This window comes from Drosophila innubila, assembly GCF_004354385.1.
Source record: "Drosophila innubila isolate TH190305 chromosome 3R unlocalized genomic scaffold, UK_Dinn_1.0 2_E_3R, whole genome shotgun sequence".
In the NCBI taxonomy this organism is placed as follows: domain Eukaryota; kingdom Metazoa; phylum Arthropoda; class Insecta; order Diptera; family Drosophilidae; genus Drosophila; species Drosophila innubila.
Genome location: NW_022995380.1, coordinates 3,009,019 through 3,151,753, shown reverse-complemented (window position 1 = coordinate 3,151,753; position 142,735 = coordinate 3,009,019). Strand labels below are relative to the sequence as shown.

The 142,735-nt window shown below is 36.8% G+C and overlaps 14 protein-coding genes and 1 long non-coding RNA gene across 21 annotated transcripts; 10 read left to right on the top strand and 5 right to left on the bottom strand.

The window, feature by feature from the left end:
• Window positions 1-8,036: 8,036 nt before the first annotated feature.
• On the bottom strand, window positions 8,037-8,856 carry LOC117791537. The gene is made up of 3 exons (XR_004618066.1): window positions 8,687-8,856; window positions 8,350-8,526; window positions 8,037-8,288 (listed from the first exon to the last, which is right to left on the bottom strand). It is a non-coding gene; the product is annotated as an uncharacterized LOC117791537 (long non-coding RNA).
• A 6,217-nt stretch (window positions 8,857-15,073) lies between these two features.
• LOC117790646 lies at window positions 15,074-16,348 on the bottom strand. 3 transcript variants are annotated; one of them, XM_034630145.1, is made up of 3 exons: window positions 16,218-16,348; window positions 15,372-16,163; window positions 15,074-15,294 (listed from the first exon to the last, which is right to left on the bottom strand). In XM_034630145.1, the coding sequence occupies exons 1-2, from the start codon at window positions 16,293-16,295 to the stop codon at window positions 15,420-15,422; spliced, it is 822 nt and encodes a 273-aa protein (XP_034486036.1). In that variant the 5' UTR covers window positions 16,296-16,348; the 3' UTR covers window positions 15,074-15,294; window positions 15,372-15,419. The 3 variants fall into 3 exon arrangements, with proteins under 3 accessions (XP_034486036.1, XP_034486035.1, XP_034486037.1); XM_034630146.1 differs by lacking the exon at window positions 15,074-15,294 and having other exon boundaries at window positions 15,745-15,801; window positions 15,899-16,163; XM_034630144.1 differs by having other exon boundaries at window positions 15,075-16,163.
• Window positions 16,349-26,191: 9,843 nt separating this feature from the next.
• LOC117792242 (intraflagellar transport protein 56) lies at window positions 26,192-29,665 on the top strand. Its single transcript, XM_034632300.1, has 5 exons — window positions 26,192-26,230; window positions 26,427-26,576; window positions 27,346-28,239; window positions 28,923-29,383; window positions 29,443-29,665. The coding sequence occupies exons 1-5, from the start codon at window positions 26,192-26,194 to the stop codon at window positions 29,639-29,641; spliced, it is 1,743 nt and encodes a 580-aa protein (XP_034488191.1). The 3' UTR covers window positions 29,642-29,665.
• A 3,371-nt stretch (window positions 29,666-33,036) lies between these two features.
• Window positions 33,037-34,487, top strand: LOC117792051. The gene has a single exon (XM_034632006.1). The coding sequence runs from the start codon at window positions 33,119-33,121 to the stop codon at window positions 34,331-34,333; it is 1,215 nt and encodes a 404-aa protein (XP_034487897.1). The 5' UTR covers window positions 33,037-33,118; the 3' UTR covers window positions 34,334-34,487.
• Window positions 34,488-46,204: 11,717 nt separating this feature from the next.
• Window positions 46,205-48,462, top strand: LOC117790779 (protein FAM114A2). The gene is made up of 3 exons (XM_034630335.1): window positions 46,205-47,163; window positions 47,228-47,376; window positions 47,987-48,462. The coding sequence occupies exons 1-3, from the start codon at window positions 46,300-46,302 to the stop codon at window positions 48,390-48,392; spliced, it is 1,419 nt and encodes a 472-aa protein (XP_034486226.1). The 5' UTR covers window positions 46,205-46,299; the 3' UTR covers window positions 48,393-48,462.
• A 48-nt stretch (window positions 48,463-48,510) lies between these two features.
• LOC117790778 (parafibromin) lies at window positions 48,511-50,868 on the bottom strand. 2 transcript variants are annotated; one of them, XM_034630334.1, is made up of 6 exons: window positions 50,786-50,868; window positions 50,488-50,686; window positions 49,270-50,410; window positions 49,044-49,206; window positions 48,831-48,972; window positions 48,511-48,774 (listed from the first exon to the last, which is right to left on the bottom strand). In XM_034630334.1, exons 2-6 carry the CDS (start codon window positions 50,616-50,618, stop codon window positions 48,738-48,740), a joined length of 1,614 nt encoding a protein of 537 aa, XP_034486225.1. In that variant the 5' UTR covers window positions 50,619-50,686; window positions 50,786-50,868; the 3' UTR covers window positions 48,511-48,737. The 2 variants fall into 2 exon arrangements, with proteins under 2 accessions (XP_034486225.1, XP_034486224.1); XM_034630333.1 differs by having other exon boundaries at window positions 50,488-50,828.
• A 421-nt stretch (window positions 50,869-51,289) lies between these two features.
• On the top strand, window positions 51,290-72,544 carry LOC117790669 (protein neuralized). Of its 2 annotated transcripts, none has more exons than XM_034630176.1 (3): window positions 51,290-51,568; window positions 69,645-71,398; window positions 72,030-72,544. In XM_034630176.1, exons 1-3 carry the CDS (start codon window positions 51,544-51,546, stop codon window positions 72,279-72,281), a joined length of 2,031 nt encoding a protein of 676 aa, XP_034486067.1. In that variant the 5' UTR covers window positions 51,290-51,543; the 3' UTR covers window positions 72,282-72,544. The 2 variants fall into 2 exon arrangements, with proteins under 2 accessions (XP_034486067.1, XP_034486066.1); XM_034630175.1 differs by lacking the exon at window positions 51,290-51,568 and adding an exon at window positions 58,041-58,587.
• A 2,570-nt stretch (window positions 72,545-75,114) lies between these two features.
• On the top strand, window positions 75,115-78,732 carry LOC117789970 (aryl hydrocarbon receptor nuclear translocator homolog). The gene is made up of 2 exons (XM_034629192.1): window positions 75,115-75,418; window positions 75,475-78,732. Exon 2 carries the CDS (start codon window positions 75,632-75,634, stop codon window positions 77,576-77,578), a length of 1,947 nt encoding a protein of 648 aa, XP_034485083.1. The 5' UTR covers window positions 75,115-75,418; window positions 75,475-75,631; the 3' UTR covers window positions 77,579-78,732.
• Window positions 78,733-79,001: 269 nt separating this feature from the next.
• LOC117789971 (abasic site processing protein HMCES) lies at window positions 79,002-81,156 on the bottom strand. The gene is made up of 4 exons (XM_034629193.1): window positions 81,043-81,156; window positions 80,815-80,985; window positions 80,273-80,765; window positions 79,002-79,442 (listed from the first exon to the last, which is right to left on the bottom strand). Exons 1-4 carry the CDS (start codon window positions 81,060-81,062, stop codon window positions 79,059-79,061), a joined length of 1,068 nt encoding a protein of 355 aa, XP_034485084.1. The 5' UTR covers window positions 81,063-81,156; the 3' UTR covers window positions 79,002-79,058.
• Window positions 81,157-82,705: 1,549 nt separating this feature from the next.
• On the top strand, window positions 82,706-121,161 carry LOC117789969 (dynein heavy chain 5, axonemal). Of its 2 annotated transcripts, XM_034629190.1 has the most exons (39): window positions 82,706-82,816; window positions 83,868-84,005; window positions 84,078-84,237; window positions 84,296-84,446; window positions 85,601-86,345; window positions 86,992-87,202; window positions 87,614-88,482; window positions 89,445-89,564; window positions 89,619-89,775; window positions 89,901-89,955; window positions 90,359-90,492; window positions 90,557-90,801; window positions 90,863-91,159; window positions 91,223-91,667; window positions 93,390-93,589; window positions 94,431-95,597; window positions 95,653-95,671; window positions 95,827-95,906; window positions 96,253-96,410; window positions 96,470-96,920; window positions 96,984-97,156; window positions 100,180-100,335; window positions 100,400-100,610; window positions 103,881-104,267; window positions 104,821-105,406; window positions 105,467-105,700; window positions 105,843-105,914; window positions 107,358-110,044; window positions 110,124-110,372; window positions 110,437-112,174; window positions 113,246-113,398; window positions 113,455-113,747; window positions 113,806-114,298; window positions 115,818-116,007; window positions 116,069-116,225; window positions 118,140-118,235; window positions 118,447-118,503; window positions 119,269-119,401; window positions 120,487-121,161. In XM_034629190.1, exons 1-39 carry the CDS (start codon window positions 82,706-82,708, stop codon window positions 120,738-120,740), a joined length of 14,232 nt encoding a protein of 4,743 aa, XP_034485081.1. In that variant the 3' UTR covers window positions 120,741-121,161. The 2 variants fall into 2 exon arrangements, with proteins under 2 accessions (XP_034485081.1, XP_034485082.1); XM_034629191.1 differs by lacking the exon at window positions 105,843-105,914.
• On the top strand, window positions 117,285-118,108 carry LOC117789972. Of its 2 annotated transcripts, none has more exons than XM_034629194.1 (2): window positions 117,285-117,426; window positions 117,488-118,108. In XM_034629194.1, the coding sequence occupies exon 2, from the start codon at window positions 117,505-117,507 to the stop codon at window positions 118,021-118,023; it is 519 nt and encodes a 172-aa protein (XP_034485085.1). In that variant the 5' UTR covers window positions 117,285-117,426; window positions 117,488-117,504; the 3' UTR covers window positions 118,024-118,108. The 2 variants fall into 2 exon arrangements, with proteins under 2 accessions (XP_034485085.1, XP_034485086.1); XM_034629195.1 differs by having other exon boundaries at window positions 117,470-118,108.
• A 916-nt stretch (window positions 121,162-122,077) lies between the features above and the next one.
• Window positions 122,078-122,837, top strand: LOC117790696 (histidine-rich glycoprotein-like). Its single transcript, XM_034630226.1, has 2 exons — window positions 122,078-122,268; window positions 122,327-122,837. The coding sequence occupies exons 1-2, from the start codon at window positions 122,088-122,090 to the stop codon at window positions 122,632-122,634; spliced, it is 489 nt and encodes a 162-aa protein (XP_034486117.1). The 5' UTR covers window positions 122,078-122,087; the 3' UTR covers window positions 122,635-122,837.
• Window positions 122,838-124,350: 1,513 nt separating this feature from the next.
• Window positions 124,351-140,094, bottom strand: LOC117792236. The gene is made up of 5 exons (XM_034632292.1): window positions 139,745-140,094; window positions 134,845-135,028; window positions 128,134-128,256; window positions 124,905-125,010; window positions 124,351-124,787 (listed from the first exon to the last, which is right to left on the bottom strand). Exons 2-5 carry the CDS (start codon window positions 135,025-135,027, stop codon window positions 124,351-124,353), a joined length of 849 nt encoding a protein of 282 aa, XP_034488183.1. The 5' UTR covers window position 135,028; window positions 139,745-140,094.
• Window positions 126,246-126,886, top strand: LOC117790791 (serine-rich 25 kDa antigen protein-like). The gene is made up of 2 exons (XM_034630349.1): window positions 126,246-126,453; window positions 126,512-126,886. Exons 1-2 carry the CDS (start codon window positions 126,273-126,275, stop codon window positions 126,817-126,819), a joined length of 489 nt encoding a protein of 162 aa, XP_034486240.1. The 5' UTR covers window positions 126,246-126,272; the 3' UTR covers window positions 126,820-126,886.
• LOC117790790 (mucin-7) lies at window positions 129,745-130,766 on the top strand. Its single transcript, XM_034630348.1, has one exon. The coding sequence runs from the start codon at window positions 129,762-129,764 to the stop codon at window positions 130,551-130,553; it is 792 nt and encodes a 263-aa protein (XP_034486239.1). The 5' UTR covers window positions 129,745-129,761; the 3' UTR covers window positions 130,554-130,766.
• Window positions 140,095-142,735: the final 2,641 nt, after the last annotated feature.

The window sequence follows — 142,735 nt, the reverse complement described above, 5'->3', positions numbered from 1 at the left end:
TTTTTTGGAACCACACTTTTGAGTTCGACTCGTTATATTCTGCTTGCTTTCCTCTCATTCCTTCGACATTCTTGCTTTTTTTATGCAGTTGACAACCCATGCTTCTGTTTCTTGTTGTTGCTCACTCGATTTTCAATTTATTTCGTTTTGTGTGCGTTGTTTTTTTCTTCATCCCTCCCTCTGTTTTGCTCTCTCCTTTGAAAAACTTCATCAACTGTTGGTTGGCGTTCTACCTGTGGCTTAAAGACCGACTCTGTGCCAACTGCGCAATCAACAAAACACTTTTTGCACCATCATAAGTGTACCCTGTAATTTGTAAAAATTATGCCATGAAAAACTTAAATCAAATTCGACCTAATTTCAGATTTAGCTTGTGAGCTCAATAACCGAAAATCAATTTATTGTATGTTGTGTAGGGTATCTGATTAGTTAGGTATTTGATATATCTGCTATTTTTTGTGGCTGTTATGCTTCAAATTAAGTTTGTGTCAAAAGAAGAAAAAGCTGAAGCTGGAACTAAAGCAACAGCAACGTTTATGCTTTTTATGACGCCTTTGTGCAAAGTTAATTTCGATTTTATTGCCAAGTGATTGGGATTTGAATGGAGTTCCACTTGAAATTAATTCACAGTGCAAAAAAAAAATATATATATACTTACACAAGAATATATATAAAAAGAATGTGGCAAGTGTCGCCAATAAGCCATTGCCATTGCCATAAGCTGTGGCTTATTAATTTCTCGACGTTTTTCTGACTTCCAATTGAAATGCCGTCCATACAAATGTTGGCGACAAATACAAATTACACCGTCCTTTTTTTCAATAATAAAATGTAAAAGTCAAACGAGCTAATTTTAGAGATGGCAGAAATCAGGCACGACTTGGCTAAGATATTTTGACTTCTGCTTAAAATGCTTACAGAGTTGTTGTCAAATTGATAACTTAAAGTAACATTAAATTTTAAGTTAATAATAACTTGTTAATATGAAAATTTATTTATTTATCTTTTATTCAAGTACACATCTCTAACATAAAAAGCGATATAAAATCAAAAATCAACTTGGACACAATTGAAAATGGTTGACACAACCACAACAACAACAACAGCAACATTGCCACCAATAAAATGTCAACGAGGCGCAACGCCCTGAGGCTAACAACCCCATGGAACACGCCCACTCCCGTCCCCCGCCCACTTGCAAATACAAATAGAATTATAAAATGAAAAAAAAAGCGTTCAACGTGCAAAATATATTTTATGCTATTCTCGTTTTGGAGGTCACTGTGCACGGTGCGTGGGCGTAGAAGGCGTGGCAGCTGAAGTCAAAGTTCAGTAAGAGGCCAATTGAGTGACGCTCTTTATAAACGCTTGAGTGATTGAAACACTATATAAGCCAGTGTCATTTGAATACAATCAGAATGCAATTACAGTATACCATAAATATTTATTTAGCAAATTAAAAATTTAATTGCCTCAACATAACAAAATACCACAAAAATGTTGCATAACAATTTGTGCTTTGCCTTTTTTTGGCATTGACCCAAAACCAAAACCAGGCCAAAACCGAAAACCAAAACCACAACAATTTACTAAAAGGCCAACAGACAATTTGGCAACTTAACGCATTTGTTTGCGCATTAATTTCGCATTGTAAGTGTCAATAAGCCAGCTATAATAACGCACTCATCATTTTTTTAGCTTGTTTTCTAAGTATACCCTATAATTTTTAGCAAGGGGAATCCTAGAGGGGACTACAAGCTTGATTAGCTCTTGTGACAGGCAGTAAGGAATATATTTACAAAAGACCAGGTTAATTCAAAAATTAATTCAATTCAGTGTATTATATATCTTAAAATATTTTTACCTCTTAAAAAGTCAGTAAAAAAAGTCTGGTGACAAAAGTCTCTCCATGCCCCAAAATTTATAATATCCAATTTTTTGACAAACGATATTAAATTTAGTATATAAATTTTACCGCTAAAAATCCTACAACTAACATTTCTATATTTTCGCAACGGAATAAGTCCTTATCATCAAATCTAAGTTTTTAGCGCTTTGATACAAACTGTTTTTCCATTTCATTTTGGAAAGGTCAAAAAAAATTTAAAATTAATTGTTTTTTTAACCAGTTGTCGAATTTGAAAGATCAAGGTATCAATGTTGCTAGTCGCCCTTCGTGCTGCTTTCGTCACTAGCGCAGACTGCCATCCGCAGTGATATATTTTATTTTTGTATGTGTAAATACGTAGTAGAACTTTTAAAAATAGGGTATTTCCTAGTCAATTTCCTATGTTTATGTATGTTGAATTTTTAACTGAAATTAAATACATCGGAGAGGAAGAGTGGAGGACAGAAGAGTGATAAAAACAGCAAATGCAATTTGTGTGCGACGGCATGGGTCACCAAATCATTCGCAGCTGCACTTGGCTGCAATTTTATTGGCCCGACCGCGACGCTGGCCAAGCCACATGTCCGTGTCTGTGTCCGGTAAAATGGCAAACGTTGACAGCATTTGCACGGGTTGGATTGGGCGAATGTCGTTGAATTGGTGAGTCTGGTACAGATTGCACCTGCATATGCATATCCATTGCAGCACCTCCTCGTCGTGGTCATCATCGGTGGCATCGTTGCATATTCATACGTTGCATGCAACGCCATGCAGCCAACAGCATTGTTGTATCGTTGATATTGCTGATGTGATGCGGGCGAGGACGCAGCTGATTTTATGTGGCTGTTCATGTCAGATCGGGTCGTTTGGCCATTTTCTGTTTTTGGTTTTTATGGCTTGCAGCTTTGGCCAACAAAGAAAAGGAAATAGAACAAGCAACAACATTGTGAAGAAGGACTCTTGACAATTCTAATGCTCTCTCTCTCTCTCTCTGTCTTAATTAAGAAGAAAAACTTGGAGTAAAGCAGAGCTAATTTTTCGAGAAAATTTTTAAATTTTGAATTGATAAGATATGCTCAAATAATATAATACAGAAAGTTAACTCGCAAATAAAAAACTGAATCTTTCCTGATTTCAGAAAATTCACAGCTTTGAGTGGACACATTTTATTAACATTCTAGCGCTGAATAGTTAAATTATAATTTTAAATGTTAAAGTTCCTGACAATTCCGCGATCTAATATCTCTGCCTATTTTTTAAATTTCAACAAAATTAATAATTATAGCCAGAGAATAATACCGGAACCGGAACCGGATCCGTTAACAGAAATTAACCGTTTCATTTTGAGTACCGGAACCGTTACCGTAAACGAAATACACTTTTTTAAAAGAACCGCAAACCGAAACGTTTGTACTTGTACTCTTTCGGTACACATTTTCAAAAATGATTTCTTGTTTTCTGTATGTATATCATTTTGCTTATTTATCTATTAAAAAATAACTTTAAATGTGAGTTGGGTTTCAATTTATTTTGTTTTAATTTAATTGCTGTACCGGTACGTACCGGTACTAAAATCGGAACCGAAAGTAAAAAACCGAAATAGAACCGTTTACAGAAATAGTTGTTCTGGGACGTACCGGAACCGAAACCAGAACCGATATTTGTTTCGGTTTGGTTCCCTGATTATAACAGTGGACGGCAGTGCGCGCTAGTGACGAAAGCAGCACGAACGGTGCGAAGGACGACTAGCAATATATGCAGCTAGTATGGAAAATTTGATACGACTGTTCAATCAGATCGACTTATATTCCGATCGAAAGGTATAGTCTTAACTTACAAAATTGTGTACTAAGACTTTTTCTAAATCAACCTTTTTTTTAATTATTTATGTATTGAATTAAATATGGTTTGTCACAAAGTTGAATATAAGAAATTTTGGGGCATGGAAAAACTTTCGTCACTAGACTTTTACCTCGTAAAGAGGTTTTTTTGGAAGATTGTTACGTTCTCTACATAAAATTTTATTATAACAACATTATTAATTATTGTTATCTTTTCTACACAAAATATAATACTATTAATTATTTTATTCCATTTTATCTGATTAAAGAAGTATTTATTTAATTCAATAAATTTAAGGAAATCGTTTACCTAATATAATACTTAACATTGTTTGTTTTCAGGATCACCAAAAACTATAGAAAAAGTCTGATAAATTTTATAAAATATCTGCTTCATCGCTTTTAAAAAATATCCAAGTATTTGTATATGGATGTGAACGTTATTTATGTTTGCTTTGTTTGATTGTGAATTTATATATATTTTTGTTGGTAGCATTCTTAGTCATCTATTCGATATACCTTGCTAGTCACCAACTCTTTTTGGATGATGGGGGCACCTGCAGGCCATAAAAAGTACGCTCCATTTGCGAGATATCATAGCCTGTCGGTCGGTTTTTGGCTGTCTCGTTGAGTGGTTGGGGTGGTTTGTATGGTTGGGGTGGTTCGACTGTCGTATGTCACGTTTAAAATATGCGAATTTTTGCAAATGACATTTCAGTCGCACCGCACTATCACTAATTGATATCATATGATGAAACTTATGCACAGACACCAGTTAAAAGGCACGGCCGGGCCTTAACTGTATTGGTAATCGGTACTTTACGTGTTTCGGGCCCAGTTCTCTTTGTAGTTGTTATCGTTGTGGTTTTTGTTGTTGCTGCTGTTGTTATTGGGTGCACACACATTGTGCGGTTTGTCGTCGCGTCATGGCCATAATGTCTGTCGTCTGATGTCTGTTGTCTGTTGTCTGTTGCCATCCGAGGTTTCCCACTTTGCGGTATCCAACTGTGCTTCGATCATTCATTTGTCAAGTTGTCAGTTGCGTTAGGGCCAGAGGGTCGGAGGTTATCGCGCCGTATTTCAGGACGTCATTGTACAACCAATTTCCCATAAATTCCTCACTATTTTTAACAAAAATCATCAAAATTTACAGTTTTTCTAAGCCACTGCAAGAAAACATATGATGACAGACCATTGGTGCTTATATCCTTATATTCTCCTTTTTTGACGATATAAAGGATTAAATCAATCCACAGATTAGTTTTATTTTAATGATGTTTATATTTGTTTGTTATGCGCATTTCATTAATATTAATAGAATTTAAAATTGTATGAAAAATATATATTATTTCCAATATTTAAAATTAAAATTTAAAATAAATTTTGATGATTGATTTTTAAATACCGTTTTTTTTTTTGCTATTAGTCTTAAAACATTTTTTGATCAAATTAAAAAATGTATGTAACCAAGCTAAATTTCACCCAAACGATATTCCGTATACTAATTTATTTTCTCTGGCGCTCTCTTTTTTTCTCTCACATTCATGAATGCTTGACATAAAAATAATCTGCGAAGAACCCTGAGTTATCCATAGTATGATTACTGACTCTGTATAGTATATTCTTTTTGCCTCTCATCCTCAGTGAGTAGAAAAATTTAGTTCCCTACTAAAAGAATTTCTGTAAGGACTTCATACACTCAGAAAAAAAATCCCGTTAATTCTTAAGTCAAGTACAAAATTCTCCAAATTCTCCAAAATACTTGATTGTAGACCTTTTTAAGTACTTTTGGGATAGGTTGAAGAACAATTTCTGCTTAAATATTTTGCGACTTTATCACGATGCAAATGCAATAGGTTCATTTTCAATATTTCCACGTACTTTCTGGAGTTTACTTGTGTGCTGCGAGCCAACCAGCAGTTAACATTCAGACTCTTAGAACTCGAGTTAAACCATCAAAGATCCTCCTCACGGGCACAGGGCACGGGCTCGTTACTTAAATCCCTTCAAGAGTTTAATTTGGACAGTTCTGATGGGGTTTTGCCATATTGAAATGTTCAAGTAATGAGCCAGTGCCCTTTTCTTCGAGGAATTTTGGAGGAGGATCTTTGATGGTTTGGGTCGAGTTCTAAGAGTCTGAATGTTAACTGCTGGTCATATTGAAAATGAACGTATTGCGTTTGCATACTCATATACGCTCTATTAAAAATGATCTTCACGTTCTTAAAAACAGGTGTGAATCTTTTATCAATCGCTTAGATTTTAACTGCAATCCGTTTATCAAATCATTTATGGCCATATATTTTGCACATTTCGATAAGAATGTCGCGTATTACACAAGCACACACACAAGCACACACACACACACGCACACACTTGGGCACTTTAACCGCCCGCATCAACATGGCTAAAAGCCATTTAAAGCCTAAACGAGCAGGCAACGCACACATGTACAATGAACATATACATATACAGAAAGCGAGACAACAAACGGCCATGTTTATGTTCTGACAGCAGCAGCAAAAATGGCAACTGTAACATGGCTGACGCTAACCTCTATCCCATATGCCTCTCTCTTTCTCTCTTTCTCTGCCTCTGTGTTTTTCTCTTTGCTGTTGCTTGTCCGCTGACCGTGACGTTCGCTTCGCTGTCGCGAATGCGGATTTTGCTGTAGGTTGCCGGTTGCATGTTGCATGTTGCCGGCTGCTGGTTGCCGGTTGCACGTTGCTGTTTGTGTTACCCCAATGGCATTTCAGATACGTGCCACAGTCGACGTTGTCTGCTGCCATTGCCGTTCTTGCTGTTGTTGCTGTTGCTGTTGCTGTTCCTGCTACCTGATGCTTGACTTTCTTTCTCTAATGAAATGCGGTTACAAATGCAATTTTACATTTTTCAAAAAAGCATTTTATCTGTCGACGACAGACCCGAGCACAGAAACAGACACAGACACAGACTCACTAGCACGTGACATGCAGTTGTGTTTGTGTGTGTGTATGCCCCATTGTGTGCTCCATTCACACACACACACTCACAAACACACACACACACATACACATATACACATCCCCAGACTCGAAACGTCAGCTTGTTTGCACCTTGTCGAAATTAGTGTTTGTACCGAAATGAACACGATTTGTTTGACCAGCAGGTGTTGAAAATACACTGTGCTCCATGGCTGAGTCTACTGTCCCGCAACCGCATACAATTTCCTCTCTATTCCCCTATTTCCAGTTCAGCCTTTCTTTTGGTTCCTGTGTATCTTGGTGCCATGTTTTGTGTGTCACACATGGCGTATGGGTAATGTTTTTCAAATTGTTGTCCTCGATTGCGGTCGATCGCATTGTTTTGTATTTAACCAACGATTTTGCATTGATTGCTAGTTTTGGTTGTATTTTTAAATCGGTTTTGAATGTTTCGGCCTTACCACTGGAAATCTTAGCAACTGCAATTTGTATGAGAACATAACTGAATATGTTGCAAATGAAAATTCCATTTAAAAACAATTGATACCTCTAAACTTTCTCTGTGGGGCTTAAAGCTTAATACTTAGATGTATTAATAATAACAGTCCCTGTTTTAACCTTATAAGAACAGTTGAGTAAGAAGATTGCAGCCATAATAGTGGTCATGAAAAGAAACTGAGAGAAAAATAAAAAAAATTTTCATTGGTCAGGCTAATTTTTTCATAACCACTTCACAAAAAAATTGTATTTGGACACTAAATTATTAAAAGGTTCTAGTTATAATGAGGACCCTTTCCTATAAAAGTACTAGTCGAGATCCCGACCATAGAATACCCGTTAATTATTTTAATATATGGTATATAAAAGAACTTTATAGAAATTACTATCTAATAAGCACTACTGCATACTTTTTGGTGCTTGTATTGAATTAGTTGTTAATAACTTTGGTTAGCTATTACTGCAGTTCTACTAGTCCGATCTTGCTGCAATTAATTGGGATAATAGATAACGTTAATTAACCTAAGAAACGAATTATTTTGAACACTAAGAGGGTGGTGGTTTTTCACGATTTGTTTCATACATTACAACGAACACAATATACCCTTTTACTAATTTTTTAAGTAACGGGTATAGACACTACTGTAAGCTCTCCCAAAGAAAAAAGCTCAAATTTCGAGATATTATTTGAAATTGTCTAATATACGAAGTAATTCTTTCTCTGTAAACTTTAATTCAAATGTCTTCGCACAGGATAAATGTAAACTCCTTGAAATAATTTCTGAAAATTCTAGTTATTGACATGGATGAAGTAAATATCATAATTTGATAGTAATACACAATTTTTTGGACTGTTGCCTAATGCAATCAGCAATGCATTTAATTAGATCTACTGAAAATTTGCAGAGCTTTGACAAAGCAATTTTACAATCTTTCGAATTCTCCTTTGACTTCAAAACATATGGACGTTGGCCGTATTCTTCCCGACAACGGATTTAATGCTTTAACGGTTACTCTCACCTTATAGCTGCCATACATATCGCTGAGGTGCGTTTCGAACATAGCTCCCACATTAAATGGCTTGTGAACGAATTTGATCTACAAAAATTAAGAAAAAAAATTAAATGTATTGTCAAGAAGTGATATTTTAAGTCCTTACTCCTCGTTCTCTTAAGCATTTTCCTTTTACTGAATCTGCATTTACAACATATTGTAGCCATGATGTGTACCAATATTGATTTTTATCCCACATAATAGAACAAAAATCTGGCAAATTCATGGCATACAAAGTGGGATGCCAAGAACCACGATCAAAGTGAAGTAATTCTCCTCGTACCTAAATAATTTTTTGTATGTATATAACTGTTATATAAAGGAGTGCCACATAAATCGAAACCAACCGATAATCTTCCAAAAAAATATTGAGATTTGAAAGATTTTCGGTTGGCTTCGTTTTCTGTGGCACCCCTAATAAAAACTGTTTATTAAAAAATCACCTGAATTATATCCGTAGGCTGGAGATCCCACACTATAGTTGAATTACCTGATATAAAAACATTTTCGCCCTCCGAACAAAAAGTTATGTCAGAAAGATCAACTAAGCCGTGAATATTTAGTACTTCTTTTGGTTGATCCGGACAATCGTCGAATACTTCGTCATTCTGAAGAATAGCTTTATATTTGTAAGCACTCGAAAAGTTAACGTATGCCAATAGTAAGATGGATACACCTAACATCACACTGTTAGACCACATCGTGGATCTTTTCAAGGAATAAATACCAGGGCTTATATAGTGGAAAACGCAACTGTATTTCGTGTTAATTGACCATAATGAGATTTGTTTTGGTGTTAAGAATTAATGATTTATCATAATATGAATAACACGCTGCTTGCTGTACCGAAAATATATTACAAAATTTGATGTACACGTAAATATTCTAAAATTACACTTTTTAGCACGCGATCATAAAAATTCGATCAAAACACAAAAATGTATGACACTTAATTGTGAAACTTTTAGTGGAGTGTTAGAACAAATTTTCTTTTAATACATACACAAACTCCCAACACACATATCAATTTAGTATGATTGTGATTTTATACCCGTTACTTAAAAAATAAGTAAAAGGATATATTGTGTTCGTTATTTCTTAAGTATGTTTTCATATAATATAATGTTTTGCCGAACTCTCTCTTTTTATTATTCTTAGATAGTAATTATTATCATTAGATAGTTATTTCTTTAAAGTTCTTTGATATACATTTAAATAAGTGTTAATTGACCATGATGAGACTTGTTTTGATGTTAAAAATTAATGATTTATCATAATATGAATAACACGCTGCTTCCCGTACAGACAATATATCACAAAATTTGATGTACACGTAAATTTGCTGTGCTTACAGTTTTTAACACGCGATCATAAAAATTCGATCAAAACACAAAAATGTATGACACTCAATTGTACAACTTTTAGTGGAGTGTTAGAAGAACAAATTTTCTTTTAATACATACACAAACTCCCAACACACATATCAATTAAGTATGATTGTGATTTTATACCCGTTACTTAAAAAATAAGTAAAAGGATATATTAAGTTCGTTATTTCTTAGGTATGTTTTCATATAATATATTGCTTTGTCGAACTCTCTCTTTTTTTTTTTATTGTTAGATAGTAATTATTATCATTAGATAGTTATTTCTTCAAAGTACTTCGATATACATTTAAATAAGTGTTAATTGACCATGATGAGACTTGTTTTGATGTTAAAAATTAATGATTTATCATAATATGAATAACACGCTGCTTGCTGTACAGACAATATATCACAAAATTTGATGTACACGTAAATTTGCTGTATTTACAGTTTTTAGCACGCGATCATAAAAATTCGATCAAAACAAATTAAAACACAAAATGCATGACACTCAATTGTATAACTTTGAGTGGAGTGTTAGAAGAACAAATTTTCTTTTAATACATACATAAACTCCCAACACACATATCCATTAGGTATGATTGAGATTATATACCAGTTACTTAAAAAATAAGTAAAAGGATATATCTTGTTCGTTATTTCTTAGGTATGTTTTCATATAATATAATCTTTTGCCGAGCTCTCTCTTTTTATTATTCTTAGATAGTTATTATTATCATTAGATAGTTATTTCTTTAAAGTACTTTTGTATATATTTAAATAAGTAACGGGTATCCTATAGGCTTGTTTCATTTAAATATTCAAATTTTTAACAAATCAATCTTCTGATTAAATATTGTGTAATAAATATGTATTGCTTAGATACAGAATTAATAGCGGAACTTGAGAGCCAAAACATTAAAAATAGAGCAGTATCGGGTAACAAAAAACCAATTTTTTAAATAAGGCTAAACTTAAATTTCATTGTATAAATAGTATAACTGCTCAGTCTCCACTTTAACTTTTATACGTTTAGTCTCTGCAACTAACACCACAGATGAACAACTAACAACACATACATCAACTGCTTACAACAACAACGTCAACAGTTGACAAGTGTCCGTTGCGGTTGTTGTTGCTGTTGCGGCTTCCCTTTGGCCGACAACTGGCAACTGGAAGCTGGCAACCAAAACGATAAAGACGGCTGCCAGTCCATTCTGACCCTGCGGACAAGTGACGTCACAGTTTGAAAGCTCCAGCGTCAGAGGAACAGAATTGAAAAGAAAAGCGGGGGAAAATCTGCGGCATTGACAGGTCCGCGACATGGCTGAAAAATTCAAGTTGGGCAGCTTAATAGAATAACAGCCGCAGGCGGGCAATATGTTTGGCGAATGGGCAAATAGTGGGCGTGGCAATGCCAATGCCAGACATAAATAACAATTTATGACAAATGCCAGACGACCAGGCAAACAAATAAACAACTCGACTTAGCTTTTTTTCACAATCCACACATAAAATATTTAATTGCAGCGGTTTTGAAAAACGCATTCGCTACAATTTCGCCACAGTTAGAAACGTTGTACTTAATACAACTATATAAGTGTGAACACAAAGGATAATAAATTAATATACACCATTTTATTATGGCAAAATGTCTTACTTTTGTAAACTTTTAAACTGCATTGCAAAATCTTTAGAGCTGCAGTCAAAATATGTCAAACTGAAATCACAAAATGCAGACAAAACTGACAAATGTGAATAAGCAGTCAGTTATCCAAAAGACAAACAGACAGACAGAATGTCAGACAGACAGTCAGAGTGTGAGCTGTCAGAGACTGCAACAACATTTGGCTTTCAATTGCAGAAATGTTGGCCTGGCATTGAAGTTCTTCTCGGTTTCTTCTCCAGGCAAACTCATTAACAAGTTGGCACATAAAAGCCAAAAAACTGTCGAAGCAACCGCAGCAGCCGCAACTAATGGCTGACTGCCAGTTTAATAGTTGTCCTGGTAGGAGCTCTCAATTCCTATTGCGAATTCTGTGAGTCCTTCTTCCTGCTCTTGTACTTGTAGAAGATACTTCGCGGGGAAACTGTGCGAAGTTTTATTAAAAACCAACAGTCTGCGACATATGTTGGAATGTTGGAAAGTCGGTCTGGCTGGCAGTCGAGACCGTCAAGGCGGAAGCGCCAGACACGGGCTGATAAATACAGACAAATTATTGTGGCAGAGGCCAAAGTTACAGTGGTAACTGACTAAGACAAACAGGGGGACAACAAGAAATAGAATCTAACACACTTCAGCAACAGAGACAGAGTGAGCGAAAGCGAGAGAAGTAATAAAGAGTAAAGGAAAGGAGAAAGTAGGATAGAGAGAGAGAGAGAGAGACAAACAGAAGTTTTTGAAAAGAAAACAAGAGAAACAAAAGTAGAGAAACAACATTAAGACAAAGAGATCATATTGACGGACCGATATAGAAAAAAACATAAAATATATCTCAATTTCAGAAAGAGAAAGATAGATTTAGAGAGAGATGAGAGCTAAGGGAGGTGAAAAAGAAAGATTTTGAGAAAAAGATGTAAAGAGAGAACAGACATTGAGCGGGAAAAAAAAGGTAAAGGCACAATGCGGTACACATTGAAAGAAAGGGGGAGCAACAAAAAGAGAGAGATAGGAAAACTAAAAAAATATATATATAGGGAGCAAAAGAAACAAGGGGGCTCCGCCCCCTGCTCGCTTCGCTCGCCTACCCCCGGCTCGCTTCGCTCGCGGTGAGGTGCGGCTACAGTCGAGCACGCTCGACAGTAGGATACCCTGAGCCCATGTACTCTTTTATAAAAGTTGATTGTTGCCCATTTTCAATGGGCTCAGGGTATCAAAAATTACACACGCGAAACTATGAACAACTTTCGGTTTTCTGAAGTCACTGTGCTTATCACTGCAGACTACGTTATTAATGCCTCACTGAACTAATACATCACTCGATTACGATTACGACTTGCGATTTACCAATTTATCAATTTCTAATTAATTTTAAATAAGTTTAATATAATAAACTTTAATATAATAAACTTGTTTAAAATTAATTAGAAATTGATAAATTAAATCTGAAATCTAATCATAATCGCTGCAATCGATGTAGCGTGTGTCAAGAGTAGCCACAAACTACAACTGCTCAGCCTGCAATCTGGCAGCACCCATTTTCCTCTCTCACTCTCTCACTTACGCAACAAATTCAAGCCTGCCAAAGGCTGCTGCAGTGCGCGCGAAATTTGAAATAAAGGCAATGTCTAATTTTATGAGATTCTTAAAGCGGAAAATGCTAAGTTTTTTTTACAACGATAATAAGCAGATACTTATTATATATATGTGTAAGGAATCGAAAATATTAATAATTAAAATTATTATTCTGCAGCTTTCAGTGCTCGGCAAAGATGCAAGAGTAGTGCTGCAAAATGATCGCTATTTCTCTCATGCAATTTCATACATACATAGCTATCAGCTTCTGCTGATTTTTGCCATGCAAAAATACATATTTATATATTAACGCAATTATATTTTAATCAAATTGTATATTTGTATATACATAAATTATACATTAACATTTTCATTACATGATATCGATAATATTTTTGCTTATCGCTTAATTCTTATTTGGTACCAAAAAAAAAATGGGTACTTATTCGTTCTGTCTTTGTGCGCGCCTTGCATACAAACGTGAACATGCTGTCTCGCTCGCACGTTTGATTTGCCATCCAAATGTAATTATTCAACTAAATCTAAATTCCGAAATAACTTCTTTATTTATGGGTCAATCGCTTTGAAATTTTCAGGGTCGTTTAATACGCATACTTCTCAACTGATTGTTCAGTTAGGGAGTGCTATGTCAAAATTGCGCCTGTAAATCGTTATTTTTCAATTTGTGGGCGAAGGGGCGTATCAAAATTGGAAACAAACTTGACCTGCGTATGGTATTCACAAACCTGCATTCCAAATTTGAAGTCTCTAGGTCATACAGTACTTGAAATCGAAGCCCAAAAGAAAATTGGTACTATTTCTTACTGTGTTTGTGCGCGCCTTGCATACAAACGTGGACATGCTGTCTCGCTCGCACGTTTGATTTGCCATCCAAATGTAATTATTCAACTAAATCTAAATTCCGAAATAACTTCTTTATTTATGGGTCAATCGCTTTGAAATTTTCAGGGTCGTTTAATACGCATACTTCTCAACTGATTGTTCAGTTAGGGAGTGCTATGTCAAAAATTGCGCCTGTAAATCGTTATTTTTCAATTTGTGGGCGAAGGGGGCGTGGCATCAAAAATTGGAAACAAACTTGACCTGCGTATGGTATTCACAAACCTGCATTCCAAATTTGAAGTCTCTAGGTCATATAGTACTTGAAATCGAAGCCCAAAGAAAATTGGTACTATTTCTTACTGTGTTTGTGCGCCTTGCATACAAACGTGAACATGCTGTCTCGCTCACGTTTGATTTGCCATCCAAATGTAATTATTCAACTAAATCTAAATTCCGAAATAACTTCTTTATTTATGGGTCAATCCTTTAAAATTTTCAGGGTCGTTTAATACGCATACTTCTCAACTGATTGTTCAGTTAGGAGTGCTATGTCAAAAATTGCGCCTGTAAATCGTTATTTTTCAATTTGTGGGCGAAGGGGGCGTGGCATCAAAAATTGAAAACAAACTTGACCTGCGTATGGTATTCACAAACCTGCATTCCAAATTTGAAGTCTCTAGCACTTACAGTCTCTGAGATCGACGCGTTCAAACAGACGGACAGACAGACGGACAGACAGACGGACAGACAGACGGACAGACAGACGGACAGACAGACGGACAGGGCTAGATCGACTCGGCTGTTGATCCTGATCAAGAATATATATACTTTATGGGGTCTGCCACCCCTCCTTCTGCCTGTTACATACATTCTGCCAAACACATTATACCCTTTTTTGCCCATTTTCAATGGGCTCAGGGTATAAAAAATAAATGGAAAATCATAGAAAAAAAAATGAAAAAATTTATAAAAATTGTGAAAAATAAATTGAGCTAAAAAAAAAAGTAGTCGATACATTTAAAAAAAAAATGTAGATGATATTAATGTATAAGGAAATACCTCACTGAAAGAAGTATATGTGAATATTCTCATATGGTTGTATTTCCAACAAACTTATAGATATGTGGATGTTTTTGTTGTCAAATATTACTTATATATGCCTGATCCAAGAACATTGCTTATAGTTATATAGTATAAATTTTATACCTTCAATAATGTCAACACAAATACTTAATTCTCTGATATGTGTACTCGTACATAAATGCACAAACGCATCCAAATATTAAAATAATATATATTATTTTGTATATGATTTATAAAGTACACTGCACTCAAAGTTATATAGTTTCAAAGAACAATTAAATAAAACCTTCTATGCGACTTATGTAATCCTTAAACTAGATGTATATTTATTTAATTTATTTTTTTCCACACAATTTCAAGCCATTCGCTATAGTTGATGTTCACTGTAAAACCAATTCAAAGGCAACAACCGCGAAAATTATGGCCCACATGTGCCATGTCAGTCCAAATGCTAAATGAGTGGGGATTTCTTAGGTTCTTTTAACTGAAACCAGACGTCACAGTCAGCCAGGAAGTTAAGTTCCTGTAACATATTTTTCACGCTAGTTTAATTTTTCTTGTGGTTGGTTTGCCTTGACTGCATGTGTCGAAACTATCTACCTCTTATTCTGTTTATCTCTATCTTTCTCTCACTTTTGGTTCCGAGTTTTAACCAACGCAAACCTTATTATCAGCATTGCAAGTACACTGACCTTTTGGGCAAATGCAAGCATGAACCAATGTAGTTGTATATGGAAAGACAATGATCCTCCAGATACCGTTCAGTTCCAAGGTCTCAAAATGGTAGCCATCATGTAGAAGGGCACGACATTGTCTCATGCCATAATAAGGTAAAATGGGCATAGTACAAACATCGACACAGTTTACATACAACTGAATAGAAGTGATCGCCGATGCCAGTGTGTAAACGCTCGTGATGCTCTCATCGAAGATGTGGACCACATCGAAGGCCAGTGTCTCCATGGTATATATCTTTTGTGCCTCCAGAATTGTATTAAAACTCTTCAATGTGACCACACCCGATGGACTGCTGCTAAAAAACAAATGGATTACATTGTCCGTCACGAGAATGGGACTTGCAAATGGTGGGGCATTCTCATTTTTGGCAACCACATATTTCACATTACCCATCTTCAGTTCGTTCAGACTACGCTCAAAGTTTGGATGCATTGCCACATGGGGCTTCACCTGATGAAAGCGACTTCTAACGCGCTCGATGAAATCATCCCTTACCGATTGTTGCACGGCCACGCAGGCGAAGGGAAACGGCTCGAAGGGTTCGTGCATTCTCTCTGCCAAATAGTGTGCTGCCAAATTGAGATCTCCGTTCTCAAAGACGAACATGAATCGCGCATGTGCCCATAGCTTACTACTCACTGTATTGTGTAAACTCTGTGAAGAGAATCCAATTAATCTCATAACTCTCGTTGCATATCACTTTCTTACCAAATCAAACTTAGGCTTATCGCATCGCGGATGGTGCACTAAATCGGATGTTAAGAAGTTCTCAGGTATTTCGCACATTATTAAATCGATTATAAAATTTAGAGCAGAACTTAATGTAAAACAACACAAAACTAATTTCAGATTTTAATAATTAGGATTACAAAGAGTCCTTTGCTTATTATAATCACTAGTGTTTACAAGTAATTAAATATTGTATTTGAAACAAGTTGAAAAGCATTTGAATCAGCGATTGGTAAGCTTGAAGCTCGTAATTAAAAAAAAAATATTTGTGAACTAGATTATTAACTCCATAGTTCGTTAATGATAAAAATATAAGGAAAATATTAAGTTCATAAATTAAATTTAATTGTTCTCTAATTGCGTCGTTTCTTCTTGCTGTCTGTTTGTTACTGCTGCCTCTTTCTTCGGTGTCGGCTTGCCAAGTGTTGCTCTATCATCTGCTGCCTCAATAATAAATTATCGTGAAAATACTAAAAACTATCGGCTGTTAATGACTTCTGTTATTGTGCTGTGGTTTATCTGCTGTTATTCTGCTGTTGTTTTGCTTAATTCTGCTGTTGTTGATCTGTTACATATATTTAACAGGATTAATGCATTTTATGAGCTTTTTGATGCTAAAAGAGAGGTTTAGTCGAAAAATCTAAGCCGAAATATCCATATATAATATTATAATATATATTGCTTTGTATTTTAGTTGAACATGAACTAAATTCTAAAATAATATAACATTATAGACTCTTAGTTTTTACAGATAAATGATAAATGCCGAAACAATAGTCCGTTTGTTTGGCACCGAGTAATACCAAATTGTAGATTTCATAATATCAGATATGTAATTTCCACTTTATACTCAGAGGCGCATAAACAAGACACAAGACACAGAACAAACTCCCTCGCACACAAAGCACACAAATCAAGCGAAGCGACCCGCCAAGTGGAAAGCAAGGAAAACATTTCGTCTCTCCCGGCAGTGTTCTGATAAGAAAGTGTCTCAGGCTTACATGGCAGCAACAACAGCAACAATAATAACCATCCTGCCAAGAAGAGGAGACAAGACAATGCTAATGCCATTTGCTCAAGTGCCATCAACTGGAGTGTTGTATAAAGTCTAAACAAAGGTAATAAATAAGTTTTTTAGGGCGCCCCAGTGGAGAGATCCGAGTGGGCGTTGTGACTAAAGTGGGTGTGGCACTGCTTAGCTCTTAAGCCCGTAAAGCGACCAGACTTGATGACCTTAGGCAAGCAAAACAGAACGAGGCCAAAACAGAAGCTCATCTAAGTTGCGCCACATTTGCGACCACAGACACAGCAAAATAAAATTGAATATCTCTAGAATTGCCGCCACAAAATGTACATAAATTAATATAAATAAATTATGGTTGCCTGTTTAAAATCACAATCAATTGCCAACGATTTGCGGTTGTTTTGTATCTGGCTAAAATCATGCTGCACAAATAATGAAAAACACAGTGGAAATCATTTAAAATAATTATTAATAATCAAAATTAAAATATTCGAATAAACAGTGACAACTATTGAAATATGTTAATGTGTAATGCAGCAATGTTAAGTGGTTGCTGTTAATGAAAAAGAGCGCTGTTAGTTCTTAGCTATAGAAGGTAACAAAAATGATTAATTATCATAAATAACAGTCATATAATAACAGTCTATTTAATATAAGAAACTATTAAATTATAATTAAATTAATTTATTAAATTTATTAACATATAGTATATTTTAATTTAGAAACTTGGGAGCACACAAACTGATAAGTACAAAATATTCGAAAAACCAAACAAAAATTTCAAATTTTTACTTGGCACTTGAAATGAAACTCATATTTAATCATTTAATTTCATGCCAAAATATATAACTGATGTATTTTGATTACCCAAACTGTTGGCTACAATTGTCAACTCGTGAGTAAAACATTTCTATTTGATAACAGACACTGACAAAAATTAACTAAAAGAGCAGTCAAACTGTTTCAACTATTGCATTCAATTATTCATTCTGTATGCAATTTGAAATTTGAATTTGAAATTAGAATTTGAAATTTCACTCATGCAACATTTTAATTAAATTTTTGACCATGCACACACACACACGCGCACACACACACACACACACAGCTGTCGCATAAAACCGCAAAAATTACGTATACGCAATGTATTTGATATTAAATTAAAAAAGTTGATGGCGCGAAAAGTTTTCACTGAGTTCGTTTCGGTCAGTTAGTTTTATCCATTTATGTATGAAGAGCTAGTTTTTTTTTGTTGTTAGAAAATTGAATTTTTGAGTGTGAATGTAATTTGGTAAACTGCTACCGGGTAAAAGTGACAAACTGTCGACTGTTATATCACTGTCACTGCTGACTGGTAACTGTGATTTGTTTTTTATCAAATTTTCAACTAAAGCGAATGTTATTCACTTTTAATTGTGGGCAACTTTTCAATGCCACATGGATCAACTGTAATAACATCGTGTAAGCATTAACTGAGCAGCACTAAGCTACCCCTCTCCCTCTTTCTCTCTCATACACAGCCTACCCTCGCATGCAAACTGCATTTGAAAGATATGCGAAGGCACTTATCGGGCAAATTGTGTTCGTATTCGGCTGTGCGAAAGGCAAATAAAATATGAAATTGGCTGGTGCCAAGCGTAAAACGCAATGAAAATGCTAGCCAAATGTATGCGTGTGTATGTGTATGTGCGCATGTGTGTGTGGCTGCAACAGCAAGCGGAGGCAATGGGCGTGGCAAGCGCCGGAAGTGCAAATAACTGTTGCCAAACATTTTCGAGTCGAAAAATGTGCGCATTGCATACATTTCAGCAGGGGGTAAGTCATGGAAATGAGGGCACGGAATACGGAAATACTGAGGAAGAGGGGTACATAGTGTACTCCCAATTTCATGATGCCTCTGGTGCCTCTCAAGCTCTCTCGTCGTCGTCGTCGTCGTCGTTGCTCGGTGGGTTCAACATGCCGCTTGTTGCAATGCATGCAAACAAGATTTAACGATAAAATTTTAATTAGTGCATAAATGGGCGCTTGATTGTGTGGGCGTGGCATGGCATAGCATAAGACACACACACACACACACACAAACACAAACACTTGTACGCACACATGCATTTTGCGGCTTTGGTGCATTTTGGTTTTATTTGTTTTCGCTTGCAGGCAACACCAAACGCAGGGGCGTCGTTTGGTAGGGGACAGAGGGGAACATACAGCGGGGATGTGCATGAAATTAAGCAATTTTCAGTGGCACACTGGATGGCCATGTTATTGTTCGAGTGTGTGTGTGTGTGTGTGTGTATGTGTGTGAGTACAATATTTGGCACCAAAACCATTTGGATTCGATGCGTACTTTGTTTAAGACTCCCTCGATAAGCGATTTACGAAATTCGAGTGCTATGTGTAAGAGAATAAACAGCTGAAAGCTGTAACAGCTTTGGAGTATAGCTTCAATATTCACTTTAACATCAAACAATCTGAATTTACATAAATGATTCTCCGAATTTATAATTTAATGAATTAATTGAGTAAAAATAACAGACATTTAATCCTTTTTTTTGTTGCTCTAAAATTTATGTAATTTTATTCATTGGAATATTTTCACAACATTTATTACATTTTTATAGGATGAGAAATTATAATAAAATAATAACAAGTGCTTCAACTTTAAGAAAACTGAAATTTATCATATTGATGTATTAGAAGGAGCATCAATATTTTGTGTTATATAAGTAACTTAATAAAATACATTTTATTTATTGCTGTACAGTAAAATATCATATCTTTCAAACAAATTTAATTTTCTACAATATATCTGTTTATTTAGAATATTAAACCATTTATGCTGTCTTCAGTCCAAATACTTAACTAAGTAATTTGATACCTAATACTACATCCCAAGGTATTTCAGTTATATTTTCTTGTATACAATTTTGCCTTTAACTGCAACTATGCAGATATATATATCAAAAGATTTTTTCCAATATTTTGCCAAAAGCCATGAAAATACGTGGTGAAATGTTCGCAGCAAAATGTTTGCATATTTGCGTTTTTATTAGAAATCACACACACAAATAATATATATATATACACTTGGTAAGGTTACTATTTCATGCATGATTCTATGGGTGCTTTGGGTGTGAATACCGTTGACTGCTTTGCACCGCTGGTCCTGGGTAAAAATGCCTGTACTAAAAGTATCTACAAGTACAAGTCTATATGTATACACACATACTTACAAACATACAAGTATAACAGGCAGCAGCATACGATGGAGCACAACAGCTCGACAGGTACTAACTTTATTCAATATTGTTGCATTTTTTTGCCTGCTTTTCGTATATACCACGTAAACATAAAGTTGAAGTAAAGGGGTATGCCTAACTATTAATGTTGTCAAGTGTTGTACAATTTTAACTGTTTAGTAGACTTAAATGTTCCTCTATCCTTGAATTTGTTTACAAAATAATTTAAAGGAATTACCTTCTTTAATATGTTGTTAACTTATCTTATAAGTTGTAGTTTATTAATGTTGATTCACATCAGTATTATATACAGTATGTCGATTTCATGATTACATGGTATCTTCTAGGCTATTTCCTTGTCTAAGTCTTGTTTTCTTGGGCTTCGCCTTTTGCTGGATGTCTACTTTTATTTATTTTAATTTTCTCTTTTCTTTTTTTTTACAGCTCGCCTCGATTGCTGCTCGACATGCACTTTGCATACATTTTGCTTTTACGATCTGATGCTGTGTTTAAATATTTAGTAGATAGTAAACTATACCCGTCTACTAGTGTGCATGTGTAAGCGTGTGTATGTGTGTGGGTGTAGTTGTGTATTGCGTGTCTATTAAAATATTTATTAAAATAACCCAAGGCTTCCAAGCATGTGGAAAAGGTTTCCCACCAGTTTGAACTTGGACACTGAGTCAAATATCCAATATTTCTAATGGCTGCTGATGAAATTTAATTATACTATGTTATATTAATAAAACAACTATTAACTAAGTGCCACAAATACAAATCGCAATAAAACACAAATTCGCAAATACATTTGTAGACACAAAATTGTTGAAATCGAATATTTTGCGCTTGATTTTGTTTTGTGATTTGGATTTTGATTCTGATTCTGATGTTGAGTTTGGGCTTAAAACGCTAAATTTGTGTTTTAATTAAAATATGCAAATACGGCAAATAGGACAAAATACACAAATTAGAGGGTTGGCTGCTAAAACTCAGTCAAAATATTTCACACAAATACCAAAAACATTTTGCCAATAAATGCATTTGGCAAACAAAGCTCAGCATCAGCTACAACTGTAAGAGTGTCTGTGTGTGTATCTGTGTGTGCTTGTGTGTTCTTGTGTGCGTCTGTGTGAGTTTGTTGCACAAATTTGAAAATGGCACGCATTAGGTTGAAAACGTGTGAGCCACGAAACAATTTAGTTTATTTGCGTCTAATTGCAAACAACAGGCTGATATTTAGTGACCTCAGTCCATCACCACCGGCAATTTGCCCCTAATTCCCCTTGTCCTGAGAGCTTTGGGAGTTCCACACATAGTGAAAGTTTTGTATGGTGCTTTTTAAGCCGCACGTTTTCATGTGCTTAAAAAAGGTCAAATTTCAACTGTCAATGATATTCGCTGGACTCTAAGTTTATAGTGTAACGGTTTGGGAGTTTTAGGATCTTTTTTGTTTCACGATAGCACACTAAAGCTCAAGCTTAAAGCTGTGCTTCAAAAGTGTTTAAATTTCAACTGTCAATGGAATTTGCTGGTCTTTAAGTTTATAATGTTACTTAAGGGCTTGGGAATGTTAGCATAGGTTATTTTAAGTATTTACTTTACTGAAAGCCTCGGATTCTTATCTGCTAAAATTCAACTGTTAATCAATTTGTAATATCTAAATATTTTGTAAGAAACTTATTGTCATTAACACAAGTTAAATCTTTATTACAGTCAAATTAAGGATTCAGAGCTTTAAGCATAACAGTCATAGCTTAATATTTGGTTTTTTCTTGTGATTTTCTGTACTCTAACTTAAACTAATTGAATTTCTCTTGGCTAATTTAAGCACAAAACATAATAAATATTTTTTTGCTTCAGTGCACTTTTAAAGACACATTTTCGTATTGTCAAACTGAAGTTTTGATTTAAATGATATTTTGCTTTAGACTTTAAACATTTTTTAAAGCTTTTCATTGCAGTGCAAATAGCAACAAATTTTCAACTTATATTTATACATAGTTTATAGATAAACATTTAGTTGCAGAATAACTCGATAGTTTGAAGCCTTGTAGCATTTTGTTAGTCGTATTCCTTTTGTTTCCTTTTGAATGTCTTGTTATTATGCATGCTTCAGTGGCATGCAACATTTGAGCTTAACTTTGTACAGTGCCTACATTGCAACAACAACGAGAACAACAACCAGTACAACAACAACAACTTCATCATCATCGTATACAATAAATCGCCAAGATGTCCATTCTTATTTATTTTCGCATTTCAAGTGTTTAGTTTTCGCTTGAGAAAATCGCCATTTTCTTCAACTTTATTTGGGCAAAGATATAGTACAAGAAAAAAGCAAGGAATAAACAAAGTAAAAAAAAAGAAAGAAACTATAGAACTGCAGGCAAGTTGACTTGGGTTGGGGCTAGTTGGAACATGTGCCCAAGATGGGCTTGGGGCAAAACCAGTCGAACTGTTAAGCAGGAAAGACACTAAGTTAAGGCCAAAATACAAAGTGAGAGGCAGTCAGAAGTACGAGTAGATGAAGAGAATTCAACTCTGTCATTGCCATTTCAATTTCCGTTTGAATTTTGCACTTCATTTCGCAAGCTCGCAATTTTCATGTGATTTTTTTCTTTTTACAAAATATAAAAAAAAAGGCTAGAAATTGGCAACAAAATGTAAGAAAGAAAGCAGGACAAAACAAGCTTGCCGACGTGCTAGATGAAAACAGAAGAAGGCAATGCAAATAGTCAAGTGTAAAAACAAAACAGAGTAGTACAAACAATTTGCAGGAATGTAGATTTAATACCCTAATAAATGTCGAGTGAACACTATGATAAAAAAAGAAAATTAATAAACAACTCAATTATTCTAGAAATTGAAAATAATTTTACTATTAAATAAAGTTGAAAAAATATTGAAAAAATAAAGTTGTGTTACAAAATTGATATGAAAATGATTATACCCTCAGGAGGGAAATAAGAGAGCAATACAAGCGTGAACTGAAACGAAGGCAAAGAAGAGATGACAATAAATTGTCACTTGGTGCCTGCTTCAAGCTCCTTCTTCAGCTCCTTCTTCAGCTCCTTCTACAGTTTCTGTTTCTGCTTCTGATTTTTCTCTTTCGTCTTCGTTTAAGTTCCAGTATTGGGGATTCGGTATTTGGTTGCTGCTCTAAAAAAATGTAAACACGAGCGCAATGATAATGATGGAAAATCATGGCCGAGCCGAGACAATTGCACGTAGCATTCGGCTGTCACGCCTCCAAAGAGCGCAGCATCGCACGTGCCGCCCCCCTCTGTGACGACCCTCCCCTCCCCTCCACCCCTTACTACACCCTGCTGCTTGCTCGATGTTTATTTGTTTGACAAATAACGAGCGCCATAATGAAGGAGGTGCAAATGATGTTGGCATTGTTTATTCGACTGCGAAATGTAATAGGCGCGCGGTGTCACGGGCCCGACTTGCTTTTTATGGCTGATTTGACAGGAAACGGAAACGCGAAATTGCAAAAGCGCAATAAAGTGTAGCATAAACAAAGGCAGCGCCCTGAATACACAACATCACACAACAGCACACAGCAAAGACAGCAGAGACAGCAGAGACAACAGACAACAGACTATAGACAACTGTGGAAGAGGCAACTAAAATGATTCAAGTACTCGTTACCGTTGCACAGCACTTGAAAATAAATTTGTTTCCACAATACCCGCATTTTGTATTATATACAATATGATTGTTGTTGTTTTTGTTGCTGCCTTGTATCATATAATTTCCTTATAGGCAGCAAACAGATTGTTTTTTTTATTTTTATCTACAATTTTATATTCAATTCTCTTTGGGAATCTGCCCTTAGTCATATTTCTTTGTGGTTACAGCTAAAATTTTTCTTGATCCGATAAGAAATAAATAGCAATCGGATCCTAGTAATAATATTGGTATGCATATAAAATTACTAAGAAACTTTTCTTAATCTCATACAGTCTTATTTCAAATTTTAACCCATATGACCCAGAAAAAGTGTGTAAAATGTATTTAACCAAAAAAAACAACTTTTTTTTTTTTTTAAACATATTTGCTCGAACCTATAAAGTTGATATTAAAGTTAGATTAGATATGGGCAGGGAAAATAAAAAACAAATGAATAAATGATTTTTTTATTATATACAGAAAACCTAACTAAACGAACGAACAAACGGATCAATAATATATATATTTTGTTACACACATTGTAGCAAATACAATATACCCTTTGACTTATTTTTTAGGTAACGGAAATAATAAAAAAAACTTATTTTTCGTTTAAATTTGTGCAGTGTTAAGCTATGCGTTTCCAGGAAAAATGAAACGCCAAACAGGGTAACTCTTGTTCAACACTATTGTTCTAAAATGTTTTAAGCAAGATGCAATTTTTCTTGAAACCTCTTACCAATAGTTAAGCATGGATATCAAGGTGATAGCTCTTTGAGAATATTCTCATCGTTATTTGATTTTGCACCTGTACTCATTCTAATGTGAATAAGAGCATACTGAATAACAAACGTGTCTATCAACATATGTGAATCACATTAAGCATTCTGCGACGTCAGCAGATAAAACATTGCCAAAGCAGTCGTCTAACAGAAGAATATAAGGTTAATGTAAAAGCTTTGCAATAGAATGCGAAGGAAATGCGATGTCGAGTGACGCACGCATTTTTCTCTCAGGCTGACTGCATATTTATGAGTTTTGTGCGCCTTATAAATAAAGCAAGTGTGTCAACAATGCATTCCACAGACTGCACTTTAGGTGGCTGAACTCACCTTAAGTAGAATCCGAGTGAAATCTTCTAATGGAATGTGAAACAACTGGAAAATTCCACTGTCATGCTACCAATAATTGCATACCCTAAAAATCTATCCACCCAACGCATAATAACATACGTATTTTATGTTAAAATGTTGTTCCTACAACCATTATAACCTCAAAAATATGGGAATATATAGAAAATGTTATCAAAAAATTTGGTCTGTCATTAACAGTTCAGGTGGACCCGGATCATAAACCGAACCTTTGAGGTTGTTTACCCATTGAACCAGAATCCGAGCCAAACTACTTTCTCACAAAAAAATTTCGGTTTGAAACAAAATACTGTACTTACATAAGTTTTTTTGCTTTTCTAATTTTGCGCAACTTACAAAGATTTCCCGCGCTCGCAAATGAAAATCATAAAATAATAATAAATCATATTTAAATTAAATTCGAATTTGAACACACTAAGAATTTCCTTAAATAAAAAATTTAATTAGCTACCTAAGCCACTAAATCGTACCGTTATCAAAATTTTGGTAGTTACTAACATACAATTGTAGAGTCTATCAACATTAACATAAGTCTCTTAACATTGTTCTCCTAGCAATATTAATTTATGTTAAACGACTGTTGGTTGACAACAGTAACAGTTGGGATTTAACATTTATTAGCCATCATGTTATTTTCCTCTTATTATCAATTCCGTTGCAAACTTTGTGAAAATTGAAGTGTATTCTTTTTTTTATAGGGCATGCACATAAAGCATTTGACGCTTCAGCAGAAATATGCAGAAAACAAACAGCACAAAATGTGAAAAGTACTAAAAATATAACCAAGAATTGAGTATAACATTTGCATGGAGGAGCAACAGTTGGCTCTGTGGTGCAGTCAGGCATGGGAACTGCTTTATCGACGCTATGTTGGGTTGCCAAGCAACCATAACCGTAATCGTAGCGGTAACCAAGCGCACGGAGACAACAACAAAACAACTGAAAAAATAAACGGAGAGAAACCAGCAAAAAGCGAACGAAATAAAAGTTTTGTGCAAAAAAAATACAAAGAAATGGTAAGAAATGCAGCTGGAAAATAGCTAAGATATTTGAAATACTTCAGATAGTTGTGTTACTTACTTGAGCTACATGATACGCATAGATACTTTCACGTGGAAAAACGGACTCGGCCAGCTCGCGGCATGTGGCCAGCGGCGGTGGCATGCAACAGCAGCGCAAGACACCAGCGCCGGCAACACTCGAGGATTTCATCATCAAGCGTGATTACACAGGAGCAAGAGCCTTCCTGGAGGTAAAGTAAAAAGTCTGTTGTGGCATGTACTTCAACCACATACAGTTAGTCAAGTAATTGTTTTGACAAAAAAAAAACATTCACGCATTTTTGTTAAAAACAGTTAAGCGCAATGGATCACATTATTATTATTTTTTAGTTTTAGTTTATTCAACAATCATAACTATAACCAAATTTGAAAAAAAAATGTTTTTTTTATTTGGTCATAACAATTACATGACTAATTGTGTATGGGCATTACCACAGAATGGACAGTAAAGAGCCAAATCTTAAAATGTATGGAAAACTCAGAGCTTGTGAAATTTTTTCCCATGTATGTAAATACATACATGATAATTTTATTTATTTAAGCAATTTACACATAAAATTTGCACAGCCTGAATTTTTCTGTATTACGGCAAATTTTCATTGGTGTTACCATCTAACAAATAAATCACATATTATAACAAATGTTCCAGAACAGAAAAGCTTTTTTAAATTCAATAAGCTGAAAAAGAATCTTACAATATTTCCAAATCATAAAAAAAATGTTCTCTTTGAATGCAATATTTCCAAATCATAAAAAAAATGTTCTCTTTGAATGCAATGTTATCTTTTATTTTTGCTTATATCTTTAAATTGTGAAGGTCGATTGTAATCATCCAATCTACTAACTATAGCTTACTTAGTTTAATTGGGAGACATAAAAAATATGTATTTTCTTCTTGGTTTTTGGTACATTTTGTCGAACTATTGCCACTGTGGACATGCTAATATTTCGTACTTTCAGTACGCAAATGATGAGCCGGAGGATGAGGAGGGAAAGGCGCAGGATAATGAACAGCAGCAGCGACAAATCGATCAATGGATTGCCTACTGCAATTTCCACTTGGGCGACTATCAACAGGCTTTAAATCAATACCAGGACATCAAACAGCGCCAGGAGGCAGTGGAACCAAACTTAATACTCAATGTGGCCGTTTGCATGTTCTACTTGGGCCTCTATGAGGACGCAAAACAGCTCATCGAGAGCATGGCGAATACTCCGTTAAAGCAGCGACTGCTTTTTCATCTCGCCCACAAACTGGGCGATGATCAAGAATGGGCACAATTGCTGGAGGAACTGCTGAATGCACCCAGCGTGGAGCAGCAATTGAGTTTGGCGTCAATGCATTATATGCGTGCCCATTATCAGGAGGCCATTGATGTCTATAAGCGTGTCCTGGTCGACAACAAGGATTTTATGGCCATCAATGTATATCTGGCACTGTGCTTCTATAAGCTAGACTACTATGACATGTCCCAGGAGGTGCTCGAGGTGTATCTCGGACAACATGGCGACAGCACCATTGCCATCAATCTAAAGGCCTGCAATCGCTTTCGACTTTTCAGCGGTCGCGTTGCCGAGCAGGAGATTAAAAACATTTCCGACAACGATACATTTGGAGCGGATTTGATTCGTCACAATCTGGTGGTATTTCGCAATGGTGAAGGGGCTCTGAGGGTGTTGCCAAGCCTGCTCAATATAGTGCCCGAGGCGCGCTTAAATCTGGCCATATACTATCTGAAGCAGGGCGATATTCAGGAGGCACATGCTCTGATGAAGGAGCTGCAACCCACTTCCCCTCATGAATACATTCTCAAGGGTGTGGTGCATGCTGCACTGGGACAACAACTCGGATCGGTAAGAGTCTGAGCTATATATGTTTTATTTATTTTTATACAGGGTAAAATTTTATTCCATATGTCCGTCAATTTTACTTATAACAAAGATATTTTTGCCTCGACCTATCATGAAAACTTTACAAATTTATAAACACAGAATTAAATCCAAGAAGTAATTTTATATAGGAAAAGTTAAAAAATGCAGTGGCGCTACATTGGATTCATATAACTGATATAATAAATAATATATATTTATTTTTCTATATTTAAAGATATGGGCACTCTCACTGTTGAGCACCCTCGCCTGTCTTTTTTTATTTGTTTTATTTTTTCATTTTACTTAAATAATTATAATTAAATGATAAAAAACATTAAAAATTGTGTATTTTAAATGAATTCGAATACAATTCCTTATTCAAAAACTGTAAAACTCAGATTTAATACATTTAAAAATTAAAAAGCGAAATATTAATATCTTATCTGAACGCAACTTTCAAAAACGAGATAAAACTCAAATTAGAAATATATACTATAGACCCCATTTAAATGGTAAGCGACAAACAAATTTTTCAGATTGGTTAAGGATTTTAGAACAATTTTGCATTAAAGTGTCAATTTCCCTTACGATAATTTCGCAAAAAATGATTTATTTAAGAATGTAAAATTAATTCTAATACAAATCGTAATCTTATCGCCTTGCAGAAGGAACACATAAAGACGGCACAGCAGAATCTTCATCTGGTGGGCAGCTCAGCCACCGAATGCGATACAATACCAGGACGTCAGAGTATGGCTTCGGCATTCTTTCTGTACGAACAGTTCGAGGAGGTGCTCGTCTATATGAACTCCATTCGCAGTTACTTTGTGAATGATGATGTTTTCAACTATAATTTTGGCCAGGCCAAGTGTGCCACAGGATACTACAAGGAGGCCGAGGAGCTGTTGATGCAGATTGGCGATGTTGATATTAAAAATCAGCATACTTACTGCATGATACTGGCCAAGTGTCACATACACTGTGGCCATCCGGAGTTGGCCTGGAATGTCTTCATCACCAGGGACACAAATGCCGAGGCTTTTCTTCTGCTTCAGCTAATTGCCAACGAGTGTTACAAGTGTGAGGAGTTCTGGGTGGCTGCCAAGGCATTCGATATGCTCGAGAAGTGAGTATATTAGAATTCATTTGTATCAGCGAATTAAAAAAAGAATCTTTGTTCGACAGACTCGACCCCAGTCCAGAGAACTGGGAGGGAAAACGGGGCGCCTGTGCGGGAGTATTATATGCCTTGGCTACGAAGGCGCATCGTGGACGTCCGGGAGGTGGAATTTCCGAGGTAATTGGACTGTTGCGTGAATCCTCAAACTCTCAGGCAGAGTCCATGATTAAGACCATTCGAAAGCACATAAGTAGTTTTAAGTGAAATCATACGGAAATCAAAGTATCTGCAAATACATAATACTCGTATTTCCTTTGCAAGTATTTTCGACTAATTAATTCAATAGAAATTTGTCACAGTTTTGGCTTCATGCTGGACAAAGTTGCCAGCCACTGGCACTTAATAAATTTGGCATAATAATTTTCAAAAACTAATTGATAATTAATGAAATAAAAGCCATCTTCTGTTAATTTTGCTGTGTTCAATTTAATTCCCCAGTGGGGCAATTATGCCTCAAATATTGCCATCTGTCTTGCTCTCTCTTTCGCTCTCTTTCTCTCGGTCTCTCAATCTGTATGTCCTTATCTATGCCTGCAGTTTGCCTTTGTTCAATTTGTTGCCCATTTGCCTGCAGCTCAGGAAATTCCCAGCAGCAACTGAAAGCGTCGCATAATTAATGCGATTAGCAAATGCGAAAGTGTGTCGGTAATAACAACAAGGACAATGCTCAAATGGCCAACAACTATAACAGCTAACACTATTAGCACCGACTTCTTTATACACTTGTCGTTAAAATCAATTAATGGATGATTTATACATAAACATGTTAATTTTTAAAAGAAAATTTAATTTATATTAAAAGAGTCGTTGGTCTTCCTATATACTTTTTATCTTTATCTATCTGTATCCCTATGACTAACAGGCAGTGCTGCCAGTTTAGCAATTTAGTTGCTAGATCTGGCAACTTTTAAAAAAATTTTCAACTTTTTTTTTAAAAATGCTATTAGCCACAAATCTAGCAACTTTTAATTTTTCTTTAGCAATTTTAGCAACTTTATTACAAATCTTGCTATTTTTAAATTTTCTTTAACATTTTTGGCTATTTTTGTACATTTTTCAATTGATTGCACATATTACGATAAATAATGATCACAAAGATATCGGAGCTTGAATTAAACTCAGTTGCTCGACTTCATGAACTTGTTCGCTCACTCACTCTCTTATTGACTTTTGAATGTTGCTGACTGGTTATGGTCTACACAGACATGGAAAATGTTGCCATAATTATGATCTCCCCTATGAGTACTTGATCCAGATTTCAGGAAATGAAAAGTACGCGGACACAAGTAAAGCTGACGAGTTAGATAATGCAATAAGTATTCTCTCTTTAATATTATGATAAGAAATCATTTATTTTAAACTATAAGAAATCATTTTCCTTATTAATTTAATTTTTTGTGATAAGAAATCAAATATAGAAATACTAATTTTTTGTAAACTGAAATTTTAGTGATTTAGCTACTTTTTTGGCAATTTTTACAAAATTTTTAGCAACTTTTTTTTTCAAATCTAGCAATTTTTGCTTCAGAGATTCTGGCAGCACTGCTAACAGGTAAAATTAACGAGCAACAACCAAAAAAAATCACAAAGTCAGTGAGCTATAATTTTTTAGATTTTGAGCGCTTAAACATTAAACAATTTTATATAAAACAAAGACTGTTTTAAAATAATCTGTGAGCTTGGTTGAAGAAACTAAAAAGTTGTTCATACTAAAAAAAACACTCGAACTGTGAATTTCAACCCCAAAATTGAGTCGCCTTATTGAACGATCAAATTGTCTAAGCTACGTTGTTTGAAAATTGCAGCTTTCTAGGTCTTATGGTTTGATGTCCAAATGTACAATTTTATGTACCGATATATTTTATGAGTGTAGAAATCAAGCCTGCAAACCCTTTAAACTTTGCTTAGGGTTCGGTTTAGTGGTTCGAGCCATAGAGCAAGACTTATTTTCGGTTCGCGAACCGGCTTAAACACCTTCTGAACAAAGGATTGGGGTTCGAACCTTGGTTCAATTTAACTCTGTTTTACTTCAACTCTGTATAATTTAATTTCCATCCCTAACTCGATTCCCTAATTTCGATCAATTATCAATTTATCCATCTCAATTATTATCTCAATTTCGGATAATCGTCATACGTCAACGCCTAAGCAAAATATTACCTCTGGGACTTGCCGTGCGTTACAACCTTTGCAAGATTGTTGTGATGGCCCGGCCAAAGGACCCACAGGACCCACTTGTAGGCAACGCATGAGGCTCAGTCAGAATGAAGAGTCCAACCAGCGGAAATGTGTCGCAGCCATTTTGTCTAATTGGCTTTGCTACAAAAGAGAGATAAACCGGAAATAGCGCAGCATTTTGCGAGTATTACTTTGTGTCTGCCTCTTCCATTGCTTCTTCTTTTTCGGCAACACTTTTACTAATTAGTTGAACAAATATTTAAACAGCAGTTGCATTAGTCTTAAAGGCAGCTGTGCCTCTTTAATTATGTTTTTTTGTTGAACTTTTTTTAATTTTTGCGCTCTAAAACTTTGGCCAAGCTATAAATCAGCTGACTGCTTGAACAGCTCTTAACAATTCCATTACAAAATTAAAAACAAAGAGAACTTTTTATCCTCCGGTATAAAAAATATAAGAATAGTTATTAAATATTTCTTTGGCTCAATTGCTCTGCTAACTCTGTTGCCGCACCTACAAAACCAAACAGCACTCACAAAAAGTTCGAGAAATTTTAATTTTTTATTCTGGCACAAGTTTTGTATATTCTGCTGTTCGTTGCGTATGCAAAGTCTTTTTGCAACTATTAATTTGCATGATTATCGCTTAAACATAAATTCATTTAAGCGCCAGACACCGAAGAACACACATACACACACACCTGCACACATACAGTGATGCACTTAGGCGGCAAAATGGCGGCATTGAAGTTGCCTAAGTAAACAAACTTTTAAATTCCATTAAGTGCAATAAATTTTGCAACTGATACAAGGCAAATGGCAACGACAAAAAGCCGTAAAGGCTAAAGACATTAAGCAGCGCACTCTACCGGCCGCTATCGGCAACTTTTCGTTTTGGGCCAAGACAACATCTTGGCGCACCTGAAACTGTTTGAGCAATGTGCCTAAAGTTTAATTAGGTGCTTGAAAAGCTAATTTCCGACTTAAAAACTGACGAATAAGCATTACTCTTTATAAAAGATGTGTTTAGGAGGATTATCTGACACTCGAGATAACTTAATCTTATAAAATAAATTTTAGTTTACTATAATAATAAGTTAAAAAATAAAATCATTCCTTTTTTACTCTTTAATATTTAATCTTAAATTGCCAATCGACCTTTCCATGTGATTCTCATTGTAAAAGCTCTTTGATGCACTTTGCATCCAGCTCTTAAGTCAAGAGACATCTGAAAACTTGGCAACGTCGTGAAAAGTTGAACTAATGGCTAATATATGTCGGCTTCAACTCAAGGTTATCTACATGATTAACGAGCTGCGAGTTTGACAAAAACTTTCTAGACACTTAAAAAAAATATAAAGAAAAAGAAAAACTAAGTAAACCTTTTGGAATGTATCATAGGTATTATTTGTAATGCCCATTATAAAACAGATTTAAATCGTAAACACATCAAATTCATTGTCGTATTACAAATTTCAACTGTGAAATATTAAATAAATATTGAAAATGGAGGACAACTCGTATTCGCAGCTCATTGAGGAGAGCATCAAGTTGCATTTTGAGAGGAACGGAACGCTGGACGAGATGCGAAGTGGTTTGCATGTGAAGGTCCTGAAGATGCTTCATGACCAAAAGAAGCTACGAAAGGACGAACCTCTCTGCGGTGGTGAATTGGAAAGGCGAGGATTGTCGCATTTGCTCAATCAGCTGATTGTGGATTACTTTGATTGGTATGGCTATAAGCATACCCTGGAAACCTTTTCTCTGGAAACGGGCATTAAATCTAAAAAGTCACGCGAAAAGCTACGACGCGAACTGAATGGAAATTTTGATCACAAGGAGTTGCCTATCTTGTTGGAAATGCTGATGAAACAAACAAACCGAGATTATAGTAATCAATCGGAGGAGAATCAAGCACAGCATGTCCTAGCGAAGGTTGAGACAACTTCAAGTAACTCAAAGAAAGTCCCTGGTCCCAGCCTGGTTGTTAGAGAACTTCAACAGCCTGAGAAAAAAGCACCAAGACCTTCTTCCAGAGCTGTAGAATCTCCAATTAAAGTGGATAAACTTCATAGACCCATCACACCCATTAATTATGCTCCAAACTCCCAGGCAAAGGTTCATGTGCGTCAGCGCATGACGGAGGTGGTTAGAAAAGTTCCAAGTAATCCGAAGAAAGTTGGGAAAAAATCACCTGAAATTGCAAAGCCAACTAGTTACGATACGGATACAGCATCTGATTCCACAAAGTCTTCGACGGAAGATGATGATAATGATACGGAAGAAAGTGAAACATTTGCCGATATACCCAATAGGTATTACTATCGGGAGCAGGAACCTCCCGAGAGAACCTATCCACACGGTTACGGCGAAGAGGGTCCTTACGAAGGACAGCATCTACAAAAGCCAGCCAAGCCGTTAAACTCACGCAAAGTTGAGAAATCAAAGGCGCAGAAGTTCTATGAAATGGAAAACAAAGAGAGGAAACTGAAAAGTAGCTCCAAGGATATGCCTAAATCCCCAAATACAAAGTCTAAAACATCTGATCAGAGCACAAGTAAACGAAGCCGGTTCTTGTATCAATCATTTCGTCGAGTGAATCATTCCGATGATGATCTGAACATGCCAGTTAGTAAACCCAAGTGTCCTGAAACTGTGATCAGTTCCATTAAAATGGATAGTGCTGATGACTCTGATGAGGATAGCGATGTCTACTTATGAGTATGGTGAATCATTTAAATTCATCGTATTTAATTGTTTCAACTTTGTACACCAAATTATGTGAATGTGTTTCTTAATTCTTTTCTTTTCTGGACTTTGCTTGAACATGTTTGAACTGCTAATAAATTACATATTGTACTTTCTGTTTAAGAAATCAAGGAAAAACGGATAACAATTGGGGAGAAAAAGTATTATATTTTAAGGGTTATTTACACTGGCAACGAAACGACGGCGGAATCAAAAACTCCATATGAAAAAAAAAAACAGCAAAAAATATGTTTTCGTTTTAAATTTGATTTAGACTTTCCGCTACGTTCCGCAACGTATCGGCATTACGTTGCGTTAACAATAACATGACAATGTTAATGAAACTCTTGGCGATGAGCTAATGGAAATAGGTTTCGAGCCAATAATCGTTTGTCTACAATGGAAAAAATTAGCGAATGGAACAATAGAAATTTTTTAATGTTTTAAAAAATGGTGAGCTAATGAATGCCGATTAAATGAAGAACGCAGATATGAATAAAAAAAACAAAAAAAAAATATAAAAAATATAAATACACATATATCGATAGCAAAAATACCAAAATATTGTACATAACATGACGTCAGAAATCAGATGTTTTTCAGCAAGGAAAAGGGTCAAATGTTATAATTTAAATTCGTAACAGAAACTACATCTTTATTCACAAGGTCTTAAAAATTTACTGCATTGTTTTTGGAAACATTTCCCCTGTATGTAGTAAATAGTAATTAAAATGAAAGCACATACAAATATAAAATTAATTTACATCATATCCTTCCAAACAACTACCCCTAGGCTAAGTATTAACATGTCCTGTGTTCCGAAATCTGCATAAAATCAATCAAACAGCTCTGAAATACTCATCGTGAGCAGGTCTAATTAACTGATTGAGAATTGTTGTTGGTGTTGTTGTTGTTGTTGTAATGTTGTGGCACTGTCAGTGCTTGGGCAGACAGACAGGTCAGGCTCTGTTGCAAGTTGCAAGAGGCAGTTACTGTCATAATATTGACTCATTGACCATGTAATTAATGGTGTTAAGACTCGCACGCCATATTAATGCAATTCAATTGACAGACAACATCCGTTTGACATTTGCTGCGTTCGAATATTGATTTCAAGCATAATGAAACTTCGTCAATTCCCATCACTCCTTTCTCACTTTAACTCTATCACTCTCTCTCTCTCTCTCTCCTTGTTTCTCATCCTTTACTGATTGCTGGCAGATTGGTAGAATTTATGCTTCGCATAGTAATAAGTTATTAAGCGATAAAACTACAAGTAAATTAAATAGTCTGATGGAATTAATTTTTATAATTTTAAACGTAGCTTAACAAATGGAAAATAGCAAATCTCTTAAGCTAATAAATTGATCTATTTTAAAAAAATTTAATTTTTAAGTATGTCAAATTTTATTGCTTTATACTTTGCTTTGCAAAGTTTTCAAATTATCGAATTATTTTTTGAATAACGTTGCCAAATGAAATCCTTTCTTTTAAGTTATAAAAATATAATTATTTCACACGAAAAATATTTAATTAAATAACATACCACCTTTTATTTCTATTAATCTGTACAAATTATCGATAATAATGATGATATCTTAATCTTCTAAAAGATGATAAAAAATTCAAAAGTATAAATTACTTCCAACTATGATTCAACATTTTTTTTTATGTCAAACAATGTTACAGTCTTCACTGTATCATTAATGATTTAACAAATATATGATCATTAAAGGTTTTTAGTCTTTTTTAAAATCGACAACAGTTACAATCATTTCTGAAGAATTCTTTGCCTAATCATTTCGTATGATCAGGTATTAATCCAGTAGTAAAGCCTTAACGGATTATAGACTGAGAAATGTGGCAAACTTTGTCAACTCTTGGTAATCATCATTTTGTGGATACCCATAAGAAATCACGTTCTCTGGCGCTCACACGTCCACCAGTATGGTTGACTACCCATCACCATTCATCGTGCTATCGTCATTTTGGCCCCAGCTGAAGTTGCAGTTGCCATTGCCATTGCCATTGCCACATTGCCACGCATGCCACTAATGAGGCTCGTTAGCGTGGTCGGTTTGTCCATCGTGGATGCCGTAATGTATGCAATACGCCAAATTGTACAAACGTACTGGGCAAATCGATAAAGTAATTTGGGCAATGCAAAACAAACGACCAGAAGGAGATCCCACTGACTGCCTCGGCTGCCAACCCTTTACCTGCCTCACCCTGCCACATATTCATGCCCCACAGCAGTTGGCCGCGAAATGCGCCACCAGCAAATGTTGGCCACATAATTTTGTTTGGCTGAAGCAGCACGTAGCGCATTGACAGACTGAATGACTGACTGACTGAATGACTGACTGGCTGACTGACGACAGACTGAATGACTGTCTGTCTGTCGGATTGGACTCAGCTCAGTTGCAAGTTGCCTAATTGCAGCACCATCTTGCGGTTATGCGTTCTACGTGCGTTTGTCGCACGTTTGGCTAATTAAAATTGCATTTTTCACCCACTTGTCCCCTCGTCCCCTTGTCCGTTTGTCCGGTTATTGATATAGCAGCTGTAGCATATGATATCGTATACGTGAACGACTGCTCAACAGTTGACAGTTGGTTGAACTCCATGGTCAATTACGGGTACTCGAAAACATAACGAATATCAATTTGAAAATTGCAGCGGCAACTGAGATTTATTATAGTTTATTAAACAATTTCTTTATCTTGGCACAACTAAGTCTTTTAATTATCTGCTACAGTGCGTATAAAGAAAAACTCTTTCCTCTTCTGTGCCGCGCATTTAAATAAATACAAAATTTAAATAAAAGCAATCTGCAGGAAGTTTAAAAATTCACTTTAAGTCAAATGCAATGGCAAAAACTAAATGAAATTTTCCTTGGCCCACATGGCGTATGTGTGATATTTTGTGGGTTGTCTCTTTCGGTAGTATGAGTGGATGGCCAATGATTTGCGGTTTGGTCGATTGTACAGAAAGCTTATAAAATTGTTTGCTGAGTTTTCATGATAATGTTTACAGCAATTTTGTTGTGGTCAAGTTTGTTTCATATGTTCAACACTCATTTGTGGCTTTGTCAGCTTTTGCTAAAAGATTAAGCTGCAAATGGCTTTAATCTAATAAACTGCTCATCTTAAATATAAACCCTTCATGTAAATGGTATAAATAATAAATATACTCAGTTTACTAAACTATGTATAAATAATTTTATTTAAATTCAATAAGTTGAAAGAGAGGAAAATTATTATTATTATCTCAGCAGAGGAAGCAATAAATAAGTATATTAAGTATATTATTATAAAAATGTATTAAATTGAGTACATTTAAGATAATATTAATTTACATATTTCACATTAAATATATTGAAAACATATTTGCATTGTGTATAGGGTATATTAAAGTGTAGCAGTGTTCTTTAGTTTTTTCATCTACTTAACTGGTTTTATTTATGTTTTTGATATGCCTAACTTTTAGCAACAACAAAAGACGTCGCTGCCAACGCAGATGAGTTGACAAAAGCTTAATGACACTTAACGTAAACAAACAGTCGACACACACACACACACACACGCATACATACGCCATTTTGGTGAGCAGCGATGTGAAAAACGTATTTTAGTGATTTTTAATGCGAAAGCAATTTGAAAAGTTTGTTTGCCAAAAGTTGTAATGATAGAGACATGCTCTGGATGATGCTGTGGGTGGTGGGTGGTAAGTGGTTTAATGTCTGTGGGTGGCTGATTAGGCATCAAATGCGCACATTTTTGAGGCTGTCTGCGACACTCGCGACACACTTGATTGAAATAATTGCGTGTATGTGTGTGTGTGCGTGAGTTTATTGGCATTCCATGTTGACAGCCGCTAAGTAATCTTGTAAATTGCTAAATGTGTAAATTAGTGAGTCTAGGTAATGTGAACGCACAAGTTGTTGACAGGTAAAAGAAATAATGACACCAAAGACAGCCAATTGGAGAAGCTAGATGTAAGAATAACACTGAGAAACAGAAGATGGCAAACAAGGCAGCAAATGTTAAACTTATTCTATTAATAATGAAGTAAAGTCGTACCATTTTTAACATAAATAACTGTTGTTAAAATACGGAAATGCATTTAAATAACAAATACATTAAAATAGCAAGAATAATAAAAAAAGAAGTAACTATAAATAACTACAAAGTGAATAACTAACAGCGTGCGAATTACAGCTAAATAACATAACAAGCAGTTAATTTAGCATAAGAAAAACAAACGTGTAAAAAATGTTAAGGTAATACTGTGAATATTAGTAGTGCTACAAGCTTAACACTGTGAGACTCAAAGACTTTTATTTAAAAAAGAGCGAAAATAAAAATGATACGTACATGAAACAGTTTATTCTAACAAGTGTTAGAGTTATTTAAAAGAAAATCAAGCCAACAGCGTGTCTGAAATGTAAATAACAGTTTGCATAACATAACAACAAACTGTTATTAGTTTAAATTATTCAAGAACAAACTGTTATGCTAATATCAGTGACTCATGTTAACCTTATGCAATTAATTTAACAGAGTTAACATAAGGGTGAAATTTTTAAGCTATGCTTTTAATATTCTCATTGAATTGAATTAGTGATGTAAATCTAAACTTTATATCGAGTTTTATATCGAAATAGAAAATCGCCAAAAATAAGTATCGAGCTGTCGATATATCGGAAAATAGTAGATCGAGTTGCAAATATTGAGCTTTAAAAAAAAAATTTTTAATTGGAAAACGCAATTGTAATCACAAATTATTATAAATCTTTTTTTCTTGCATCGTTTTTATGTTTTGTTCAAACTTTGGCAATTTGGAAAATTGAACTACCAAACTGAATTCTACAAATTAACAACGTAGAACAAGCCCCAGTGAGTTGTCGATTTTTCATGGAAATCGTTTTAATCAACTCGATAGAACGTCAAAAAAATAACCAAGTTGAAGTACTCGATGATCGCTTCCGCGAAAATCGAGTTGTCGATATTTCGATATATTTTTACATCACTAAATTGAAATAATCAAATATACGTAACAGCAAGACATTGTTAGTAATCTGTAACATTTGTAATAACAGACAATGCAGACATCTCTAATTTCTATGAATAACTTGTACTTAAAGGCTAGTAATTGTAGAGTAATACTCGTAACCATATTACATTAATACGAATTATCATTTTAACCTTCCTTAAATACTTATTTTTAGCTTAAAGAGTAAGCGGTTAATTATCGATTTGACCTAAGAATAAAGTCTGTGCGGCTTTTATCTATCTACCACATTACACAATCTTTGATAAGATACTTATTGTGCGGATTTTCGTAAACAACAATATAATTGTAATAACGCTGAAACAGGCTAAAAGCAAATTAACTGCTTTGCTGGATATTTGCGATTATCGGGGAAACACTTGAAGCAAATTTCGACTTGGTTTCTTGTTGCAACAAAGTGTTGTCTAGTCTATTAAGTTTTCCATTATAGATGATAGCGATCAATGCTTTGCACTAAACTCAAGAAAATTGTTACGCCCAAAAAATACACATAATCAGACACGCATACACACACATGCGAGCATACAGACACACGCATACACATGCACATACAAAACAAATTTGAGCAAGTTGAAACGTAAATCGAATAAAAGGCCCAAAGTAAAAGCAGTTACCAATATGGAAGAAGCCTTTGCAGCGAGTCTTGAGCATCCTGTAGATGCTTCTATTTTTAGTGTCGACAGGGAACAGTAACTGCAATGTGTGTGTGTGTGTGTGTGTGTGTGTGTGTGTGTGTGTGTGTGTGTGTGTGTAGGGGGTGGGGAGGTGTGAGCGTCATGACAACAATGGCATTTTGATACTTTTGTATGAGATTTAATGAAATTTGAATCCTTTTGTTGAGTGGAATGACAGCACGCTAAAGAAGGAGCGATAGAGAGAGAAATTGAGAGAAAGAGAAGAAGAGAAGAGCTGCAGGCAAGTTTCCTCGTCTGCCAATGCGATGTCATGTAGTTAAGGTATTTTTGTCTGTGTCTGTGTGTGTGTGTGTGTGTGTATTATAACAATAGTAAAACAATCTTCTTAATGCACACTTTGGCCTAAAGGAATTTTTCACTTGTAAGACGAAGCTTGTAAATACACAAACACACACACATAAATTTCTGGCACTTGCCTATCAGCGTCAGTTAAGCATAATGTAAATGTGTGTGTGTGCGTGTGATATATCTATGCATGTGTATAGATAGACTATATATTGACAAAGAAACATGTTAATAAACAGCTGGAAGTTTGCTTTATTGTCATTAGGACACACAAACACAAGACAGACGCTCAAGACTTTTGGGACTTGCTAAAAAGGGTTCCCTTGTATGTATATGTGTGTCTATGTGTGTGTGTGTGCGCTTAAACGGAAGCTGAGGTATCAATAACATTGTACAACAGACAGCAGGCCGCAACGACAGCAACAGCAACAACAACAACAACAACAGGAACGAGCTCCTTTATTAGTTGCTTGTGGGAAAAAGGCAACAAAGATGTCCTTTGCTAGCAAAATCACACATTTGGGCCAAAGTAGATACACTCCATGACCTCTCTGTGTGTGTGTCTGCCTGTGTGTGTGTGTATTAAAGCTGTCTTTGAACCCATTGTCATCCATTTGTGCACAGTTAAAACAATTTTGTTTGTGAATAACTTCATTGTCAAGTGTAAATGTAACACATGCTGCGAATATGTACGTTCAGGCCACATTCATTGTGCTAAATAAGTCCTAGAAGCTTAGTTTCAATACGATAGATATTTCGAGATTTATTATAATTTATTCTCTATTCAAGAAACAAGTTTACAAGCAAAAACCGTACACAAGTATTTTAAAATTTAAATCAATTGATGAGATCAATCAATAAATAATTTTTATTAATAATCTTTATAAAAGCAACACAAACTAGTATTAATTATATTATCATTACCAACTTTATTTAATCATTTTTTATATTTCTATTAATAAAGTTTAAGGAACAAATTTACATATTAGATGTACTTAATCAGATTTAATTTTATTAAACTCGTAAGTCTTACTTACATTATAGTAAATATTTTAAAATATTAAATTTTTTTGATATAAAAAAAACTTCCAACAATTATAAATTTAAACCTTAAAAGGCCTTATTCATTATATGGAGTTTATTTATTGAATATATTAATTGATATTTGTAAATAATAAAATTTAATGAGACGAAAATACTTAAAACTTAAAACTCAAAAGATAAATAAAGCATAAAACACAAACAGACAAAATGTAAGTTAGTATTAATATTGGCTAATGCTTTAAATAATAATTCTTAATAGTTGCTCTACGTGTAAGCTCTAAATTGTTGCCTTTATTTAAGCCACAGGGTAAATCAATTATCCTCTAAGTGAAGTTATATTTGTGGGCAAAATAATTGTTACCTATAATTACTGTAATTACAAACTTAGTTGTTCAAACTTAACAAGCACATTTTAGCACAAATGCTATTGTATAATTTACCGTTATCAATTGAGCTTTTCACACAGTTCTCTGCAAATCGGATAAATAAATTGAAGTAGAAATTCAGTTTTGCCCAAGTGTAAGTGAGAATATTGTATTAAATATTGCCAACTCAGACAATATTCTATTACACTTAATTTTTGGCACCAGACATTGAACATGCAATTAAGTGAGTTGAGCGTATCTTTCAATCTATATATGTACATACATACTCGTATATAAATGTACAAGCATACATATTGACTGCGACAAATTTGTATTTAAGGAAATTGCATTTAATTGGCAAGTAACTTGGGATGCTCTAAATTAAAATATCTTGCATAGTTTCTTGTTGAGTAAGGGACAAATTCAGATAACGCTACACGCGGCGTATACTTGTTTTTTTCTTTTATCCGTTTACATATTGGCGGTTAAGGTAAGCGCAACAATGCAAATGTTTCTCTTTTTTCCCTCATGTCACTCGATGCTATGCTGCTACAAGAAATTTTAATTAAAAAATTAATCATACGACATGGTAGCCGTAAGAGAAAAAGCAGCAGCAGCAACAACAACAACAAATTCTCGACTAGTTGCGCTTTTATTTCCTAACTTTGCTTTTGCCTGTCAGTCTTCTTGTTGCTTTAGCTCGAAGATAAATTTTGGCTATACGCATTTTATGGCAGCCTCCTTGACGAAATATGCGTGTGGTTGTCTCTCGTATCAGTGTGTGTGTATCTGTGTTGTTGCCCAAAAGTATGCAGCAAGTTTATGAAAATTCTTTGTTTATGCCAAGGTGTGTGTTTGTGTGCGTGTGTGTATGTGTGCTAGGTAAATTGTCTTGGTTTGTTAATTTTGCATTCCTGTCAAATTTATATGCTGGTTAGCAGCGAGTAAACTTTTGTCTTACGACTGAATTCTGTTTTGTGTTCGTTTCTAATTTATGGACACACATTTAGATATGTGGAACTTTTCACAGAAACAGTTGAAATTTGTATGTGCATTGCTTGTAGGTTAAACTTTTTCAGATTGAAAGCATTTTATTTGCCACTCCTAAAAGTATTTTTGAATATGAATTAAAAGTTTCTTCATTAAATAAAATTCCACACAATATCAAAGTTTTTTGTTAAACGCATAGATAACAGAGCTACAAAAGAGGAGAAGCCATCGAAACTACAAACAAAATAAGTCAAAGGTGATACGCTGTAAGAGAACAAATAAGTGCACTCAGAGATACTGTTGCCAATATAGCTCTTGTATAGCTTGTTCTGCCTTTTTTTTAAAGTTCGATTGCTAACAAAATTTGAAAGCCGGTAATCTGGCTATTTTAAATCACTATATGAATATATATATAGTGATTTAAAATACTTATACTTATACAGCTATGTTTTGCTATTTTTATTGAAAAAAAATTAGCATTTCTGTCTGTAATAATAGATTCTAAGCATACTCTTTTATTTCTTTAAAAAGTTGGCAACACTGCTCAAAAAGGTAAGATTTGAAACCAGTGTTTGAAAAGCTGACAGTCACAGCAGCAGCAGTCGTAAAATTTTGTCTGTGCTGGTTTGAGTCAACAGTTTTGCAGTTCTGTTAGAACTGTTGCTGCGAGCATTTTCGAATCGCAGCGAGCAAAAAATCAGCAGCGCAGCGTTTCGACAACTTCGGCAGATGCTAGAGCTGCTGCGAGCATTTTCGACAGTCGCAGTCGCAAAGCAAAGAGCTTGATCAGCGCAGCTTCGAACTGCGTGTCAGACAGTCAGCAGTCGCAAAAGACGAATAGCAGAAGCTTCGACACTTTTGCTTTGTTTTGCAACTTTGTAACTGTAATTGCCGAAGTCACTTCGTCTACGATCTGTTTCATTGCTACAAAGTACGCCGAAAGTGACTTCGGCAATTACAGTTACAAAAGTTACCAAAACAAAGCAAAAAGTGTCGAAGCTGTCTGCTGTGCTGTTCGGCAGTCGACAGTTTTTGCTTTTGCTGCGACTGCGACTGTCTGGCGACACGCAGTTCGAAGCTGCGCTGCTGATCAAGAACAGTTTTGCTTTGCTGCGACTGCGACTGTCGAAAATGCTCGCAGCAACAGCTCCAGCATCTGTAAACCGCCGAAGCTGTCGATTCTGCTGCGCTGCTGATAAAAAATGTTTTGCTTTCGCTGCGACTGCGACTGTCGAAAATTCTCGCAGCAACAGTTCTAGCAATAACAGAACTGCAAAAACTGTTGGCAGTTTTTTAAACACTGTTTGAAACCAACTAATTAACATATGTTAGCATGTGAGTATGTATGAAGGAGAGGGGCACTGTTATGTTAACAACAGCATTGCACTTAACAGAATGCGCTTTTTTTTCTTTTTATTATTCCATATTTCTTGATTTTTGAACATTTTTTTTAACAGTGTAGTTGCTCCCTGCTTTGAAATAATATTAAAGTCATAATAATTCTTATTAATATATATTAGTGTTATTCCGTCACTTTTATTTCAAGATTTATAGCAGTTATGGTCTCTTATTGTCAAACTAGTTTTATAGAGAGCAACTACGGGCGCTTAAAAAGCTTAAAAATTAATTTTTTGATTTTACGAATTAAGACATTTGAGTTTTTAATTTCTATCGTCACAATTAATTAATACCAATGGATCCCAAAATTCACTTTTTTAACACTGCTTGAAACCAGAAATATCTTTAATAAAATTAGAAAAATAATAACAAACAAAGACAAAACATTTTTTTGCTAAATGAGATATACGATTTTCTTTTTTCAAAATAATTAATTTAGTATCTGTTTGTGCAGGTACAACATTTTTCAAATAAATTGCAAAAACATAAATGTTAATCAACTCAAAAACCACACGAAACAACACTAAGGAATCCTTTGTGCACTTTAACGAACCTGTAACTACATACACGTATATTTTCAATTTAAACAAATTAGAAAACAATTCCTGTCTCTTTTACACTGGGTCGGTAGCAAAAACGAAGATTTGCATAGAAAACATTTACACAAGCAGATGTAACGCAACGTGGCCAACAACAACAACAACAACAGTGAGACAAACATCATCACACATACGTATGCATATGCTATTCAAAAGCCTAAATATTTTACAAACTAATATCAATTCAATTTGTATGCATTGAGCATCAAATTGTCTCTGTTCGTCTGTGTGTGTGTGTGTGTGTGTGTGTATGGGAATGCCAAGGCATCGATGCGGAAGCTTAACCTGAGAATTCCTACGCACAGGTGACACAAGTTTCTCCAATAATTTATGTATTTCTAATAAGAGCAACAGTCCCTCCTTGTAACTGTAGATGATGTTGTTGCTGTGTTTGTTCTTGTTGTTGATGACAATCCAATTTGGGGTTAGATGGTCGCAGCCTCCAGTTTTGTTACACATTTTATTTATTTAATTATTAGTATTAAAGTAAAATTATATCCGCATAAAATAAAGTTTTATTATTAATATATGTGTACATATAAATATAGTCAAAAAGTTTAAATTGTATCTAATTCTATCCGTATCTACATTATTCAAAATTTGAGTTAAAGAAACATAACATCACATTTTAATTTATAAAAAAAAGTTGTATAAGCTCACATATTGGCTCAACCAATTTAAAAATAACGAGATGTCATTAAATTTAAGACTTAAATATGTGCGGTAAAAGTTTGATAGTAATTGTTCTTTACGATTTCCCTGTAAAATAATATATTCTTCAAACAAAGCAACAAAAGCAATTGCCTGAAAAAATGTTTACCTAAACAAGCAATATGTCTAAAATTGCATAAAATTATTTTTGTTAAAATATCTAAAGTAAAAGGCAGGCGATTTTTGATGACTTCGAAGATTTAAATTTAGAGGAAATAACAAAAAACGTTAGAAATGATGCGCCACCTCTTGTCTGTTTGCGACAACTTTATTTTGTTCAAGCGATATTTTTCGTGACACCATATCGATAATGCAATGTCTATCGAAGCATGAAATGGTCAGGCGCGAAATTCAATTTTTTAATTTAAAACAACCGCTCGATATGTCGAGATTTGGTATTTGTCGAACATATTTTCGAAGTAAAAAAAAATCTGCTTACTTCAAGAGAGATTAGATTACAGAATTGTTGATCACCTCTGTATAAGTTAAATTATAAATTAAATAAAGTAAAGTTGATCAAATTTATAAATATTGTTAGCTTGACAAAACTCTAACGCGATTTAAAGTAAAGAAAAATAACTAAAAAGGTAATTTTTGGAAAAAATGTACTGAATTGAAAATTGATTTAGATCAGTGTTTAAGGTAGCCAGACGCTCAAATGAACTGTTAACTATTTTTCTGTCAGGTGGCAACGTCTTTTAAAAGCACACAAACACACACACTTGCTCAGTTTGTGTTGCGTTAAATACAACTAACGACGTGGTACGAATTGGGGAATAATGGCAAATAAACCCAATAAACAGAATGAGGACACTAATGATTGGAATCAGAGTGACGAGGACGACAACTGGGATGACTGGGGAGATGGCGATGGCGACGACGATGATGAGAAATTTGTGCATGTAGAACAGCAGCAGCCTCAAAACAACGACGCAAAAACAACAGAAACAAAGTCGGAGAATATTGTGAAAGCTGCAACAACAACTGCAGCAGAGGCAGCGCCAGCGTCCTCCTCCGGCTGGGGCTTGTGGGGAGGCAAGCTGAGCTCAGTGCTGAGCACGGCCAGCGAGGGATTGGGTAACATAACGACACAAGTGAATCAGGGGTTAAATCAAATAATTGGTGTGCCCGATCCGGAGGAACTGGCTCGCATCAATGCAGCTGAGGAGGCAGCCAAGTCCACAAGCTCTGAAAAACTGACGACGGAATCTGCAGCTGAGGAACAGAAAGAGGAAGCTGCCGGAGGAGCTGCATTTTCCCTGGGTATTGTGACCACACTGGGATCGAAAGTTCTCAACACTGGTCTGGATACCTTAGAGGGCATTGGCAAGAAAACCATGACCATATTGCAGGACAATGATCCCAAGTTGATGAACAAACGCAAATTGCTTGGCCTCGAGGCAAATAAACCAAATCTAAGTGCTGTGCTCCTGGAGGCCAAAAAGGATGCCGATCAAATGGAGCAATCCTTGCAGCAGCTGCAAATAGAGAAGCGAAAGGCGCAGCTGCGTTTCGAAGTGCTCTTCGAGAACTACTGCGGCCTGGTGCACTTCGAGGCACTCGAAATCCTCTCCAAGGAGTCGCGTCTGAAGCTCGACACGCTGCTGGATGCAGTCAGTGGCAATGCACTAAGCGAACTCCAGGTGGGAAGATTTTTAACTGTTGCATTGCAATAGAAATGATCCTTTATTTGTAATAACATTTCAGGAGACAATCAGTGAGGTGCAGGAGCTGCTTGAACTGGAGGATCTGGAGTGCGACAGCGAGGGAGAATACGAAGTTGAGGAGCTAAACGAACGTCTGCAGGCAACGATTGCCGATGCGGAAATTGGCATCAAGTTCGATGATGTGGCCAGGTGAGAAATCACAGCAGAAAAAGCTATTCCCTATTCGAATTCAGAAAAAATCTTACTCAGAATACGAAATTTCGAAAGAAAAACGTTGGAAAACAAAATTTGAAATCACAAATTAGGAAACCAAAATTAGGAATACATTGATAAGAAAAAAATAATATTGCTAAGACCAAAATAAGGAAGCAAAAAATTGGGAAAACAAAAGTTAGGAAAACAAAAATAAGGAAGACAAAAATTAGAAAAAGCCAAAAATATAAATATTTTATTAAAAATCGCGCGATTTTGTCATTTGAACTTTTTCTTGCTAACCTGCCTCCAGCAGGCCAGAAAATTAAAATTCCTATCAAACTTCTTATGACATTTTGTTGAATCATTTCAGTTGCGATGCTTTTATTCTAATTTCATCCTAATATTTGATTCTAAATATATTTCTTAATTGAAATTCCTAACTTATGATACCTTCTTATTGCTTCCTTATATTGAATTCCCAAAATTTTATTCCTCATTTCATTTTCTTTTTTTTGTATTCCTTAAAAAAAATTTCGGATTTCGTATGAGGTACCGATAAAAGCACACAAAGTTTCCTTTGATCATAGTTCATTTATCATTATAGCCACTGGTCAGCGTCCCTCAAATGGCTGAGCTCCGATGAGGCCAACACATCGGATCTGGAGGAAGCCTATGCCAAGAGCATTAATGCTCTAAGCGAAGCCTGTGCCCTGGAAATGTGCAAGCTACACAAAATTGCGGAGCTGTTGCTGGTGAAGCCACATCACAGCACGGCCAACGAGGTCGATGGCATTGTGCAGCTCTGCAAGCAATTCAATGGACACCTTCAGGGTCTGACCCAACGCTATGCGGCCATACTGAGTAGCAAGAGCTCCAAGGAAGATGCAGCACAGCAGGAGGAATGCAAGGCGAGGGTCAACACACTCTTTGCCGAAATGTTATCGGGCGCCAAGTACATTGAGCAGGCCTATAAACTCTTCACACCCATCCTGCAAATGGGCGCGGTTTAGGAATCACTTAATATTCTTAAATTGTAAATGTTTTTTATATAAATATAATTATTAAATGAATTCTAATCGATATGTGATAAAGATTGCAAGTGAATTTTAATAACATTGTCAAGGATTATCTCGTCTTATAACTTTTATTATAACTAATTATACAAATTAAATCATCTTAAATCTGTCTCATAGTTTATATTGTACAAACTTTTTAGCTTACGAAGTAGCGCCTGTTTTGCATGATTTCGATGTTTTGCAGGAAGCCATAGCGCAGGACATTCTAAAAGAGGTTAGCCAAAACTCTGATCTATCTGGATATATAAACATTGGTGGTGATGTGCACATCAAACACGTTCAAAACCTTAAATCGGGTTTATACTTAAGCATATATCTGCAAAAGAAGTAAAATTATAAATGATTTATAATGATCTAATTTAGAGCTCTTACTTGTCCAGCGTTTCCCAAAACTTGCTGAGCACAGCGCGATCCAAATGCCTTTTATTTTGGGATAGACGCAACAATGTCACCGACCAGCGCTCCACATTTGCATCCAATTTGAGCTCACTAAAGCACAAGTGAAATGCGCAAACTACAAAGCAACAGAAGAGAAAGTTGATAGTTAAGTTAACAATAATAAAGTTATAGATATTGGCAACGCACTCTTTGAGAATATTTCAACGGGATTGCCATCCCAGGGCCAGCCTTTGAATTGCCATTGTGGTCCCATCACAAATACGGCGACAACACGCTGCCAATCTTGTTGGGTTAGTTTAATGGGATTATCCACGACTCGATATGATACGGTCTGATTATTTCGCTTGCGCTGTAAATACAAACACAATTAGCATCCGATATGCATTGTAAATAATGTTAAATCGTGTCTCACCTGGAGCAACACTTCGCTTTCGCGCTGACAGCCTTGAAGCTTCTTGTCCGACGTGGATATGAAACGCAATTCCTGCAGAATATCCTTGACATTGAGCATGGTTACAAGGCTTGTATTGGCAGACGGTATAATGATAATGGGCGTCCTTGAGGGTCGTTTCTGTGGTCCATTTGCTGGCAGTTGTCGTGCCTGTGCCGTGGGCAGCAGATCCTTGGGTCCAGCACGTGTGACACCCGCTCCTGGCGTCGCATGTGGCATATTGGCCTGTGCCTTCCGCTGTGCCAAAGATCCCTCCGTCACGGACTTGAGCGACATGCCGTGGTATGTGCCAAGCGTATCGATTTTGAATCCTTCGGTCTCCTCCTTCTGCCGATTGAAACGCTCCTGATCGTAACGATTGTATTGCGAAAGTTGTGGCTGTGGTTTCGCAATACGCGCCGGCTCCGGCATCTTAATGGGATTCGGCACCTGGGGACGATTGCGTCCCTCCTCGCGCGCCTTAATCCCTTGGAGCATGGCGAAAATGTTTTTCGCAAAGACCTTGCCAGCACTTTGGAGCACTGAAGTGCGTGTACGCCACTGCCGCTCCCGACTTATAATATCCTTGGTGGAGTCCACATCGTAGTCGAGTATAGCGCGCAGATCTGTGCCCATTGCCTCCTCGTTGTCCGTGCGCTTGATGGTGGTACGTTTGTTGGCCAAACGCTTCGCTTTAATGGCAGCAATCTTCTCCACGGACATGGTCTCCGATAGAGACTTAATGTTGTCCATATTGACTGCGGTTTCCTTTTGATTGACATCCCAGCGAGCGGCCAATTGTTCGCGCACCTTTTGCACCTGCGTTTCCTCGAAGCGTGCTTTTTTGGCCGCCGTTTCGCCACTGGTCGCCGCATCACCGTCCGCCGTCCGCTTCACTTGCGTGGGAATCTCTAGCGGCGCACTCTTATCAATGCTGGCACACGTCGGCGTCTCCCCGTTGAGATAAGCCAGGAGTTCCTTACGATCCGGTCGATTTACGGCCGGTATATCCTCGGCGGCACACTGACGCACATACACCGAGTGCTGCAGCATAACATTCTTGAGCAAGTACAGCAGGCACTCCAGCGTGTAGTATTCACGTGGAGCGCCTTTTTTGCCCGACCTGCAAAAATGTGTTGGCAAAAGGTTGTAGTCAATTTTTCGCATTGAATTTCTAAAATTGCTGGCAAGTATACGTACCCATATTTGAGATAGTTGGTTTTAACATTCTTCGGCCAGGAGAATTCACCAAATATTATTTGATTATCACGCTCGATTATCTCCTTTTTGTTTATGTTGTATTGCCGCAAAAGACTCAGTGGATCCGCCATTTTTGCGTCGCGTTCGTTTTACGGTCCACGAGTTGTTGTCCTTGAATTGTTTGACTCTCTTGTGCACGCTATATTATTGTAACAATATGTTAGGCAACTTCAATTACTTAAAAACTATACTTAAATAATTGAAATCAGCTTTTTACAGCATATTTTTCATTTCTCACATCGCGTATTATGCTTTGCTGCTTCTTCTTCAACCACGAAGCTGTCAGACAAAAGTACTCGATGCCTTGTTGATACGTGCTGCCAGACCACCAGAAAGTAGTCATACTTCAATTTTTGATGAACGAATTAATCTTTGTTATCGATGTTCAACTTATTTGGTCGATAAAAATTGCACAAAAACTCAATAAAAAAATTTATAAATTTGACGAAAATTTGAAACTAAACAAAATTAGGGTTAACATTTAAATGAAGGTTTAAAGTTCGTCAGCCCTCGGGAAGACAAGTTAGAAAATTTAATTTAAAAAAAAAAATATATATATAAAAAATCTAGAAAATTCTAACAAAAATTTTAAAAATTCTAGCTAAAAAAATTATTTTATAAAAGGTACAAAAATTCAGAATACCTCTTTTCGGAAATGTACTTATTTTTAAGTTAAAAAAATCAAACCAGATCGGAAATTTTTACTGGATGGGCAACTCTACACTACTTGTGTAGTATCGAATTGGCCTGCCGGCAGCCAAACTAAATAAAAAATGTGGGCATGAAAAAAACACAACAAACAAGATAAGCTTGTAAATGTCTTAAAATTTATACAAAGTGAACCACACAATGCCTGCATATATTGTCAATTTATCTGCGTGAAAATTGAGTGTCTTTTGGCTGTCAGAGGGAAAATGTAATATCAAAGGTGAAATTGTTAACAAATATGCCAAATAATCGAGGATTAGTGTATTAAATACAAATAACCAGCACATTATGGGTCAGTCGGCGGGTAAAATCGGTAAGTTGAAGCAAACAAATTAAGCTTATTTGCATTATTTATTTTTAATTGTTTTTGCAATGTGTTTTGCCTTTTGCCGGCATCTGAGCCTAGCTAATTGTTGCAATTACCATCTTAATGACTTTAAATATAAATAAGAGGCTAAAAGTCCAAATATATGTGAAACTCTATTGGCCCAATTGGCAATATTAAAAGGCAGCCGCATTCCAATAAGGTTTGTGACCTTCCCCCATACACGCGCACCAAATCAGCTGTTACCCTTAGCGATGACACTTTAAAGCAGCGACAGTGCTGGCGATAGTATTTAAAAGTAATCATTACAAATCCGTTACATTTTGAAAGTGATTATAATTTAAATTGGTGTGTTGCGGCAACGCTTTTTATTAAACCTTGCATTTAGTGTTAATTATAATTATTGTGCATTAAAAATTGCAGTATAACTATAACTTCAGTAAATTATTCATAATCAAAATTACCTAGCATAATATAAATTAATTTCTTGTTTGATACATTATTCTTACGTGTACTATGAGCACACCACTTATCGACTTTTCAGTGTCGTAGCAGGATTTTTAATAGGGCTGATATTTAAAAGATTTATGTGGCTGTGTGGAAATAAAACCTAGTTATTTAACTCTACTCTAACTACAACCTACAATACAAATCGAAACTACAATTTATAAAGAAAAAAAAAATAGTTTGTGGAGCTGTCCAGCTGTCAGCTGTCCATTATGGGACTCAAACTGAAAATAAAATTATCAGGGACCGTAACTATAAGTTTTATTTTAAAAATCACGCTTTAATCATTATATCACGATTTTTACGATTTTCTTCACCGATAGTTATTATTTTTAATCAAAAAAATAAAACTCAAAAATAATGATTATAAATAATTTATATTTTGTTCGCTCAAAATAAAACTCAACAACAGTTTGTGGCTTCTGTGTTAAACTTTTCGACATGTGATTTATCATATGAAAGGTATTAAATAATAGATCAAGAATAATAAATAAAAAAATAGATTACGTTAATTATCACAAAAATCGTATTATCTTAAAAACCGTGGGTGAGGTGGTTTTTCGCGATTTTCGGGGGCTTAGGGGCGTGGTCTAAATTTAAAAACAAACTTAATCTGCGTGGGGTATATAGAATTCTGTGAGTGAAAGTTTGGCATCTCTATCTCTTATAATCTCTGAGATCCTTTTGTCCATACGGACGGACAGACAGACAGGCAGACGGACAGACACACATGGCTATATCGACTTGGCTATTGATGCTGATCAAGAATATATGTACTTTATAGGGTCGGAGGTGCCTTCTTCTTTTAGATGCCCTTTTACTTATTTTTTAAGTAACGGGTATAATAACTTTAATACCTTTTAATTGCGACTTACACAATTTTAAGCTGATCGAAATTAAATGAACTACTTACTTATTATACATATTAGTAACAATTCTCTCGCAAATCACCTGCACTATAAATAACTATTGCTCGCAGACAATCCTTATCCTTTTCAATGAGGACATCAAACCTTAAATCAGCTTAGATCTTCAGGAAGTCAAAATTTGAAGTGCTGAAGCAGGCAAAGGAGTGAAAAACTCTCACGCAGCTATGAAAACAGCTCAAATCAGGGATTTAGTCAATAGATGGGCGCGAACTTTGACGTAATGTAGGTAGGTTACAGGTGCAACAAAGAATCCTGTCCAGTTATTTCTTACCTGTTACCATTTTACATGGATTTTTGATTTCAATGCAGCTGGTAAACAATAAATTATTGAATTTATAGCAATGATTTCTTACAAAAAACAGTAAGAAACAAGGGAAACTAAGGTATAGAAGGATATGATGAAGGATAGTGGAAAACCCAATAAGTGAAAACGCAGGACGAACATTTGGCAGGACTCAGGTAAGAAAAACGCAGACATTGACCATGACCGAAACAATGCCAGAGACAATGGGCGGACGGAGGACACCAGGACCAGAACAAGGACAATACCAATAGTTCTCCCTCTCCGTATGACTTGCCAAATGCGCGATCCTTTAGGCCAGGCGCAGTTTTTCCAATATTTACCCAGTGTCGGGGAAAAAACAGCGATGAATTTCTAACGGATCCACTATATACATTCTGATCTCACATATGTTGATTATTTTGGCGGGTATTTCGGAAATGAGCAGGACGCGCCTGCGCCTGATATTTGATTAGCGTATGGATATGCGGATACGGATGAAAGGAAGGAAAGGAAGTGGCAGCATGCAAACCCAAAAACGCTAGATTTTGATCGGTTTTTCACCCTCAACGAGCTGCAACAACTGCTACAACTGCCGCTCGCAGGTATCCCGAACCGAAGGATCTTTTCTATATATAGACAGAATGTTTTCACATACACATACACGAGTATATACTCTCATATGTAGAGAAATGCCTGCTGGTGTCCTGTCTCAAGTGCTTGCATAATTTCTTTCATTCTTCCTTGTTCTCTTAAGTCGTCAGGATTAGTTTTTCTATATTTATATACAATCTACAGTTCTGTTCTTCGTTTCTTCAGTTCTCAGTTTGCATATGTCGTTCTCTAATTAAACAAGCCACGATGTAGAGAACCTTTCATGAATATTTGTTACAGTTCAGTTTTTGTGTTAATTTTATTGATCAGTTTTCATAGATAATGCCCCAGGAACAGCTGAAGTCTTGTCAATACGCTAACCCAGCTGCCATAGATAAGAATAATAAATATTTGATATCCCAACTTTGTATTAGTCGACTTTTCAACTTGATAAACTAAGTATATTTGTATTGCTTAAGCTGACATAATTAGTTAAATTAAAAAATCTTTATACATAGCATATCTATTGTCATTCTGTTATCTGGCAGCCAATTGAACCCAACCTTACCTATAATAAATATTCAATTGAAATTGATTTCCATTTGCAATATTTTGATAATTGATTTAATTAAGTTTTCATACTTGTCTATCAAGGTTAAGTCATAAATATTCCGCTCATTCTGATAAGCGTTGATATCTAGTTAATGGTGTAAAGCGTATAGTATTATATGATGACTCTTAATGCTTATGATAAAAAAAACTTTGTTATTGCTCATAATTTAACAATCTAATAAAGGGGAGCTGAAAGATAAATGATCAAATACTATATTAAAAAATAGATATTATAAAAGCGAAGCTTTTTTCTAAGCTTTGGCCTGAATCTACAAATAAAGAAATTGATCTATAAATTATAGATGATACAACACATATTTAATTGCAAAAATGACGCTTTCACTTACTATTATAATAAGCTTTTTATACTGCTTCGTTTTTAGCAAATGTTCTCATGCCTCGATCAAATAAAAACTGATTATCTTTAGCATTTAAAAAGCGATGATCTGATCATTGGGACACGTGATCTTTGTGGCTTTTTGGTTGATTGTGTGGACAACTGTTGTCGTTGTCTGGCGTGTCTCTATGATGCGAGCAGTCCTGATGAAGGATATAATAATTGCTTCGGCCAGGCGATGTCTGCTTTGGCGATGCTTTTGCTTACGGTTGACAGCAGATGCAACTGCCAGTCAGATCGGAAGGGATCAGGACGCCAATAGGACGGACGAAAAAGCATTTAAATTTTGATATTAAAGTGGAAATGCATATTCAGCATCCTGGCAGCAGGCGCGCGTCCGTCTAAATGTGAGGAAATACAGCTGCTGTCGCTGATCCTGGCAAAAAAAAGTATATAAATGTAAAAAGGACGTTGGCAAAACAGGAACCAGCATCGAGGAACCGTCGAGATGTAGTGCAAAAACCCGAAAACTACCCCTTAAACGAAATAAAGTCGCATCTGTGGTTGGTTGCATTTAAAGTTGGAAGACTGAAAGGTTGAAAGGGTTTTCAGGTTTTTCAGTTATTACCGGCCCTGACAATTCACTGTTTGTTTGCTTTTGCCAATTCCAGGTGTAAATTTTTCTGTTTTACTCTTTTATTCTCATATGCATATCGCATATCGAAGAATTGGGTACGGAGTCGGGTTCGAAAATTGGGATAGGATTGTGTATTGTGTCAATAGTTAAACACGTGGCGAACGTGCGCCAGTTGTCTGGGCTTAGGGTCGCTTGCTGATAAGTCTCCTCCAACTCCTACATACTCGATATTTATATACTTTAAAAATTCATATTTTGCCAGTTTCTTAGGTAAGGCGCCCCCAAATGGCAGCTGCCATCGTTGTCTGCCTGGGGGAGATAATTCTGTCGCTTGCTTCTGTTTGTAAAGTAGTTTATATTTAAATTTAGAATTCGTATATGTCCCCATTTGCGAAATTCCCTCTTTAGGGAGTCGCCTTGGCTCTCCCACGAACATTGCAAACATCTGCCGGCTGTATAAGGTTGCCTTCCCTTTACCTTCCTCTGATTCTGGCTCCGTTTCTGTCTCTGTCTCTGGCTCAGTGTCTGTCTCTGCCTTTGCCTGTACTTCTTCTATTGCCATTTGTCTTGGCCCTGACAATTGTCGCTCGGTTCATACGAATCGTTGGGTTCAAGGCTCTATTGTCTTCAGATGTCACATACATTGATGCCCTACCAGGCTAGGCCAAGATCAAATTCTATAGTCTCTAACCGTACCAATCCATGACTATTTAAATCAATGCCTGTAGAAAATTGCCTTAGACAAGCATTTAATGAAAATGCCAAACGAAAATATTTTTTCATTTGATGATCTCATACAAAAATATCTTCTTATTTTTACCCTCTATCCAAACCAGACTCTAGAAATAATCTTTTCCGTTTCTTATTTTTGTCCACTTTCTATATTTGTGCTAGATTTAAGTAAAAGTAACTTTTAGTCGAGCCCTCTCGTTTTATTTTGTTTTAACATAAAAAAGGGGTCTTCCATTTGTTGCGATACGAAGTATGCGAAAGCAATTCCATGAATCACAAATCGAGTATCCTTATCGAATGCATTACCAAATGAATTTATGGCTTATTCCACAATTGGAAAATAAGTGTTAAGATAAGAGATTTTTTATTTTACAATGCGGGGGTTCAGCAATAGCCGAAGTGTTTATCATCGACTCAATGGGGCTATTTCAGAAAAAGTCCCGTTTTAATAAAGAACAATTGCGAAATATGGCGAAATGAAAACTAATTTAATAACCTTCATCTGTATAATAGATTTCTTTCAGTGTGTTTTCACAAATCGCTTGATAGTGTTATGACAAATACTTTTAAAAACAACCGAACGATATGGCGGTATTAAATTGGTATTATCCGATAAAAATTGGAAACCGTAACTGAAACCGTAATACGGAAACAACGTGTAACGGTTAATATCGGTTTAATCCAACTCAAATTCAATTATGTTGTTTTTCATGTTTTTATGTAGTTTTTCAAAATCAATTTCACTTTTAACTTGATTTAACTAGAATATTAATCCCATTACATAGAACTTTTTAAAAAAAATTTTTTGTTTAAATCGAATACTTTTTAAATTTTTGTTTAAAAACAAAAATATGTTTTAAAATTTTGATAAAAAAAGATTTTTATAGTGAAGCCGATAATCGCTTCAGATTTAACATTAAAAAACAAAGTTTTTTTTAATTTTGTTTTTGTATTTATATTAAATTGCATTAAATACATAATTTGGAATTTGAAAGCAACCAAAACTAGTTTCAGAAACATTTGAGAACTGCTCTTGGGTTGTTAGAGGGATTTGCTTCTTCTGCTAATAAAACTGTTAAAACGATGGATCGTATACTTGTGTAGTACAGCTTTTCCCCCATTTGTATGTGAGTTCATAGCGCAAAACCATTAAAACAATTTACATACTTTCCCAGTTAATTTTTGCGTATTAACAGTCAACTAAAGCCGGCAGCTAACAGACCTTATATCGTCTCATGAAGCGAAAACAAAAAAGTGTCTTGAACTTTGCTGAACTATGGCCAAAAAGTGCCGTAAAACAGTTAGCAGTGTCTTAGTGCAAAGAGCAGCATTTTGGTCAAAATGCAAGCCTGGCCTAGAACAGCCGCCAACAACTCTAACAAAAAAAGAACAACAACAACAACTTTGCGGCGTTCAAGGTGCACCATGATCGAGCAATAGCAGCAACAACAACAGCAATGAGAAATTATAAGGGAGGTTCAATACACGCGAAAAGCAGGCACAAAAGCGAAACCATAGTAAATAAGAAACAGCTGCAAGCTGTGTTGCGTTGGTGTTGCCCGCTCCCTGCTGCCTGACTGCACTCTCTCACTCACTCTCTCTCAACACTCTCTTTTGCGGACATCCTCTCAGCTAGAGATGTGCGCTTCGCTTAGGCATCACGCACACAGCGTAAGGAATTAAAATACGAGCACGCATAACACGAACGCATTGAACGAAACGAAGTAGTTTTGCGGCTGCTCGTGACACGAACTCATCACCCCTCAGCTGCTGGCGCTCGCAAGTCAGTCGGGTGTTTTTCTTTGCTGTTGCCGCTGCGAAGAAGTTTCAGTTATAAAATTGACGTCGAAGTGTTTGGTTCGCAGCTCGCTCGCTCGTTCGTTCCGTTGTTCGTTCGCCTCTTCGTCGTTTGTTCTTTCCCGTTCGCGTTGTGTTTGTACCGTTGCAGGGCAAACAAAAAAAAATACAACACATTAAAAATAGCCAAAATGTATTAACAACAAACTCTATTTATGCCAAAAATTTGCAGGCGCGTTGTAAATTATTTGCAAAGTTTTTAAATACGCTCTCGTGAAGCGTTTCGTTTGTCCGTTAATTTTAAAAAAGTCAGTGTTAGAAAACTAATTATAATGGGTCTATCGGATATACCAGCCAACTACATGCAACAGTCCAACCATATGCTGCACCAACAACATCATCAGCAGCAACAGCAACATCATCATCAGCAGCAGCATCTTCATAATCACAATGTTGCGGCAGCTGCAGCGGCTCATGTTCTGGCCATGGAGAACAGCGAGCTTATGATGAGTCCCAAGGACAAAATGTCTAGCAAAAAGAAAATGCACTTGCTAAAGAAGATCAAGAAACGCTTTGGACTCGGTTAGTACAAGAAAAATCAAAAATTACAATAATCCAATTACACAGTAATTACAGCGTGCGAAAATTCAACTTGAACTACATAAATTATTCATGTCAAAATTTAAGAAAAGAAAAAAAAAATAAACGTAAAGCTACTTGAATTAATTTTGCATATTTTGAAAATGATTCCCACATATTATTAACTCGACTCGACGTTCAGTTCTCAGTCTTCAGTTGTGTTAATTAATGCGGCAAAGATAAATAAATACATTAAAGCGTAAAACAACAACAATAACAACAAACAGTTGCGACTTTATGAATACATTAGCGTTTTTTGCTGTTGTCTTTGTCTTAAAATGAAAGATCAGCCGTAAACGCAAAAAAAACCTCTTGAGATTGTTTAAATAAAAGTGTTTGGGCGAGGTTAAAATGATTTTTACAGGGGATTATAAACGTTGAATTGTTATAGTTATTCCAGTATTTTAAGGAACTTTGTTTACAAACGCTTCCACGAATTTTAAAACAGTTCTTTAACTACTTAAAACTAACCGGAAGTGTGTGTTGATCTTTTCGGATTTGGGAACACTGAAATTACATATTGCCAAGTCCAAAACGTTCAAATTAACCAAACCTCAAGTTATTTATTTATACATACCACACAATCATCCAGACATAACACACACGGTGTTTATCATAACGATTACTTTTTATACCCTGAGCCCATTGAAAATGGGCAAAAAAGGGTATAATGTGTTTGGCAGAATGTATGTAACAGGCAGAAGGAAGGGTGGCAGACCCCATAAAGTATATATATTCTTGATCAGGATCAACAGCCGAGTCGATCTAGCCCTGTCCGTCTGTCTGTCCGTCTGTCCGTCTGTCCGTCTGTCCGTCTGTTTGAACGCGTCGATCTCAGAGACTGTAAGTGCTAGAGACTTCAAATTTGGAATGCAGGTTTGTGAATACCATACGCAGGTCAAGTTTGTTTCAATTTTGATGCCACGCCCCTTCGCCCACAAATTGAAAAAAAAACGATTTACAGGCGCAATTTTGACATAGCACTCTAACTGAACAATCAGTTGAGAAGTATGCGTATTAAACGACCCTGAAAATTTCAAAGCGATTGACCCATAAATAAAGAAGTTATTTCGAATTTAGATTTAGTTGAATAATTACATTTGGATGGCAAATCAAACGTGCGAGCGAGACAGCATGTTCACGTTTGTATGCAAGGCGCGCACAAACACAGTAAGAAGTAGTACCAATTTTCTTTTGGGCTTCGATTTCAAGTACTATATGACCTAGAGACTTCAAATTTGTTATGTAGGTTCCTGGATACCATACGCAGGTCAAGTTTGTTTCCAATTTTAGGTGCCACGCCCCTTCGCCCAAATTGCACAAAACGATTTACAGGCGCAATTTTTGACATAGCACTCCTAACTGAACAATCAGTTGAGAAGTATGCGTATTAAACGACCCTGAAAATTTCAAAGCGATTGACCCATAAATAAAGAAGTTATTTCGAATTTAGATTTAGTTGAATAATTACATTTGGATGGCAAATCAAACGTGCGAGCGAGACAGCATGTTCACGTTTGTATGCAAGGCGCGCACAAAGACAGAACGAATTAGTACCAATTTTTTTTTGGTACCAAATAAGAATTAAGCGATAAGCAAAAATATTATCGATATCATGTAATGAAAATGTTAATGTATAATTTATGTATATACAAATATACAATTTGATTAAAATATAATTGTGTTAATATATAAATATGTATTTTTGCATGGCAAAAATCAGCAGAAGCTGATAGCTATGTATGTATGAAATTGCATGAGAGAAATAGCGATCATTATGCAGCACTACTCTTGCATCTTTGCCGAGCACTGAAAGCTGCAAAATAATAATTTTAGTTATTAATATTTTCGATTCCTTACACATATATATAATAAGTATCTGCTTATTAGCGTTGTAAAAAAAAACTTAGCATTATCCGCTTTAAGAATCTCATAAAATTAGACATTGCCTTTTATTTCAAATTTCGCGCGCACTGCAGCAGCCTTTGGCAGGCTTGAATTTGTTGCGTAAGAGGGAGAGTGAGAGAGGAAAATTGGTGCTGCCAGATTGCAGGCTGAGCAAAGTTGTAGTTTGTGGCTACTCTTGACACACGCTACATCGATTGCAAGCGATTACGATTACGACTTGCGATTTACCAATTTATCAATTTCTAATTAATTTTAAACAAGTTTATTATATTAAAGTTTATTATATTAAACTTATTTAAAATTAATTAGAAATTGATAAATTGGTAAATCGCAAGTCGTAATCGTAATCGAGTGATGTATTAGTTCAGTGAGGCATTAATAACGTAGTCTGCAGTGATAAGCACAGTGACTTCAGAAAACCGAAAGTTGTTCATAGTTTCGCGTGTGTAATTTTTGATACCCTGAGCCAATTGAAAATGGGCAACAATCAACTTTTATAAAAGAGTACATGGGCTCAGGGTATCCTACTGTCGAGCGTGCTCGACTGTAGCCGCACCTCACCGCGAGCGAAGCGAGCCGGGGGTAGGCGAGCGAAGCGAGCAGGGGGCGGAGCCCCCTTGTTTGGCTTGAACTCTTTCGTTTTTTGTTTTGATTGCATCCAGCTGGAAAAGCCTCTCTCATTCTCGCTCTGACTCTTTTGCTCTCTTGCATTCTACAGGCGAAGGTAAAACCAAACAAAAAATAAACAGCAAAAACTTAAAAATAAAACCTTACCAAGCCCAATCCAATGACGCATACATTACTGCCTGCCCCTCCTCGGGGCAACAGCGCCCCCGCAGAAGCCCCATAAAGTCTGGCCAAATGCCCCATTCAGCAGTTGATCTTGTCTTCGTCGTTGCTGTTGTTGTTGTTCGGATTTGTACGCGAAGCGCCGTTGCCGCCGTCGGCAAAGCAAAGCAAAACAGACAAGAAAAAAAAGCAGGCAGAAGACAAGCTTCAAAAGCCAACAACAACAGATAGAGAGAGAGAGAGAGATAGTCGGGCAGAGGAGTTTAACTGAAGTTGTGCAGTGTGCTTTCCCCCCTTCCATTCCAATGCCTATTCCCATTCCCAATTCCATTCCATTCCATTTTACTTTGTACGTGTGCGGCGTTTGTGCTGCGTATCGGTAATCAATGAAATTACATTGTTTTTGTAGTTTGTTGTTGTTGTTGTTGACTGGAATCAGCTGCTTTAGCCTTTGTTTTTTTTTCTATTATATTTTGTGTAGTTGTTTGGTTGTTGTTGTCATGTCTTCTTCGCCTTGTTGTTGTTGTTGCTGCTGTTGCCTGTTGGCATGCAGACATCGGTCGCTTTGGCTTTGGCTAAAGTTTATCGGCTTTTACTTGAGCTTCTCACGGTTTACTTTTTGAGCTTCGTCGCAACGCTTCGTTTCAGTTGAAGCTTCTCTCAAATTTCAAATGCATTATGCGGGCTTCAGTTTTCTGGACTCTTTCGATTGTTACGCGCAGACAAATATTTGCTCAGTGCAAATAAACGACACAAAACAGAGCTTCTCAACACTCCCCCATAGATTTAGTATGTGTGTGTGTGTATGTGTGTGCGATAAATAAAACCGCAAAACTTTCTGTTGCTCATGATGTTTCGTTCGCTCTTGGTTTTGCCTATGAGCTCATGAGAGAGCATTGGGTTTGCCGAATGCGTCATCCTTGAAAGCTTTCTGTCGCTCTGTGTACAAGTGTGTATGATCTAGTATAAATGTTATTTCTATATGTATAAATACTATTTATAATTGTGGTCAAGCTGATAGCGATAGTTATTTTTTTGCTTTGTTTTTTTTTTATTGATAAGCGTCTGGTGAAAATCTTTAAAGTTTAAACTACTTTTAATACAATAGTTTGGCAGAAGAAGCTTCAATGTAAGCTTAAAGTCGAGTTTAAGGGTGATAAAGCTTTCAAACTATGAGATCTTTTCACTCGATCATTCTCAAGTTTGTTTTCGAATATTGAAGGTAGTATTTTAAACTATTTTCGACACAAAAGTTGTCCCAAATAATCTTTCTTATAAGCTTTAAGCTATGTTTAAGGGTGGTAAAGCTGTAATACTTTTACTTCTACTCACTCGATCATTCTCAAGTTTTTTCGGATGCGCTTTTGTTGTATGCCATCAATTTTATCAGAGTTATCATAGCGACCTACATTTGTCTCATGTTTTTTTCTCTGTGTTTATCAGTTAATGAACCAGGTTGACAGCTGAGCACGTGCAATGCTAGCCAGGTCTACAAAAAAAACACGACAACAACAAAAAGAGTAATATTAATAGTTTGCCAGGCGAATAGATAATACTAGTGCACCCCACAGATACCAGATAAAATGCTGTGCGCCTTGCTGCGACTTGGGTGTCGCAAGAACAGCTGTAAAACAAAAGGCAGGTAGCAACAGGTAAGGCTAAGATGCGGGTCGAAGCCAATACAGCTGCCTCTGACTCTCTAGGCACTTGGCAATTAAGTTCAGAGTAACTGACGCAAAGGTGCCCAGAATCCAAAGGCATCTCGGGCCAATTATGTACGCCCAGTCGGCCGCCTGAGCTGATAAATCAACGCTAGAATTGTTTCTACTACCTACGGGTCGAAATAAATACATGTGTACATATGTATCTCAAACAATTCCCAAAAAAAATTCAGCTGTTCATCGATCGGGTTTCTTGTCGGTCTGTTCTTGTTTCTCAGCCATGTTTTTGGAGGCCTCTCGGCGCTGCTGCGTTAACATTAAAATAAAGCTTAGCTATCCATTAATACATATGCACCTATATATCTATATATATATATATCTTTTTTTGGGCCAAACTGGATTTGTTTTTGCCTATGCCGCAAAAGAAACAATTTTGCCGCAGCTGTTTGTTAATGTTATTCAAAAATGTCAAACGCTTGTCCAAAAATATATGCAAAATTTACAAGATTATTAATGTCTATTAATTTGGAAATTTAGCGCAGCTGTTTTATCAATAAAGGAGACAAAAGAATGCGAAATGAGAAGATTTGGACTAAGTTCAATTTAAGTTACGCTTCTTCTTCATTTTAGAAAAGAAAACAATTTCGATGCAATAAATACGCGAGAAAACAATAACATGCCACTTGAATTATCTACTTAAATGCATTGTTATAATGTTATAATGATGTGTAAGCTCTTCAGCTGCCTCTCTACCGTCTATTATACTCGTGCTTATGCCTCTTCTTCTGCTTCTTCTTGCCCTGCTACTACCCATAATGTTGTCTACGAGTGTAATTCAACTCAACGCTCGAGTGATTTAATTACACAAAGAGGAAGAAGATGATGATAAGGCGATGAAGGGGGAAGACGGGTATGATGGCTGTGCAGTCAAGTGCGCCGACTTCTCTCGCTATTCACATGTGTGTGAGGAAATGCAATACATAGACAAGCTGTGTTGTTGTAGAGCCCTTTTGTAATAGCAACAATTGCAACGCTTCGATAAACAACACTGTCTATATGCAGCGAGACAAAACGGAAGAAAGCCAAGTCGCCATCTTATCTTTATTTATAAGTATATACTAAACATACATATATATATATTGTATATACTTCATCCAATCGGTTTACGTAGTACCTTCACTCTGCTCGCTATTTTGAGCTCAAAATGCTCTCGCTTCTTCTTTCTTGGCTGGGGTCGCATGCTTCAACGCACATATGGGCCTCTATGAGTTCCCTCAACACTCCTACACTCCATACATGGCGAGAGGGGAACAGCGATGGAACTTGTAAAAATAACCATGTAAATTTGATTTGGCCACCCTAACGTCAGCTAATTATGTACATATATGGAGGACTACAAGTAGCTACAAATCTGTGTGTGTGATAGATGAGAAAATATTACGACTTCGGGGAGTCATTGAACCCAAAGGGTGCGATCAATATTTATTAGGTGAACACTTCAAGGGCTGCCACCCCATCAACTAAAATTACAGGGCTGTTACTTAACAGTAAATGCCTGCATGATTGAGTTCCAAGAAGTTCAATTGAACGCTTGATAAACTTGAATGTACCTTAAGTTGTTGACAAGTTCAATATACTTATAAAAACCATGTTATGAATGAGTTTCACAAAAGCTCATATTCACACTAATGCAAGTGTTAGTTTCATACAAGATCTCGAATTCATTACAACTCAGTAGAATTTAAGCTCAAATTCATTCATTCATTTGGAGTTGATTTCTGTTACTTAACAGTCATTCACACTGTCAACGCAACTAGTGTAAATACTTACATGTGTAATGCATCCCTGCTAATGTCATCAGATTTCGCTTAATCGCATGAAAAAATTGTACTGTCCCCACAGCAGCAGCGGCAGAGGCAGAGGCAGCGCAGCGACAGCAGACAACAAAAACAACAAGTTTCAATAGTTTTGACCTCTCGACGGCCCTCGGCTATAGAGTCGGCCGTTTGTTGTGCAATTATTTCTTCTTTTTTCCAGTATTATTTTATTTGCCCATTTCTTTTATCGTTGTTGTTGTTGTGCTTTTACTCGTTTAGCTAACTGCTTCTAAAGTTGCATTGTGTCAAACGACAGACAGTGTATGTGTGTGTGTGTTTGTGTGTGTGTGAGTACATATGTGCAATTGGCTGATGCTTTTGCGGTTTCCGCTGCTGCAGGGCGGAAGCGGTTTTGCATGCACTGAAACAAAGCAGCAGAAAAAAAGAGAAGAAGAAGAGAACAGAAACAGAAACAGCAACAAGTTGCTCTGTATCACTCTCTCTCTCTCTCCCTCGCTCTTCTGCTTAGAAAGTTTTACATTTTGGGTTAACATTAGCTTCTTGCCTACGCACCGGTCTTTCTCTCTCTCTGTCTCGCTCTGAGGTTATAGGTCACGTGCCGTCGTAACATTTGTTATTGTTGCCCACGTGCAGCACAAGTTGAACCGAACGTGTGGCAACAATTAAAGCGAAGGCCTCTTAATTATGCCGGAAATGCTTGACAATTAAAAGAGGCGAAGCGGCGGAGGCGGTAGACATACTGATAGACAGCACTGTGCATAGATCGATTACAAAGTGTATCAATTGGTCAGCCCACGTTGCCACTGCGGTCAACTCATTGACAGTTGAGTTGAGTGGGTGACTCCCTCTCCCTCTCTCTCTCTCTCTCCCTCTACCTAACTAGAGCTTTCGTTTAAAGCATAAGCTTAAGCTTCAACTCACAGGCTTGTTCAAAGCAAAAAAGCCCACATATTAACTCTCATTTTAAACCTACACACACTTTATTAGAGGGAAATTAGTTAGTTGCAATACAACAAAAACTAGAAAAACAACAACAAATGCGTGGGCCGTGGGCATAACTTAATTTTGTGGGCAGACTTGTCTCGCCCGCTGCTTGTGGCGTTGCCACTTGTCAGGTAAACTCTCACACCCATAAAAGTGACACTTACACAATAAACTCTTCGACGCAAATATGCTAAATTCTTGGGAACGCGACAAATCAACGTTAATTAATGTTAATTAATTGCCCACAATGGCGCCAATCAACATTTAACAAATCTGTGTAATGTGTAAAAAATTGTGACAAAGAAAAAGCGTTGAAAAAAGCTGCGTTTAAAGTTATGTACTTCTTTAGCATTTCTTTCAATCTCAATGATTTTAAAACAAGACAATCCTATCATCTTACTCCTAGCATTTTTTGATCCCCATTACTAAAAATAATTGTTATTTTCTTTGTTTTGAAATAAAATTTCCTAAATATTTCAACGAGCAGTTCAATCCTATTATCTTGTATCCCTTAACTTTTTGTCGAAGCTTTCTAACCTCATTACTAGAAATAATTGTGATTTTCTTTGATTTCCAGCATAGATTGTAAAAGCATTTTAATGTTTTCAATGCCCAGGTTGCTTGAAATTTCCCAAATGTTTTACTACGATCAGTTTATGGTCTCAGCGTTATGTGATCTTCATCGTTAGCCAACTTAACAATGGACGAAATGACCAATTTGATTGCCACTACCGACAGTTTTATGACACCTGCATGATTTTCACATCTTTTTTCTTTTACTTCTCTTTTCTGCTATAGTCCCAATTTGATTTTCTGTGTGTTTCCACCCGCTAGAGGCAGCTGCAATATTAAAGTTTACTCATCGCTGTAGTTGTTGCAGTTGCAGTTTGCAATTATTGTAGCTTGTTACAGGTTTTTTTTTGGCCATCCACTTTATATATCTCTCTATATATACAAATTTGGAGTCGTGGGAATTTTGTTGTTGTTGTATTTGATTTTTTCGCTCACGGCCAGCGTGGGAAATGTTTGCTGTAGACGCGTCTTTGAAGCAAACGGTAAATCAGGTTTTTCCTTCAACCAAAATGTACGAAAATACGAAAATTTGCCTGCTGATCGTTTGGCAGATCGTTCGTTTTCTTTGGTTCGGTTCGGCTTGCAGATCAGCCCTCAGTCCCGGGACACGTTTGTCGATGATGTTGCATGTCGGCAAACTCCAAAAAGCGTGAACTCCAATTTTATGACCGAAACTTATGTACAGTGCCTTAGTGCCGATTGTAATGCAATGTATTGATTGGGCCAATTTGTGTCTTAACTATGATAATAACTGATCATGAAAACTATCGAGCTAATTGAAATTAAGGAAAATTACATAAAATAAGGTATAAGGTATATCCCAGAGCTTAATATGCAACAATCTTAAATTGATACATGTGAAATCATTTGTTTTTTTAACTTTTTTTTTTAAAATTAACGGTCGAAGATCATTAGCAATCTTCATTACATATCTAGTCATGATCCATATGTTTCTATATCTATATCATATTTGAAGATATTTGTCCACTTTTAATCGCTACAATTGATATTTCCTCTCTAATTCTTACACTCGAGGATCATCAATGATCATTTTCCAACAATTCCAAACCCCTTTTCAATGAAAACTCTCCCTCATTGTTGTACTTATTATATCTGTTGTAGTCGTAGTTTGTTGTGTGTATTAACCCTGCTGTTGATCAAGCTAATTAATTGACCATGTTCAACTCACAAGCTAATTGAAATGATCGTCGCGTAGCGCGTTAACCGTTTGATTTAAGCGTTGGGAAAGAGAAGAAAACACACGCATGATATTACGAGTATTTCATTCATGCCGATGGCGATGTCGATGTCTGCTGTAATTCATTGACGACGTCTGGACAACTATTGAGGTCTGTGTCTGGGCAAAAAGTAGGCGTCGTCACCGTCGCCGCCGCCGTCAGGCGACAACATCCTGCAGCTAATAAGCCCAGTGCACACGAGAGAAGGGGGAAGTGGAGAGGAGTAAAATGTGGAGCCGCGAAAAACGTGATTTCCGACTTCCTCGTTGCGGGCATTTCATAAATATTGATGTGTGTTGCATTCTACAAACCACAATAAATATGCTCGTAGTATAAAATTGACCATCTTCTCTTGCCGCATTGTCGCTTGTCTCTTTTGTAGGCCGATCTCTAATGGGAGCTACCGGAAGCAAAGCTGCTGCTGCTGCTGCTGCTCCGCTTCCTTTTTGGCCCAGACTTCCTGGATGGGCCGGAAGCGCACTTAGCATATGATTTTGCTTTTGGTTCTTGAATTGCAGCCATACAGAGATTTTCATATGCAGCGCTCTTTTTCTCTCCCTTTCTCTTAGTCCCTTGTCTGTTCAATCTTTCTATATCTTGGCTGGGGCACTGAACGCATTGAATTTCAACCCCTAAGCCTGAGTCTTGCAACTCCAAAGATACTTAGCTCTTGTCCCTGTCCCTTGTAGCGTCATTCCAATTTTCTTTTCGAAATTTGAACAGCTGCCGCATTTTTTTTTTTTTTTTGTTGTGCGTTGCCTTGTATATTGTTTCGCTTGCAACCCCTGTTGATCGTTGAACTACCCTTACGTCTAGCTCTTAAGGGTTGTTTTACCTGTCGCTTCATTTATTCTCTCTCTGTTTCTCTGTTTCTGTCTCGATGCGCAGCTGCCTCAAAAGGCAACGCCTTGGCAAGGGGCAAGGGGCAAAGGCAGAGGCAGCTGCCACATGCCGCATGCGAAAGAAATTACAACAACGACGATCCTTAAGACGACCGCCTGTTGTGAGACGCCTGCCACGCGCCGCATATCAACATGGTAATCAACTTGGCTCGTCTGTCCGTCCGTCTTCTGTCTTCTGTCTTATTCTCCTGCTGTCGCAGTTTCTGTTTGATCGTCGTCTGCCACATTTTGCAACTGTTGGCATGCCGCCGCCAGAGTCACTGCCACAGTTGCAACACATTCCATATGCCCCAAAAAAACCTGTATTAATTATAATCGATGGAAGATGCTCTGTGGTAATTGTCCGACAGCTGCTACCTTAAAAGGTCACTTACAAAGGCGCAATAATCATTGTAATTAACATTAAACTTATTCGATTTTCCATTTAAATAAATGAAAATTGGTTGCTGCTCCTTTTGTTTCAACATTCCATAGAAAAACATCGCTCGAATAGATTGTGTTACACATGGTTGAGTCAAATGTAGTTCCTCAAGCAGGTAGAGATATATTCCATCTAACCATGTGCTACTTCTCGAGTTACAACAGAAGCCCAAGCCATGTCCAAGTGCCAGCCAAGTCCATTAACCCTTCTTAAATACGAAACCCCACCGAAAAAATGTTACTTTCGAACAGCACGTGACTTTGATGGCCAGATTATTGAACTCTTTGTAAAGATTTGCTGAAGAGAATTGATCAACGAGCGTTCGATATGTCTGAAAAAATATATTACAGCTGTTGCTATCGTAATTCCTGGAACAATTCAAGTGTTAAGGACAAAGAGTTCCAAGGAAGACAGAGCATTTTGAAAGGAAATGTGAGCAAATGTTTAAGAAAAGAATTGCAAGGGAATTTACGAGACTTAAGACTAAAGTAAAGAAAACACTATACTGATTAAATGAGATTATGTTAAGTTTGGAGCCTAAATTCTCAAATGAAATGATTTTAAAATTACTTTTGTAATGGATTGCAGATTCTTTCTGCATGTAAAAATTCCTATTGCTTCTATTGTTTCTTCATCTCTTATTATTTCGATACTAATTTCAATTTCACTCTCATGTGTATTTACAGTTCGCCGTTCTCCTTCCTCCTGCCCGGGTCCCAACAATCTGCCGCCATTGCAGTTCCATCAGGTGCATGGGGACAATATAAGGATTTCTCGGGATGGAACGCTGGCACGTCGCTTTGAGAGCTTTTGCCGTGCGATCACCTTCTCGGCGCGTCCAGTGAGGATCAATGAAAGGATATGCGTTAAGTTTGCCGAGATCTCGAACAATTGGAATGGAGGAATACGCTTCGGTTTCACCAGCAACGATCCGGCAACGCTGGAGGGAGCATTGCCCAAATATGCCTGTCCGGATCTGACCAATCGTCCTGGTTTCTGGGCAAAAGCATTGCATGAACAATACTGCGAAAAGGACAACATATTGTATTACTATGTGAACAATGCCGGCGATGTCATCTATGGCATTAACAATGAGGAGAAGGGCGTCATTTTGTCGGGCATCGATACACGTGCCTTGCTCTGGACTGTGATCGACATCTATGGCAATTGCACGGGCATTGAGTTCTTGGATGCACGCATTTATATGTACCAACAGCAGCAGCAGCAACAGTTGCCGCTGCAGCAGCTGTCCCAACAGTTGCAGCAACAACAACAACCGCTGCAACAACAACAACAACAGCAGCAGCAGCTGCCGCAACAACAACTCTCAGCTCATCATCCGCTGCAGCAATCGCGTCGTTCGTTGCCAGGAGGCGGCGGCGTCATTGTGGATCATGAACTGGAACGTCATGTGATGCCATCGCTGCAATCTCTGCACCTAGCTGGCACTGTAGCTGGAGCAGCTGGAATTGCGGAACACGATCTGGCCAATGGTTTGCCCCCCTTGCGTTACAATGCCAATGGACGTCTGATTCCCGTGCCCTTCCACATCACCAAGGGACGGAATGTGCGACTCTCCCACGATCGTTTTGTTGCCTCACGCACCGAGTCGGACTTTTGCCAGGGTTACGTGTTTACGGCCCGTCCCATTCGCATTGGGGAGAAGCTGATTGTCCAGGTGCTCAAGACGGAGCAGATGTATGTGGGCGCCTTGGCGCTGGGACTTACCTCGTGCAATCCGGCTGTGTTGCAGCCAAATGATCTACCCAATGATTCGGACTTCCTCTTGGATCGTCCTGAATATTGGGTGGTCAGCAAGGATATTGCAGCGGCGCCGCAGCGGGGTGATGAGATTGCCTTCTTTGTGGCACCGAACGGTGAAGTGAGCATCAGCAAGAACAATGGACCAGCTGTTGTGGTCATGCATGTGGATCAATCGCTGCAACTCTGGGCATTCCTCGATGTCTACGGCTCGACGCAATCGTTGCGCATGTTCCGCCAACAGTTGCCCAACATGGTCGCCTATCCCTCCCAGCCGCAGATAAGCGCTGGATCAGCTGTGGCTAATGCCACTTCTGCCAATGGCTCTCGCATCCTACCAATGGCCGAATCTCTAAACAGTTTGAATGCTGGCCAATTGCTGGGAGCAGCCAAAATGCAGCTGAATGTAACGCAATCGAATAGCACATTAGCCTCGGCCACAAATGGAACTGGCAGTCGCATGATCAGCATGCCCTCCAATGGTGACATCCTCCAGATTCAACCGAACGGTGGCGGCACAGTGCTTGTCGTAAATCTGCCACCAGCCAACAGTTCCCATGATCTCAATGGCCAGCTGACCGCCGCAACGGCAGCGACTGTCACCAGCAGCGGCATCCTCGCCGGCGCCTGTTCCAGCGGCACTCTGATCAGCACCACCAGCAGTCAGCAATATATTGAGGTGAGTTCACTGATTAATTTGAAACTAGCGATATATTGTGCGAATTGCAAACATTGCTCTAAAAATTACAAATCCAAAAAAAAACCAAGAACATAATTTGTTGAAACCAAATTAATGATGTAGTAAAAGAAACACTACGACATAAAAACTAGGAATCAAGAACTCTTAAATTTAATTTTAAACAACTTTTAAAGTACACCATAAAAAAACCAAAAATCGAATTCACTCATATTAAAATTAAAAAAAATAAAATTTTTTTTTTCAAATTAGAATTAACCTTTTTATAACATTGTGCGAAATCTTTTTATCGTTTTGGTTTTTTTTTTTAAATACAATACAACTTATACTCAGTTAATTTAAAAAAAAGTATTTCTGGAACTTAGACTACAGCTTTAACAGTACTTAGAAAAACCGCAAAAGTCGATATAAAAACATTTGCTTTTCAATTTTTGCCTTTCCATTTATTTAGCTAATTTGTTGTTTCCATAATAATTATATTTTTTTTTAACTTAAATAACCTAATTTCGTATTTCTAATTACAAATTTGGTATTTTCGTTTGCTTATAATACACAACATGTTTATTGCTAAATGTAACATTTAATTAATCAATTGTTCTTCTTTTTCTTACAGCCCATTGCCCAGAGTACGAGCACCTTGAATGGCAGTAAATGGAAGGATAGTCTCAGTGACCAGCAGAGCACAGACTCGAGTGCCGAGTGCACCATTTGCTATGAGAATCCCATCGACTCCGTGCTCTATATGTGTGGACACATGTGCATGTGCTACGATTGTGCTATCGAGCAATGGCGTGGAGTTGGCGGTGGGCAATGTCCACTCTGTCGGGCGGTCATTCGTGACGTCATACGCACCTACACGACGTAGACAAAGAAGGACGTGCTCCAATGTAAATGCATTTTCTTGAAAGGATGCAGCAGTTAACAAACTTTCAACTCGCAATCGAATTAAGCAATGAGAAAGAGAATGAGAATGATACTGAGATTTTTTGTAAGAAGCGCGCAAAGAAATATCACAGTGTAGTAGTATTAGCAACTTGTTTTGTTAGCAAAACCAACCTGAAGACAATTAACTGATAGTTGATATCAATATTTTTGCAACTAACTGGAAAGCAAAAAAAAAAAAAAAAACTAAAACTAAAAACAAAAAACAAAACAAAGAAGACACACTTTGACTTTAACTATAGGAATATTATATATTAGTATATTAAATTTTTTTGTGATTTTATTGCTAAGTGCTACGGCGACAATGCCAAATTCAATGTATTTCAATTTTTTTGACAAATTCAATTGCATCTTTATATAGTTAAAAACCAAAGTATTTGTTTAGCTTGTAATTTCATTTTTCATTTAATGCTGCTATGTATTGTTGTAAATTTATAATGAAAGTTGTTGCAATTTTGCTTAGTTTTTCTAAAAATGTCGAAATTTCAAACGAACTCAATTAACTATTATTATTATTATTAACATTATATTCTTGATTTGGCGTAATTAAATCATTTTGGTGCTAAATGTTTCGGATTGTAAACAAAATGAAATTGTTAAAAGATATAAGAAAAATTTTGTTTAAGCTTGCAGCAACTATATGAATTGCACAATGATTAAGTGAATATATGAATGATCAATTGTATTTTAGAGATTGAATAGAATAGAAAATAGATAAAAACCAAAACTCTGCCGATTCAACTATTCACACCAAGAGATAAATTAATAATTGATAAGCACAAAATGTTAAAAATAAAACAAAAACGAATGAAGGCGAAATTGTTCAGCTAATTACTTTTGCACCAAAACCAGATAAAAATATATAATATAAGTTTAATTTTAAACTACTTAAGTTAATTTCTAGTCAACGAACTATGCTGAAGTTAAATGTAGAAACTTTCACTCAAAGCCTAAACTAAACTAAAAAAAATATATGAACAAGAGAATATTAATATAAATATTACACGCTATGCAATTTTAAAGAAACGCATTTTACAATACTTAATAACTAAGTAATGCACAGTTTTAAACAAATAGAACAAAAGACTTTGCTTGATACAAATATTGAAAATGGAAATGGATAACCATCAAAACAATATGACAACATGCAGTTAGAGAATTGCCAATAATTATTTAACAAACACAAACAGACAACAAACAAAACAAGAACAAATATTAACTTTACCTAAGATTGTATTAAAAAAGACACAAAAAAAAAATAAACCTATTAATGTAAAATAAAGGAATGCTAACTATTTTTGTTAAAATAATTGGATACGAGAGTTACAGTCAGAGGAAAAAGGACACATGCATACGTATATGTTATTGCCACTATTGATAACTAATTTTAAATTTTTTAATGAAGACTAGTTCTTATCAAAAATAAAAATGAAACAAATGCCTAGTTATGAAATAAAAAGTAAATGTATTTATGGATATTATATATGATATATGTAAGACAACGCAATGCTGTAATACCATTTAATACTAAAAAAACTGAACAAAAAAATTAAAATGCACTTTTCAATTCGAAACGGGGCTCGCCGGCAAGTTTTCTGAGTTCGTAGGATTTGAATATAACTGCTACTATTTTACATGAAGTCAACTGCTGGAAATCAATTTTGAAATTGTCATTGGACGGCCATTCGTTTACATTAACAATAAGAAATTTTTGGAAATGGAAGCTCTAACAACATGTTTAATTCTGGAAAAACCTGAAATTATTTAAGTTTGCCGCCTGATTTGTTTGAGCACCGATATGTCGCATAGAAATATCGAATTTACCTGTCTGGCAACGACAAATATGTGGTAGCTGCATGATATCGATGCGATTAAGGATTGATGCTCTAACAGGGTGATTTTGGTATTTTACTTAGATAGTTTTTAACTAGTTTGGCGTTCAAGAAATAAACTCTAAGAACGTTGCCAACACTGATAAAACTTGCAAAATTTCAAAATGCACAAAAAAAAACTCAATAGGAAAAATTAAAATTTGAAATTAGATAAAATAAATAAAGTGAACGCAATTTAATGAGAGTTTGGAGTTAGTCAACCGAAAGGGAGGGAAATTACAAATTAAAATTTAAAAATAAATGAAAAAACGGACAAATCATGCAAAAATTACAAAAAAAATTCTAGCGTAAATATTAAGAAAATTTAAAAAAAAAAAGGTACATTTAGTCCGTGTACCTTTTACTGAGATAAACCTATATATTTTTAGGTAGAAAAAATCGAACCGGATCCGAAATTTTTACAGGGTGGCAGCTTTCGGCTCAGCTAGTAAATAGCTAGTTCAATGTGCTAAATAAGTTCACTAGGTCGTTTTTCATCCGTGAACTAAATCAGTACTTAGTTCATATGTTAGTTGGCCAGTTATCATGAAATATGAACGGTTTGGTTTCTATACCGTTGTCATGAACGATAAATATGAATACATCATTCTGATCAGTTGGTTGCTTATGAACGATATGAATCAGATTGTACCTAAATTAACTAGATATACATAAAATTGAAATATTGTAAAAATTTAATAACGAAGAAATTTAACCCCATCGTGGAACTTCGTGTATTTAATTCTAATTGTTAAAATTATATGAAAATAATTAAATTTAAGCAGACCAACTGCAAAATGAACGATTTAGTTCATAAATCAATGAATAAGTTCACTCGTTCATTTCAGTGACCCGTTCACCTGAACCTTTTTAGAACGAAACGATTCAGCTCTACTTAATAGCTGGCAACACTGCACTACACAGTAAACAGTTTCAGATTTTATCGTGTGTGTGCGCAATTCGTGGAAGAAAATTTGTTAATTTGTTATAAAATTGTAGAAAACTATAAAAAAAAGTGGCATAAATGTTGTGAAAAATGATAAATTCAAATTGTATTGCATTAGCAATGTGAAAATCGTTGTGTGTTTGTTTCTTCTGAAAGGCTTTCCAAGCGCATACACTTGTGTGTACACACACGTACACACATAGAAACGCATACAAGCAAACAACGTAGACAAAATACTAAAAAGTAAAAAGTAAACCCTCCCTCACTCGCTCACTCACTCACTTACAGTCGTTTTTCAGAGCAGTGCGCTGGGCCGTCGCGGCAAGCGACCCAAATAAAGAAAGCGAACAGCAAAGCAAAGCAAAATTAGAGAATACAGAGAAACACACTCACACGTACATACACACACACACACACACACTGAGAGAAAGAGTGAGCTAATTAAATATTCTGATCATGGACGATGCCAACATACAGGACAAGGAACGCTTTGCGAGTCGCGAGAATCACTGTGAAATTGAGAGACGACGTCGCAACAAAATGACCGCCTACATAACGGAACTCTCGGACATGGTGCCCACCTGCAGCGCCTTGGCCCGCAAGCCGGACAAGCTCACCATACTCCGGATGGCCGTGGCGCACATGAAGCAGCTGCGTGGCACCGGGAACACCAGCAGCGATGGCACCTACAAGCCCTCGTTTCTCACAGATCAGGAGCTGAAGCATCTGATCTTGGAGGCAGCCGATGGTTTCCTCTTTGTTGTGTCCTGTGACACGGGTCGAGTTATATACGTGTCCGATTCGGTGACTCCGGTGCTAAATTATACACAAAGTGATTGGTACGGCACCAGCTTGTATGAGCACATTCATCCGGATGACAGGGACAAGATACGGGAGCAGCTGTCCACGCAGGAGTCACAGAATGCGGGTCGCATCCTCGACCTCAAGTCGGGCACGGTCAAGAAGGAGGGTCATCAGTCCAGCATGCGTCTGAGCATGGGAGCACGTCGGGGATTCATTTGTCGCATGCGGGTGGGCAATGTGAATCCGGAAGCCATGGTCTCTGGCCACTTGAATCGTCTAAAGCAGCGCAACTCGTTGGGTCCTTCAAGGGATGGCTCCAACTACGCCGTGGTCCATTGCACGGGTTATATCAAGAACTGGCCGCCCACGGACATGTTCCCTAATGTGCACATGGAACGCGATGTGGACGACATGGCCTCCCACTGCTGTCTGGTGGCCATTGGACGCCTTCAGGTCACCTCCACGGCGGCCAACGACATGACCGGCAGCAACAACCAGAGCGAGTTCATCACCCGACACGCCTTGGATGGCAAATTCACCTTTGTGGATCAGCGGGTGCTCCACATTTTGGGCTATACGCCGACGGAGCTGCTGGGCAAGATCTGCTATGACTTCTTCCACCCGGAGGATCAGAGCCACATGAAGGAGAGCTTCGATCAGGTGCTCAAGCAGAAGGGACAAATGTTCTCCCTCCTCTATCGTGCACGGGCCAAGAGTTCCGAGTTCGTCTGGTTGCGCACACAGGCGTATGCCTTCCTCAATCCCTACACCGATGAGGTCGAGTACATTGTCTGCACCAACAGCTCCGGCAAGACGCTGCACGGCGCCACGCCGGAGCAGCAGCAGCAGCAGGCGGATCCTCAGCAGCAGCAGCAACAACAACAGCAGCATGTCTATGTGCAGGCACCCGGAGTGGATTACACGCTGCAGCCGCCGAGACGTGAGATTACGCCCACCGGAGGCGATGGTATCTACCAGATGCACATGCAGGCACCGCCGCCACGTCCAGCATCCGCTCAGAACACACCCGTGGGCTACAGCTACGACACCACGCACTCGCCGTATGGCGCCACGGCGGGCGGAGGACCCTCCCCGCTCGCCAAGATACCCAAGTCGGGCACTTCGCCCACGCCCAATGCCTGGGGTGCACTGCGTCCCACCTCCCAGCAGCAGCCGCAACCGACTGCCACCGAGGCATATCCGGCGTATCAGCAAAGCAGTCCGGCGCGTTCGCCCAGCGGACCAACGTACACACAGCTCAGTGCTGGCAACGGACAGCAACAACAACAGCAGCAGCAGCAGCGTCAGCAGCAACAACAACAACAGGCAAGCGCATATCAAACGGCGCCAGCAGCAACGCCTTGGGATTGGCAAAATGCGGCTGCAGCACATCCGGCACATCCTCATCCACATCCGCATCCGCATGCCCATCATCCGCATCCACATCCGCATGCACATCCGGGCGCAGCGGTGGCAGTTGCTGGCGGACAACAGCCGCAGGGACAGGAGTTCTCCGATATGCTGCAGATGCTCGATCACAGCGCCACAACAACATTTGAGGATCTGAATATCAACATGTTTACAACACCATTTGAGTAATGTTAACCTGCCTCTCTCACTCACTCTAACTGTCGTCATACTTCTAGCTCTGTTAAGGATGAGCGCGTGTCAATCGATAGCCGTGCCGATTAAAACATTGTTGCAACATTCCTCATTTATTGCACTCGATTCTAGCATTTTTTTAACAAACTTTTTACAAAATATTTACCCAAAAAAAAAAAGTATTTATTGCTATTTGTTGTGACACGCGCTCATCTCTGCTACTTCTCAAATTTATAATTATTTTCAAGTGCAATCTATAAAAACAAAAATACATTTTCTACAAAATTGTTGAAATATTTGAACAAGAAATGCTATGTGCAAAAATGTATGCAAAAAGTCAGACATAAAATTAATAATTTGCAATCTCGTAAATAGGCACTTATAAGTACATAATGGTCGTCACGTACCGTATAATACCGTTCTCGATATCGATATCATTGCCGCTAATTCGCACACATTAACCCTACATATATATGTACATAATTGTACCAATATTCATACACATACAGTGGCTCCCAGCTTATTTGACGACAAATTACGAGTAACAATTTTGAAATGAAGGAAGGAAATATAAGCAACATAATTCCATTTTATTTTTAGTTATATATTTTATTTTATTTAAGCAATAAAAACAAAATGTGGTGGGTCACTTAAGCTGGGAGCCACTGTATCTAGCAGAGACCACACTTCTTTCTGTCTCTCTTCCTCTGCCTCTGCCAAGCAGCGCATAAAAGTATTTTCAATTTGTAAATCGTTTCGCTCAATATGCAAATTTCAAAGTTCATTAAAGAACAAAAGAACACAAATTTTATATATGTATACATAATTAAATATTTACATGTGTAATTTCTAGACTAATAAACAACAATTTTAATTGTAAGCACTCTCTCGAACTCACACTCACACCACATACAATTGATCCCGCTTCTTCCACCCACCTCACCCTCCCCATTCACCCCATTCTCCCACTTGCTCTCAGCAGTGCAACATTGACACAAATTTGTTTTTATTGTTGCGGAAAAAGCAGTTCAAGTGCAAATACTGAAAAAACAAATTATTGCTTAATTTTATTTTCTACAACAATTGCAACGAGAAAAAATAAAACTACAAGCTGCACTTTAACGGGTTGCCTACAGTCGCGGCTCAAATAACGTCGACAGCTAAAAATACTTGCGTATTACATACATACATAAATATTTCTGCAACATTTGGTAGTGTTAAAATTAAACTAGTTAATTAAGCGTGTAGCATACAAAATCATCTTTTTACACTAAATGAAAATCAATTTAAATCAATTTTTTATATGCTAAGCCTTTGTAATTAAGCAAAACGCTATATACATATATGCTTATATCATAACATTGGGTAAATGAAAACAATACTTTTGGTTTTAAATGCAAAAATAAACTTTAAATACTATTAAAAACAAAATCATCTTGTAATTATTTGTATTATTTCATATCAATTTAAAGAAATGTCAACTTTCTGGGGCCTCCAACTTAATCTCCGCTTTGATCTCTTGGGGAGCTGTCTCCTTTAGTTCACAACGCGGCCGCTTGGCGTCGCCTTCTGTCGTAGTTGGAGAGATCGGGCGCTTGACAGTATTCGCATCTGAATCTCCCAATTGATTAACCTCCTCTTCCTTGATCTTCGATTTGCTTTGCTTAATTCCAGTTAACCAGGCCAACATGCCCTTGGGCTTTTCAGGTTTGGCGGCTTGTTCAAATGGTTTGTTGCATTCATCGCTTTTGTTGCGTGAATTGTTTACCAACTTGGTAACACGATGCCATTGGAGTTCCGTGGCCGGACGCAGTACAGCCAGAGCTTGGGAGTCGCTGACGTGTTTAAAATTCAGCCAATCCTAGTAGAGAGTAATAACAGTAATACACATTTGATTTTAAAATGCTATCAGGTAGGTAGCATAACAGTTCCGAATAAACAAAAATAAACAACAATTTAAATACGAAAAAAGAAAGCAAATTGGAAAATTCATTCAGAGTAGTTAGAAAGTTAGGACTTAGTTCTACCGGATTCAAAAAAAAGAGTGTAGCACAATATTTATATGCAGTCGTTTCTTTATTTTAGACAATTTTATATATATGTAAATGGTATACCTAAAACCTAACTAAAACGTTAAATGGTGTCAGAAAACAATCAGGGTATCAAATATCGGTTTCAGTTAGGGCTTCGAATATGTTGTTTGTATTTTGATTTTAAATTAGTCAAAATCTTTGTAAATCGGTTTCGTAACGATTACTAATTGTTTGTTAGTTTCATTTTCAAAATACCGGTATGATTTCAGTTCATAAGTGGTAGAAAAGTTATACATCCGCGGATATATATATAGAAAAATACCTTGACTAAAAAAAAAATCTGCTTTATAAGATTAATATTCAAATTTTAAATCACAATAAGTTTGAAAAACAATGATTACCTCTTAACAACAGCCAAATTTGATTCGGCTTAACTGAACCGAAAGAACCATGAATCGGTTTGTCAGACTCGGTATAATAAAAAAAGTCTTGTTTCGGTATTAGTTTTTAAGTTACGGTTATCACTTTCAATCGGTTAAAGGTTACGGTTTTAATCCCTGCTATTACCATTATTTTCCAATTGGGTTTTTAATATTTGTTGCCAAATTTAGGTATTCTAAGTATGATTTATCGTAATTCTATTGATGATTATACTCACATTCATTTGCTGCTCCGTCTCGAGAATCGCTGGCATGCGATAATGCATCCAGGACATTATTTTACTGGACTCGAATGTTATGATACTATAACTATACATTTTGTCGCCGCTTTCGTCTTCCCACACATCGAATAAACCCGCCATTCTCAGCAGCTTCACATTCGATGGCGACCAAGTGCTTTTATCATATATTTTGACATCTGACTCCTGTGGAACATAGACCAAATAAGCCTCACGTTCGGATGGCTTGGCTGGTTTTGTGGTTTGCCACTCGTAGAATCCCTCACAGATGACCATACAGCGTTGACCACGCTTAAAGGGTCCACGATAGAGTTTGGACTCCATTAGATTCTCCAGTCGACAGTTGTTTGTGGTGAGGCCATGTTTGCGATAGTCTCCTTTGTGCCACACGGGAATCATGCCCCACATCATCGGCATCACAATGCGTTCATATTTCTGATCCTCTGTCTCCGAGAAATGCGACGCTGAAACACTGTAAAGTAATTTAATTAGTTGAATTCACTATAATATTATCAACATACATAACGGGTGTTATATCTGTGGGCGCAATGTTATAGGAAGCTTGATATCGACGTCCCAAATTGAACTCTGCCCGCCATTCGGGTGTAGCATATTCCTGATTCTTGCTGTCATCCTTTTCCTTCTCATTGGGGTATTTACATGCGCACAGCACCTGATCGGGATCTAGTGTTCTATATGGAAACTCGGTTAACAATAGTCAATAAAATAACACAATACATTTAACTCACAGACAAGTGCGCCCGCACATTTTAAGCAATATCTATCCTCTATTAAATTGAGGGTGCTGAATTTACCAGAATTTATTAAAGTTCTTCTTCCTTTTAAATTTTGGAAAGACGCACACATTTAACATTAGTTAATACTGTTATCAACAGTAAAATTCTAAAGTTGTATTTTTTTTTACTATTTAGTAGCTAAACCGAGTGCTGCCACCCTGTAAAAATTTCCGAACTAGTTCGATTTTTACCCGAAAAAGGTACATAGAAAATAATATACATTTTTAAAAATGCTTTTAGTTTTTAAGCTAGACTTTTTAAAATTTTTACAGAGTTTTGGTTAGAATTTTGACGATTTATTTTATATTATTTTTTAGTTATAAATTTCTAACTTCTTTTCCCATGGGTTGACTAACTTCAAACCTTTGTGATAATGTTAACCTTTGTTTTAGCTAATTTTGAATTTTAATTTTTTATCAGATTAATACATTTTTATTTAAGTATTTTGGATTTTGAAATGTGCAATTTAAATCAGTGCAGGCAAGTTTTTAGCGTTTTTTTTTGTTGGACTCAGTGCTAACAACTTTTTAGAGGAGAAAATAGTGCCAGCAGTCTGGCAACATCGGCACCGCGCGCGCCGTTTAAGCTTTAAGCTTAAGCTTTTTAGAGGAAAAATAGCTGTGCTTGCCGGAAATAATTTTTGTGTGCAATTTTGCAGGGTTTTAAAAAATATACTAATTTTAAATAAAAATATTTCCGGCCAATATAAATTTTAAAATTTTTCTAGCAATCGAACTTTGGAATATCCAAAACCAGCTATAAAAAGCCAAGTTGACAACAGTGTAATCATCAACTCGTTTTTATGCGTCAAGGAATTTATAATTATAACTACTAGTTTTCATTACAGGATGATTAAGAGAAAATTTAAGGATTATTGGGTGCACAGGAGCAAATCCACATCTATATTTTTTCCAAATGATGACCAGTTGATCCATTTTACAATGAATTTATTAAAATTTAGGTTGTTTTTCATATTATTTGTATGCTCTTTAATTTATCATAAAAAATAAGCTCTATTATATTCATACTGGGGCTGGCGTGCAAGTAACCAAGGAACCCAAGCAAGCAAGGTATTATTACCTCATTACATTTAATTTTGCGTAAATTGAGCTTAAAATATTTTATTTTTATTTTTTCAAATTTTTGTGTAACAGAGCGGTATTAACAAAAGCTGTTACTTAACATTGATATGTGTATCCGAACTCTTATCGATGTATCGATGACATTGTAAGTGTTGTTAGCCGTCGCAACTGTCAGAGCGCGCCCTTTTAAATAATGTTAATTGACTTTAAACGTTAAAAACCAGCGGTGGAAATAGTGAAATAATTGTAATTAATAAAATATTTGCTATGCTGTTCTTTTAAACAGAGCAATAACCAAACTCAGTTTGAATTATTTCCACGATCAGTGTTTTGGTAACGGGCGCTTGTTACCTTGGCAACTGGCGCCCATTAGAATTCCTCTGCAAGTTTGTTTGTTCAATTAAGTCGTGTGCATTGATTTTTATTGAACAGAAGTGCAAAATTACACGTCGTCAGAAAATAGTTTTGCAAAACTAGTAAATCTATAATATTAATTGAGTTATTTAAATATTTGCGTTCAAATTGCTAACACAATGTTCGTACAAAAGAAAAAACTGGTCGAACATGTGCTGGCAATGAGGGCTAACGGTGGCAGTGGCAGCGAAGATGAAGAGGAAGAGGAGGACGAGGGAGACATTTTGCAGGTGCAAATTGACATCTAATTAATTGCTAATTATTTTCTAATTACATTCGTAATCTATGCAATGCAAGATTATTATAAATAATTATTGCTTCAGTAAGAAATGTAATATGTAACCCTTTAGCTCCTTGTACTCGTTGGCTGATTATGTAATCGTTATCATGGTGTAATTGTCATAAAAATATGAAAATGTAAAAACTTTAAATTGCAAATCCGTATACTTGTATTTCTTGTAGTTGGACAAACCTAAAAACGGAACTTGGCATATTTAATAAAAAATTAAATACAAATTATCTATTTAACTAATCCAAATATTTTAATTTCCTTTTAGAGAACGCAATCAATTACACTTTAATGCAAGTCTTTAAAACTTCACTCTCTTTGCAGCAATTTTAATAATAATAAAAAAACTCGAGAATATAAAATCCAAAAGACTATATTTAGTTATTCACTCTAAAATATATATGCAGCTCTTAGGAGCGTTTTGTGTTTTAGTGCCCTAGAAAACAAAACTTTGTTTTTGAGTCCACGTCTGTCGTTTTCTAGCTGCACAAACAATAACTTAACTCCACACAGTAAAGTTGTTCAATTTCAAGTAATGGCAATTGTTGTAAGTAGTTTTGTATTTTGCAATTAACTTAATGACATTGCTCGATTTTTTGTTTGTTGTTTTATTTTTGCGTTTTGGTTGCGTCAAAAGTTTTTGGTGCGCAAAATCTATTTTTGAAACTAATATATTTTTGGTCTTTCCCCGTTTTTGAATTTTGCAATGGCGGAATCACATGAAATCAAATGAAATCAATAAATGAATAATTAACAAATTATTTGAACGATTATTTGCTGCAAAATAATGAATTCAAATGACAATGAAATCACATAATTTATCAAATAATATAAATATCAATCTGCACCTGAATCCTTTTGATTCGCATATTTTTCGTAATCCCAACGGTTCGACGCGTGTTCAATAAAATTGCAAATGAATATATATTCCACTTATGTGGAATATTGGTAAATAAAATAAATAAATGGCTATGGACCCGGACGAAGCGCAGCGACGACGGGAAGAATGCGAACGCAAGGCCCGTCGTGGGGAGATGGACCCCCGACTGGAGTTCACATTCCAGCTGCTGATAGACGCCACTCAGCTGCCCAGGCATCAGCTCATGGACTACATATTCGAAGGGGATATGGTAGCTTACGATTCCTCAACTCTAATAATATTTACTTTAATCTTACTTTGTTTGCATATTGCTTTCACTTAGCTCGATGAGATCAATCAGCTCTTTCTGCCGAACATGAAGAACAAGCTGCTGTGGTTCTATCAGGAGGTGGACGAACCGGAGCCACCGCCAGTTGTGGATGCCAATAAGCCAGGTCCATCACGCTCGGCCTTGGCATCGAGCAGTTCGAAAACACCCCAGGGTATTTAGTCAATTTAGTTGATATTCTAGCACCTGGTCAATTTCATGATATTGTTTAGGTGGCGCCTCACCAAGTGGGCTGCCTGCGCCCAAACATAAGAAGTTATTCCTAACCGATGGCTGGACCTGTGCCTTCACCGGCGTCTGTATTTATATCTTTCGTGTGAATACGTCCAAGCAGCTACCCGAGGAGGGATTCCAAAAGGATTTGTAAGCTTATGCTGCAGTCGTTATACCCGTTACTTCTGTAGAAAAAGGGTATATTATATTCATGGCATTTGAGAAGTGGCATGGCAGTCTACATAATATATATATATATATGTTACAGTCCAGATTCCCTAACTCGAATCACCATTATCCAAAGAAAAAGTTCGACTCGAAGTCTCCGAGTTTTGGAATTTTTTTTTAAATTTATTAAAAGAAACTACAACTTCATTCATGTTTAATTGTGATCTGTTTAATTTTTTCATATTGTAGGGCTTACAAGCTTACTTAAAAAATAAAAAATCAGAAACTAGTGAATACAAACTCATACGTTCAAATTGCGAGCTGTTAATTTTTTTTTAATCGTTGCAGTTAAACAAATCTTAAGAAATCAGACATTAGTTATTAAAATACATACACTTAAAATTGCTTTTACTCCTACTTTAACTTTTAAATTTACTCAATTTCTTCAAGCAAAACAGAACATAAAAAATCGGAATTTATGTTATTTTCTATTTTATACGAAAATAAAACGCAATTTACTGGTGATTTCCCCGAAAAATTCGACTTACACAATCACGTGCCAATATTTTTGTTCGAGTTTAGAGAAAATTCGAATTATAGAAGTTCGAGTTAGGGAAGTTGGACTGTATATTTTATTGATCAGTCGATTGAATATAGCTATGATTTAGATCTCTAAATATTATTGGAATGTAGACTCTTCTAAACCCCTTTCAAGTTTGTTTCAAATTTTTGCACAGCCTCATTCCATTATAAGAGCTACAGACTCTAAATTTAATGGATAAAAAAATATCTTCAAAATTTTTCCACGCAACTTAAATTGCAATTGAAATTCAAATGAAAGTCCAATAACTATATTTTTAAATTGAGTAACGGGTATCTTTTAGTCGGTAACTCGACTTTAACACTCTTATTTGATTTTCGTCTTAGTTTGCTGCTGTGTTTACTTTTCATAAGTTTCCTTTCTGCCTATGTTTGGCATTGGCACAACTTAAAAACTATTATCTAAAAATAACCAATTTTTGGTTTATTTGTTGGCACTCGGATTATCGGAGATTTATCCGACACACCCACACGATTCTCATAGCCCCAGGAGTATTGGTAATTGAATATTTTGTTGGCCTTCCCACTTCCTGTAGATATTGTGGCGTAATCGATGCCAAGAATATTGGACTAGTCACATCGATAGAACGCATTGTGGAGTTTGTTTTCATGCAGGCGCTGGCTTTTCCCAGCCTGGAGGGGGATGAGGAAGACGTCAGCTGTGGCCTCATCAAGGGTCAGCTTCTTCCTGGACTGCGCTCTTTCTGCAGTGCCTTGCGGGTTTGTGAACAGGTCTGCGATCATTACAATGTCTTTGCCGATGGCAATGATATGTTCGATGGCTGCCTTGTGGTCGATGAGGTCAAGGACATGGCCAAGAATCAGGAGTTCTGCTCGCAGCTAGAAGAACGTGTCAACAATTGGTCAAAGGGCATACTTAAAATACTCGGCGAAAGTGAACAGTTGCGCAAGGAGAATGATCACAGTGGTCCCCAGGATGAGCTGGAGTATTGGAAGAAACGTGGCGCCCAATTCTCTCAGCTGCTAGCCCATCTACAGGACAAGGAGGTCCAGTTCACTCTACATTGTCTCTTTCTCGCCGGTTCACGCGTCATGCGCCAATGGAAGGAAACGGATCGCAAAATCACTTTCTGCTATAACGAAGCTCGAGACAATTCGAAATTCATACAGGCCATGGAGACATGCTGTCATTCATTATATTTGGACGATCCTGTCAGCATGAAAGAGTCCATATTGAGTCTGCTGCAGACGGTGCGACTCATCTACAGTGTCTCACAATTCTACAACACGTCTGAGCGAACATCTGCTCTAATGGTTAAGGTAATTAACCTATATAAAATTAAATCATTTTTGAAAAAAAAGATAACTTATTTTTAAAATTTTTTTTTAGCTAAATTTAAATATTTTTTCTTAACATATTATTTAACCAAGTAGTCCACAAAACATATTACATATATTTTGTCGATTGCTATCATAATTTTACTAAATAACTAATATGCAAATTATAATTAACAAGTATTAAGCTAGTTAGCTGCAGTTACCCTTCTATTCTATTGGAGTGTAGGCGGTCTATATCTCGTTGCAACTCGCAAGTATTTTTTATCTCAAATTCTCAATATTCGTCTGAAAATAGACAGTTTCCTTCTTTAACCCAGTGCGAGAAATAGCGCGTGGCGCTACTTTTAATATAAGCTACAGAAAAGTCAGCTGCAGGTGAAGAAATGCTTCATAGAAATGTTACCTGAAATAGCTTTCTGGATATTAGTAGAGTGTTCAACTATTCCATTTCCTTGTAGTTCGTTGTCCTTAGGAATTATTGATGACCTTAAACAATAAATGTACTTTTGTATTTTGATATAAAATTAAAGTACAATTGTGATATATTGATTGAGTGTGTAGATATACGAATTTTTTAGCTGAAACGAAACTTTATTTATCATTTATTTCATTATTACTTGTATTACAGATAACAAACCAAATGATTGAAACATGCAAATCCTACATCACATGTCGTTGCAAGGAAACAATTTGGTCACAGGATCGCAGCCTTATTCGCACCAAACTGAGCAACTGTATCAAGTTGAATCATATATATCACGAGACCTATTATACAGTTAGAGAGCAACCCTTTTTGCCTCATCAGACACCGTTTGGTTTTTCCGAGAACTTTGTTTTTGGTGAGTAAAAAAAAAGAACAACAACTTTTTAGAATACATCGTACTATTTATGAATGAAGTATGTATAATTCTTGTTTATGCAATTTTAATTTAATTTGGCAATGCCTTGGCGACAAATTCGCTATTTTAATTAATATAATATAACAGAAATTTTTTTTTGTCACTAATGTTGTTGATCGAAGCATGTGATTATTTTATTTATTTACTAATTAAAAAAAAAAAAACAAAATATGTATATTTATTACTTCAAATTTACTAATACTTGTGCTGTACCATTTTGTTAAACGTCATCAAATGTACCAGCGAATAAGAAATTTTGTACCAATTTTGGTACAATTGATCATTGTACAATTAACAAGCTTCCATTTACGCACACATTTAAAACTACTTATGTATGCGTTTTCGATACAGGCAAGTTCGATACATTCTGTGAGCGTCTATCGAAAATCATCAATATGTTTAATTTGATTGACGATTATAATCATTTGTTTGAGCGTCGTTTGGAGGGTCTCTTGCTGGGCGAGGCTCTCGAGGATGCCTCCAATCATTTCGAGGAGGCTAAAAAAGAGATCATCTCAAAGAAGTACGATTACCTGGATCATCGAAATGCCGATTTCAATGATGACTTTGATCGGTTCATAAATAAAACGGATTCTTTAAAGGATACGATCGCCACGTTGATCGAACGTGACTTTGACACAGTCTGGGAGACACCACAGTGCATCCGTTTCTTGGTGCGCTTCGAGAAGGTTAGCGAGAAAATTCCGTTGACACGAATGGACGAGAAATACACACGGATTTTACGATACGTAGATAAGGAGGTGGATCGCATTTTGAAGACATTTCGCAAACAACGTGACGATCCACCCCTGGCACGTAATTTTCCTCCCATTGCGGGTCGCATTCACTGGTGTCGTGCCCTGAATTTGCACCTCACCGAGCTGATGGATGCGGTGATGGATCATGGAGTGCTCAGTACACAACCCCTGGCCAGAGATCTCGATGTGCGATTCAATAATGTGCTGGGCATACTGCAGGAATACGAGGATGAGATTGTTTCCATTTGGTTGGATCAGGATATTAGTGTGGCCGATGCCTGTTTACTTCAGCCCCTGCTCTGTCTTCAGGGCGATCGACTATTTGTCAACTTGCATCCCACGATCCCCTTGCTCATTCGGGAGGCCAAGATGCTGGCTAAACTAAATATTGAGCTGCCCATTGTGGCTGCCACGCTGATGAGTCGTCATCAGTATTTCCTCACAATACAGGACTCTTTAAATGTGAGTATTCACTGCGTTCTCATTTTTCTACCAACAATACTTTTCTTTAGTAAACTTGCAATTACATACTTTTATACCCTTTACCTAAAATATTTTAGTGAATTTGTTATTCATAACCGTTAAGTATTCAATTTTGTATGCATTAAGACTATTGATTAAGGTGTAAATATGTATATTCGATAGGATCAATTTCGCATTATTTTTGTAAAGTCCACAATTTTTTAATTTTCCCACAAGCTTGAACATCATCAGGTCAACTTTGACATTAAATATATTGTTGAGAAGAAAAATGGTCAAATTAAAAACTAAGTGCGAATAAATTATTTCCTGCCTAATGCAAAAATTAAAAAGAAAAAATTTGATTCGGGAATTCTTCAATTAAATTAAAAAAATATTGAGATACATTGCTTATAATGAGTCAGCTTTTAGCAAATTTAAAATATTAATTTTTTTGTTGATACAATATTTATTAATTAATATAATCAATAAATAAAAAGTTACTTAAGGTCATTAAACGATCGGAAGAGATTTTTCATTACAATGTAGACGTCGATCGAATAAATTGTAGTCCCGAATATGGATGAATTAACATACACAAAATATAAATTTTTTTGTTCAAAGGTAGGAAAGTAAACCAGCAATTTTTAGATTTGGACTTTTTTTTATGGTTTTCAAATTAATTTGATAAACTTATTGTTTTTATAATTAAGAAAGTGCTGTTATAGGAGTAATCAGTGAATAATTAAGTTAACTTTTTAATAGTCCTATTTAATTCTTGAGTTATTTTAACTTAATTATTTAAATACTCTTTTTTTTGTTAATTTTAGTTTATTAATGTTACTTTTTATTCAAACTGTTTTAAAAATCTAACACAGAAAGGGTAACAAATGTTCGGCATACCAAGTATAAATTTTCTACCCTGTTATTTTTATTCTTTTACCACATTCTGCCGCTTTTTGCAGAGTCTTATCAAAATGTTTCTGTCAACGGTGAAGGCTGTCAAGCTGGAGGTGCGTCCTCTGTTTCTGCCCCAGCTGGTTCGTCTGACAGCCATGTTGAAACCGGGTCTGCAGAGCATCAATGTAAGTTATACAATCAGTTTCAACAATAGCTGATTTGCACACTTACCTTCGCAGTGGACAAATCAGAACTGGACACAATTCTATGAGCGCTGTAAGCAGGCCATCGAAACATTTGAGGTGCTTGTGGCCCGCGTCCATGATATCTACTCCAATCGCATACTCAACGTTCTCATGTGGATGCAGGATGTCTCACTGCAGATTCTGCCAGCAGGTCGGTGTTTCTTTACCGCCTCCGTCTCCCTCTCCTTTGCTGCCACTAATTGCTGAACATTTCTTGGGTCTATGTGTTTTTAATTTTATGCTTTTGAAAACTTTTCACATTTGTTCCTGACGCAGACGATGAAATCTGGACAGTTGATGAATTTCTGGAGCGTAGCGAGGAGGCTTGCAGGTGGGTGGGGTCTGGTGGTTTTACCTGTCACCTCAATATACGTGTGTGTGGCAACAAAATTCTTTTGAACTTTCTACAGCAGACGTTGAGTTAGACGTGGGGGGCCTGTGGTTGACTGTTGGCTTTGTGTGATTTATTGGATTTATCAAATTTAATTTATGTATGAGCTTTTCAATTTGCATAGTTGAAAATGCTGATCTGAAGACTCCAAGGCATGAATGGGTTTTCATTACAAATTAAGATGCCTAAAGTCCTCGAACATATTGGAAGTTTCTTGTACTTTTTTACATTTAAAACATTTTTTAAGCGAATGTCAGTTCAATCAGGTGGAACTAAAAGCATTTTATTTAATCAAGCAACTGTGCAAATATTATTAGAGCTTTGTCCGTTTACAAAACAACAGAAAAGCTGCCATTGAATTGAATCGTAAAAGTCAAATGGTCTCCGAGGCGGTCGAAGAGGTTTTAAATTTGGTGGACAAGGCAACGGAGACCTTTAAGGCGATTGCTGGCGACGATGTGGTCACCTTGTTCGATGGTAAGTAAACAGTGCAATTGACAAGTGCAGTTAACTAAATGTATGCAAATCTCTGGCCAAAAAGCCACCCCCAAAGGGGAACAAACCGGTTCCGGGGGACGCAAAGCGGAGGATGGCGCTGCAGCTGGCTCAAACACCGGAGGAGGAGGCGGTGGAGGAGCTGCAGCTGGTTCAGGAGGAGGCGGAGGCGGAGGCGGAGGCGGAGGAGGAGGAGGAGGTCAACAACAGGACTGGAGTATTTTATGGTCATGTTTTGAGAATCCGCTAACGCTGCTCTCTACCTCAGAGAGTCTGCCCAAAGGCATGCAAGTGCGTCTAATCAAATTCCTTGGCTTCCAAGGCTCTTCACCTAATGTGCTCTCTCAATTAGGACATGGTTTGCAATGCCGTCGTGGAAATGCGACGTTACTACAGCCGCAAGGTCATCGATGTGCTGATCAAGGTGATTCGTGCGGCGTTGGACACGATGCGGCGTCGGTTCATCGCCGATGAGCACGAGATGGCGACCAAGAAGCCGATCTTTGCTCTGCACGCGCAGCTGCAGATACCCAATGTGGTCATCAAGCCGAGTCTGGACGAGCTGCAGGATATATTGGTGACGGCTGGCAAGAATATCACGGGCATTGCGAAGGGTGTGGCGCAATGGACTAGCGGCAAGGATCCGCCGGTTCGTACCACACCAATCAATAGCTTCGCAATGTTCTCCAAAATCTTGTCTTACCAACCGCAGCAAGTTTCGATGACGGTGCAGCCGCGCGTCGGACGCAACCACACGGATGCCTCAGGCGGTGCAAAGAATCGACGCCGCAAGATCTATTGTCTGGCCTCCGAGGAGCGTCCCCAGATGCCGCACATGCTCAAGAGCTTCTACTCGGCCATTATGGACAACAAGGAAGTGGCCAAGGCACTCAATCAACTCTCCAGCTGCACCAAAAATGTCAAACCTGAAATCCAAACCTATATCAAACGATGGAAGCCCTATCATTTCCTCTGGAAAAACGATCGCACTACGCGTCAACTCATGGAATTTGGTCTACAGCAATTTGAATCGACACTTCGCTGCTTGGCCGAGTTGGATGCCAATCTGCTCATCGAACCGGACATGGAGGTCTTTGGCCAATGTGTGGCTGTGTATAATGAAAGGCTCAAGTATGGTCTGGCCATTGAGATCAAGTGTAAGTATTTTAAACAACTTAGGTTTAGTAATAAAGGTAGAGTATATAATTCTTTGAGATTTTTTACTCAAAATAGAGTAAAAAGCGAGAAAGTGTTTCATACAGGTGTGCCACAAAAAACCAAACAACAGAAAATCTCCCAAATCGTTATTAATATTTGGGAGATTTTAGGTTGGTATCGTTTTCTGTGGCACCCCTGATAGAAATAATCAATTCTCGACCGATTCTTATTAAATTAATATAATTTCGATTTTCAGCATGATATTTTATCATATTTAGATTCACTTCCCTGGCTAATCGTTCCCATGACATTAGATGCATATATTTGTCAAAATTAGTTATAATTTATTTTAAATGTTAAGCTTAAAACTATAATTTAAAAATTAAAATGGCTAGCAATTAAATTTAAAATTTCAGCTATATTATATAGTTGTTTGCTCCAATGAATTTCAACAGATAATATAAATTTTAGTGCCATTATTATTTTATGCATTAAAAAACAAGTAAGAGGGTATATTGTTCTCGTTGGAATGTATGTAACAGGAAGAAGGAGGCATCTCCGACCCTATAAAGAATATATATTCTTGATTAGCATCAACAGCCGAGTCGATATAGCCATGTCCGTCTGTCTGTCTGTATGAACAAAAGAATCTTAGGTACTATAAGAGGTAGAGCAACCAAATTTGGCACACAGATTTCAAGACACTCAGATTTTAAGATCAAGTTTGTTTAAAATTTAAGCCACGCGCCCTTCCGCCCCCGCAAATCGCGAAAAACCACAGTTTTTAAGATGTTAACGTTATCTATTAATATAATTTATAATCTCACTCAACCGCAGTAAGATTTGACAAGTAGAACGGTAGTAATAGCTAACCAAAGTTACTAATAAAGTTATTACTTCAATACAATCACCAAAAAGTATGCAGTAGTTTTTATTAGGTAATAATTTCTTTAAAATACTTTTATATAGATTGAAATAAGTAATGGGTATCCTATGGTCGGGATCTTGACTATAGCCTTTCCCACTTGTATTCTTTTTTAGGCTATTATTTAAACATCATCTGAAACTTCATGCATTTCAGGAGTAAGATACAAGAGCACTTTAATAGTTTCGATTGTATAATGTGTTAGGTGACAGGTGTGCTAAAAAAAAACTGTGTATAGTTCTTTCTAATCTCATATAAGATACTTCTTTAACTATGAATTCCTTCTATCCATCCATAAAAAGCTTTATTGACATCTAAATGTGAGGCTAATTTCTAACCTCCCAAATTAAATAAATTCTATTTCTCATTTTCACTGCCAACACCTGTAACATTTATCAGCTTATCAGCCACAAATTTGACACCCACACGAACACACACAAACTCACACACACACACACAGACAAATAGACACTGGTATGCAGGGAGCTATTCAAATTTATTGGTTTCCAATTAGGTAATCAAATTTATTTAACCGAATTAGCCACACAATGGAAGCACCACAAATAAATGCCCATCGTTGTGGCAAGGAACTGTGGAACAGACATAGATACCGACCCAGGATATCATCTCTCATGTCTGAGTTGTGAATGCGAAAACCGAATACGAAAATCAATTAGCCCCTGCCCCGACAGGGTCCAAATGCCATTGTCGGCATGCCAGGCATTGATTAATGGGCATCGATGTCCTTGGTTGTATCTTGAAGATTGAACACAGTTTTGGCTGTTTCTATTTACAGCATGCAACCATAAAATTGGCCAAGCCATGAAGAAGAAGTATAAGAAGGAAATGGACTATGTCTATGCTGTGATCAACGAAATGGATCGTAAACTCGACCGACCCATTCGTGACCTGGACGATGTACGTATGATAATGGAAACGCTGGGCAAGATACGTGAGCAGGAGGTGGACATGGAGCTGCGCATTGATCCCATAGAGGTGAGTACTTATGAATTTAGCCCCGGACTTTTTATAACTTTACGAAGCCCATTTTTTAAATATAAAATTGTACATGTATTAAATAATTTGCTTATATATTTAAAATTGTACATTATTTCTAATTTGAATAATAAATTTGTTTTGCTGACTGGTTTTACATTTGATGGCAAGATAATTAGGTTTACATAAAGGGTAACAATGGCAGGGACTTAAACTATAGCAATTCTGAATGTTTTACTGTCTGAAAAACCTCTATAGACTTGTTAATAAGTTTATTAATTATTGGGCACATTAATTTAAAAAAATTTATATTTTATTTGAAATCATTTTTTTTGTTTTTAAGACTTTGACCTAACAAAAGCTTAAAAATTATTATTTAAATATATATAGCTGGAAACTTGTGACTTATAGCTGAAAAGTTAATTACAGCAATAAACAACGGAAAAGTTAGAAAAAGAAATAGGGTTACAATAATTTAAAAAGCTCATTATAGAGTGTTTCATAAAGTTACTCATATTTAATAGATTAGAAAGCTTAATTTAATTGTAGCAAATGACAAAGATGGATGTTTATTCTGTGGAGTTCTCGTACTAACAAGATTTTTAAACTCAATCAATATAAGTAGGTGTATGTCAAATAAGCAAAGTCTATTCTCATACCAAATTATTGATCCTAAAAGATTTGTTCCATATTCAAGAATATTTTAGGCAAGATAATTAAATAAATAGTTATTTTGTGGTGTTAGGTTTAGTAAATTAAGCAATCTCTTAATAAAACCCAGAAACTTCACTTTTCTAGTATATGACACTGATAAACTGATCATTTTTTTTTGCACTTGCAGGAAGCGTTTAATGTACTCACCCGTTATGAGGTGCAGGTGGAGCGGGAACAGTTTGATTTGGTGGACAATTTGCGAGCGACATTTCAGAATTTGTTGTCGGGAGCATTGCAGGCACAGGTGAAGCTGCTGGACATGCAGCCGGCGTTCCAGGGTGACTTGCGCAGCAATCTAGACAACTTTAAGCAGGATAAGATTGCATATGTGACGGAATATCGCACAGCGGGACCCATGCAGGCGGGTCTAACGCCGCGCGAGGCTTCCGATCGTCTGATATTGTTCCAGAATCGTTTTGAGGGCATGTGGCGCCGTCTGCAGACGTACCAAAGCGGCGAGGAACTCTTCGGTCTGCCACAAACTGATTATCCAGAGCTGGGCCAAATACGCAAGGAGCTTAATCTGCTGCAGAAGCTATATAAGCTGTATAATGATGTAATTGATAGGGTTAGCAGCTACTACGATATACCGTGGAATGAGGTGGATATTGAGGAGATTAACAACGAGTTGATGGAGTTCCAAAATCGTTGTCGCAAGCTCCCAAAGGGTCTCAAAGAATGGCCCGCATTTCACGCTCTGAAGAAGACCATCGATGACTTTAACGACATGTGCCCATTACTGGAGTTGATGGCGAATAAAGCCATGAAGCCACGCCATTGGCAGCGGATCATGGACGTTACTCGCTACATCTTCGAGTTCGACTCGGAGGGTTTCTCGCTTAAGAACATACTCGAGGCGCCGCTGCTCAAGCACAAAGAGGACATCGAGGACATTTGCATCAGTGCCATGAAGGAAAAGGATATCGAGGCGAAGCTGAAGCAGGTGACCAATGAATGGTCTGTCCATGAGCTCCAGTTCATGAGCTTCAACAATCGCGGCGAGCTGTTGCTCCGTGGCGATACCACAGCCGAGACAATTGGCCAGCTGGAGGATAGTTTAATGGTCCTGGGATCACTGCTATCAAATCGCTATAATGCGCCCTTTCGCAAACAAATCCAGCAATGGGTCTACGATCTGTCCAACTCCAATGAGATACTGGAACGCTGGCTGCTCGTTCAAAATATGTGGGTCTATCTCGAGGCTGTATTCGTCGGCGGCGACATTGCCAAACAGCTGCCCAAGGAGGCCAAACGTTTCTCCAAAATCGACAAGTCCTGGCAGAAGATCATGCAGGTAGTCTATATATTTGTATTCCTTAAGTCACAATTCTTTAAAATCTCTCATTCAGCGTGCCCATGAGACTCCAGGTAAGTTAAGCTACATTGCATTCTTTTTTTATTCAAACTGGTCTTTATATAATCTTACGCAACTATGGAATAATCCTTTTCTTTTATCTGCCAACTTAATTGTATGGCTATAAATGTGCCTGACATTATAAAATGCATTTAATAATAATAAACAGGTGTTGTGGCTTGTTGTGTGGGCGATGATCTGCTTAAGCAGCTGCTGCCTCACCTTCAGGAGCAGCTAGAAATTTGTCAGGTATGAAAATTAAGGATTTTATTTAAGTTTTTCAATTTACTTAAAAGCGCATAAAATGTAATTTTCTAAGATAAAATTTAATAATTTAATGATGCTTTGGCTATTTGAATTATAAACAAAATTCTTTTCACTCCAAGAGTATTTAGCAAATTAACCCCCTATTTTTCTTTAACATCAAATCAGACCGTATGCTTATTTTGAACTTACAGAAAACTTGAATTTACTAAAAATCTGAACTTTTTCTATATAACTTACTTAAATACTGTAATACCAGATATAAATTCCTTTTAATATATTCAAAGAACATTTGTATTTATAAATATATTTTGATTTTTTAACTCCTTAGAAATCTTTAAGTGGTTATCTAGAACGCAAACGCATAATGTTTCCGCGATTCTTCTTCGTATCGGATCCAGCGCTGCTCGAGATTCTTGGCCAAGGATCCGATTCGCATACCATACAAAATCATTTGCTAAATATATTCGATAACACCAAATGCGTCAAGTGAGTAAAGTAACGGTATTCCTTTAAGCTTATTAGTTATTTTTAAACATTTATTTTAGATTCCACGATGTTGAATACAACAAAATGATGGCGATAATAAGCAGCGAGGGTGAGATGATTCAACTGGATCGTGCCATTCGAGCCGAAGGTTCGGTCGAGACATGGCTAACTCAATTGCTGGTCACAGCACAGCAGTCACTGCATTCGATAATTCGCACCGCATATGTGACAATAAATGATCCGAATTTCACGCTGCTAAGCTTCCTCGAGAAGGTGCCGGCTCAAATCGGTTTATTGGGTATACAAATGATTTGGACACGAGATGCAGAAATGGCTCTGATGCAGGCCAGACATGAGAGGAAAGTCATGTCCGAGACGAACAACAAATTTCTTGAGATGCTCAACACTCTCATCGATCAAACCACGCGAAATCTATCGAAACGAGAGCGTACCAACTTTGAAACTCTTATTACCATTCATGTGCATCAACGGGATATATTTGATATACTGGTAATTTTCCAACTATGCTCCCATATCAATAAGCATTATCCTCCTATAAATCTTGACTTTCAGTGTCGCATGAACATCAAGTCATCAAATGACTTTGAGTGGCTAAAACAGTGTAGATTCTACTTTAAAGAGGACTTGGACAAGACTTGGATATCTGTCACCGATGTTACCTTCACCTATCAGAACGAATATCTCGGATGCACAGATCGTTTGGTTATTACACCCTTAACGGATCGGTATGTCACAGTTAAGCTTGCTTCATATGTCAAAATATTCATACATATATTTGTTGCGACAATTTAATACAATTAGTCGCAGGGCGAGAAGCACATTTAACTTTGTCATGTGGCTGTCTTTAAATTTAATTAAAAAGTTTAAGTTAAATTCTATTAAGTCGACAGCTGGGATAAGTTGGTTTTAGCTTTTACAACTTGTCTAGTAGAAAAGGCTTCAACCAATTGAAATAAACTGAGAGACACCCTGTACTTATTCTGCAAGTGCAGATTTGATGTGCCTAGGATGAACTGAAACACATTTCATTTTTATACTTGTTACTTAAAAAATAAGTAAAAGGGTATATTGTGTTCGTTGGAAAGTATGTAACAGGGAGAAGGAGACATCTCCGACCCTACAAAGTATCTATATTCTTGATCAGCATCAACAGCCGAGTCGATATAGCCGTGTGAGTCTGTCCGTCTGTCTGTCCGTCCGTCCGTCTGTGTTAGCACCTAGATCTCAGAGACCATAAAAAATAGTGTAACCAAATTTGGCACACAGATCAAGTTTGTTTCAAATTTACCTACAGCTTTTAAGATAATACTTTTAATGTGGTAGTTAACGATTCCTATTAGTGTTATCTATTTACCCACTGAATTGCATAAAGATCGGACCAGTAGAACGGTAGTTATGGCGATTTAATGTTTTCGAAGTAATACAAGTAATTTCTTTAAAATTATTTTCAAGACATCGGTTCGGTACGCGAGTTGGTTTATATATCCCCTCAACCCAAGGTTTGAGTTCGAGCCTTGGTTCAATTTTATACAAAAAAAATATTTTTATTGTTATACATTTTTCTCTACATTGCGAACTAATTAAATTTTTTTTTTTTTAAAGAAATCAAATTTTGATGATAATTTAAATTTGTTTGAAGATTTAAACATGACTTATTTTAATCCGAAGTCTCAAACAATTGAGTAATATAAGAAAACCATCAAATTCATGTAATTAGTATGTTTTTGGAACCGAACCTTTTATTTTAGAAAGCGGTTCGGCTTAGGTTCGGGCTCGAAAAGTAAATAATTTTATGGGTTCGGTTCATGATCCGGTTCAGGCTGCTTAAAAACCCGAACCGAACCGGTTCTTCGAGGTTAGGTTCAGAACCGGTTTGCAGCCTTGGTACTTTTATATATATTGAAGTAAGTAACGGGTACCCTATAATCGGGACCGCGACTAGATTTTTTGTCACTAGCTCTTTCAATTTTGACAGACTTAATAGACCTCTTGGTGTTTTTTAAGTACAAGGCTTAAAAATTAAGCAATGGGAGAGGCAAAGTTGTACTCAAATATAAACTATAAGCTTTTATGTTTATTCTATATAATTCTTAGCCTGGCGTACTTCATAAGCTAGTTAAACATAGTATCTTTCCTATTAATTTGGCCAGCAGAGCAATTAAAATTCTTCCTCATAGCAACTGTCATAACGTGCGACTTGATTGTCTGCTCCGTAGAAAGAAAAGCTCCAACAACTTGAGATCAATTAATTTATTGTATTTACATTCCTCGTGGCACGTGCACAACTTTCGCAATGCTGCCAAGCATTTTGGGAGTGTGTCTTGGCCACATTTCGTTTGCTGGGCAAACAAAACTCGAACATGGTCCACAATTGCTGGCCAACACTTAAACAAGTTCAAAGTCACTACGAAATGGCAACAGACAACTCGTAAAGGCAGCAATGGAATCCTTTTTATTGCGCTAGTCCACAACTCGCAGCCTACGCAGGCAGCAGCAGGACGATGACGTCGACAATGATGAAGAAGAAGAGGAAGCTGAAACAGAAGACGTCGACGTCGACGATGACGATGACATGTTCCCAAAGATAAATTTCACTTAGCGGAATATAAATAAAGTTTTTGGACAGCAACACGTTGTCGAGCCCTGGCAAGTGACGGAATATTCCGCCAAATATCCAGAGGCAGTTTATATACTCTGGCAGCGGGGAAACCGTTTTAGCGGAGGAACTTGCAACACTGATAGTTTAGAAAAAACCGACCGAAATGTTACTTTTAATTAGGTTTTTTGCAGCTCAAGCAAATTTTTTTTGAGTTTTACTTTTTTACATTATGATTTTGGTGAGCATATTTTGAAAAAATAGGCAAAATAGGCACCTAAATTTATTTCTATTTGGCCTTCCATTAACTTAACTTAATCTAACTTTTTTAATATTTTCAGTCATTATTAAAATCGTTTATAATTTAATTGCTCATATTTTTGGAATCGTTAGCTATAATTTTTTTTTTTATTTTGTTTTATTTAATGCACAATTTAACTTCTTGTCGACTGATTTTAGTTGACGTTAAATGAATAAATACAAATTCAAATACAAGTCCAGAACTTTAAATTATTTACTAATTGTTAATCTCAACACTTGATAAAAATAAATTATTCTTGATAAATAATATTTCTAAAGTTTTGCACAGACAACAAATAATTACTAGAACGTTAAATAGTAATTTTAAATAATAAATCACTATTTTGATCTTTACTTGCTTTGAACTCTTGTACAGAAGTGTTATTCTTAGTTGCTACTGCTCAAACACTTTTGAGTTATTTTGCCTGTAAGTGGAATCCCTAGTCGGATTAATTTTGCCTGGTTTTTTGGTTTTTTTTACAGCCTCCAGTGTCTCATCTGTGTTTTTCGCGTAGTCCTTGTGCTCAATTTTTGCCTGCACGCCATTGTTTATTTCGCGCCTGCTTTGATATCCTGGCGTGGATGCCAAAGGGAATAGCTTAGCATTTGCCTGGGGTCGCACCTGCTCTAGCTAAATGGGCGCGAATAAAGTGGCGTTTACGCAATTTTTCTTCATGTAAAGTTCATCTTAGTTCACAGCCTCAAAGGAAATCATTTTCATTTTATGTAAATAAACTTGAACATATATTAAAACATAAATATTCGCGTAAAATAGGCGTAGTTAACGTTTGGACTTTTGCATTTTAAATGCAATCACTAAGTCCTTTGTGCTTAACTATTTGTTCCTTTCAGTTGCTACATAACTCTGGCACAGGCGCTTACATTGAGTATGGGCGGTGCACCCTGCGGACCAGCGGGCACAGGGAAAACGGAAACTGTGAAGGATATGGGAAAGACGTTGGCCAAGTATGTTGTCGTTTTTAATTGCTCCGATCAAATGGATTACAGGTACGTCCACACGCAAGCATTTAAAATGCGACGCATATCGCTGAGAAACTCATTAAATTTCCAGGGGCTTGGGACGCATCTATAAAGGCCTGGCCCAGTCCGGCAGTTGGGGATGTTTCGATGAGTTCAATCGCATTGAGTTGCCCGTTCTGTCCGTGGCTGCCCAACAGGTTGCCGTTGTCCTCACTGCCAAAAAGGAGAAGAAAAAGACATTCCTTTTCACCGATGGCGACACCATTGAAATGAACCCCGAGTTTGGCATTTTCATAACCATGGTCTGCATGCTAATGCTTCTCTATTGAAACTATTTAGCCATTATTAAAAAAGCACACATTAAATTGCTCCATATTGCCCTATATTATGTTGCTAGAAAGTTAATGAGCTTCTTAATTCAACTAGTGCACTTTATCACACACTCTTAAGTGAGCTCAATTGCATTTTCCGCATATTTCACACTTATTTCATTAACCTGCTCATCAAATTGCATCAAATTAGTGTGTGACTTTTACATAGAGGCATGGGAAAACTATTTGATTAATGTTGCTCTATTAAGTGCGTATTATAAATATGTTACATTAATTGTACACCTTTTAAATTCACATTTGATATCAACTAATAAGGGTACTAAAATTTCCAGCAATTGAGTGTAACTAGCATTTCTTTATATAAATACTCTTACATAATTTATTAATCGTTTATATTAGTATTTATTATTCAAAGACTTAACATTATTATATTTTAATTGTTTAACTTACCACAATACAGTTAAAAAAAAAAGCACAACTTTGCATCGAATTTTTTTAATATTCCGTTAAGCCACATTAAATATCCAGCAAAACACAGAAATTTAACAAGAAGCGCTTCCAAAAAAGGCCAAAGAGAAACGTGACAGGCGCAAAGGCTTTCAAGCCAAATTGAAATTTATTAAATATACATACATGTGTTTTATTTTTTTTATTTTTTAAACACTTTATAAAAAAGCGCGACAATTTGCGGCGTTGCAACGCGTTGTCGCACAGCGCCCATTAATGTGTAGCTTGTAGCTTGCCTGTCTTTGTGAAAGTAAAAAGCACAACAATTTTCGCAATGTGACGTTATTAGTCATGTCAAATTTAGCTGAACTGAAGCGATAATAAAGTTGACAATGGCTGTACAAGCCAAAATGGGACGCCTACAGCACAATAAAATTGGTAGCGCGAGTCGATATGTTTACATTTTGATGAGGCCTTTGTGGCAGGCACTGTTGTTATGATTTTCACGTTAATGGGACGGCATAGTCAAAATGTGATTATTTCAGGCTTTTAGATCAGTAAATGAAAGCTTTTCATTTGGTTGCCACAACAAAATTTTCGAGTGCCGCTTTTTAATTACCGAGGAAGCCAACTATCGTTGGGGTTATGCGCTTAGGTTGCATGCATCTGCTAATGGCAGTCCGACTCGTATTCAGACTCGAATGCAAACCTCAGTCTATCCACTTAGTCAGGTATTCATTGTTGTTTGCTGGCACTCGGGTCGTATGCGCAATTATAATTTGCACATTGAATTATTGGGCTCATTTATGTAACATTTTTAGACCCGCTTGCATTTAATTTTAATGAAACATTATGTGACAATCCACCTACACACAAGCTGACAAAGCACACACACCCACAAACACACACAAACACACACTGCCATAAACAAGCTGGATTTTCATATTGTGGCTGTGTGCGTTCCTGTTTATTGGCTGAATCCTTTGTTGCGGCTGTGTTGATTATTTATGTAAAAAGTAGGCAAAAGCGACAGCAACAGCGGCAGGAGGGGAACCAAAACAATACCGCTTGTCACAAGCGCTGGCCAAGCCCAACTTCCCTCCCTACAACTGGCACCTCCTTCTCCACACACATAGACAATGTTTACATTTGGATTAGCGACTAACAAAATCGATTGAGCTTTTTTTTTTTGCTAGTTTCCTCAAAACACAGTTCGTATCAAATGTCCTTCCAGAAATTGACAAATGAGTTTTCACTTTTGGTTAACACGGTGAAATTTCCACCTAAAAAGTCGATTGGCTGCCAGGATAATGTTCTGTGTATATTTGCTATAACTTTGGGTACTAATATAATGGAAATTGAGGGTATTTCCATGAAAAATCACTTAGAAATGTTTGTAATCGTGCACGTGGCAGAGATACATAGGTATTACATATAAGTACTTCAGCTTAACAAACATTGCAAGCATTTCCTGTAATAAAATCCAGAGGCTACTTAATTTTGATTCGTGTTATTGTGTAAAGGGTAAAATTTTGAATTATATTACTTAGAAATGTTCGAGAACTCTACTTGAGGCAGGGATACCTTTCAGTATTTGTATTCTCCCTTGCAATAAAATGTAAAGTATTCAATGTTAATTTGCGCAACTAAATTGTAGGTATATCATTGAAATATTACTTATAAATGTTCAAAGACGTTAAACAAGGTGACCAGTTACTTGTTAATGTTGCAAGTAACTCTTCTTAGAATGTCGCAAGAATTTCCTTTTACTTATTCTCCAATCAAACCACATTGATATCTTAATAATTGGATAGGCCTTGAAAGGAATTCATTGGAATATCATTTAGGAATGTACAAAGAAATTTGAAAAAGCATAACAATATCAATTCAATAAATTATTATTTGTTATTATACCACTATCAGTTCTTTCATCAAATATGTGTTGAAAATGCTAACAATTTTTATTAAATTCATAGAATTTGTAACAAATACTAGATACAAAATTAAATAAATATTTGTAAGATAACACGTAGATACTTTCAATATACGTATACTTAATTCTTAAAGTGGTTTTAAAGTATTAATAGAAATACCGCGTATACATAAGGCCTTGATGAGATTTGACTTTAGCTGACTCGAGGTCTGCATAAATCGTTTAATTTTATGTTGCGTAAAATTTCAACTGCCGAATTCGACGAATATTTTATTTGGAAATTTCCAAGAATTTCATTTGACATTTAATAAAATAATAATTGAAATAACATTCGTAACATATTTATAGAGTACATTGTTTTAAGTTACCTGCCAACAATTTAAACAGGTCTTGTTACAAACTTTCACTTAGTTCCAGTAGCTTTATAAATATTTTCTATCAAATTATGGAATGCTTGGCAGGTAGCAAAACACTCTCCTATCCTATCCTGTCCCTATAACAATTTCTCACTTCAAACCGAGTGACTGTCGAGCACATAAGGAGAGCGAGTTCGAGTGCCAATGCGAATATGATAAATCAATTTGTATTTGATAAACTTATTGATGGCTGCGAGACATGCAGATACGTGTATCTCGCAGATGCATCAAAATGTTCATCTGCCAGGTGCTGGCAGGGGTGGGGGAGTGCATGGAACTAAGTTGTGTTTAGTTTATCGTACTTTATCAAAGGTTTTCCGCATGCTTTACACAATATTTGCTAGCACGTATTATTTATTTTCTCTCTTCACAAACACCGAGTATGATTATAGTTACAGAGACTTGGGTAAAGAGAATTTAAATGTTTACCCACTTGTCATACAGAATCCCGGTTATGCTGGCCGTAAGGAGTTGCCGGAGAACTTAAAAATCCAATTTCGTACTGTGGCCATGATGGTGCCAGATAGACAGATTATTATCAGGGTTAAATTGGCCAGTTGTGGATTCTTGGAGAACATTACACTCGCTCGCAAATTCTATACCCTGTACAAGCTGTGCGAGGAGCAGTTGACCAAACAGGTTCATTATGATTTTGGTCTGAGAAATATATTGTCCGTGCTACGCACTTTGGGAGCTGCCAAGCGCCGGAACTCTAAGGATAGCGAGAGTACGATTGTGATGCGGGTCCTGCGCGACATGAATCTCTCCAAGCTCATTGACGACGATGAGCCACTTTTCATATCGCTCGTGTCGGACTTGTTTCCCAATCAGGTAAGTCTTAACGCTTTCTAATGAAATTAAAGTACAGTACATTTTAAGAAACTAGAAACTTCTGTAATAATTTCTCCCTTTTTCTGATCAGTATCAACAGCCGAGTCTATATAGTCGATATACTATCAGACAATGTAAAAACGAGAGCAACCGAATTTCGCTTATATACCCAGATTAAGTTTGTTTTTAATTTTTGTCTCGCCCGTTGCATAGTTTACAAGATAATAATATTCTTCGGGTAATTTACGTAATATACTTTTTTTTTTTATCAATAAATGTAATTAATCGCAACAATATCGAAAAAATAGAACAGCTGTAATGACCTTTTTAAGTTGTTTAAAAATGTACGCTCCTAAAATTATGCAATTGATATTCTATCCTCTCGAAGACTCGACTATAACCCCTACCGCTTATTAGTTCATATGTAAAGGTGAATAAATTAAACTTTTTGTTGCAAAGAAAAATGTTTTTTATATAAAAAGTTTTGATGAAATGCACTTAAATTTGTTTGATTCTAATTTCTGTATTTTTTCGATTTACGTGTATTTTGCAGACTCTCGAAAAGACCATCTACCCTGAACTAGAGGCGGCGATACTTCAACAAACGGAAGAGGCTAGTCTGGTCTACCATCCTCCCTGGGTTCTAAAACTTATACAGCTCTATGAGACGCAGAATGTGCGGCACGGCATTATGACTTTGGGCCCGAGTGGAGCGGGAAAAAGTACCTGTATACACACGCTGATGAAGGCCATGACACAGATGGGCGATAGTCATCGTGAGATGCGAATGAATCCCAAGGCCATAACAGCTGCTCAGATGTTTGGACGACTCGATGTGGCCACCAATGATTGGACCGATGGCATCTTCTCAGCGCTGTGGCGCAAGACGCTCAAGTTAAAGGCCGGAGAGCATGTCTGGTTGGTCCTTGACGGACCCGTGGACAGCATTTGGATTGAGAACTTGAATTCCGTGCTCGATGATAATAAAACCTTAACTCTGGCCAATGGCGATCGTCTGACAATGGCGCCCACAGTTAAAATCATATTCGAACCACACAATATTGACAATGCATCGCCGGCAACGGTTTCCCGTAATGGCATGGTTTACATGAGTTCCTCCGGCTTAGACTCGCGACCGAGTAAGACTTTTAGATGGACCAATTCATTGCCTTAATTCACAATTCATTGCTTTCTACTAGTTGTTCAGGCTTGGTTGAAGAATCGCGCGCCAGGTGAGAAGACAACGTTCTCCCATCTGTTCGACCAGACCTTTGTCGAGGTCTACAATTGGGGAGTGCAGAATGTAAAGCTGCAGATGCCGGTACTCCAATGCAACATAGTACAACAGATGCTTTTCATACTCGAGGGATTGATACCCTGTAAAAAGGATGAAGAGCAGGCTGTCAGCTTGTCCAGCAAGGAAAGTCAAGATGGTAAGTTATCCTACCTTATTCAGATGTCTTCCTCTGTCAGATGTTCCCTATGCAACAATTCACAATTGCTGACGGTTCGCTTCCAAGTCAGAACAATGCAAGAAAGAAAAAGAAACAACAAAATTAAATTAAAACATTTCAGCAGCAAAACGTTTTGAGCATCAAAAACAGATCGAAGAAGTGCGACGGCAATCGATTGGCAGTCAGATTGTCGGTAAAGTATAATTCGTCCATAACATAACTATCATAATATTGTGACTATCCGTAATAATGTTCTTGTAGAGCTAACTTCTGCTTGTGTGTGTTTGGCAGCTAAAACTGGAGACCCCTAAATAGACTCCTACTAATTTGCACACTCTCTAATAGGCTATTTCCACGACCACTCACATTTGCCACATTTGCTCACATTTGAATGTGTCACATTTTTGGCTTTCCACGACCAAATGTGAAACTGTAAAGACATTTGCCATTCACGCAAAGCATCAAAGCATCATCTGTTTGGTTTTTGTGCAAAAATTGTAAAAAGTTGACAATAATATATTCAATATTTATTTTGATATTATAATTGGCGCAAATTTAATGAAATTTTATTGAAGAAAACAGCTGGTTTAAGTGATAATTGCTTTTTTTCACGAGCTTATCGCAAAAAATCTTAACATTCATTATGAATGAGCCAAAATCATTCGGATTTTGTACTGAAATGAAGTCAACATTAGGGCCGAATGATGAAAATGGCGTTGAATGTGCCAAATGTGCTGTCGTGGAAATAGGCTATTCCATGTTGGTTTCTATACGGCAAAGAAAACTGCATTTGATTTTAAGCTTAACTAACAAACTAATTGAAACGATTATACTTAGTATTCAGAAGGGTAACGAGTATGGACTAGTGATTTAAAAATACATTGAGTATTTCATATGCATTTTCTAACAACTTTATTTCGATGTGAATCGAGTGAGTTAATATCCAAAATTTTTATTGGCGATGCTTAAAATCCAAACTTGAGTTTGTTAAGTACAACAATATTTTTAAAACTAATCTTCAAAAGCAATGTTCAATTTGAATCGAAGTTAATTCAAATTTAATAGACTTATTCAATTTGTGATTTGGTTTAATACCTGAAAAATAGTTTATTAAATCTTTATTTATGTCTACTTTGTAAAATAATTGCAGTTAACAAAATAATTTGGAAAAAATTGAAACGTTTTTCATATTCTTGAATTAGTCTGTCCGCTCGTCAACTCGTCAACCTTAGAGACTACATATAAGAGCTATAAAATTTGGAAAGTAAGTTCTGTAAGGAGTTACCAATATTAATTTAAAATATTTTTTGTATAGTTTAATTGATTGTCTTTTATTCGAATGTTACAAATAGATAGATAGTCTGAAAAACACACTTTCTGAGTATCTTAAAGTCAATGACACTTGACATGTGTTTTGATTAGTTTATTAAATGATTTGCATCAAATGCAGTTTGCTTTCCACACTGTGTTTGTCTTAATGTTGTAGCTCCCATGTAGATCCTGTGTCTCTGTCCAACTACTAACACTCCTAGTAAATCCTTTTGCTACCATATCGTATTTACATGTATCTGTCTGTGTTGAGCTAGGCTTGAACAAAGATATGATTAATAATTTAATTGTCTCATCGTTTTGACAGAAGATCTGGCTGAAGAGAGTGCACCGGAGGAGAAGGAGGATACCTGCACCACCGAGCACTTGCACCGCTTGTATGTATTTGCGCTGGCCTGGGGTCTGGGCGGGTATCTCTCTACTAGCGATCGGGTTAAGATGAATCTGTATGTTAAGGAAACGTTTCCGCAATTGGACTATCCAAAGGGTAGTGCCCATGAGAATACAATATTTGACTTTTTCGTTTCTCCAACGGGCGTGTGGCAGTCGTGGAAGACGCTCGTCACACCCTACATGTATCCGGAGCTTTCCACACCGGACTATTTAAGCATTCTGGTGCCCATTGTGGATAATGTGCGTATCGACTATCTGATTGGAACAATCGCCAATCAGGAGCGCGCCGTGATGGTCATTGGCGAACAGGGCACGGGCAAAACCGTCATTATGAAGAACTTCATGAAGAAAATGAACATTGAGACGTATATGGGAAGATCATTTAATTTCTCATCGGCAACCAGTCCGTATCAGTTTCAGCGCACAATCGAGAGCTATGTGGAGAAGCGAGTTGGTGTCACCTTCGGGCCACCCGGTGGTCGCAAGCTGATCGTCTTTATTGATGACATCAATTTGCCCGAAATCAATGAGTGGGGCGATCAAGTAACCAACGAGATTGTGCGCCAGTCCATGGACATGAAGGGCTTCTACAGTCTGGAGAAGCCAGGCGATTTTACCACCATTGTGGATGTACAATATGTGGCGGCCATGGGCCTCCCAGGAGGCGGACGCAACGATATACCATCTCGGTTGAAGCGTCAGTTTTGTGTTTTCAATTGCAACATACCCGACAACGACTCCATTGATAAGATCTTCCGCGTTATCGGTGAGGGTCATTACAATACGAAGCGTGGCTTTGTGCCCGAAGTTCGCAATCTGGTCAAGAAATTGATCCTGGTTACCCGTCACATTTGGCAGCGTACACGTGAAAAACTTTTGCCTACGCCGGCGAAATTCCACTACGTATTCAGTTTGCGCGACTTGTCGCGTATCTGGCAGGGCATGGTTGGCACCTTATCCACAGTGATCACCTCGGAGAGCGTGCTCATGTCGTTGTGGAAGCATGAGTGCACGCGCGTCTTTGCCGATCGTTTTACCACATTCCAGGACAAGGAATGGTTCGGCTCAGAGTTGGCCGCGCTAGTGCGCGAGGAGCTGGGCGAGTCCCATTCCCAAATGATAATACCGAATCCGGTGTTTGTCGACTTCATGAGGGATGCCCCCGAGCCGACGGGCGAGGAGGGCGAGGACACTGATATGGAATTGCCCAAGGTCTACGAACCGGTGAACTCTCATAACTCGTATGAAGCGCTACGCGAGCGTCTCGTCATGTTTCTCGCCCAATTTAATGAGATGGTGCGAGGATCGGGAATGGATTTGGTTTTCTTCCCAGATGCAATGCTGCATTTGGTGAAGATCTCCCGCATCATTCGGCATCCGAGAGGCAACGTCATGCTGGTCGGGGTCGGCGGTTCTGGAAAGCAGTCGCTAACGAAATTGGCATCATTCATTGCTGGCTATAAAACATTCCAAATTGCGTTGACGCGTTCGTACAATGTGGCCAACTTTTTAGAGGACCTAAAGCTGCTCTATCGCACCTGCGGCGTGCAGGGCAAGGGCACAACCTTTCTTTTCACTGACATGGATATCAAAGAGGAAGGTTTCCTTGAGTATCTCAATAATATACTCTCGAGCGGCGTCATATCAAATCTATTCTCGCGCGATGAGCAGGCCGAAATCGTGCAGGAATTGACGCCGGTCATGAAACGTGAGAATCAACGCAAAACAGCGACCCCGGAGAGTGTGATGGAATTCTTTTTGGCACGCACCTGCACCAATTTGCATGTGGCATTCTGCTTCTCGCCAGTGGGTGAGACATTCCGGTCGCGGGTGCAACGCTTTCCCGCCTTGGTCTCCGGCTGCACCATCGACTGGCTGCATCCGTGGCCCAAGGACGCATTGGTCTCGGTTGCCAGACACTTTCTCAGCCACTTCGAGATTGAGTGTACACCGGCCGTTAAGGAAGAGCTGGTTAATGCGCTCGGCTCCATTCAGGACATTGTCGCCGAAACATCGCAGGAATATTTCCAGCGATTCCGTCGCGCCACTCACGTGACACCCAAGTCTTATCTGAACTTCATTGCCGGCTATAAGAACATTTACCAGCTGAAGCAGCAAGAGCTGCGCGATGGTGTGGAGAAGATGGATACGGGTTTGGAGAAACTCAAAGAGGCTTCCGCCTCGGTTGAGATCCTTAAGAAAGATCTAGTCGTCATGGAGGAAGAGCTTGTCGAAGCCTCCAAAAACGCCGAATCTGTGCTAGTTGAGGTTACCGAGCGTGCAATGCAAGCGGAGATTGTCAAGAATCAGGTGCTCATCGTCAAGGACAAGGCCGAAGCTCTTGTCGCCTGCATTGCCCACGAGAAAGCTCTCGCCGAGGAGAAACTTGAGGCGGCGAAGCCAGCTCTCGAGGAGGCAGAGAATGCACTCAACACCATTAAGCCTGCTCACATTGCCACAGTGCGTAAGTTGGGCAGGCCACCGCATCTCATCATGCGGATCATGGACTGCGTCTTGATCTTGTTTAAGCGGAAACTGCATCCCTGCATTCCCGACTCGGGCACCCCGTGTCCCAAGCCCTCCTGGCAGGAGTCCCTCAAGGTGCGTCCTCCACTCGACTCTCCAACTCTCTCTCTCTCTCTCTCTCTCTCTCTCTCTCTGAAATCTCTTTAATCCCTAGATGATGGCCAGCGCCACGTTCCTGCTGCAGCTACAAAACTATCCCAAGGACACCATCAACGATGAGATGATTGATCTATTGCAGCCCTATTTCCGCATGGAGGACTACAACATGGACATGGCACGTCGTGTGTGCGGAGATGTTGCCGGTCTGCTCTCCTGGACCAAGGCCATGTCCTTCTTTCACAGCGTCAACAAGGAGGTGCTGCCGCTCAAGGCGAATCTTACGATGCAGGAGGCGCGTCTCAAGGTAAGTAGATTCTGGTGTTGGGGGAGCGACTGATTGACTCCCCCTCGTCCTTAATCCCTGCCAGCTTGCCATGGACGACTTGGCTGGGGCCGAGGAGCAGCTGCGAGAGCGTGAGGACGCACTGCAAGCTGTCAAGGATCAGTACGACAAGGCGGTTGGCGAAAAGCAACGTCTCATGGATGCGGCCAATGTCTGTCTGCGCAAGATGACGGCCGCCACGGCGCTCATCAATGGACTTTCGGATGAGAAGCATCGTTGGACAAACCAGAGCAAAGAGTTCAAAATACAACTGGGCAAGCTGGTGGGCGATGTTCTCCTGGCCACAGGATTTCTCTCCTATTGTGGCCCCTACAACCAGGAGTTTCGGGCCAATCTCATCAGAACTTGGATGGGCATCCTAAAGCAGAAGTCTATTCCCTTTACAACTGGCCTGAATATCATCAATATGCTTGTCGACTCCTCCACGGTGTCGGAGTGGACCCTGCAGGGTCTGCCCAATGATGACTTATCCGTGCAGAATGCTTTGATAGCCACAAAGTCAAGCAGTTATCCATTGCTCGTTGATCCGCAGACTCAGGGTAAGATCTGGATCAAGTGCAAGGAGGATCGCAATGAACTGCAGATCACATCGTTGAATCACAAATACTTTCGCACCCATTTGGAGGATTCACTGTCCCTGGGCAGGCCGCTGCTCATCGAGGATGTGGGCATTGATCTGGATCCAGTTATAGATAATGTCCTGGAGAAGAATTTTATAAAGTCGGGCAGCATTGAAAAGGTCTTGGTTGGCGATAAGGAATGCGATGTCATGCCGGGATTCATGCTCTACATCACCACAAAGTTGCCCAATCCGGCTTTCAGTCCAGAGGTCAGTGCGAAAACCTCAATCATTGACTTTACGGTGACCATGCGTGGCCTGGAGGATCAGCTCTTGGGGCGTGTCATACTCATGGAGAAGTCTGACCTGGAGGCCGAGAGAGTTGCTCTCTTCGAGACTGTGATGCAGAACCAGCGCAACATGAAGGAGCTGGAAGCGAATCTCCTCCTACGCTTGAGCTCATCCCAGGGCTCATTGGTGGACGACGAGGCGCTTATCGAGGTGCTGCGTGTCACGAAAACCACCGCCGAGGAGGTCAACCAGAAGCTTAAAATCTCCGAGGTAACCGAACGCAAGATAATGAAAGCACGCGAGGAATTCCGTGCGGTGGCCAAGCGGGGCTCCATACTGTACTTCCTGATTGTGGAAATGAGCAATGTGAATGCCATGTATCAGAATTCCCTCAAGCAATTCCTTGTCATCTTCAACAACTCCATTACCAAGTCGACCAAGTCCAGCATCACCGAGGAGCGCATCAATATCATTTTACGCTATCTTACCTACGAGGTCTACAAGTTCACCAATCGCAGTCTCTACGAGAGGCACAAGCAGCTCTTCACCCTGATGTTGGCCATCAAGATTGATTACCACAATGGTAACATCAGTCACGAGGAGTTCTTGACCTTCATCAAAGGTGGCGCCTCCTTGGATTTGAATGCTGTGACTCCCAAGCCTTTCCGTTGGATTCTCGATATTACCTGGCTTAATCTGGTGGAGATCAGCAAGTTGGAGACCTTCTCCACAGTTCTGCAGATCATTGAGCTCAATGAACGCGACTGGCGCAGTTGGTACGAGTGTGAGAAGCCCGAGAACGAGGAGATTCCCTGTGGCTACAATGCTCTACTCGACAGCTTCCGCAAGCTGTTGCTTATAAGATCCTGGTGTCCAGATCGCACCATTTCCCAGGCAAAAAAGTATATTGAAGGTGCGTATCAACTAATACCCAAAGCGTACAAGAGTACAATAACTTTTTGACAATGTATGTAACAGATAGAAGGAGACATCTTTGATCCAATTTGGAATAGGCGCTCTTTTGTCCCTAAAATTCGATATTAAAGTTAGTGAATAGCTTTTCTTTGTTGGTTTTTTTTAAGAGTGTTCGACTAAGGTATAGGCTTCACATATCCTAACACTAACTTCGTCTAGCACAGCATTTCCGATCGTCGGAAACTCTTATTCTTCCTTGCATAATTGTTTTTGTTTTTTTTTAAATGAGTAAGCGTCAATCTTAAAAAAAAAAATAACAAACCCATCTAGTTATTGAATAGTTAATAAGAAAAAACAACAATTGAGAAGTTAGATTTTAGGCAGTATACAATTATCGGAAGTATCCAGTTATCCGCTTTGCAATATTTTACTTCTCAGAGGCCTAGCCAATCGGACTAACCGATCGTGATGAAATTTTCAGGGTATATTTGGGCGTTGTTTATCATACATTATAAATCTCCTTGTACATATTTGGATTTTTATACTCGTTACTTAAAAAATAGGGGTATATTGTGTTCGTGCAAATGTATGTAACAGGGAGAAAGCTGCATCTCCGACAATTCGGTTTTTATGGTGTTTTACGTTATCTATTCATATTATCTATTATCCCACTTAATCGCAGCAAGATCGGACAAGTAGAACGGCAATAATAGCTAACCAAAGCTATTAAAAATTAAGGCAATACAAGCACCCAAAAATATGCAGTAGTTTTTATTAGACAGTAATTTCTATAAAGTACTTTTGTGTATATTGAAATAAGTAATGGTCGGGATCTCGACTATAGTCATTCCGACTGGCTTTTTTTTTTAATTTGCTGGGAAGGGTCTTCAAAATTTCAAATAAACTTGTTGAGCCTTCACATCATACAACCAAGCTTAGCACATTTAGCTCTTACTATATTTGAGATATATTTTTCCTTTGCTACTTTATGAGGTCTGTCTACTTCTTCATGTTACAAACTGTGAACAAAGTTGAGTTCTCATTATTGGCTTTGTTATTTAAATCGCAGAATCACTGGGTCCTGAGTATAGTGAAATGCAAATCCTGGATCTGGAGGTCACTTGGGCAGAGTCCGAGCCCCGCACGCCTTTCGTTTGCCTGCTATCCATTGGCTCGGATCCCACCACACAAATTGGTGCTTTGGCCAAACAAAAGGGCATCAGTAAGTGAACTCAGCCTATCAATAAACTGTTGCAATACGTAAGTTATTCTTTGCAGTACTAAAGTCGGTTTCCATGGGTCAAGGGCAGGAGTATCATGCTCGCAAAATGATCATGGAGTCAATGTCAATTGGTGGTTGGGTGTTGCTACAGAATGTTCATCTATCGCTGCCTTTCTGCTCGGAGGTTATAGACATGTTGGTGGAAACGGAGCACATTGATGATACCTTCCGCATGTGGGTCACAACGGAGCCGCACTCGGAGTTTCCCATTGGGCTGCTTCAAATGGCAATCAAATTCACGAACGAACCTCCACAGGGTATACGTGCGAGTCTCAAGCGCAGCTATCAGGTAAGTTGAAGTTGTTAATTAATTGAAAAGTTTAATCTGATGACTATTTTTGGTTTAGTCCTTCACGCAGGACTTTCTGGACTACACTTCCGCCACACAGTGGCCATGTCTATTGTATACGGTTGCGTTTCTGCACACAATCGTGCAGGAGCGTCGTAAGTTCGGCCCGCTCGGCTGGAATATACCCTATGAATTCAATCAGGCAGACTTCGCAGCAAGTGTGCAGTTCATACAGAATCATTTGGATGAAATGGATCCCAAGAAGGGCGTCTCCTGGCAGACACTTGTCTACATGATTGGTGAGGTGCAATACGGCGGACGTGTCACCGATGACTTTGACAAGCGACTGCTGACCACATTCACCTCTGTGTGGTTCTGCGAGCAGTTGCTATCCACAGCCTTTGAGTTCTACAAGGGCTACAAAGTACCCAATACCAAGAGTCTCCAGGGCTTTATCGATTACATCAATAGTTTGCCCGCATACGACACTCCTGAAGTGTTTGGCTTGCATTCCAATGCCGACATCACGTACCAGATTAACTCGGCCAAAGGTAAGTGAAAGTGGAGGACATCCACGGGTGTTCCTCCCCGTTTAACTGCCCAGTTTCGTTTCAGTTTTTCCTTTTGATTATTGCCATTGGCAATTGCTTTGTGGTCGGGTCAATGACCGATTTGAAGGTTATTCTATAGACAATTTGTTTACCTATTCGACTAGGTATAGAATAGAATCGAAATTTGGAGTAGTTATTTTATTTCAAATGGTATTAATAGTTTATAGCTTCTTTTAAAAACAGATGTAGGCATCCTCATACATATGGAATAAGCGAAATCTAAATTAATTTAAGATTTGCATGAGTGCATTGATAAATGTTAGAAATCAATTGGGATATTATATTAATTAATAGACTTGAAAATTATTCAATGCACCCGCTGTTTTTAATTGTGGGGTAAATTGAAAGTTATTCAATGCCCAGCGTATTTAAGACAGCAAAAATTAAGCGGATGAATTTATATTTGATTCCTAAATAATTTAAATATTTTAATTAATTCTAATGGATTGGGCCCTATTTACCTATTTATTTATATTTCATTTATTTATTATTATAAGAATGAAATTTTTTGGTACACTCAATTTGCAATTGCATGTGTTTTTAATGCATATGCGAAGCCAATAAATAAATTGTATAAATTTGTAGTTGCGGCATTTGTGGCTAAATTCATGTATTTTTGGGAGCGCCTAAAGCAAAAACCAATCATCAAACCACACTAGGCAATTATCGCATTTGCATTACAGAGCAAAAGGGCGACGCACAGTTGGCCATTTTAATAATTTTTGGAAACAAAATTAAAAACAAAAAATATTCACATTTTTTAAAGATGATAATTTTTCTGGAATATTAAGCTAATGAAGAAGCAAGCTAAAACGATTTTCTTCTTTATTTTTATTTATCTTGTATACATTTTTCAAATTTTTTAAATATTTTTATTTTGTAATTCACATATTCAACATTAACAAAAATTTTCCGAGTCTGTCTAGATCAAATTCTATAAATTCATCGTATTTATTCATTAACATACATACTTATAATATTTATTTAACATCAGCATAGATGAATTGACCAAAAGTAATTTTAAAAACAGAAAAAAATTAGGAAGTTTGACTAAAATAAAAGTTGAAAATATATATTGTATAAATTGAAAATACATATAGCAAGATTATAAAAATTGAATTAAACATTTAAAAGTTTTTTGACATATTGAAATCAAGTTTCATAAAAAAATAGCAGTTAACGTTGGGCATTACACAGCATACATACATTTTATTATGGGTATTACATCTCTTTGACTCTGTTTCAAAACATAAAACTTAATATAAATTTTGTTTGAATAAACTTTTACAAAATAGGTAGTTCGCAAAGGCGATTAAATTTCTGATACAAATACAAGACAACTTTATAGCCTATATACATTTTGAAATTGGAATTGGCCATTTATCCCACTGTGCAATGGGGCGACAGGTTGGCGACTTCAGCTAGTGCTTGATATGAATTGTTATTGTATTGCTAACAGGCATACTGGACACCATACTAAGTGTGCAGCCCAAAGAGGGAGGCGGAGGCGGTGGTGAGACAAGGGAGAGCATCGTCTATCAACTGGCGGATGATATGCTTCGAAAGCTGCCGATACAGTACAATGCATACGAGGTGCGTGAGAATCTGACACGCATGGGCATTCTACTACCCATGAACATCTTTCTCAGGTGCGTACACTTCTTACTCCTGGGCTGGACACCCGTAATTCGACTCAATGTTCGTTCACAGGCAAGAAATCGATCGGATGCAGCGCGTCATCAAACGTGTCCACACGTGCCTCTGTGATCTGAAGCTGGCCATCGATGGCACTATTGTGATGAGCCCGGCTCTTAAGGAGTCACTGGATGCCATGTATGATGCCCGCATCCCAGAGACCTGGATGAAGGTGCGTGTCTCACAAAATATAACCAATTTTATGCACTATTATTTTAGCTTTAAGAATCATTCGTTCGCTCGTTCGTTCTTTCATTCCTTCATTTATTTGGTGTGCAGATTTTATGGTCTCTCAGGTGCTGGGCAACGTTTCATTTGATGTACATTTCGTGGCCAAGTGAAACGTGGCCCTGACTAATCTCAATGTGGCATTTCCTTGTCTCAGACTCTGCTTGTTTTTATTGTCTCACGAGATTTTTATCGGCGCGCAAACAAATTTGGCCTAAATTTAGGCCCAGACCGACTCAAACAACAGAACGAACAAAAAAAAGGAAAGAAAATAAATAAAAAGAACACCAGACCAACAGCTTCCGAAGCCGCAACGTGACGGATGTTTGGACGGGTCAGGTGAAAAATTTGCTGAAGCTGCCCACATTCAATTGCCGCTTATAAAAATTTGATTGATTTTTCAGGCAACATTTTCCCCTTGGGGAGAGTCATTATAAATTTATGCGTGTAAACGTTTAACGCCTCATCGCATCTTCGTTTAATTAACACCACGAACTAAGTAACGGCGATTGAATAAAGTTTTCCATTCCTTATGAGGCAGTTAGGGTTAGACTTACATTGCGCCTAATTTCCTCAGGTTTGATCAAAGAAAATTGTGTTATAATTGGCGGAAGTTTTATGCAAGAATGTCAGAAAATATTAATTGGTTGGTTTACAAAAAAAAAATTAAAATACTCTGGAAAGTATTTCATAAGCAAAGCCAATAATTTAATATAATTAAAGAAAATCGGCTTAAAATTGACAAGGTTTAAATAACACTCTTAAAATAAATAATAATTCGTTGACCATTAAATAGAAATTAAATATTTTAAAAACAAAGAAAATTTTATAATATTATGTAATTAAGAAAAATTTAAACAAAATTTAGGAAATACTATTAAAATATAATAATTTGTTGTTTTTGGAAATATTCCATTAGTTAAGAAAAATTACGCTCTTTAGCTATTTACAATAAGTAAACGCTAGGTAAAGAAGTAAGCTTTGATTTTCTAAACACCTTTTTATGTATATGAAATATAAAAAGAGTTTAGTCTACACTCAGTGCTGTGTATTAAGAATTCACAAGGGAAAACAATACATATTTTACATTATCCATATCTGAATGTAACAAAGAGAGCAATACATATACTTACTTATATCAATTGGTATGTAAAGAGCCTGTAGAACATCCTGTAAATTATTTTAAAGCCTATTTCAAAATTGCAGCAGTTAGAAAAACGAAAATGAGCAGGCCTACAAGAGATGACATGAGGAAGTCTTCTATGCACAATGTCAAGAGGTTTGCATTTAATAAAACGAATGTAGAACAAACATCGCGTATTCCTTTGGGTAAACGTGATTATGGATTCCTAAAGACAACAAATACGTCAACGCCATTTCCAAAGAAAGCGGATCCAATTAGTCCACAAATGCTTGTGGATCGCCTTCAAGGCGCTGTGGCTCATTCAGTTGTTTCAGACACGTCATTGTCGAGTACCTCATCAGGTGAGCAGTACATTAACCAGCCGAGGATCAATGCGAAAACAGCGGGAATGTCATTTGAGATGAAACGGAAACTGTTCCATGAGGGAGAATTTACCATAACAAAGGGCCTGAAAACCAGTGAGCTACATCATCCATTACAAGATTTCGATGCTATGCGCAAGAATTCGATGAAGGACTCACAACTGTTTGCCTTAAGCGAAATGGAAAATTATTGTCGCACTATGAATATTAAAATAACCAAGGGCTATGAAAATTAAAATACTCGTTTTAAACTCTATATACCGATATTCTATTGTACTATTTCAATAAAGAAATTGTGAATTACAGATTCCATTATGATAATAACGTTTGTCAATGTCAAATGCACTTGCAGATTTCATGGGAGTCCACAACGCTTGGCTTTTGGTATACGGAACTACTGGAGCGTAATGCACAATTTCGTACCTGGATTTCCACAGATCGACCAAAGGTACGTCATCCCAGACAACTATGAAAAACATGAAAATTGCGGCCCATTCATTCCTCTTATTTTCTGTCGTTTTCCTTTTAACTTCACGCATGACAAAAACTTTGCAAACTCGCAAGGAGAATGTCTAATTGTTTAATACTTACATTCTTTTTTTTATGTACTCTCTTTATTTTCTTTTGCAACTCTTTGTTGAATTTGTCAACGAAACAAGGTTTTCTGGATGACAGGCTTCTTTAATCCACAAGGTTTTCTGACCGCCATGCGGCAAGTGAGTATAAAAAAATAAAGAAAACAACGAAAAATAAATTATTTTTCATTTATTTCCTCCCACACAAAGCTGACAGATTAGTTGACCAGTTTGTTATGACAACGTTTGAACGTTTAAAAAAATAAAAAGGTCTTAAATAACAGCAGACATTATTCATAATATGAAATACGTTAGGGAAATCCGCAAGGAGTTGTGAACTGCGCTCAAAGTCAATATAATAAGCTATCCCTCGTTGTGCCACTCCCGTTAACAATTACTTCCCACGCATCACGCTCGCTACTCAGGGAATATCAAAAGCATTTCATTTAGATACCCTATATTATATATTTATAATAATTACTTATCTACTAGCTACTCGCAGAATATGTAGACGCAATATGAAAAGCATTTCATTTGGAAGACTGCTGATTTATGTAGTTAGGACATAAATAGACTAAAGAAACTTTACCCACTCAAAAACTAGGACAGTACCAAAGCATAGTTACAAGGTTATTTATAGTTTAAAGACCGACAGCTATTAGTTTAATGTAGCTTTATAATAATCTCCTAATTGAGCATAAACTATTTTCCTCTTTCACTTGAGAGTATTGATATTGAATATGCTTCAAGAGTTATTTCATCGTTTCTTTATTTTCCCTTTTCGCTTCTTGCATATTCTTGCTCTGTTGCTTTTGCCGTTCAATATGATGCCTTTGGCCATGCTTTAACTAATTTATGGCGCTTATCGACCTGGTTGCATTGCGTATACGCCGCTTGAACTGTCAGGAGGTAACACGAGCACACAAAGGTTGGGCACTCGACTCGGTTGTGCTACAAAATCAAATAACGCGCTACAACAAGGAAGATATTACCGAGTATCCCACGGAGGGTGTCTACGTGCACGGACTGTTCCTAGAAGGTAAGTGGTCTCTCTACGTACTCAAATTTCTTTACCAATCCCGGTTCACTCGATTTCTTGTGTGCAATTCAATTGCCAATCGGTGTGCATCTGTAAGTTTCCCTCAATTTCCAATACCAAAGGCTTAGTTGTATTTGCAAATGTTATTCACAACATTTCCGTCTTGACTTTGTTTTGCAATACACTGACATATTTCCTCAGTTTGCTCTTTCAACATCGACATCGACATCTTTGCCTCGGGTCATGCCCTTTTGTTGACCCCACAAATTGGTCTCGATTTGCTTCTGTGGTTTTGCCTGACTACGCCCCAAAGTGTGATAATACAAATGTCGAAGACATATTTTGATTTGTTTGTGTTTGTCATGCAGATCTTTGTTGTGGCCATCTGTTAATTTGCTGAGAAAGGGAACCACAACTTTTTGAATTTAACGACAGCAGGAAACTTTTGCAAGCCCACAAATTTACTTTAAAAGATTTTCGGACAATTTTCAGTGTTTTTGTCCTTGATTGACAGAATATTATCGGAATGCATAATTCATAACATAAATGTACATTGTACAATAGTTAAACATGTCCATTGCATCTCATTGAGTAGTTCGATAACTGCTCTTACGTGACACAAAAAACTAAAATTGAATCTACCCGAAAATGGAACTGATTACGATGCTCCAAAGTGATTCAACAATGTCATAATTTGCATAAATTGAACTATAACATCCCAGACGTGCTCATAATTGGCATTTCACTGAATACCGAAAAGTAGATTACACATACGCAACGTGGTACACATACGAGAACATGTAGATATTGAAAGTTGGCAAAAAGCCACCATTAAACAAAGTCCGCTGTTGCGTATAAAGGTGCTTTCATAGGGGCTTGTGTTGGCTTTGTGGCTGTCTATTAAACACGACAATTTGGCCTTAAGCTGTGCGCTAATAAACATTTTGTCCAAAACATGCGTGGGTCGCCAACACGAATTCCCCGGGCATTGGCCAACTTTACCCACGACAACTTATTAACAAAGGAACAATTAGGGTCAGTGAAATCATTGCGAGGCTTTAAATTTTTGGATTTTATTGTTACAGGTGCTTCCCTGGACAGACGAAGCGGCAAGCTGATTGAATCAAAGATGAAGGTGCTCTACGAACAAATGCCAGTCATTTATATCTATGCCATCAACACAACCGCCGGCAAGGATCCCAAACTCTACGAGTGCCCAATTTATCGCAAACCGCAACGGACAGACCTAAAGTACGTTGGCTCCATTGATTTCGAGACCGACTTCAATCCCAAGCATTGGACACTGCGTGGCGTCGCGCTGCTCTGTGACATCAAATAAATGTGTAGTCGCCCGCACCGCCCACAACAAATGGCACCCAAGTACGCCACTTACTGGCCTAGCCATTGTTTGCCATCCTGTCAACTGTTGGACGTGCTCCGTCGTCTTGTAATGGTGCTGTGATAATTATCGTTTTCGTTTTTGGAACCTTATGTCAGCTCTGGCTCCACTGTCTGTTAACTGTTAACAGTCTCTTGGACTCGTATACTCGCAATGCGTCAGATATTACAAGTTTATTAATTATGCCCTCGAGTTATTCAAGAGGCGTTTCCCTGTACAAGGGAACATCCATCGTCACCATAATTAGCTGTTAGCCAATATTTAGAATTACGGTTAAGTGTTTTCGGGGCTTTAACAGGCTCCTCACTTCAAGTGCACTCTTAAGCCGAAATAAAGGTTTCGTTTAGTATTTGTTGACCTATTTGAGCGAATTTTAATTATGGTTGGGAAATTTGTTTAAAACTGATAACTGGAATCCGTTGCAGAGGTTACTAAAGAATGCCATTGTCCATCCATTAAATTAATACAATTCTTTAAATTTTCAGGAAATGAATAATTAATAAATGCTTTAAAGTTTCAAATGAGTAATAACTTGAAAACCATTCGTCAATGAATATGTTTGGAAATATTTGATCAGCTAAATAAAATTTCTACATCACTTTTTACAACTTAACATTAAGCTTATTTTAATTTAGCATCGAATTTGAATCCTTTAAAGTACAAAAATAAATAATTTAAAACCAGCAGCTATATGAATATAATTTAATTATGGTGATAAAATAATGAGGAAATTACAATAAATTTTATTCAATTCAGTGTTTATTTTTTCAAATCTTTTATTTCTTATTATTCGCGTTAATCAACTAAATTTGTAGATCGTAAGTATTGAAGAAACTATAAAGAGCTTATTTTTTCCTCCACAAATATTTGTTGAAATTGAACAATGCTGTTTTTATAATAGTAATACACTGCCAATACCCTTATCACTTTAAATGACCGATTAGTAATGGGACAACCCCAAAAACAATTAAGTTAGGTAAGAAATTGATAATAAAGTAGAATAATGACGACTGTAGGTGGAAGCACTTCAGGAGAAATGCACTTTAGGACGATTTATTTTAAACTGATTTCTTTAGATACACGCGTGTCTATTCACAGTTGGGCAATTCCCTGCATGAGTTCGCTGAATGTCTGGGCCCACTGATAATGATAAGATAACAATTACTCATAAGTGGAACGATGGGAATTCCATTCACAACACGAAGAGTTAATTTCTTGGGCGAATTTTGTCTTATAAAAGCCCTGATTTGGTAAATGCTCAATCAGTTTAGAAACAACAGCTCAACAATGAAAACTGTTGCAATTGCGGTTTTAGCTATAAGTATTTTTGGGGTGCTGGTGACAGCCAGACCAGATAGGTATGGGTCAGAGGGTCACAGTTTGAGCAAGCACCAACAAAGGCCTCCACATGAGTCTGGTGAGGAAGAGAGACCAGTTGGACCACCAAGCAGCGATGAGGACTCGAATGGTAATTGAAAAGCTTTGATTGTTACATGAATTGTTTTATAATCGAGTTTTGTTTGAAGAACATGAAAGCGGTTCGGGCAATCATCCATCACAGGGACAACGTCCTCCACATGACCACGACAATCGTCCGCCACATGGTCATCGTCCTCCACATGGTCACCGTCCTCCACATGGTCACCGTCCCCCGCATCGCCCGACAACACCTTCACAGGAAGATAGCACATCCATCGAACCGGAAGACTCAACTACCTCTGAGTCTAATGGATCTTCTCCTCAGGAGTCGACTACCTTGCCGCCAGAAGAGTCTACAGCTCTGCAACCTGAAGAGCTTACTACCTTAAAGCCTGAGCAAAATACCACGGTTTAGAATATTAATTGTGGTTTTACTAAAAGTATTCTTTTAAAATAAATAATTACAAAATTAACAAAAAACCTTTTTTTTTGCTTCAATACAATTATAAAAAAAATTATAAATAAATGTGAGACTAGTTTAAAATTATACATAATCCAAAAATCAACATAAATTAATGATTTTTCCCAATTTCCAGCAATAGACTTTGCTTAGTCCAATAAAAATCAAGCTCATATGAATTGAATGCCATTTCAATATTTTGTATTTGTTTAATGTTCAGTTGGATTTCGTTAAAATAAATAAATACATATGTATGCACGAACATATACGAGTATAATCCATGTAATATATTATTTATAATTTTTAATTTCAATAACTGTTTTTTTATCGTGTATTTTATAGTCAATTTCAATTTTATTTTTGAGAAAATCTTTTATTTACATATTCTCTATATTATTCTCAACTTTGCAATAATGTACATGTTAAAGTATTTGTGTGTATCTGTGTGTGTATAATTTACTCGATCCACTCAATTGTATATTTAAGTATTCCATATATAGATTTAGATTCATTGAGTTTTGCACATGCAAAAAATAGTTTGAATGTTAAGTAGCCCATCTAAGTTAAAATCGTTTGTCATATTTATATGATTTGTAACCATATTTGTGTCTTTAACATATTTTTTACATTCTTATTATTTTATAGGGATAAGCTAAAAAAAAGCCAACATAATTTGTAAATAATTCAATTTATTTTCTCAATTCTTTAAAAAACAATACTTCCAAAAAAAAATGTTACTGTACATTTTGAGTAATTTCTTTAGTTCATATTGAGCATCAGAAAAAAAAACGGTTTACTTAAGAGAAATACAAATTTAATTACAATAGATTAACTGTTTTTATTTAAACGCTGTGTTTAAAAACGTGCATAAAAAATATACAAATTCCGCCCGCGGATTGTTTTTCGGCAAATGATAATTAGACAGGGAGAGACCAAAAAGATATATTAGCAATGTTTAAATTAAAGAGAATTTAAATAACTAAATGAAATAGCATTTACAAGTAAAAAACATACATACATATAGTATATAGAGCATATTGCACTTTAATTTTTATTTAAGAACTACATTCATATATGTTTGTTTTCTTTGTTTTTATTTTTTTGTATCGATCAACGTCATTTATGCTATTAACCAAATTCATATACACATATATATTTTTTTGTAACTTTTTTGGATGTTTTTATATTTTTAGTTTTTTGCTAGTCAATAAATACAGTTCGAGTAGACTCGTAATTACGTAGTACCGAGAGGCTTTGCCCCAAAGGGAGCGTTAAGGGAACGTTCGTTTCGTTTTGAATATTTCCAAGAGCATCTGAGAAAGAGGTAGCATGAATCGTTACATAAACCGTTAAATAGTTAGTTAATTAGTTGGCTAATTTAATAGAATACATTAAGAATATAAATTTCAATTGAAATGGTGGGTGCTTTGAGTGTATATCGAATAACGGGCAATTGAAGGGGGGTCTGTCTATCGAAGGGATCTTTGTGCACACACACGATATGCCTGCCTTAAAGCCAGCCATTAGGAACCGTCAATTTAGCAACTATTAAACCTTTTCCGTTTATGTGTCAGTGTTTTTGTAACAGTGTGTGTATGTGTCGGTATCGGTATTTCTATCGGTATCGGTATCTGTATCTGTATCTGCAATCGCATCTGCTGTTGTTGTTACTTAATTAGCATAGTGCGGATTTTTATGCATGCGATAGATTAGATGCCAGGGGAGTCGTGCATTTGCATTATTTGCAAATATGGGTATGTCCATATCGTCAGACTGCTCGTTGGCCCAGTTATATTTAAGATCATCCAGCATATCGTCTTGGTCCTCGCCATCGTTGTCCACATTATCCACATCTCCTGTTGCGCTTTTGCCAAGAGGCAATGCCTTGCGACTACCGTTTTCATGATTTGTTTCATGTGCGATTTCATTTCCGCCTGGCTGCTGATGTTTGACCACGCCCCCACCACCGCCACCGCTCCCTCCTAGACTGAACCCGAGGGCGCCAGTGTTGAGGGATTTGTTGGCATCGTCGAGCAGCTGTTGTGATGTTGGTTGCTCTTTTCCTTGTGCTTCAGGCCGTTGTAGAAAATCGAAAAACCGTGACGAAGCTGACGAAGATGAAGCCGGATAGGATGGGGAATCGGTTGGCTGTGGCCATTCAACGTTCCACAGTTGACTGGGGAAATGCTGCTGTTGCAGCTGCTCTCGACGCAGCTGCTCCCGCTGCCGTTCCTCCTCCTGTTGCTGCCGGTAGCGACTGTTGGCCCAGGTCGACGGTTGAAGAAACACTCGTTTACCCACGTTCTTTAGTATGGCACGATTCAATTCCACCTGTGCACAGAGGGAGTAAAGAGCAAGAGCAAATTGGTTGACATTTAAGGAAATGAGTCACAACATTTACATTTTGGTTACATAACATTTAATTTAAATCCGTGCAAATTGGATTTACACACTTCTTTAGCAATTGTTAATTGCATTTCTAGTTATCTAGCTATCTAATTTTTTGGAAACATCGCTCAAAATAAAGGTTTTCCAAATAAAGAAAGCACTCAAAACTATGCTACAATTTCTTGTTCAAACGAATCAGCTCAAAATTATGCTACAATTATGTGAATAAAGATGTAGTAGATTCAATTCTTTAATAAAAATAAATAAATATTTTTATATATTTAATAAATTATAGATAAAGTTATAAATTAATAATAACAATCTGGGGATCAAGCCGATACGAGTACAGATTTAAGATGAAGTTTCGGTTATGTTTGTATTTTGGTTTTTGGTTATCGATTAAGAAAAATGGTTAAAATCCCGTATACCGGGTTTTTGTATATATACCGCTGTGATTTAGTTGCAAAAGGACAACATAAAACTGTTGTAAACATGTTAAAATAATAAAGTTAATATTTAAACAAAAACTCTTTGATTAAATAAAAAAATCTATTTAAATCGATCAATATTAAAATGTAAACTCAAACTTTGTTTGAAAAATTATATTTACACCCTTACAACTGAATTAAATGCTTTATTAAACCAAATCGAACCGTCATAAATAATAAGGTCTCTAATCGGCTAATTCGATTACGGTTGTAATCCCTGGTAATAATTAAAAATAGTACTCACTAAATAATTAGTTTTCTAATACATCTATCCGAACTAGTATCCTTTTAGTGATAAAATGTTTATAGATAGGAAAAATATTTGTTACAATTCTATAACAACATTCCATAATAGAACTGCATTATCAGATCCCCTATCACTAAAAATGACCAATTAGTAATGGGTCAGCCCCAAAAACAATTAAGTTAGGTAAGAAGTTGATAATAATATTGAAGAATGACGACAGTAGGTGCAATCACTTTAGAAACAATGTACTTATATGACGACTTAGTTTAAATTGATTTGTTTAGATACACCTGTATTTAGTCACATATGGGCAATTCCCTGCATGAGTTCGATGTCTGCTTCCACAGATAAAGACAAGATAAGAATTACTCAATGTGAAATTATGGGAATTCCGTTAACAATATGAATTTTTTCTAATAAAAGCTTTGATTTGGTAAATGCTCAATCAGTTTAGGAACAACAGCTGAACAATGAAAACTATTGCAATTGCGGTTTTAGCTATAAGTATTTTGGTGGTACTGGTCACAGCTAGACCAGATAGATATGGGTCAGAGGATCACGGTTTGAGCAAGCACCAACAAAGGCCTCCACATGAGTCTGGTGAGGAAGAGAGACCAGTTGGACCACCAAGCAGTGATGAGGACTCGAATGGTAATTCAAAAGCTTTGATGATTACATGAATTGTTTTATAATCGAGTTTTGTTTGAAGAACATGAAAGCGGTTCGGGCAATCATCCATCACAGGGACAACGTCCTCCACATCACCACGACAATCGTCCGCCACATGGTCATCGTCCTCCACATGGTCACCGTCCTCCACATGGTCACCGTCCCCCTCATCGCCCGACAACACCTTCACAGGAAGATAGCACATCCATCGAACCGGAAGACTCAACTACCTCTGAGTCGAATGAGTCTTCTCCTCAGGAGTCGACTACCTTGCAGCCAGAAGAGTCTACAACTCTGCAGCCTGAAGAGTCTACTACCTTAAAGCCTGAGCAAAATACCACTGTTTAGAATATTAAACGTGCTTTAATGTAAATACACAGTATTTTTCAATAAAATCATTGGTATATCATAAAGTGATTCACAGTTTTCTTCAACCCTCATCAAACCCGAATAAATGCTTTTTTTGTACCTGGCATCAATTATTCGAATGCATTGAAGAGCTTTCATGCAGATCCTTTCATGAGGTTCTCGCATTCATTCAGCAATTTATCGTATGCCTTTGACAAATCAATATATACGAGTACAAGCTGTGACATGTGAAAATGTCCTCCGCATTCTCGACATGATACCAGGTAAGGACCAGGATCGTTATTCGAGAGGCGCCCAAGGGCCAAATCGCTTGAATTCCTCACATTAAATCGTTTGATTTTCTTGCCTTTTCCTCCCACGACGCGTTGGGGGTGCATCAACATTTTGGTAACCAAATAAATTTTGCTTTGTTGCCAAGTCGAAATATTTGTATTACGCATACGCCGCGTTGGTTTCCCTTTTCTGCTTACGTGATGCTAAGCCTTCCTTAATTCGAACCTGCTTAAAGCCCTTGAAGCCTTTTTCTACCCTTTACTTGTAAAAAGGAACCGGTACTTTGCTTTTAAAATGCAAATAACTATATTTGCAATTATTACCAGATATAATAGATATTATTAAAATATATCTACAATCTAGCAAAATAATAGTCAAATATTTAGTAAAATATAAATAAATTTTTTTTTCTGAGTTTCCCACAAACTTATTTTATTTAGTAATAAATATAAAATGGTTTTATTCTATTTTGAAAATATATTTAGCATATGTTATATCGCTTAGCCAGGGTAGCTGCTAGTCGAGCTCGCATTATCTTACATTTTTTCAACCAACCTTTTGATATCAACCTATATGTTATTTACATTGCTCGCATGCGGGATTGTCAATACCAGGCGATAAGATGTGCCTTTAGGCCATTGTCTGACAAATGGCAAACGAGACACGACCTTGCCACTGGCCAACCGTTCCCTCCGAAAGGCGAATTTGTGATAACATGAATTTATTGTTCTTTTACCTGTTAGAAAATGGAAAAAGTTTACACTTTTTCCTGCTAAGTATTTTTCATTTTGTGCTCCAATTTTAAAAGACTGCTATAATTTTCTATTTTATATCAAATCGCACTTTTCACATTTACAGCAAGCGCAATTATTTTCGCAGCTTTTTCTTTTGCTTGTTTTGCAAGTTGCAGAACAAAGTTTTCTTTTGCTCATTTGCGCATATTAAAAATTCCAAAGTGGTCAGTATGGTGGTCCACTTATTTAACCACTCACCCACTCACTTGTTCACCCACTTTCTTACCTGTCGAGTGTTCTCTTTCATCTGCCTGCGCGCGATTTCCAGTAGCAGCCGCTGGCGCAGCACATCCAACGGATTGACAATGGACAATGACGGTTTATTCCGCTTCACGAACGAAAACTCATCCTGTGGTAAGACAGAGACAGAAAACAGAGAGAGGAATATTTTATATGCATTCAGTTTATTCTTGTTGTATACAAATTTCTGAGATCTTGATTCAAAAAGTTTTTATGAATAAAAGTGTTTGAGTTAGTTTGAGTTTTCATACAAAACAAATTTACAGAAACTTGAGCAAAAACATTAAAACAAATTTAGTTATAGTCATTATTAAAGAAATTAGAAAACCACAAATCAGCATGATTTTTAGACTTAAGAAACTATTCTTACATGATTTATTTTTACAATATACAACTAATGAATGGAAACGTCTTAAGTGCCCAAAGAATAAAAAATTAAAAGTTTGGCATTAAAATACATTTGTTTAAATTATAAATTAAAATTTTCTTTAATTTTGTTATAATTGTATTGATTTGTAAATGGAATTTGCTTTATTATTTTCTAATTGTCTCTGATTTGTTAATTTGTTTATCAATTAAACTGCTTTCATTAGTTGATTTCATTTTTTATTTTGAAAATGGTAAATGGTTTGTAATTATGTGATGAATTACTTCTCATAATGGCGGTAAGTCTGCTGTCTTTGATAACAAATTTCATAGGAAACTACATACTTATGTGTGCAAGAGTACGTGTATATAATTTTTTATTTTTATTTTTAAAAAGATGATGACAGTTATGTTCTGGTTTCTGTTTGCAGGTACATAAACAAATATTTACAACAATTTGCAAAGTCAAGCAGCTTTCAGATAACAAACTGTGTAAACAACTCATTTAAGATAGCATTGAAAAATTCTAGCAGTTTTGAATGACTAACATGGAACATGCCAAAGATTCGTGACCTGAAATAAATGTGGCCAAATTTTAATTACATTTAAATTATATGGTAATCAATCTAAAGATAAACATTTTTATTATTATCAGTAATTTTTTGGCATAGAAAACTGTTACTGCCCATTGGCCTGATAATCTTAGGTAAATGTTAAAGTCCCCAGTAACTACCAAAATATCTTGTAGATTCATTTTGAGGAGTGAGAATTTATGGCTTTTAATTATGATTGTTAGTTAATTGACTATTGCTCACTTTACTATTTGATAAAGTGGACAGAGTCAATGGAAAATAACTGAATGTTATATGACTGCAATTTAGGGTATGTCTGACTAAATAGACGCGGGTCATGAACTTTATTTTGATCTGGGATTAAGTGGGTAAATGACTCGAAAGATGTTATTAACTTGAAAAGTGAAATTCTCGAGCTATCATATCAATTGTATACAAGTGAATAAATTATTGTGATTCCCAATAGTCTATCAGTAAATACGCAACAGAATTTTAACTCTCGCTTTTTAGCTTATCAGACACTATAATTGTGATTGCGATTAGATAATAGTGCTCGTGTAGGGTCAGAATGTCTGAGAGCCCATTGGCAACTGCGGTAACCACAGCCACCTGCTTTCTTTATATAAAAGCCCGTCGCGGAGTCGGTTCCGATTAGTATACATCGAACAATTACAAAATGAAGGTTCTATTAATTTCGGTATTCGCGGTGCTTTTCGTCCTGGTTGCCTCCAGGCCAAACGGATTTGGATGGCGTCGCAACTATGGCGGCTGGGGAGGAAATGGAAATGTTCAGCATGGAGACTGGAATTCCAATGGACACCGATGGAACGGTAACTTTGGAGGACTGCACAGGGATGAGAATGGCTGGCACAGGGACGAGCAGTGGGATCACCATTATGAACACAAACATCACGGCATGCGCACTGAACAACCAACACCACCGACAACATCTGAAGCTCCAGTGGAGTCAACCGGGGCACCTGCTCCAGTCGAGACCACGCCAGAAGCTCCTGTTGAATCTACACAGGCTCCAGAGGAGTCCACCACTGAAGCTCCAGAGAAAACCACTCAGGCACCAGTGGAATCCACAACCGAAGCTCCTGAGGAGACTACCCAGGCATCTGAAGAGCCCGAAGAAACGACGACGGCCGAAGATTCAACCACCGACGGAACTGACGAAACAACTGTGGTTCCCGAAGAGCCAGAAGCATCAACTCAAGCACCTGATAGTCTGCCGGAAGAGACTACGCTGGCACCAGAAGAACCCGAAGATTCTACAACCGACGGTTCCAGCGAAACAACTCAAGTGACCGAGGATCCCGAGGAGTCCACAACCTTGAGCACGGAAGAGCCAGAAGAATCCACCGTTGTAACAGAAGAGCCCGAGAATACGACAACTGAAGGCTCCGGAGAACCCGCTGAGTCAACGACAGAAGCTGAGGAGGGAAGCGGAGCAACGAGTAGATAAGAAAGCTCTCTCACTATAAGCAACACGACATTAAAACCTTGAGATATGGTATATCAAATCATATTTCTTAGAATTTCATTATTTATTTAATGTTATCGAGTAGATAGCCAACAATCAACCAAATGTGCCAATGGTTTCTAAGTTAAGAATCGCAATTTAATTGCCTACTATAAGTAGTTGGTGATATTCAAATTATACGATTAACAAATCAAATACCTGTTTAATTCTTTTGAAAAGTAGATTAAATTGATCTGGAAACATGTTGAAAATATTAAATTGTTATGTCAACATGACACTATCAACATTATCAGCTTTTCCACTTGAGATTGACATTAAAACACTTTTAAGTAATACCAAATAAACTGATGTGTGCTTGATAAACGACATTTTAAATGTTCAATTTCAATTGTCAAGTACGACAGATCGTACAAAGTTTTCAATTTTCGACACGGCTTTAATCTACAGCCATAAAGTAATCAATTCAGATATTAGTCACGCTTTTTCGATCGATATTTTGACAATGACAATGACATTGGAAACAATGGAAACTTTCTGCGTGTTCGATTAGATTGCATCAGAAATAGACAGACTATCGAATTATTTGCCCATTGTCAATAAATTTGCATAGCAAATTTGTTTGAGAACGCAACCACATATTTATTGCGTCTACTGTTGAAGATGAAACCCAGCAATTGTGCAAATATGACTGACGCATCTGGAATTAGACTATAAAAGGGCTTTCAATTTGTTCAAAATGCAATTAACACAATGAGAGCTATAACACTTGCAGTCTTTGCAATTTTGCTGGTCGCCGTTATGGCACAGAGAGGTCCTGACGGTGGAGGTCATGGACACCACCGTCGTGGATCACCTCGAGGTCAGGCAGGTCCACCCGGCGGTCGTCCTGGCGGTCGTCCTGGCGGTCGTCCTGGCGGTCACGGACCACATGGCGGACGTCCCGGCGAGCATAGACCACCAAGCAGACGTCCTGCACCACCAGAAAGTGACAGCAGCGAGAGCAGTGAAAGTCAGGACAGCAGTGAAAGTAAGAACAGCAGCGAGAGTCAGGAAAGCAACCAGGAGGATAACCAGGATGACAACCAGGATGACAGCCAGGATGACAACCAGGATGACAACCAGGATGACAACCAGGATGACAACCAGGACGGAAGCCAGGATGACAATCAGGATGACAACCAGGATGACAACCAGGATGACAACCAAGATGGTAACCAGGACGACAACCAGGACGGCGACCAAGAAGGCGACCAGGGTGACAACCAAGATAACAACCAAGATGGCGACCAAGATGGCGACCAAGAAGCCGATGGCAACCAAGATGGCGACCAAGGTGATATCCAGGAAGATAACGGTATCCAGGAAGGTGGCAATCGCAAATAGAGCAAATTTGCTCAAAAAAGCATTCAAAAAAATTATTTTAATTGCAAATGAAGATTAAAGGCGATAGTATACGTAAATTGTTGAACAGTTTGGAAATCGAAAAGTATTATAATATAATAGATTTCTCAATTTGTGTTTAATTAATTAATTAATAAATGTTGTTTTAACATACACAATTGAATGATAAATTAGCTACGGTGAATATTTGTTGTAAATAGAAAATAGAAACCGGAACATGGTAAGCAAGCCATAAGTGTTTCTATGATTTTATGGATAGATTGAGCAACCCTGTATAAAGAGAGCATAATTATAAAGACCGAATTAATATGTCAAAAGTATTCGTCTTAAATATTTTATTCTTTAAAAAAGATACAACTATAAGACAAAAGTTTTACAAAGTATTTGTTTTAATAAAAAAATTAATTTAATTTAAATTCTACAAAAAAATTAGGAAGTTTGAGGCTTAATTTTTCTAAAAATTTATCCATAAGAATAATTTAATTATTTATACTATTATATTATGGTGGCGTTCAGAATTCGAAACCTGTTTTACTTCTTGATAAGAGAGTTTCGACTTATTTGAAGTGATTTTTTTTGAAAATTTTGATTTTTTGACAATAAAATCTTTGTTTTGAGACATAATTCTTGGCTTAAGTTTTTGAAATTTTTCTCGATGCAGGAGTGTATCTAAGTTATCGGAAGCTATATTAAGTTAACCAGGACGAGCAAATATTCGGATGATACAACGACTAATTAAATAGTGAATATACCCATTATTTTGTTTGCCATTTAAGCAGCTAAAACATCTTACAAGAAGTATGGGTTAATTTTCTCCATTCGTCATAAATTGTTTTACAAAACTTGCTGCATAAGTTTCCATTTGGCTAAAATTCCAGGGCAACAAAACTTGTAGCTCGTTTTTAAATAGTTTCTCTAGCGGAAAAGCTATCCATTACTTTTGAGTGGTTTGGGGCATAATAAATACTCGTAAGGAAATTGCGAAGTTTCTGATCATGCCATATTTTTAAGCTACCACGTAATGTAAATATGTTAAGCTGAATGCCAAATTCACAGGTGAATCAATTGAGGTGTTACGTCCTCAAATGCCGAAAACTTGGCCCTGCCGAAAATTGGCAGGACGATAAATATGACAAATTCCAAAGCATTACCATCTATTGTTCTCAGAGAGCAGCCTACACATTTGTAAATTAAACAGCGTCAAAAGTTGAACTTTTGTTGTCAACTTTGTTGTTATGCGAATTATTCAGGCTGTAAGCCAATAAAGGCACAACTTTTATTTGTTTTCACGTCGAAAGGTAAATAAAAACAGCCCAATAGAATTTTGTTTTGCGGTCTAATGAAGCACACATAAATCGTTGTTAAAATTTTTCCATTTGTATTGCGCTTTAACAAATTGATGAATATGTTTGAATGTTCTAAATCCATTTTTATACATTGACTAATTTGTTTGTTAGTTACGCAGTGCTGACAATCAACGTGTTTGGTCAATTATCACGCACAGCGTCTTACTGATAAGATTAGTTTTTTATTCAGCACACACTTCTGATAACATTGTGGTCACTTCCCCTGGTATATTGTTTTATATGGCATCTCTTCAAGAAATCAAAAGTTATTTCATAGGAAATGCCACTTCATGTATGCATCAATTATTCTGATAAGGATATTTCCCTGAAATCACTAATGCATTTTGTGATTTCAAATCAATCAACTGGAGCAGTGCGATAAGATTTATATTGTTATTGTGCTACTGATTGTTGTTTGTCTTAAAGGATTAATCATTCACCAACAACTCAAATATAAATATACAAAGAAGTATGGCAAAGATACAGCGACTTATTAGATATTAGTTTTAGTTGCCTTTGAATATGGCATAAATTCGGAAAGTAACATACTTTTATTGAAATATTTTGAATTTGAATTTTAAAAATTCATTTATATCTCTACCTGAGTTTTCAAACACCGATTGTTGTATCTTAGGTCTTGGATCTTAAATTCTTCATTCTCTGTACTGCTGTAAATTATCCTCAGTTCATTAACTGTTATATTACAATAATGTTAATAAATTATCTACAAAATGCATATGCATCCGAAACTTCATTATACATAAAAAAAAATTTTCTCCAAGTTTAAATTTTTAATTTTGAGCATATGTATTTTAACTATTTTCGTTCAATTAAGCCAATATGCAGATAAGATGTCATCAGCTCAACAATCAAAAGTCAAAAGAGCCAAAAATATTTGATCTAACTAAAAGAAAATCGTACAGAACCCCGAAAATCAAAATATTGCTGAAAAATCGTGCATCAATCAACTATTTTGTACTTGGAATCCGGATCCGCATTGGATGGATTTTATCCCGGAATCCCAGATTCTATTTTTCTGTGTAAATGTAAGATATCTTATAATTATTAAACTGTTATTTTTAAGAAATTGTACAACTCTAAATTTGTAATTTGTAGATTTATTTGCTTATAGTTTCTATCACAAAAAGATGATGTAATGTCTGCTGGAGTTTTATTAAATTTAACAGCTGATTTTTCTTTCATTGTAGGAGAGCACAAAAGATTTTGTGCTTCCTTAAAATTTAAGATTTTGAGTTGTACCACTGGTACAACTGCATAAACATTTTATTTATTTATACATGATTGAACTTGGGTAAAAAAGTTCGTGAAAATATACATAATGATTATAGCATTAAGGAATAAAATTTATTCAGCAGTGTCAAAGAGTCAAACATCTGACAATGAAAAACAAGAAGCAGGCAATGATAATGTGGAATGAGAAATGGACACAAAAGTGAGTGACATCTGCTAAAAACCACAAACTGAAAGGGAAAGAGCTGAATCCTCCACCTTTACCGCATACGCACCTGTATGGCCGGTGAATCCAGATAGTCCAGAGGATATCCGTTGGCATAGCCTGCGCCGGCAGCTGTGGCGCCTCCGCCTGCTCCAGTCGCAGCTGCAACACCCCTTTGTGCAGTACAAACGAGCCTCGTAGCGCTGAGTAAAGTCAATAACACCGGGCAAAACCACGCTGTGGCTTTCATCATTCTGGAATTGTACGAGAAAAAAACTGAATAATTGGATAAAAAATCGACGGATGCATAAACCGAACTATTAACGTGTACAACGTGCGAGGCCAAAATTGAATTTAATCCATTGAATAATTGCATATTGAACAACCTTGAAATATATACATATGAGATATGTTTCGATGTATCTTCGACAGATAAACCTGTATATACAATGCTTTTCTGTATGAATATATATTTATATAAATTGGGTATTGCTGGCATCAATGTAAATTATTTTTCTGTTATATTTAAACTGTACTATAATTTGATAAAAAAAATATAAATTTATACATAAAAATCTTCATAAATTTTGTATCGTTTCCTCCCTTGCATTTTTATAAATGCTCCAAACTTTTACTCTCTGACAGATCATATTTTACACAAAGTTAAGAAAATATCTCTTTTCGCAAATAAGCTATCAAACATTTTTAATTGTACTCATTTTAAAATGTAATTAATGCTAGTAAAAACGTACAATTTAATGTCATATAAAATTTAATATTAATTTTTTTTTTATTAATTTAAAACAATCTAATTTAATTTATTTGCACTTCCCAATAAAATTATAAAAAGTTTTCGTATAGAATACAACTGCTCCAATGTACCAACGAATTTAAAATGTACCCTTTTTCGTACACTTAACAGTTTCGCTGCATTTGCAACAGTTTAGATGATAATTTAACAACAATTTATCAACTTCATGGAATATTTATTGTTATAATATGCAAAAAGGATACTTGGCAGATTTTTCAACCATGCATTTGACTCGGATATATCACACAACAAGTGCAACCTTTAATATATACGCAACCTTTTGACATCATGAAGTGTTCTTATAATTTATGGCTTATGCACATGCATGACCTCTTCCCTCTTTGAACTCCACTCCAGATGGTTGGAGCTGTTACTCAATGGACTAACCAAATGACTTTTCTCAGCGGCAACGGAACATAAACGTAATGTGTGGAAATAACATAAAGAGATGGAGTGAAATGATACCCAAGTGATAAGATGAAATGCGATGGACACGTGGAGCTCTTCAACTCTTGAGAAATTCTGGATCGCTGGACACTGACACTGACACAATGAGTTATAGTTGAACTAACGAAATGAAAGGATTTTACTGTGACAACTCGACCATTCGATTATCTTAACTACTCAAATCCAAAAAACGGCCAATTGCCCAGCCGAGTACCATGTGCCAATGACTTCGCGATTGGCCTACAATTTCCGTTAGGCCTAAAAGCAGGAAGAAAACACAAATTCAAGTCAGATGTTGAGATTTCTAAGAATAGACACAGATTGAGTTTTGCCTGCAATCTCCCGCTCAAGTTGTTTTGTTGTCAAGCATATTTCCATTTTCGCAGCTTGAACTAAAGCAGGGAAATTGATTTTACTTTTACTTTGCCTCTTTGCTTCCTTTTGCTTGATTCTGTGTGGGATTATGCCCTCTATATGATCTAGCTATTTTCATTAGCTTCCATCATCGTTTAAATAGACATACAAATCATTTACGTGATAGCACTCGAACTGTATTCATTCTGCTATTCACGAGTACAGTGGTCATGTCTGTTCGAATGCTCAATGATGCTGAGAAATTAACTAGCCAAATTAAGATAAATCTATCAGTTGTAATAGAGTTTACCAAGTTGAACATTGAATGTATATAATCACATTATCAGTAGCTGTTTGAAATGTCATTACTTTACGATTAGCTTAATTCAATTATAAATCTAATCAGAGGGAGCAACGTGACGTATGCGCAATGTACTTTGTGTTGTGCACTTATAGCATACTTTTAGGATCGGCTTTTAAGCAAAGCATTTCATAACTTCAAGTAAAGTTAACATTTAAGAAATTTGACCATTTTGAAACCTTATCTTACATTGAGGTATATTTGAGCAAATTTTGGATAAGTAGTTTAGGAGTAAAACGGAATTTGGCTTCGGCAGTTTTTGGATAAAATAATACATATAAGACTTTCTCAAAGTCAAATTATACGTTTTTAAAACAGACAACTTTATATTCTTCTGAGAAAAAATTATTGTTCAACAAAAAAAATAGTTTTTTCTTGTGAAAAGTTCATTTGAAAATTCATTTTCATTTTCATTCACGAAATAAACCAACATAAGAAATGTTTAAATTCTTTTCCAATAGAAAATAGTAAAAAAATAATGGCCGATAATAATCGACTAATAATATTTTTCGTTACAAATGAAAAGTCAAAAAATAACAAATAAGTAAGGGTATTCATTGACACTGACAGCCTTGCAGTTGGCAAGATGAATAGCGCCTACTTACAACTCTGTCCAGTTAGCAGTTTTGATTACACATTTGGGCTAATGTCATTTTCAAAAATTCTGTGTTTAAAAGTTTTATGACAGGTACCCTAATAAATTAAAAAATTTGTATGAAAATTTAAAGTTAAGAAATTTAAAAATAATAAATTTGAAATTATATATTAATGAACATAAATTGTCATTTTACTAAGCCAATGAAGTCAACAAAATAATGAACACATATTTATATTAAAGCATGAAAAGTCTTGGATAACGTTATTTAATATACATTTAAAGAGCTTTCAAATATTAACTTAACATATGGCATTTGTCAGTTCAACATCAATGACAAAAATGTGCTATATTTATTTGCCAAACTTATTTGTCGTCTAGCAACATTGACCTTCATTTAAGCCCAGTTGACATAAGTCTTAAGCGTAAAATCTTGGATGTTTTACAAGTTGGAAGCTTATCACGCGATTACATAAGTAACTCTCTTGAAATTGCTGAAATGTAATTTGGATTTCAGGCACCTGTCACATTTCTGCCATTTCATGCAAAAGGATTTGGAAATGCTGACAAAATACTAATATTGAAATGTTGACAGCTGCATAAGATAAACTCATGAATGTGACAATTCCATTATACATACTATGAGATAAGAAAACTGACCAAAACAAAATGTTAGAATTGTATTGATTGTATAAATTCCAATTGGAATTCCATTCTAAAATGTAGCCCAAAATTAAATAACATTGTTAAAATGGCATTCATTAGACTGAGAATAGCTCACTTATTAAATGTCTGCATTTGATGTTGAGAAAATAAATATTTTTGAGGGCCTTAAACAATGTTCTCAGTAATATTGGAACGCAATAAAAATCAGTAGACTGAGAGACTCTACTCTGAAATAAAGGGACGTGATTGCCAAGAGCGATTGCGCCTACGATTTCAGTCGCTTTTATCTGCATAGTTAAAAAATAAATAAATAATAAATAAAAACAGATTTCGAATAAAGAAAGGGACTCGTTGTCTATTTGCATCTACCATACTCGTAATATGCAAATAAATGTAAAGCCAACGCAAAAGTTTAGCTGGATAAAAAAGATTTTTACGAGCCAACAATTTGATTCGTACTGCAAATAAAGACATGTAGGAATGAATGAATGAATGAATAATGTTTTGACTGCGGCTCAATGTTGTGATTCAATCTCACATAAACCGTTTAACGGTGCCTATACCCATTCTCTAGGAACGTGTGCGTGATAATCTTATATCCACCCAATCAATTCCTCGATATGTATATAAAATTCTCAGCAGGTATACAGTGTGTATTTTCAAACTTTTATTAAATTGAATTAAATTTCCAAGCAAGTGTTTTTATCTCATGTCAAAGCATTATTTTATTGGACAGGGCAACGTGACCCAAACGACGTCATCATCGTCATTGCTTTTCCTAATGAAAATGACAAGGGCGCAAGTTTTGGCATCGTTAAAACAACCAATCAAAACTTGTTCTTCTTCTCAACCTTGTTTACAGTCTATTCAATTACAGGTTCCACCACTTAAAACACTCTACAAGTCTCAAAGCAATGCAAAAATTGTATAAAGGAAAAACTAATTAGTCGAAGCGAGTTTCCTGCTAAAAATCTATCAGTGTACACTTTGTGTACTTTTTAATGTCCATTTCAAAAACTTTACGAAAGTCCCAATATTTAAATTGTTATTAATTGCATTACATTTTCTGTGACGGGCTGCTTTAACCATTTGATAACTAAGTAGATAGATTAATTGGCAACGGATAATGACATTGTGCAGCGTTGCTTAACCAATAGACATCAAATATAAATGAAGCTTGAAGCGAAATTAATAGCACAACTTTTAAACCTTAAAAAATTAAATCAGTCTTAGGACAGTGAGAGAGTATTTTATTAAAAAATGAACAATGAAAAGGTTGATATGACATGTTGCTTGCAGCAGAAATACCTTTTCTAAAGTCATTTTAATTTCTAATAATACGTCCAATTTAATTTTTTTATAAAAGAACAAAAGAATAACATACTTTATATTTTACTATACAGCTGTTTGCCCTGACTCACTCACTCACTGACTGACTGATCATTGCACAGTCCAAACTAATAAAATAAACACTTATATTTTAATTTGACAAGAAAAAAAAATAACTTTAGTAATTACACTTTTTTAATTTAAATCGAAAATTATTTTTTAAAACTTTTACTATAGAAATTTGAATTATTTGAAAATAGACTGACTAATTTTATTAATATCTATTTATTTAGTGGGTATTTGACAAGCTCGAAAACAAATCCATTTATTTATGTTAAAATTTTCTTATTAATCAAATTGATTTTAATTTTAGTGATGATATATTTATTAAAACTCGTGCAGCTTACCAGATTTTTTTTAATATAAATAAATCCACACAATTCAAGTCTCTGGTCTAAATATGTGTTAAATGAAATCAAATTTTAATGTTAAGTCACGTTCTTGACGTAGACTTTTAAACAATTTCTCACACAAAACCGAATCACGTTATCAATTGGTAATTACCGAGAAAATTCCTTTTGATCTTAGCACTGGGAAAATATTTATGGCTCTCAAGATTTCGTAATGGGCTGTTAAATTGGACAATTTTTTTTATGAGTTCACGCGCGACAACGGCAATCAAACGAAATTAGATCGAAAAATTTGAATATTTTGAGTTTGAAGAATGTTCTTTTGCACAGTGTTCGTTGTTGAAATCCTCTTTAAGATATTCAAAATGCACTTGGAACTAAAGGTTTCACTGGTTATAGACCTATATTCTGACTGGACTTGAGGAAGCTATTCTGATGGCTTGTTGTCTGTGTCCGAACGCAACAGGCTGACGACGAGCAAAGAACTCAGAGCTTCAATTGTATGAAGCTTGTTTTTATATTGCTAGGCAAGGACGATGAATGTGCACGAAGCTCTGGCACGAAGCGATACGACGGCACGAGCCACAACGTTGGCTAAACGATGTGCCACGCGACTAGTTATGAATGAAACCACGCGGCACGCACCACACACCGCTCTCAGAGGCTCCGCATGTTCACCCTAAAAAAAAAGAAAAGAACGAGAATTGGTTGGGCTCCAATACTTGCAACAAAATGTTGCCAATGGTAGACTTCATGCTCACCTGTTGGCAAAACTCAAATGTTGCTGCAACATTTGCCTCGCGGTTGTTTGGTTATTGTTTGTTGTGTGCGATGTGCGATGTGCAATGTGTTTTATTGTAATTATCGAACTCAATTAATATTTAATGGGTTTTCATTTGCACATTAATTGTTTGCTTTAAAACCAGTCAAATGGGTTGGAGTCCCTGCATCCATGTCATGTGGCTAACACCATTTTGGCAGCTCTCTGTCGGTGATCAGCGTTCAGGTGTGAAATTGCTCGCCATTCATCTACAACTCTTAACATGCACTGTGGAAACAATATACCAATAATAATAAAAAAAACTCCATCTTACAAAAATATTTTCTAATTCATTTTCGGTGTATATTAATTTTTAAAATTATTTAACAATGAAAAAATTGAATATTTGGATTGTTTTTGATAATTACGCAGTATTTTGCGTGCAAATAAAATATAATATAAAATTCAGTTTTAATTTATCAGAAAAAAAATAAAAATAAAATAGATAAAACATTCATAATTAACACCTTTCATCAGCTTGGTAAAATGTTGAATTTCAAAAAACCGGATCAAAATATTTTTATAAAGAATAGGCAATAAATTCTATCTATCTGTGGAAATATAAATGAGAACATCAAACATTCGGCTTTAAAATTATAATGTTTTAGTTTTGCTATTAGTACTCTTTAATATTAATGGTTGTAGCCTTTGTGATTTATTATTCAGACATAATATAAATATAATAATATATTTATACATATTTTGTGTAAAATATAAAAAATTAATTGTCAAAATAAAGTTTACCGACATAACCACAGTAACTAGATTCATTATTGTTTTTAGATTGAACCATTTAACCCATCACGTTGGTCAGCAATTTAACCTCTTGCTTCATTTAATTGTCAAAACGTCACTGCAACAGTGTTGCCACCCTCCAAACCATATTCCGGGCCAGATCTCAGGTTTCCTTCCCCACTTCCTCACGTAGCCTCATGTCCTTGCCTGTTGCTCAACGGAGTTGACATGATTTTTAATCGCTGTCAATGCGTGTCCAGGTATAATTAAACACGTGGGCCGAGTCGTCGTAATCCTGGGTCAACACGACGCCAGTGTCAGCTCCTTCTGCTTCTCCTGTTCTTCGTATGGTTATCCATTTGTCTGGTGGCTGATTGAAATCCGTCAAAAAGTTGCTGACATTTTCATGGGCTTCGCCAGCTGCTCATCCACATTTGATGGGCCAGAAGTGTCTGTTTCGAGTGTGGGATTATTTATTGTCGTAATCTGATGTCGCACAACCGGACGGAACTATCAAGTTATCTATAATTAAGTTGTAAATTGTTAAGGAACTACTTGTGTGCCAGTATGTGACTGGAAGTTAACAAATATCATGCAAAATTACATTTTATCAATGTGATATTTTAAAATTTTTCATTTATTTTTGTTCATTTTTTGTTTAACAAACGCATTAAACTTTAAAATTATACCATAATTTAATTAAGTTTAATAAAGCTTTCCATTGCATTGAAATATGTTTATTAAATACTTAGTAATTTTCAGTTTATTAATTAACTATGGTGAATTGCAGTATGGTAAAATTCTAAAATTAATTTAGGCATAACTATAATTACAGCAGGTGCAAGATACAAACAACAAACGTTTAAAAATAAAGTAACCTGTTATATATTGACATTAAAATTATTTCTATTATTTTAATCAGAGCTTAAAGTATATTGTAAGATAAAGCAATAAATAAATTTATTAACATTATTGTTAAGTTAAAAGTTAAGATGCTAAAGCCTTAAGTTTCTATTAACTATTGGGTCAACAACTTGATATTCAGTCAATAGTCGCAAGAACGATAAGAAAATCATTAACACCGCATTTAATCTGAAGCACTTGAGCTGACAAAGATAAACTCATTAACGTGCTGATTAAAATCATCGCAAAGTTCAAATCTGGACTCAACCACCCGACCACAGACTGATAATCTTTTGTTTGATTTGCGTAATAAGTCAATGAGGAGAATCGTCGCTTGGGGAGGACAGTTTCTATTGAGCATCGTCAATGTGACAAGCGTCTAAACGGTAAACGCCACTCGACTCAATTATGCATGCACCCCTCCATAGTCAACCCCCGTCTGCCAGTCTCTGTCTGATGGCATAGTGTCAAGGAACCTGAGGGACATCTTCGCAGCTGCTGACGATAAAATAACCCAATTATTAATTTAT

Bases quoted from the DNA above. Each gene is read 5' to 3' on its own strand.
- LOC117789971 (XM_034629193.1), bottom strand. From the start codon at position 81,062: ATGTGCGGGCGCACTTGTCT. The intron at 80,986-81,042 runs GTGAGTTAAATG...GTTTCCATATAG, and splicing joins ATGTGCGGGCGCACTTGTCT to AACACTAGATCCCGATCAGG. The intron at 79,443-80,272 runs GTGAGTATAATC...ACTCTCTACTAG, and splicing joins AGACGGAGCAGCAAATGAAT to GATTGGCTGAATTTTAAACA.
- LOC117789972 (XM_034629194.1), top strand. From the start codon at position 117,505: ATGAGCAGGCCTACAAGAGATGACATGAGGAAGTCTTCTATGCACAAT.
- LOC117790791 (XM_034630349.1), top strand. From the start codon at position 126,273: ATGAAAACTATTGCAATTGCGGTTTTAGCTATAAGTATTTTGGTGGTA. The intron at 126,454-126,511 runs GTAATTCAAAAG...TTTTGTTTGAAG, and splicing joins CAGTGATGAGGACTCGAATG to AACATGAAAGCGGTTCGGGC.
- LOC117789970 (XM_034629192.1), top strand. From the start codon at position 75,632: ATGGACGATGCCAACATACAGGACAAGGAACGCTTTGCGAGTCGCGAG.
- LOC117792236 (XM_034632292.1), bottom strand. From the start codon at position 135,027: ATGATGAAAGCCACAGCGTGGTTTTGCCCGGTGTTATTGACTTTACTC. The intron at 128,257-134,844 runs GTGCGTATGCGG...GTCTTACCACAG, and splicing joins TGGATTCACCGGCCATACAG to GATGAGTTTTCGTTCGTGAA. The intron at 124,788-124,904 runs AGCGGGAGCAGC...CATCTTCGTCAG, and splicing joins GCAACAGGAGGAGGAACGGC to CTTCGTCACGGTTTTTCGAT.
- LOC117790778 (XM_034630334.1), bottom strand. From the start codon at position 50,618: ATGGCGGATCCACTGAGTCTTTTGCGGCAATACAACATAAACAAAAAG. The intron at 49,207-49,269 runs GTGAGACACGAT...TTGTATTTACAG, and splicing joins AAAGCGAAGTGTTGCTCCAG to CGCAAGCGAAATAATCAGAC. The intron at 48,973-49,043 runs GTGCGTTGCCAA...GTTGCTTTGTAG, and splicing joins CGTTGAAATATTCTCAAAGA to TTTGCGCATTTCACTTGTGC.
- LOC117792051 (XM_034632006.1), top strand. From the start codon at position 33,119: ATGGAGGACAACTCGTATTCGCAGCTCATTGAGGAGAGCATCAAGTTG.
- LOC117792242 (XM_034632300.1), top strand. From the start codon at position 26,192: ATGTTGGGTTGCCAAGCAACCATAACCGTAATCGTAGCG. The intron at 26,231-26,426 runs GTAACCAAGCGC...TGATACGCATAG, and splicing joins CCATAACCGTAATCGTAGCG to ATACTTTCACGTGGAAAAAC. The intron at 29,384-29,442 runs GTGAGTATATTA...TTTGTTCGACAG, and splicing joins GCATTCGATATGCTCGAGAA to ACTCGACCCCAGTCCAGAGA.
- LOC117790646 (XM_034630145.1), bottom strand. From the start codon at position 16,295: ATGTGCGAAATACCTGAGAACTTCTTAACATCCGATTTAGTGCACCAT. The intron at 16,164-16,217 runs GTAAGAAAGTGA...TTCTCTTCACAG, and splicing joins ATAAGCCTAAGTTTGATTTG to AGTTTACACAATACAGTGAG.
- LOC117789969 (XM_034629190.1), top strand. From the start codon at position 82,706: ATGTTCGTACAAAAGAAAAAACTGGTCGAACATGTGCTGGCAATGAGG. The intron at 112,175-113,245 runs GTGCGTATCAAC...TTTAAATCGCAG, and splicing joins GGCAAAAAAGTATATTGAAG to AATCACTGGGTCCTGAGTAT. The intron at 113,399-113,454 runs GTAAGTGAACTC...TATTCTTTGCAG, and splicing joins GGCCAAACAAAAGGGCATCA to TACTAAAGTCGGTTTCCATG.
- LOC117790790 (XM_034630348.1), top strand. From the start codon at position 129,762: ATGAAGGTTCTATTAATTTCGGTATTCGCGGTGCTTTTCGTCCTGGTT.
- LOC117790779 (XM_034630335.1), top strand. From the start codon at position 46,300: ATGGCAAATAAACCCAATAAACAGAATGAGGACACTAATGATTGGAAT. The intron at 47,164-47,227 runs GTGGGAAGATTT...ATAACATTTCAG, and splicing joins ATGCACTAAGCGAACTCCAG to GAGACAATCAGTGAGGTGCA. The intron at 47,377-47,986 runs GTGAGAAATCAC...TTATCATTATAG, and splicing joins AAGTTCGATGATGTGGCCAG to CCACTGGTCAGCGTCCCTCA.
- LOC117790696 (XM_034630226.1), top strand. From the start codon at position 122,088: ATGAAAACTGTTGCAATTGCGGTTTTAGCTATAAGTATTTTTGGGGTG. The intron at 122,269-122,326 runs GTAATTGAAAAG...TTTTGTTTGAAG, and splicing joins CAGCGATGAGGACTCGAATG to AACATGAAAGCGGTTCGGGC.
- LOC117790669 (XM_034630175.1), top strand. From the start codon at position 58,338: ATGGGTCTATCGGATATACCAGCCAACTACATGCAACAGTCCAACCAT. The intron at 58,588-69,644 runs GTTAGTACAAGA...GTGTATTTACAG, and splicing joins CAAGAAACGCTTTGGACTCG to TTCGCCGTTCTCCTTCCTCC. The intron at 71,399-72,029 runs GTGAGTTCACTG...TTTTTCTTACAG, and splicing joins GCAGTCAGCAATATATTGAG to CCCATTGCCCAGAGTACGAG.